At 44.4% G+C, this 144,179-nt stretch overlaps 1 protein-coding gene and 1 long non-coding RNA gene across 2 annotated transcripts in view; both read left to right on the top strand.

Moving 5' to 3' along the window:
* The window catches only part of LOC148539031 (uncharacterized), a 12,404-nt gene extending 10,830 nt beyond the window's left edge, over positions 1–1,574 (top strand). The window contains exon 3 of the long non-coding RNA XR_015871308.1: positions 1,495–1,574. This is a non-coding gene — a long non-coding RNA (uncharacterized LOC148539031). The remainder of the gene's footprint in view (positions 1–1,494) is intronic.
* Positions 1,575–65,977: 64,403 nt separating this feature from the next.
* IL4R (interleukin 4 receptor) lies at positions 65,978–108,874 on the top strand. The gene is made up of 10 exons (XM_088452017.1): positions 65,978–66,085; positions 88,309–88,423; positions 93,132–93,264; positions 97,708–97,880; positions 100,679–100,827; positions 102,884–103,052; positions 103,417–103,516; positions 105,140–105,212; positions 106,650–106,696; positions 106,787–108,874. The coding sequence occupies exons 2-10, from the start codon at positions 88,330–88,332 to the stop codon at positions 108,480–108,482; spliced, it is 2,634 nt and encodes an 877-aa protein (XP_088308143.1). The 5' UTR covers positions 65,978–66,085; positions 88,309–88,329; the 3' UTR covers positions 108,483–108,874.
* Positions 108,875–144,179: the final 35,305 nt, after the last annotated feature.

Below are 144,179 nucleotides of genomic sequence, written 5' to 3'. Positions count from 1 at the left end.
CAAGTGGGTGTTTACTGACAAACAATATTGACTGGAATTTTCTTAAAGGGCCACTGAAAATAAAAATAGAAGCAGAGTTTGAAGTTTGAACACACAGCAGACTTACTTATTTATTAACCTAATACTTATCTGGAACATAAGAGTATTTTTTATAAAAATGACAATGAATATCCCAGTGAAGAATGGGTCTGAATCCCATCCGGACGCAAATGCCATCCTTGCTGCCATCTCTCACGGCATACAATTCCGGAAATATGACTCACCCGCCGTCCTGGGCTTAGTGGTGCACTCTTAAGTCATCTCACATCCGCTTCTCACGCACATTACCGGAAACATCGTACGCAGATCAGGTGGCCATCAGTCTTCTGAGTAAAGCTTTAGCTGTCGCAGACATAGCGGGTCTGCAGACACACAGAGGGCTCTCCTGCTGCAAACATGGATGCAGCGGCTCATTTATGGATGCCCAGAAAACAGTGTTTACATGGTCTGATATGCCTGTGGTTTTCTAACCACCCTCCATTACCTCCCCCAAACGCTAAATACCTGTCACTCACTTTGTGAGTGAATCCTCTTTGTGAGCGTAATGCAAGTCAATCGCTGTGCGTGTGCAGGGCGGCTTACATGCATGCACAATGGCTAACAATCACTTAACCTGCGAACATATCGGCATTTGCATCCGGATCGGAATCAGGCCCGATGTATACAATACAGTGAGCATCAGTGTCCTCCAAACAATACAGAGGACAAGACATCCTAGTGACATGTATTTAATACAGAGAGCAAGCTTATGATTATATTTAGATATATAGATACAATAAAGAACCCAAGGGCGCTAATCAAAAATGATAACAATACATTTGAATAAAATTTTAATAGTCCAGAGCTTTATATGAAATGATGCTTGTTCCAATTAGGAAAAGTTAAAGCAGTCCATTAAAGCAGTGTCACTTTTGATTAGCGCCCTCGGGTTCTTAATTGTATCTGTGTATTATTTGTTAGGGTCCTGCTGACAGGGGTCTTTGCTTTGAGGTGCTGCTTGAATTGACCTTAGCGCGAAATAAGGGTTATTTGTGATTTTATATATATATATATATAGGCAAGATCTCCTTTAGGGGCTAGATTGTGCAGGCGGCTGTGGGGAACCCAACGTGTAAGCATGTGCCCTTCTAGATTTTCACCTCTATTTAAGGTAACATTTGTTTCACTATTTGGTTTTCACATGTCCTGAGGAAAAGGCCATTGGACCTTGAAACGTCAACTTATATGTGATGCCTGATTGCTACTACAAGTTGTTTCACTTTGAATGGAGTGCCACCTACTTTCTTCCATATGGGGTTTGCTAGCCCCTAAAGGAGATATTGCCTAGGTGATGTACTGACTGGTGCACCACTAGCACTGGGTTCAGGTGTGTTTAGAAATGCTTAGGTGGCCGAGTTCTTCGTAGCTTATATAGGACAGAATGGCAAGTTTGCTAATGGTCCCTTTTTTTTACAGACACAGTGACCAGACCGAAAGGAAGGTACAACACAATTTTATTGTAACCAATCAAAGATTAACACTTGACACAGGAAATGTTTACCATTCACAGATTAAATGAAATAAATTACACTTTTTAATATCAAGATCTTAGCTTATTACCTCCCTGTCCTCTACCGGTGACCCCAGCTGGCAAGCGAGTGTAAACAACAAGAACCACAGTATCTACAGACTTTACTTTCACTCCAAGCAAAAGAAAGAACAGTACTTGAAACCTGCAGCTCGAGTTTGTGTCAGTAATGCACCAGCAGGCTATAGCTTTGATATACAGTCCGTGCTAATGCTTCAACTTTTGCTTAAAAAAACGTGGGAAAACACATGCAGGCCAAGCTTGAACTTGTAGTTCTCCAGCTGAAAACGGCTAACAGTTTATGCAGATAGCAGTAATTCACCGGCAACTTTGCAATAATTTAACACACTCTTTGAGCCTTGAGAAAATAGGGACTACACTGAGGCTATGCTGGTAGCATTAGTTTACCGGCAACTTGCAATAATGTAACACAGTCCTAGAGCCTTGAGAAAATAGGGATTACACTGAGGCTATGCTGGTAGCAGTAGTTCACCAGCAACTTGCAATAATTTAACACACTCCTTGAGCCTTGAGAAAATAGGGATACACTGAGGTTATGCTAGTAGCAGTAGTTCACCGGCAACTTGCAATAATGTAACACAGTCCTTGAGCCTTGAGAAAATAGGGACAACACTGAGGCTATGCTGACAGCAGTAGTTCACCGGCAGCAAAAATGTAACACAGTCTCTGAGCCTTGAGAAAAATAAGGACAACACTGAGGCTATGCTGATAGCAGTAGTTCACCGGCAGCAATAATGTAACACAGTTTTTGGGCCTTGAGAAAAATAAGGACAACACTGAGGCTATGCTGATAGCAATAGTTCACCGGCAGCAATAATGTAACACAGTCTTTGGGCCTTGAGAAAAATAAGGACAACACTAAGGCTATGCTGATAGCAGTAGTTAACCGGCAGCAATAATGTAACACAGTTTTTGGGCCTTGAGAAAAATAAGGACAACACTGAGGCTATGCTGATAGCAGTAGTTCACCGGCAGCAATGATGTAACACAGTTTCCCTAAACGCCTATGCCACAAATTACTACCACCAGAATTGCCAGCCGGGGTTACACAGGACTAAATAAAACAAGTAATGTACATTACACCATATAAATTGACAAGATAACAGATTCACAGTAAACATACACCTTTTGCTAATGAGATGACAGCACAAGTAATATACATTACATCAGCATGAATGGACTTTGAAATGGATACCGGGCCAAACAGTGTATAAGAGACAATTTGCATTAACACCAGTACCAGTAAATATTCAAACATTTCATGCAAGCAAAATATTAATCAGCATTGACAATAATAACACAGCGAGCAGTGAACAGCTTTACAGAGTGCTATAACAGATAAAGGGCCATGGAGGGCCAGTATCGACCACTTTAGCTAACACACGAGTCAAACAGTAAACAGAGCCAAATACATATCACATGGCATTACATTTAGTTTAAAGCTAGACATAAAATACTTTGTACATCACCCACAGTGGCATCGGACATGAGCCGACACCCATAAGTCACGTACCCTCCTGGACATGAGCCAGAGGTTCACAGGAAAGAAAATGACCACCAATACAATACTTGGGGAAAAGAGGGGGTGACCTATCTTTTACTTCCCCCCTATTTCAACATTACACATACACTTTACCTAATTTAAAACACTATTACTCCTTTCTACACCCAGTTGTGTGGGAGACTAACTCCCGGTCGCAGCTTTTACACAAAACCTAGTCTCCCAGCCTAATCATGGTTAGCCACAAGGTAAAGGATAATGCAATAGACCCAGGGGACCCAGATAGGATAGGTGTACAGAGGGGCAGGGCCTTAATGGAGGGAAGATAGGAGCTGTGTAGGGACAGAGTGTAGGGATGTTCTGGTATGATCTCACCCCTGGCAGTGGCTGTTCAGCCTCCTCCGATGTCCAGGGCAACTCTGGAATGCACAGCACCGCACCAGAGCTCCCAGCTGCAGACCTCCAGCAGGTATTTTACAAGGAGCAACAGGTGCAAAATCCCTTTCCACAGGAGCTCTGTTGGCAGACAAACACAGCAGCAGGAGGGGTCCTGAAGCACTCTTCCTCTGGGGCTGTCTTTTCTTCTGCCCGTACGGGTACCAGCAGGGTTTTCGTCACTGGCGGGACCTTTTCCTCAGCTGGGGCTTCATCCGCGACGATGGAGCAATGAGACCTCCTTCCCAGGCAGCTCCTCTTCTCTCCCAGCATGCGCAGACTACCATATGCAGCGACTCCTGATAACAGACACTTAGGAAGGCAGTCCTTTATTCAGAGGGGCTTCTTCCAAAGCAGGGTGCTCTATGAAAATCCCCAGGCAAGCTTCCTCCAGGGACTCATTTCCAGCATCAAAGCACCTCTCTTGGTAGATTGGATAGGTAGCCTTCCGGGCTAATGTGAACTCTGGTAATTGTAATCCAGGGCAAACATAAAAGTTATAACATCCTTATTTTTACAGCTCCAAGGGCGCTCCACTGAAACTCGTTACAGATAGCACCAAGTGCAGTATTTGTAATCCAGGGTAAATGAGAGGGGTTACTGTACCCCTATATTTGTACAAATCCAGGGACACTCCACAGCAACTCCTTACAGACAGCACACCAGGTGCAGTATTTGTAATCCAGGGTAACATAAAGGGTTATAACATCCTTATTTTTACAGCTCCAAGGGCGCTCCACTGAAACTCCTTACAGACAGCACCAGGTGCAGTATTTGTAATACAGGGTAAATGAGAGGGGTTACTGCACCCCTATTTGTACAGATCCAGGGACACTCCATAGAAACACCTCACAGACAATCCTTTTTTCAGAAATTCCTCCCAGACTCAGCACTGACAGCCCTGGGGAGGGTATTTTATAAGCTCTCCCATATTCTCCTCCCTGTCAGTCTGGCATCTATGAGTGGACAGGGGGGAACCCAGCAACAGGCCGCCTACAGGGATCTCTGCCTGGACACTAGGGCTGCCTATCAGTGGGGCAGGATTTTCCCTCCAAAAATGGGTTGCTGACCAAGGGGCACTTTCTACCTCCCTGTCTGCACATGCTCAGTAAGGCCGAGGGAGAAAGATCAGCAAAAGTTCACTGTATTATCCTATGGGACCAATGGTGCTATATGATCTTGTAAAAAAAAAACTGACAGGAGCTTGCAGGGTAACTATATCCCATAACTAGTTAAAGGGGTAACCCCATAACTATGGGGGTACCACACCTATATCTAGTAAATTACAGGAGGGTACCCACCATTTACAGTACAAGCATTTTGTAATTTCTGTGTGCCAAACTACAAACGCTCACTATAAAGGTACACACACAATAGATGACGTGTCTATGCAGCGATGCGACCAGCAACCCCCCCCATAGTACACTTTAGTGCCCGACTGCCCGATATGTCGGCCCCTGCCACATCCCTCTACATGGGGTCGTCAGTTGCATCTTCAGATTGGCCTGCATATAGGGCCGACCTTAAGATGTGACTGACGACCCCATGGGAGCGCACACCACATGACATAGTCCACACACCCTGCACAATTTTAACGATTTGTCGTTCCAATCCGTCAGAATTGGGCAAATTGTAAAAAAAAATTGTCTAGTGTGTACGCACCTTAAGGAGCATCCTTGTGATATATATTACATTTATTGAGGATCCTAGTGACACCACACCATACAATACAGAAGGCATTTTAGTGACTGCCATGTAGTACAGGGAGCATCCTAGTAACACCCTACGATACAGAGAGCATTGTTGTTTCAACAATACAATAAAGATAGTCTCCTAGTGACTAATATGCAATACAGAGTACATCAAAGCTCTCTAAACACTGTATCCACTGTATCCACCGAAAAATAATGAGCGCATCCTATTGACCAGCTGGTCCAGCAGGCCGGGTCATGGCGTCTGCACAATAGATTTGGCAGGCGCCGGGACCAGTGCATGCGCACAAGCAGCGGTGCTGCCGCGCTTGCGCATAACATCGGCTTCTAAGTTGAGATGTGCACTGACCCCGTGTTTTGGTTTTGGATCTGGATCTCCCCTGGTTTTGAATCTGAATCTGGTTTTGGATTTTTTCCCTTGGTGTTTTGTTTTTTGGTTTTGGTTTTGGATCTGGATTTTTTTTTTTTTTAATTATAAAAACAGCTACAATTACATAATTTGGGCCTTTTTTGTCCCTACAGTACTATTAACTTCAATAACATGTATTTCCAGTCCATTTTGACCACCTCACACAATATTGTTCACCAACATAGGCATAGACCAAACCAACTCACAAGTACGTTCAATAGAAAGTAACAATGCAACACAGAAATTTACCAAAAATCAACATCGTGTATGGAATATCCTTGCTCAAAACAATTAGTCGCCCGCAGCACATGCCTATTCTCACTGCCCAATCAGTATTTTCCACATGGGGGGTGCCGGGCCACCAATGACTGACCCTTGTAAAGCCCCGATCAATGGGACTTTTCTTGAACAGTTCCTCAAAATCTCCCTGACCATTAAAAACAGTGCTCCGTACCTGTGAGTCAGAAACAGTGCAGGTCGGATACAGTGTGGGTTACAGTGCGGGTCTAATATATTGCGGGATACGGTGTGTGGGTTGGATACAGTGCGGGATACAGTGTGGGTTGGATACAGTGGAGGCTGGCTGCAATGTGGGTTGAATACAATGCGGGATACATGGGTTGGGTTGGATACAGTGCAGGTTGGAAACAGTGTGGGTTGGATACACCAAAAGTACACTTACTGTGACAGCGGTGTCGGCAGTGCGAGGTAGCTGACAGTGTCCTCAGTACATGGGATGGCAGTGCTGCGGTGCTGGCAGTGTCCTCAGTGAAGGGTACCGGCAGTGTCAGCAGAGCGGGGGTGCCAGTGGTGTCTTCAGTGCAGGTTGCTGGCTGTGTCGGCAGTGCGGGGGTTGCTGACGGTGTCCTCAACACATGGAGTGGGAGTGCTGGCAGTGTCCTCAGTAAAGGGTACCAGTGGTGTCGGCAGAGAGGGGGTGCCAGCGGTGTCCTCATTGCAGGTTTGTTGGCTGTGTCAACAGCGAGGGGTTGCTGATGGTGTCCTCAGTACATGGAATGGTAGTGTGGCAGTGTCCTCAGTTCAAGGTACCGGCAGTGTCAGCAGAGCGGGGGTGCCAGTGGTATCCTCAATGCAGGTTTACTGACTGTGTCGGCAGTGCAGGGGTGTTCTTCATGCAGGGTGCTGGCAGTGTCGGCAGCATGGTGGAGCCAGTGGTGTCAGCAGTGGGGGTGCCGACAGCTGGTGTGTCGGCAGCGGGGGATGCTGGCAGCAGGTGTGTCAGCAGCGGGGGGAACCAGCGCCATCTTCTTTTAGTTGTTTTTTCCCTGCATTCAATGGGCTTAACGCTGATTGGCTGAGTGCCGAGACAGACATCTCTGTCAGCCAATCAGCGCTTTGCCCATTGAAGGCAAAGGGATTTTCAAAAATGGCCGCTCGAGGCAAAACCTCTAGATCCGACAGCAGATTGCGAGGTTTTGCCTTGGGAGAGGGATCCGGGGAAGGCAGGGAGATCCAAGCTTTGCTCTGATCGCCCCGGATCCCCGAAATTCGGGTGGGTTCGGTTCTCTGAGAACCTAATCCACTGATCCCTACTTCTAGGGATTGCATTGGCTGCAGCCCCTAGAAGACGTGTAGGTCTGCTCGATAGTCAGAGCGCCGGCTTCCACTGGGAGCCGCTCTCTGACAATCACAGCCTGGATTGGCAGTCCCAGGGAGAGGAGACACATCCGCCTGGGGCTGCCTGTAATGTGTGTGACTGGCAGGTAGCGCTTCCATTGGGAAGCCACCTCCAGTCACAGTGTAGATAGTGTAGGCATGACTGCAATTGACTCACTGAAGTGCCGGATTTTACTAGGGGTGCTGCAGCCCCTAGGTAAAATCTGCCCATGCTAGTGACTGATATATAATACAAAGAGTATCTTAGTGTCTACCAAACAGTAAAAAGAGCATCCACCTTCACCTTCATATTCAAACAGCTGCAAAACTGCCTGAAGTACCAGAATCCATCCATCGTATCGTTCTGCTTCCACCTCATGTCATCACCTTCCCTTTAAGTTCACTATAATGGACCAGTCCGCAGCCCCACCATCACGGTTATGGAAGACACTCATTGAAGGCCAGTACATACAATCCTAGCTGCTGGCAATTGAGAGCTGGGGATTGAGTTACCCTCTTCTTCCTCAGAAGACAAATACCTGACCCCTTTAAGACCACAAGTAATCTGATGACTAAGGTAAAACTACAGTTGTATCTACTGTATATGAGTAAGTGCTAAGTAACCAAGAATTCGTACACAGACTTTGAGGGGAATTTATAAGATTGATCTCAGCAGGTCTAGAGGAAAATAATTTACCACAACATGTTTTTGGGAGTGATGTACTAAGCTCTGGAAATTGATAAATTGGAACGTGATAAACTACCAGCCGCTCAGCTCCTAACTGTCATGTTACAGGCTGTGTTTGAAAACAGGATCTGATTGGTTGGTAGCTTATCACTCTCCAATTTATTACTTTCCAGAGCTTAGTACATCTGCCCCATTAAATCTTAACAATAATTGTATCCAAAAAGTAATACATATACTGTATTAACAGATACCCGAAAGACCAGGCATTGCATATGACAACAATGGTGAAGAAAGATATCTCTTGATCAAAAGAAGAAAAACTCATATTTTGTCTTGAAAATGTAGAACACCTGATCATTAATATAAGGATTTACTAAGTATGCTATCTGGAGAGTGGAAACATATTTTTCCTTGGAATAAACAGTGTTGAAAACTAAATAAAATAACCCCTGAGAAAGGGTAACATTCCAATAGTGAGAATTGCTCCTTTGTGATTAATAAACATATAACTGGGTAGAACCAAAGCACGGTTATAAGAAACCTATGTGGTAAAACAATGCATGTTATAAATAGGAGTACTTGCGGTGTCCTCGCGAGATAACAAAACCATTAAGCAACAAATAGAGGAATAAATAAAACACAACATCCGCTCATAGTGAAACACAAAATGTTTAATCTCATTTATCTTCTATTTTCACACAATTACTTATTATGCTGAATACTATTTTTTACAGAATGTTTCTTATATAATTAAGCTCTTTAAACAAGTGACGTTAAAGTTTAGATACAGTAACTGAGAAATCAGTGCACTGCAAACCATGCAATCTTCTTTCTTCTCTCCTTTGGCTGGACATTGTAATCTGGGGGTTTATTTACTAAAGTTCGATTTTGTTTTCTGTTCGATTTTTCCATTCGATTCATAAAAATGAATCCCAAATCGAACTTTAGTAAATTTACCCCCTGGTCTGAAATGATCCCTCACTTAACTTGGAGGAAGACTAATAGCCCTAGAGGCCATTAATAAGAGTACTAAAAAGGTGAATAAAAAATAGACTGAATTAGGAGCAGCAGATAAAGCCTTGTGTTTGTTGGGGAGCAGAGGCAAAATTAGTTTCAGGGAGGGGGTTTCATTGTTCCCCTGAAGATGTGAGATCAGTAAGTCACAATGTTATCTGTGTCCAGTGATAGTGTTAGGAATTTATGGGACCTGTCTAGATGGCGGTTCTGAGGCATTCTTCTCCCAGTTGGACATAAACCCCTTGTGGTTACCACTGGAACTTAATGTCAGGTGGCAGGTAGGTGGGCACAATATCGGTGGACATGGAGCATGTGGATTCTGCATGGTATCCTTATGGTAAATGCGTTGGGAATCATACCTGTGACCTTAGTGGTATTGATTTACCTTCAGGGAAAATTAAGCACTCAGGGGGCCCGGGCCACTTAAGATCTCCCCCTCTTGTCAGGCCCTCCATGAGGCAGCAGTATAAGTCCTACCTGTACCCCTGTGTCTCTCTATAGCCTACAGCTCAGCCCCTCCCCCTGTGTCTATCTATAACCTTAGCCCTGCCTCCTGTAACCACCCTATAGCCTCAGCTTCCCCAGTCTGTCCATAGCCTTAGCTCATGCTGTCTCTGCAGCAATCTCAACCCTGTCCCCATGTCTCTCTACAGCCCTCAGCTCAACCCATGTCTCCCTATAGCCTCAGCCCTGCCCAATGTGTCTAGATATAGCCACAGCCCTACCCCCGTGTCTCTATTTAGCCTAAAAGGCTTTCTCCCCACCCCGTCCTCCCCCATGTGTCTATAGCTGCAACCCTGTCCCCATGTCACTCTATAGCTCAATCCTTGTGTCTGCCTATAGCCCCAGCCCTGCCCCGAGTCTGCCTATAGCCTCAGCCCTGCCCCATGTGTTTATCTATAGCCTCAAACGCCTTCTCCCCTCCCCTTCCTCACTTCCCTGGTTTACGAATCTTCTGCTTGCTCCTCCAGAGTCCTCAGCAGCGGCAGTGACAGCAGGCTCCTCAAAGCTAAATCCCCTTCCGTAGATTGACCCTGACATCATCAGTTACTGTCCCACGTCATTCCCTCCCATCCAGTGTGCATATAGGGGGAATATAATCTTGTGGCAAGCGTAGCAAGCCACCGAGCCCGAAGCATGGCGAGCGTAGCAAGCTCGTGAGGGGACAACTTTCTTCTTTTGGTGGACAGTATGGGCAGAAAACTGCACATCCGCCGTCACTTACGTCACTTCCAGGAACAGAATTTGAAGGAGAAATATACCTTACCCTCCTCACAGTCAGACTCTCTCTGTTCTTCTTCATCGCGCTGACATCATGACGTCACGTGCGCAATGCATTACAGAGAAAAAACGTTATTGTTCCAGCAGGGTCACATGATAACGGCACCGGTACTCAATGCCTGCATCATTCAAGCAGTCTCTCACATGATCACTCATCATGCTGATTACTGCAGCTCCGGCCTGGGGCGCCCCCAGAGAGAGGGGGACCTGGGGGTTCTCGCCTCCTATTTCCTTCCCCCCTTAATACAGCTCTGTTTACCTGCTGTGCTCCATGTTAATGATGCCTGTGGCCATTTTCCCCTCAATGGTGTATTCTATGGATTTTGTCTAATGGTGCTGTCTTCATAAGTGGGAAAGCTAGTTATAGAGGGGAAAGAACCATACTAAAAAATTGGGCACAGTGATAGTAAAAAATTGCTCAAAATGGTACACAAATCATACATAATACTGTAGCAATACATTATTTTATATATAGAAATAGTATTTCTATACTATTAGCATAAATGGGAGTTAGTTACCTGCAATCAGTCAATTGTATGCAGCTGTTGCTCATCGTTATCATCAGTTCATATTTTGCAACATAATTTAAAAACCACAGCGCTCCCTTCCCCTCAGGGTCCCCGACGGCATTTTAAATTTGGTGCCGGTTGCTAGGGCCAACAGCTAATTAGGTGCGGCCACATAGCCGCCACAGATTGGCTTCCAGTCTGCAAGCCGTGATAGGATCCTGGTTGGCGCCAAATTAAAAATGCTGCCGGTCACCTCTGATTGACCATCGCGGCCAACGCCAAATTTAAACAGTAAGCACTGGGACAGTGATATGCCCAGTGCCGAGTGCCGTAGTGAAGTGTCAGTTTGACATACCGTTTCACACCACCACACTTCGAGCACTCTCTCATATGCATACATGATCACTCACAAACTCCATATGTCCCTTATATCTTACTCACAGTCTCCATATATTCTATATGAATATTGTGGCAAGCTCAGGGTAATGCAGCAGCCAAGTAGTAGTACACCAGTCCCGGGCCTTCATACAAGTATCCGCAGCTAGTTTTATTAGCAGCACAAAAAAAAAACATAAAAGTAAATCTTTGTGCAGCAGTAACTAAACAAAATGATTCCCTCTCTTACAGTGGATGGAACTAATGTCCTTCTCACAAAACAAAAGCATTTAACACAGCACTTACATTCAGTAATCACAGTGTCTCTCAGCAGACATCTGACCTGTTCCCCAGACAGTGAGAGCCAAACTAAAGAGACTAATACATCCTTTATCAACCTCTCACAGATGGGCTGGCATAAAGGATGCTAATCAGCTTCTGTCTACCAGCCAGAAGCAAAAAACCTGGGCCATATATATCTCCCCTTGACAACCTTTCCAGTGTTTTTGTCACAATATCAATCACATTCTCAATATGCCTCATATGTATCACTCACAAACTCCATTTGTATCTCTCAAGTACTCCAAATGCCCCATACATATCATTGCTTTGGGTACAGGATCTCTGCGGTCAGAATACAGACTGCGGCATCCCAATAGTCAGAGTCCAGACAGAATTAGGTAAGTATCCTATCCCTAACCCTTCCCCTAACCCACCTTTCCTGTAGTCTAAACCATCCCCCTTCCCACAGCCTAACCTTAAACCTAACCCTAATACTTACTGCCAGCATGTAAACGGTTTGGATTCTGAAGCCGGGATATGATGCACACTGTCCCCTTATCCCATTATCTCCATTGTGCACACTGGCCCCATATTCTTCCCATAGTTTCTCATAAATTTCTAAGCAATCTTATCCCATTCTCCCAGTCCTAATATTTCAGTATCCCTTAGAGTTCCAAGTAGAAGACACCTGGTGAGAGCAGAGTCTGGGTTTATAAATCCCCCACAGCGTACTTGTCGCCAAACGTGTACGATGGTAATATCTCAATCAGCCAGGTGTGATGACATAATCACCTTTGGCTCGCTATTTCCCTTGTGTCAGCATGCACCATCGGCACAGGCACAACATGCTCCTTGACAGAGAGCACTTAAAAGGGTTTCAGTTGGTGACCTATCCCCTAAGATGTCATCTTCACAAGACAAGGGGCTATATGTAATAGCAGTCATTTAAAATCAAAAGCAAGCTTTAAGTAGTAAGAAAAGTAGATTTAGAGCAACGTTCCCAGGTTCCTAGGTGCCTTTAACCATACAAAGTAACTATTTTTACATGTATGCTAAAATGCCAGAGATTATACAGCAAGCATTATTTCTTCAATCAATAATCTGCTTTGCTGCTCTGATTATTCTGGAACATTAAAGCAGCAATCCCATGAAAAACTAAGGTTCAGATTTATCAACAAGTGTTATTCTTGTTATCACTTGCTACTAATTTTAAATGGTATTCTATCCAATCAGCTGCTAACTGTCATGTGTTTGTAAAATGACAAGAGCTGATTGGTTGGAGCACCATTTATGATGGTGATGGCCATACACACTACAATTATCGGGGCGATCCGCCCGATATCCGCGGATCACCCCGATAATTGTAGCGTGTGTGCGGGCGACTGAGGGTTAAACATTGCTTGGTCGGGCATGCCCATCCTATGCGATATTTATGAGTTAAAATGTTGGCGGCATCGGGCAGTGTATGCCCAGCCGTGGCCGACAGACAGACTTTCCTGTGTTCCTTCCCATGGAAGGAACAGGGAATTGTCTCCTCCCCCGGGGGCGAAGGGCAGATGTCGGGCTAATACACTGTGAGAAATCTCACAGTGTATGCCGCAGATATCTGCGGGCTGGCATGCTGACAGATAAAATGTCTGTCGGTCTGACAGGCATTTTATCTGGACGTGTATGCCCATCTTAAGTAACAAGTGATAACAAGAATATCACTCATTGATAAATCTGAGCCTTAGATGTTTGTTTGTTTTGTTTGTTTGTTTCATCTTCTTATAACCTGTTTGCGGCATTTATTAATTACTGATTCAGCAGGTTGTGATTTCTAGGAGTATAATGAAGAAAAAATAATGAAAAAAACACACACATATAAGTCACTAAAATTAACATATTCAAATGTGGGAATATATACCTTGACGCAAAGTTCTGATGTCTCCTTACGAACATGACTTTTTTAAGATAATGGGCCATATTCAATTAGAGGCGAAAAGCCCGTCATCGGCGAAAAATTATCGCCGATGACGTCATTTTCACTTATCCCCATATTCAATTTCAAATATTTTTCTCAGGTGCGAAAAGTCTTTGGAAAAAAACGGGGATAAGTTTTCACCACTGCTTAGGTGGTGAAAAAAGTGCAGAATTGGGGTTTTGGGGTGCAGAATAAAAAATACCCTGCAGCCTTTGGAATTTCCCCTTAAAGTAATCTGTGTAAAAAAATTTTAAAAAGTTCCTCAGGACACCCCAAAAAAGATACTTTCATTTTGGGGACAAAAAAAAAATATTTGGGGACAAACTTCTAAACTAGCGAAATCGACTCTTTAGGAACCCCCCGTTGCTAAGTATGCGGCAGGTGTTTTTTAGAATGGATTTTTGAAGAATTTTTAAAAATCACTTTAGTTACTTAAAAATATGCTTGCACCCATTTTCATGTACCCCAAATTTGATGGGACTAGTTTTCTTTTCCCCCCAAAAAAGCTAAGTGCTATTCTTCAACACTTCTTCAAAGCCGCATTTATGCACCTGCTGCGGCTGTTTAAAAATCCCAACTACCTTCAGCAGGCCGAATCGGTGGCACCCATAGTGATCCCCCATGTCAGGACATCTTCTAGGGGGTGACAGGCTGATTTCCACAAAAGTGACAGGACTTTTTGATACTTACCTTTCCGCCGGGTCCTGTTTTTGCTGATTCCTAATTGAATACGGGGATAAGCGGGTGCGCACCCGATACTTTATCCCTGGAAAAAAGGGCGATGATGGTGAAAAGTCCGACCTTTGACTTTTCACCTCAAATTGAATATGGCCCATAGTTGAGGTTAGAATGAGCAGCAGTTTAGAAGAAAATTGAAATGTAATTAATGGAGAGGATGGTACAAAAACATAGCCATATTTATAATGGGTGCAGGGTGTGCGGTGCACACGGATCCCTGGGTCCAGCACCCCCTGCACCTAAAGTAAACTTACCTTTCTCCAGCAAGTGGGTCCCTTATCCTCCATGGTGCGATCTTCCCAGTGACATCTTTGAGAAGATGGTGCAGAACAGTGACAACAAAGACTTTGGCACTGTGACAGAGCCTTTGCTCTCTTGTGTGCATACACCATCTTCCCGAGTATCATAGTGAAGATGGCGCCACAGAGTATGAGAAGGGACCCACTTGCCGGAGCAAAGTACGAAGCTGGTTGGGGAGGCCCGCTGCTCAAATGGGAGGGCCCGCTGCTCAGATGAGAGGATCCTGCTGCTCAGATGGGAGGGCCCGCTGCTCAGATGGGAGGGCCTGCTGCCCAGATGGGAGGGTCCACTGCTCAGATGGGAGGGCCCTGCTGCCCAGATGGGAGGGTCCGCTGCTCAGATGGGAGGGCCCTGCTGCTCAGATGAGAGGATTCTGCTACTCAGATGGGAGGGAGGGCCTGCTGCTCAGATGGGAGGGCCCGCTGCTCAGATGGAAGGGTCTGCTGCTCAGATGGGAGGGCACAAAGCATCTGCACTTAGGTACTTCCAAACGTAGAATGGGCTGTGCACTTGTGTAAGGAGGCCAAGTCTGCAAAAATAGTATGCACTGCATGCCCTAATTGTTAGTAATTTGTAACTCTCTAAAAATGTATGTAATTCCTGGACACAGGGGCGTAATAATGCCTGAGGGCAGCAGGACCCTACTGGGACCCCAAGCCCCGTATCTTACCTTGCTCTGGCAAGTGAGTTCCTCCTACTCTGCGGCCTCATCTTCCCAGTGATAATCGGGAAGATGGCGCAAGTGCACAGGCCCTGGCACATTCCAAGAAGTTTTGCTTCCATTGCGCAGCGCCATCTTCCCGGAAATGTCACTTTGAAGATGGCGCCGCGGAGGACAGACCCACTTGCCGGAGCGAGGCAGGTATACCTTGGTTGCCCACACACCCTGCACCCATTATAAATACGCCTATGCCTGGGCAACTGTTACACAGGGGTGTAATGTGGTTGTGGCAATTGTAGACTTGTTTGGCTCAGTGTCTCTACCCATATCTATTTTGAAGAAACTGCTGCTGTAGAGACCTAAAGGTTTCTGGTGCTGCATATTTGTTTACAATCTGTTCTCAGGGCCTGAAACATTGGGACACTGAAATCTTGCAATACAGTACTTTCTGTTATTGCCTGTTGCGGATGTCGGATATCAACTGCTGCGGCAACTCCTTAGTAATAACAGGTCTGATCACAAAGAAAGATAAACAGACAATATGTCATCAGGTTAGACTTTTCTAAGAATTTTTTTAATGTCAAAACTGAGTTATAGCTTCGAAAAATGATATACATGTTACAAAGATAGAAAGCAAAATAAGGCACAAAAATGATTTAAAAAGTTTCCAGTTATCATCGGATTAAATAAAACTGTTTCATGGAAAAAAAAATACTTTAAATATTTTTTTTTTCTTTTTTCTTTCTTGAGTCTCTATAAGAGTTGGGAAGGGGACGGTCTCTTCCAGGAAACTTTCAGCTGCATTTGGCAAGAGCCAAAGCAAATATACAGAAGCTCAAGTATTTACTGAACTTTGCAAAAGCTGCAGAAGTAACTGTAAGGAGAGAGAATTCCCTGCAAAAGCTATATGTTGGCTTTTGTTGTAAAACCTATGATTATTCTATGACTTGCAGGAACTACTTTTTTGTAGGGCTGAGCGGGTTCGGTTTTACTCGGATTTACTCGGATCTTTAAACGGCATTTTATTGGCTATCGCCTATCATGTGTTTTGGATAGCCAATATAATAAATCCGAATTTGCGGTAAAGTGGCAATAAGAACCGAGTAAATCCGAGTAAAACCGAGCCTGCACATCCCTACTTTTTTTACCTCTAATATCCCATACCTCCCAACTGTCCCGCATTCAGCTTATAGTGAAGGCTGCCATGTTTAATATGTTAATTTTAGTGACTTATATGTGTACTTACCCTCTTCTCCCGGGAATGGCCTGCTGTCCCCATACACTTGTATCACAGATATCTCCTGCTTAGCTTTCTCTCCCGGTATGGCCTGCTGTCCCCATACACTAGTATCACAGATATCTCCTGCTTACTTTTCTCTCCCGGAATGGCCAGCTGTCCCCATACACTAGTATCACAGATATCTCCTGCTTACCTTCCTCTCCCGGAATGGCCCTCTGTCCCCATACACTAGTCTCACAGATATCTCCTGCTTACTTTTCTCTCCCGGAATGGCCCGCTGTCCCCATTCACTAGTATCATAGATATCTCCTGCTTACTTTTCTCTCCCGGAGTGGCCAGCTGTCCCCATACACTAGTATCACAGATATCTCCTGCTTACCTTCCTCTCCTGGAATGGCCCTCTGTCCCCATACACTAGTCTCACAGATATCTCCTGCTTACTTTTCTCTCCCGGAATGGCCCGCTGTCCCCATTCACTAGTATCACAGATATCTCCTGCTTACTTTTCTCTCCCGAAATGGTCCGCTGTCCCCATACACTAGTATCACAGATATCTCCTGCTTACTTTTCTCTCCCAGAATGGGCCGCTGTCACCATACACTAGTACCACAGATATCTCCTGCTTACTTTTCTCTCCCGGAATGGCCTGCTGTCCCCATACACTAGTATCACAGATATCTCCTGCTTACTTTTCTCTCCCGGAATGGCCCGCTGTCCCCATACACTAGTATCACAGATATCACCTGCTTACTTTTCTCTCCCAGAATGGTCCGCTGTTCCCATACACTAGTACCACAGAAATCTTCTGCTTACCCTCCTCTCCCGGAATGGCCTGCTGTCCCCATACACTAGTATCACAGATATCTCCTGCTTACTTTTCTCTCCCGGAATGTCCCGCTGTCACCATACACTAGTATCACAGAAATCTCCTGCTTACCCTCTTCTCCCGGGAATGGCCTGCTGTCCCCATACACTAGTATCCCAGATATCTCCTGCTTACCCTCCTCTCCCGTGAATGGCCTGCTGTCCCCATACACTAGTATCACAGATATCTCCTGCTTACCTTTCTCTACTGGAATGGCCCTCTGTCCCCATACACAAGTATCACAGATATCTCCTGCTTACCTTCCTCTCCCGGAATGGCCCTCTGTCCCCATACACTAGTATCACAGATATCTCCTGCTTACTTTTCTCTCCACGAATGGCCCTCTGTCCCCATACACTAGTCTCACAGATATCTCCTGCTTACTTTTCTCTCCCAGAATGGCCCGCTGTCCCCATTCACAAGTTTCACAGATATCTCCTGCTTACTTTTCTCTCCCGGAGTGGCCAGCTGTCCCCATACACTAGTATCACAGATATCTCCTGCTTACCTTCCTCTCCTGGAATGGCCCTCTGTCCCCATACACTAGTCTCACAGATATCTCCTGCTTACTTTTCTCTCCCGGAATGGCCCGCTGTCCCCATTCACTAGTATCACAGATATCTCCTGCTTACTTTTCTCTCCCGGAATGGCCCGCTGTCCCCATACACTAGTATCACAGATATCTCCTGCTTACTTTTCTCTCCCAGAATGGGCCGCTGTTCCCATACACTAGTACCACAGAAATCTTCTGCTTACCCTCCTCTCCCGGAATGGCCTGCTGTCCCCATACACTAGTATCACAGATATCTCCTGCTTTTTTTTCTCTCCCGGAATGGCCCGCTGTCCCCATACACTAGTATCACAGAAATCTCCTGCTTACCTTTCTCTCCCGGTATGGCCTGCTGTCCCCATACACTAGTATCACAGATATCTCCTGCTTTTTTTTCTCTCCCGGAATGGCCCGCTGTCCCCATACACTAGTATCACAGAAATCTCCTGCTTACCTTTCTCTCCCGGTATGGCCTGCTGTCCCCATACACTAGTATCACAGATATCTCCTGCTTACTTTTCTCTCCCGGAATGTCCCGCTGTCACCATACACTAGTATCACAGAAATCTCCTGCTTACCCTCTTCTCCCGGGAATGGCCTGCTGTCCCCATACACTAGTATCACAGATATCTCCTGCTTACCTTTCTCTCCCGGTATGGCCTGCTGTCCCCATACACTAGTATCACAGATATCTCCTGCTTACTTTTCTCTCCCGGAATGGCCAGCTGTCCCCATACACTAGTATCACAGATATCTCCTGCTTACCTTCCTCTCCCGGAATGTCCCGCTGTCACCATACACTAGTATCACAGAAATCTCCTGCTTACCGTCTTCTCCCGGGAATGGCCTGCTGTCCCCATACACTAGTATCACAGATATCTCCTGCTTACCTTTCTCTGCCGGAATGGCCTGTTGTCCCCATACACAAGTATGGGGACAGAGGGCCTGATTCAGAGCCGCTCGTAAGCGGCCGCTCGTTCGCTCCGAGTGGTGTTTGCACAACTGCGCATGCGTATGGGTCGTAATGCGCATGCGCCAACCAGTCATTGCGGTCAGAAATCGAGCGCTCGCAAAATAGCGAGTGCCTGCTAATTTGAGTGACAGCATGAGGCGTTTGTTGGTGGTAACAGAGGGAAGGTGCTTGAAAACGGGGAGTGGTGATCCGAACGCAGGCATGCCAAACGGTCAAAACGGGCGTTTTAAGGGTGTGCGTAATTAACAAAGCAGCGTCATCGACCACGTCACTTGGTTGTCTCTTAGCCTGAACTGTTCGCATGATTGCAGTAGGATAAACCTACCACAAGCACTGCGAGCATTTCAGATGCCTTTCGATGTACTCGATTAATCCAATAAATAGCGGAGATGACGCAGGATGCGAGCGGCCAGGGGGCGTCTTTACAAAATTGCGAGGCCATGTTTTGTTCGCTCACTCAGACATAGAGGCGTCAACAGACAGCAAAGAGCGAGCGCTCAATTTAAATAGCCGGCCCCTTTTTCTGAACGAGCGAACGCAAGTAGCGTCCGGCTCTGAATCAGGCCCTGAATTCATCAAGCTTCAAATTCAATATTTTCGGAACTTGACTGCGGGAACATTCGCCATCTTCAGATGGCATTTGCTCACGTAGATGGAGTTCCAGATTGCAAAGAGGGATCATTTAGGATCCCTCCGCCCCCATACGCCTGTGCCACCCAGGCACACCTACCGCCATAATAGGCCGCCCAGGAGCATTGCTTCCCGCCAAAGCCCGGTTAAAATAAACCGGGCCCTGCCACCCATCTAGAAAAGTAAAAATCTCAAGCTTCAAGGAAGACACAAAGGTCCTTAATGAACCATTCCAGGCCTGCGCCCATGAGGTGTACTCCGTTTGTCCTATAAAAACTCTCCTCCTTGTATCATATGCGTGGATGCCTGATCACGCGCTCTCCCATTTTGGTGACGAACATGGAAATTGCTGCGTTCCTTTCTACATACCCGATCCAAGGCTGCACCCCCTTGAGACCCTCTCCAAAACTGCCTTGGCACTATTTCTGACAATACCAACCATACAACTGGTCATTTAACTATGATTGTTTGCCAGTCCCATCTAATTGCATGTATTAGTTCACTGCCTTTACACGTACCCAGGTCATTGCCTCAAAATCCAGGGGCCCCAAATCTAGCTTCCGCCAACCATAAAGCATTTAAAAGGCTGGACGAGTGCATACCCCTAAAGCCAAACCACTGTACCCTGCTAGCACCTAACAAATTTTGGGCCTGAAAAGCTAAACGATGTTTGCTAGCCCAGACCCACGAACCCCACCCGACAGTTAGCAATCCTGGGAGTCCCTGCAAAAAGGTTAATTGCATCAGAATTGGTCAAATATTGAACGACCTAGCCAAGGAAAAGAAAACAATACTTGGGTGATCCAGATGAAGGTGAAAAACATAAAACCTCTGTGAGGATAAAACTGAAAAGCCCCTCAAACCCCAAAGTGGCAGTAGGCATAAGGCCCCTGGGCTTCCCAACAAACTCGCAAGGAGCGCAGCTAATTGCGTAGCTTATACCCCGTAAATACTGTAAGTCATGTATGCTGAAGACTTCCATCTCCCTAATTGTTTCAAAGTGTCGATGGAACCACCTGCAGCTGCTGCGCATGTTACAGCCCCAATTCTAAACAAGTGCGTTCAAACTGATCTAAAGGTAAGTCCAAAGCAATCAAACAATTTTGAAACACCTTTGTAAACTGAAATTTGGACAGTGAAGTCCGGTAAGTGTGGACGAGCCATTGAGCGCCAACCAAGGCACGCACACTGTTAAAGCGCTTGGCCAAAGTAACTGGATTGACTACGCGGTCGGCATGCACTGGGTTAGAAATCCAACGCCCTTTAGCCAGCTGATCAGTTTTAAATTTATGAATACGACATAAAATCAGGTCTGTTTTAACCACCACGTTACTGAAAAGCAAACCTGACGATGTCGAGCTCTTATAATCGCCACCAATTCGCCAATTCTAAATGCACCAAAATTAGATAACGAGAATGCCAAACTAAGTAGAGTTGTCTCGTAATCGCCCGCCGCGACCCCCGAAACTGCTATTATAAGCTCCCTTAAGAGCCCTGCATCGATAGGCCTTCTCTTATCCCCTGGAACAATGCTCTCTTTAGCCCACACCCTCATTGCTTTAGTTAACAAAAATTATTTGTTACGGTTTATCTTACCATGCAAGAAAGTAAGAAATGCTGGACAGAGCAGCTGACATGGCAACTGTAGAACGACCCCTCTTGTGCCATCCCAAATGAATTTTAACAAGCAATCGTGAATCGACTTACCTCCCTCTCTCTCGAAAGGTGGGAAGCTCTGCCAAACATTCCAAGCTGCCGAATAAGTCCTCAGCGTACTTGGGGCCAATGACATAATGCAAGACCTTCGATGTTGGTGCGACAATCGCCAGACATGCACAGGACAGGATAAGCCAAGCGCACTAGCACAAAGAACCAGGGCCCAAAATCTATCCCACTGAAAACAAGACAAGGCATCAGCGATTTCATTTTCCACGCCCGGAACGTAGCGAGCCCAGAACTCTATATTCTTGTGCAAACCTAAAAGGGTTAAAAGCCTTAATAAACGCAAGGCTGGACGAGATTCAGCCCTTTGATTATTGATGGTGTACACTACCCCCAAGTTATCACACCAGAAATCGATACTCCTATTGATTAGCTTGCCGGACCACAGCTCGACGGAGACCACAATTGGAAAGAGTTCCAAGAAGCAGCATGCTCACGGTTAAACCGTGCTTCTTCTAAGTATCGAGCCAAGCTTCCGCACACCATTTGCCCTCCAAGAATGCTCCAAAACCTAAAGTACTCGACGCGTCCATAAATAACTGAAGTTGGTAATTGTCCACCGGTGTTGGATCCATATTCACACTCCGTTAAACTCCCATAAGAACATCAGCCATACTCGCAGGTCCTCTTGCATGTCACCCGCCGTGGAGTGCTCTAATCGACGACAAAAAACCCTGCCCATGGGAATCACTCTGCAAGCGAAAATTCAAAAGGCAACTGCTTAAGTTAAACTTTTTTCGACAAAACAAAGGATTCCAAAAGCTCCCCTAACTTTCTAACCTTTTCTAAAGGTAAATAGCAAAGTCTCAATGTAGTATTGATTTCTATCCCCAGGTAGGATAAGCACGTAGACAGGCCTTCCGTTTTATCCCGGGCGACGGGCACCCCTAGTATGGCAAAAAATGCTTGTAGTGAGAAAAGCAAATCCCCGCAAACCGAGCGTCTCGCTGGTCCCACTAACAAAAAATCATCCAGGTAATGGGCAACACCTCCCTGACCCGTACCTGCCTGTACGCACCATTGCAAAAATGAACTGAATTGCTCGAAGAATGAACAAAAGATGGAACAACCCTTTGGGAGACACTTGTCGACTTAATACTGCCCTGCGAGTTTAAAACCCATATATTTAAAAGATTCGGGGTGAAGCTGCAGCAGCCTGAAGGCGGATTCGATATCCATAAATTATAAACACTTTGGTGGTGCGCTCTGGGTTACGCTAACTGGATGGTGTGTGATTGAGATCCAAAAGTTCCTTAATGTCAGTCTGTAGAATGGAATGTTCCAAAAACAACAACCACTAATGTCTCAAAAAATGTTCCTTTCCCTGACCGGGAGATGTCTATAATTATGTCCACAATATTAAGTCAGTCCTTATAGGAATCCAAATATGAGGGGTCCCAGATAAATGTCTTAATAAATCTGTGGGATGTGTGTTCTTATACAATACAGTCTCAAAGTATCATAGTATATAAATGTCTTTCTTAAATCTGTAGGATGGGTGTTCTGCTTTAAACGTGACCTCTCTCCTCTCCACCTCAAATGTAATGCATAGGCACAGTATCAGGAACAGGGTATACACGATAATGCAGGTAGGTAAGTGATGGATGTACTTACCAATTGGATTGGTGTGTTCCTGCTGGTATCACTTGTCCTGGTGCTTGAAGAGGTTGTGATGGAGAGAGGAGTAATATGTATAATATAAAGAAGACTATGAGCTCCAATGTAACTATGAGCTCCAATTGTAAAAATATTAGGACTCACAGGAGTCTAAACAACAAATAATAATAAGTAATTGAGGAAGTCCCAAAAAGTGCAATGCACATGTAGTGAACTAAGGACCTTATTCAGAGTCGGTCGCGAGCGCTGAGCGCTCGCAACCGACTCGCTGTTGGTCCACAGGGCATGCGCACGACGGAGACGGCTCCGTCGTGCGCAAGCGCGAGCCCCCGCTAACGATGGATCACCCGTCGTTAGCGGGCTCGAAGCAGACGGAGTGAGCTGTCGATGTTGATTGACAGCTCGCTCCATTTGCTGGGCGGGCAGGGGGCGTGCCCGGCCAAACGGAGGCGTTCCTTTCGGAACGCTTGCCGTTTTGTGGGCGTCCCCACTGACATCATCAGTGATGTCAGTGGGGAGCTTCCTGCTCAAACAGAGCAGGAAGTTCCCTGGGGCTTAAGGTTGACGAGACCCTACCCTAGGGTCTCGTCATAAGCTCCGATGGTCGCGATGGTCTTGACCATCGCGACCATCTCCCTTAGCAGTCGTTAGAGCTGTGGGTGTTAACCCACAGCCTAACAACCGACATGGAGGCGGCCGTTCAGGATGCAAGCGGCCGCCCTGTTTCTGAGCGACCGCTTGCATCCTATGACCGCCTCTGAATGAGGCCGTAAGTTCTTTGTATAAAAAGGGGGCATGGCCCAACGCGTTTCATCCAGAAAATTTGACTTTTTCAAGGTGCCTACCTTCATCTCTTCGATATCCACCTTGGCCAAAAGCGCCTGCCTACCGAAACCTTGTACAATTTCTAGGGCCTGTTCGAATGACTGGTATTTCACGCTGCAATCCTCCGCATCTAGAGCATCGTTGACTGACCCTCCTCAAAGGTGTTGAATTAACTGAAACTTGCCCAGTTCTTTCTTTGGAACCACCCCAACGGTGAGATGCATAGATCCCTCAGGGAGAGATGAGAAAGGTATGCACATGCGTCCCAATTGCACCTCTGCAGTCACTTTACACATGGCTACATCTAGATGTTCCCTTAATGACCGCAAATTTAGTTTGGAAACTACACAAATATCGCAAGTTAAAGGTAGACGAAAACCATCCCTAAAACTGTCTAGCAAAAACGCCACCTGCACCTTGAAAGGATAGCAGCCTAACCACTTCTCCAACTCAACTAAATTAATGGGCGATTTCGCCTAACTTAACACCGCCTCGTTGGTCCCCGCGGTGCTCCCCCTGGCCTGACTCGGTATTCCCAACACGGGAGCAGTCCTTGGCTGGGTGTCCGCTACCGCACAGCATGCAGATGTGCCTATATCTACAACCTGCACCTTTGTTGCATTGGGCGTTATTGAACGTGTAACATTTCCCGCAACCGACCCCTGGTGGGGCGGAGCGTACTGGAAGGCTGTTTCCTGCCCACGCCGGAATCCGTGGGCCCTTTGATTTGTTGAATGAATTCTAGCCAGACCTCGATGTCCTTGAAGCCAAATTGGAATATGTCCTGACCCTCTTATTTCTTCCTAAAGGTTTCATCGTATTGACGCCACGCATTCGCTTTAGCCGAGATACACATGCCTTGAACTAGTTGCATGTATTTCAACGCGTTCATGTATTCATCTGGCCTAGTTTCCAAGTAATATGCCGCTAAAAACATATATGCCGGACATATATGCCGGACAACCAATTAGCATAGGATCGTCTGGTTTCCTCCGCTATTGCCCCTGCGGACTTCGTCTGATCAAGCACCTTTTTTGTGCTGCGGTAATGGCGAACATGTCAACAAATTTACCCTTTTTAATCTGCTCCCTCACTTTTCGATCTTAGGGCCTGATTCAGACCCGCTCGCAGGCGCACAGCGCTCGCAAATGGGTCAATGGTCCCCCTCTGCGCATGCGCCGCCTCTGGCATGCGCATGCCCGGCCTCCGGCGTGTGCATGCGCGAGACCCGTCCAGTGACGGCAGCTCTGTCACTACGGGTCTCTCTACAAGACTGGGTGGCTGTCGATGTTGATTGACAGCTCACCCTATTTTGTAGGCGGGGAGGGGGGGTGGCTGCACGGACGCAGGCGTTCCCTTAGGAACGCCTGGCATTTGAGGGCGTCCCTACTGACATCACTAGTGTTGCCAGTAGTGACTTCCTGATCTATTAGAGCAGGGAGTTCACTCGGGTTTGCGAGAGCCGTGACCCTACCATAGGGTCTCCTCGCAAGCCCGATGGTCGCGATAATTGTGATGGTCTCCAGGCCGCTCGCAAAAGCTGTGGGTGGTCACCCACAGCTTAGCCTGAAGAAAAAAAAATAATAAAAATACCCGCCCTGATTTAGAGCGAGTGCACGCCAGCAGTGAGCGGCTCTGAATCAGGCCCTTAGACCCCTAAGAGTGGCCGTGTTTGCACAATGAACCACGTTCCGTCGCGACACTATGCTAGTTCTTTTTGGGCTGCCCCGTTTCCCCTTCTGCGTTAAATATTTAATGAATTTACGCAGCCTGTGGAGCTAGAAGAGCCACTAGAAGAGTCAGGGGGGGGAGGCACTGCGTCAAGGGGGAACAGCATGCTCACCGGGTCTTGTAGTAGATGGTCCAGCCACAGCCGACTGTGCAGATATGTCTTGTTCCTCTGCCACCTCTGACTCGTCGTTGTCTCAGCACTGACTGTGATTGATCCATCTTGCAGAACCATGGAAGCCATGGAAACGGGAATCTGGGTGCTTGAAATAACAGAGAGTGAGGCGGGCGGAGGTGGTAAAGCCACCGCAGTTGGATCGGGTGGCGGCGGGCGAAGAGTAGGGAGGGAGGCATAAACTGCAGGGGGGGCACCGGGCCAGGTGGAAGAGGTGGGGCCTGTGTGAACATGCCTGCAGGAATGGGGGGCTGTCTGGTAAGCTTGGAAAAAACCTGCAGATCCTAGTGACAGGGGGTCGGGTGTGGGGAATCCGGGGGGGGTAAGACATATTGAAGTGGAGCCTGCTGTAAAAGGGGGTTGCGGCACCGTAAGGGGGCACAATTGAAAAGTGCATATTTTGCTGCTGCGCCGGGAAAATAAGGGGACCAGTCGGGGTGCATTAAAGGGGGGCTTTGCAGCACTTGCGCCCATACATTCCTGGGGTATACAGGGGCAAATTGGTCAATTGCAGGTGAGGGGGAGGCCAAATGTTGTGACACCATGGGGTACTGGGGGCCCTGGATGAATTAGGACTTGCCTGGGACAGCTGTGAGTCCCTGGGGCTGAATAACAGGGGAGGATCCACCCTAACCAAATTGTGCCCTCCTGCTCCTAAAGCAGAGGCGGTGGGGGTGGGTTATTGGTTAGCAGTTGGCTGCTGGTAGAGAACTAACCCTTAGGTAAAATGGCCACTGGGGATTGGTGGGCGGGCCAAAGCGCCTATGCCAGGACTGCCCTAGTTAAATCTTCCTGCTGGCAGCTGGCTTGTTTATTTAAGGTAAGTATAGAGCCGGGGCTCTCTTGAGACTGCCTTATTACGGAGCTGTGCTGTCCCTTGCGCAGCTTAGTCTCACTGCTTGCTGCTAGCTGTATCTACTGTAACGGAGATGTGGGAGGGCATAACTGCTCTGTACGTTTGCTATTAGGCTGGTGTTTGGGGGAAACCTTATAAGTTCCACGAGTAGAGGGTTTCTTGACTGTCTATTTGGGGCAACAGAGGGTACATACTGTTGTAGATGGCAGGGATGCTGATTGGCTGCTTACTCCCGCTGCGATAATCCTTAATTGCGGTCTCCATCTGTCACAGGATTTCCAACCACCTCCGATGGGTCTCTCTCTGACCCCGCCTCCGGACACGCCTCCGCTTTCCCCGGCAGCCGTCACTCAAAGAACCCCCGCTGGAGCCGCGCCTCCTCCCGACAGCACTTCCGTCTGCTTCCGGCTGCCCCCTCCTGCCGCTCGGACACCTCTGTGATGCCGCTCCGTCTCTGCCCGCCTCTGCACCACCGGCTGACACTCCCCGACTCCAACGTGTATCTCACTTCCTCTGTCTCTCCTTAACAACTGCGCACTTGCCGCGCGTACTCTGCCCTTTTTAAAGGCAGAACTCTCCTCCTCGTGCTCTCAACGGCCCTCCACTACTCACATGCTATCTCTCCACACTCCCCTTCTGCCCAGACAGGGCAGTTTCCACCCTATTATTCTCCTTTGGTACGTTCTGTCCTTGTGTCCCTCCACAAGTTAGCAGGTGTTCTACTGGGTATCACCAAGTCCTCCCCCCATAATAGGGGTCAGTCCTCCAACCTATTCTCCTTACACCAGTCCAGCACATAGATAAATAGGCATAGGTTAAGATCATTTATATTAAACATGTTAACAGCATTCTGGTGCCCCACTGGTTGGTTCCCATATTTGCGGGGTACCACATTCCTCCCTACTTGAATCATGCGTGCCCTCACGCGTTTCACCATTTCAACAAGTTAAACCAATGTTACTTTATAACATTCTACTGTATAGTTTGATCAATCATTGACAGGTACAACAATTAACTCTTATCATTACTTTATAACATTCTACTGTATAGTTTGATCAATCAATGACAGTTACAACAATTAACTTTTATTCACGATATCTAAGTGTTAATAGTCCTTTTGTGCTTCTCTCGGAACGTCTTAGTTGACCTTCTCCTTCTTCTGTTTCTCTTGGGATGGTTGTGGCATTCTCTTCCAATGTCACTGTTCCAGCTAGATTGGAGGATAATAGAACTGGCCAATATGTACTCATCAATATGTTCATAAATTCATTGGAACTCTGAGTATCGGGTTCCATTGGCATTCTGTGAGTATGTTCCTCCCTCTCTTGACCAGTTTTAGTTTGGTTGGAGTGCAGTTTCAATTGGTTTCTATGGACCACTATAGTACGACTCCCATCCTCTTTTTGTATCTTGTATATGTCTAACTCAGTTTGTGATGATTCCAGGATAACATAAGGTGTTGGTTCCCACCAAGGGTCAAGTTTACTATGTCTCTGGTTATTTTTCTTCAGAACTCGATCCCCTATGTTTAAGGGTTTGGCACAAGCTGTCAGATCGTAATTCTCTTTCTGTCTCTTATGGGTAACTTCGACATGTCGTTTCACGATTTCTTGCGTTGTTTGCAATCTTCATTGGTGCTTTGTCACCCAGTTAGTTGTTGGATCAGATTCTTGCTCTCCAGTAAGTGGTACTTGCAGTCGAATATCCTCAGTTAACTGTCCGGCTCTTCCGAATAGCAAGTAGTACGGTGTGTATCCGGTTGCGCTGTGGGTGGTATTGTTGTAAATATAAATTAATTCCGCTACCATCACAGGCCATTCCTGTCGCTCTTGTACGGATAACGCCCTAAGCATATGTATTAGTGTTTGGTTGGTACGTTCACAAAGACCATTCCCTTGTGGGTGGTAGGCGGTCGTCTGAAGTTTTTGACACCCATACAGGGCACACAGTTCTTGGAAAAGTTTAGCAGTAAACGCTGGTCCTTGGTCGGTTAACATTTTCATCGCATAACCATAAGGACATACGAAGGCTCTCCAGAATACTTCAGCGGTAGTTTTTGCTGACAAGTTCTTTACTGGTAATACCACCGCAAATTTAGTATAATGGTCTACGATGGTAAGTGCGTATTCGTATCCAGTGTGACTTTTCTCTAATTTCACATGATCCAACGTTACTAACTCTAGTGGACCTGAACTGCCAATGGGATGGAGTGGGGCTTTCTGAGTGCTCAACGAAGGTTTCCTCAAACTACACCTGACGCAGTTCTGGCACCACTTTTCCACGTCTGCTCATAGACCGACCCAATAGAAACATTGTCTAAGAGTAGCTTCGGTTTTCTGATGGCCAAAATGGCCCCGAACGATCATGATAGGCTCATAGCAACTCTTCTGCTCTTTTCCTTGGAATCAGAATTTGACTCTGGAGCAAATGAGTTTTTGGATTGACACTTTGTCTCATTATCATTCCTTCTTGTATGCTCAGTTTGTCTCTCTGTCTCCAAAGTTTGTTTAATTCTTCAGGTAGCATTTGCTTTTTCCTTCTCCCTCCCACTCGTAACATAGTCCTCAGTTGTTGAAGCAGAGGGGATTCTTCCTGCCACCTTTGCCACTCTCCGGTAGGCCCCGTACCTATGGCTTCATAATTGAGATAAATGCAGGAAGAAACAACTCGTTTTTTTCCTGGGACAACATCTCGGATGAATGCAGGAATTTCAATTGTCTCCCATTGGTCCTCCCGCTCCGGTTCCTCTTTGTTGGGTAGTCGGGACAAGGCATCCGCATTGCCATTGCTCCTTCCAGCCCGTTAGGTGAATTGGAAATTGGCCAGGCGGGCATACCAGCATTGCTCTAATGCTCCCAGTTGGGCCGTTTGCAAGTGGGCCAGTGGATTGCAATCTGTGTAAGCTGTGAAAGGCGTCATCAACAAATAGTCCTTACATTTTTATGTTACTGCCCACACCAACGCTAAGAATTCGAGTTTGAAGGCACTGTAGTTGGAATCGTTCCTTTCGGTCTTTTTCAATCCTCGACTGGCATAAGCGATAACTCGATCCTCACCATCCTGCTTTTGTGCAAGCACTGCACCTAACCCTTGCCTACTAGTGTCAGTGTACAAGGAGAATGGGCGACTATAATCAGGATAGGCCAGGATGGCGGCTTGCATCAGTTCTTGTCTCAACTTTTCGAAGACCTCTTGCTGCCGATCAGTCCACTCTACTCCAGCAGTCATATTCCTTCCTGACTTCGGTAATCCCCCGAGGAGTTCGTGCAAAGGACAGGCTATTTTAGCAAAATTCCTGATGAATCGGTGATAATATCCCACGAATCCCAAAAACCGCCTCGCATCCTTAATAGTGCGTGGGACTGGCCATTCTTGAATCACTTGAATTTTGTCGGTATCAGGAGTCACCCCTTTGGAACTCACTATGTGACCCAGGTATTTAACCTCTGGTTTCAGAAGGTGACACTTCGCTGGGTTGAGCTTAAGTCCATATTTGGCAAGGCGTTTGAACACTACTTGTAGATGTGTTAAATGTTCCTCGTAGGTTCGGGAGAAAATGATAATGTCATCGAGATACAAGAGTACTAGCTCGAAATTGAGGTGTCCCAAGCAATGCTCCATAACCCTCTGAAAGGTAGCAGGAGCATTGCACAACCGAAAGGGCATCTGGTTGAATTCGTGTAAGCCCATTGGGGTTGTGAAGGCAGTCTTTTCCTGATCCTCGGGGGACATCTGAATTTGCCAGTATCCACAGGTCAGGTCCAAGGTGGAGAAATACTGTGCGGACTTCAGAGCCACTAGGGACTCCTCTATGTGGGGTGGGTGATGTGATTTAGTTTCCGGTAGTCAACACAAAGTCTCAGTTGACCATTCTTTTTCTTCACTAGCACCATGGGCACTGCACACCAGCTATGACTCTCCCGGATCACTCCTGCAGCTTTCATTTCCTCCAGCATCTGTCGCACGGGTTGGTACAGCGCTTGCGCCAGGGGATGGTGCCTCTCTTTGATGGGCGGCTCATCACCGGTTACAATTTGATGATGTATATTAGTTACGGTTCCGAAGTCTGCCGGATGTTTACTAAAGGCTTCACCATTCTCCTTCACTACCTTCAAAGCTCCTTCTCTTTGAGCTTGTGAGGTATCCTCTCCCCCGATATGTACCTCTTTCAACCATGACAATGTCTTGGGCGCTGTGTCTTCTGATTTTTCTGGGACCTTTTGGGTGTTAATTCCTAGACTATAGACATCCTGAAAGGTAGTCCATACCAGTCTGGCCACAGGCTGATGTCGGTATAGTTTCACTGTTCGGTTATGTGGATTTAAAATTCTGATGGGCACTCGTCCTTGATCCACTGTAACAACGGTATGAGCGACCACTACTTCCCCCTTGTTCATCATCAAACAGGGTTCTATTATGGCTTCATATTTTCTTCCTCCAAGTCCACTAGGTCCTTTTCCCCAAAGGAGAAATTCTGAGTTTGGTGGCACTTTTATGGGCTTGCCATTGGTGATCTGGATTTACCCTAGCTCACCTTCTGCATTCACCACACATTGATGTCCCTGAAGCACCTTGATAGTCTTCCTCAATACCCGCTGTTCGGTCATAACGGCTTGGGTCAACTCTTTCCTTAGAGCCGTGATCCATTCTTCCGGGCACCTCTGCAGAGCGTTCATGCCCAAAATAATAGGAGCTGTCTTTGGGTGTTCAGTATGGGTAATCATGCATCCTTGGTGGGGTAACGAACTCTTCCCAATTTTAATATCCACCTCCCAGTATCCGAGGCAATTAATCCCTAAGCCGTTACTGGCTATTAATTGTAGCCAGATGGGCGGGGGCACCTTCAGCCCAATGTTGCTGGAATAATGTAGATTGTATGGTCGTAATTTGAGATCCAGTGTCAATCATAGCAGTTGTCTGAATTCCGTTAATATCAATGGTGAGCATGGGGCATTTTCCCACATAGCGTGGCCACCATTCTTCCAGGATTGGATCTGCCATTACTGTTCCCCCCGAGGTTCGCTCTCTCTCCTCGGGGCCTGGGAGTTTAAATCTTCCTCCTGTGGACAATTTCTCTCAATATGACCTGGCCTTTGGCAACGACGGCAAATAGGACGTCCTTGAGCATCAAATTGATCTGTAGCTCGCCGGCCTGTTCTCTTAGGAGGAGTCCACCAATCATCTGAATTTTGTTCCCGGTCGCTCCTCCCTCTCGACATTTGGGGATTAAAATATTTATTTCTCTTTAGAGTCCGAACTTCTTGGTGCATTTCAGCCATCCCTACTGTTAGTTCTTTCAATTGGTTCTGTAACATTTCAAACGGGTCGGCACAGGGTGCACCATTCTGTTTGGCGGAATCTTTTCTGTTCATCGCATTTCCTTCCCCCACATATCTCGTTCTGGTTATATTTTGGCTTCCCTGATACTCCGGCATTTCTGGAAAGTTTAATTCCGGTCCACTTTGAGATCCCACTACTTTTATGGCTGCTTCTTTGAAATCTAGGAAAGAGTGTTCTGGCATTTGCATTCTTAATAATCTCAATTGGGTCTTTACGCCGTCTCCGTTAGAGCCCTCGATGAATCGGGCTATGAGTACGTCATCAGTATCTCCCACTTCTTCATTTCCAATAATTCGGATATCTCGAAGTGTTTCTTGTAGACTTAGGGTGTAATCTCTTAACGTCTCCCCCCGGGAACTGTTTACGTCCATAGAACAACATTTTAAGTTCTGAAACTGTCCGGGTTTCAAAAGTGGCGGCCAGTCGCTGGAAGATCTGGTCTGCGTTACGTCTTTCCTCTGCTGGCCATGATGTCACTTCCCGTAGAGCCGCCCCTTTTAGCTGGCCAATAATGATTTCCACCTGTTGACGTTCATTTAACGGGTATAACCTAAACATTGATCTTATTTTATTTCGAAACTCCATTAGGTTACTCCCTTTGCCTCCATACTTGTCTCCACTAAAAGTAGGCAGCCAGGGAGCCCCGAAGTAATAGGGAAGGGTTATGGGGTTGATTTGCGGTATGCCACTTCCACTTGCTCCCGCCAAATCCCCCATTGCTCTTTGCTCTTGTGACATTGTAATCTTTCTAGCGACCCTCCACTTACGCTCTTCACTTTGGGCTCTGTATCCTGTTCGTGACGCCAAATGTTATACCCCTAACTGATTGGTTAGACGTAAGAATGGGGTTTCTCGGTTCTCATTCAATACAGAGAGGTCAAGAGGTAAGTATTTTATTAGGGTAGAAGAAATTGAATTATAATGCCTACACTCTAATGGATAAATTACAAGTTAAATTACAATCAGGATAACTCTTCTTTTTGCAACACACAATAAAATTAACCAACAGTTCAAATTTTATTATACGAGAACACAGCCTCCTGATTATCGGTAAAGAATCCTCTCCTCCTGCTGGTTCCTAAAATTAAAACACACAGTACTTTTCCTAGAACAAATTAACTTAAACGACCATAACCATACCGTACTGACACTAGATATTACCTTACACAGTCAATTTAGACAGTAAATTACCCTATTTTCTAAACGTTTCTGGCCAGAAACCTACATGTTCATGGGCTCGTTTACAACATAAGTCCCGTTGGTGTACACAATGTTGCCCGCGTACTAGTTCCCTTTTATGCTAACACTGACTTAGGTTGTCATTTATACTGTCGCTTCTCTTATAGTAAATCAGATTAGCTAAGAGGAACTTGCTGTTGTGAGATCGATCTCTCCTTATTAATTCTGCCAAATGTTGTGGCTAACTTCTATATATATATCTAGTTGAAGAATAAGTGTCTAGTTACACTTCCACAAGTCAATGAGGGTGCAATTTAACCAATTAGTGGTTTTATTACAGATTAGTTCCTACAGATAGACTTTGGGCCTGATTCAGACCCACCCACGAGCGGCTGTCCGCTCGCAAGTGGGTCGATGTTATGCACTGAGCATGTGCACGACGGAGATAGCTCCATCGTGCGCATGCGCCAGACGCGACGAGCGAAGGAAAGTCCTTCGCTCGTTGTGTCTGATCAAAGGGGGCGTGCTGTCAATGTTGATTGACAGCGCGCCCCCTTTGGCGTGCCTCCCTGATGGGGGCGTTCCCACGGGAACGCCTCCCGTCAGAAGCCGGCCCACTGACATCACTAGTGATGTCAGTGGGAGTGATTTTGGCTCTGATAGAGCCAAAATCACTCCGGAGCTTGCGGTTGAAAACCTCAACCGCAGGCTCCGGCTCGCAGTTTCGATGGTCGCGATGGTCACGACCATCGCGGCCATCAAAATGCACGCTCGTATAGGCTGTGGGTGGTGACCCACAGCTATACGAGCGTCCAGGAGGACGCTCCATTTTCATGGAGGGCGGCCCTCATTCAGAGCGTGCGCTCTGCTCAGAGCGTACGGCTCTGAATGAGGGCCTTTATTCCTTCTGCTTGCATACTGTCTCTTTTCCCTTGAACTCCACTGACTTCCCCTACTGTGCGGCTGGCAGTCTCAACTACTTTGCCACTTTTACAGTCTATGTATTATCTTTTACTGGCTGTGCGAGCTGGCAGTCTTAGCTACTTTGTAACAGTTTGTTGCTCCCGACTGCCCTAGTTAAATCTTCCTGCTGGCAGCTGGCTTGTTTATTTAAGGTAAGTATAGAGCCGGGGCTCTCTTGAGACTGCCTTATTACGGAGCTGTGCTGTCCCTTGCGCAGCTTAGTCTCACTGCTTGCTGCTAGCTGTATCTACTGTAACGGAGATGTGGGAGGGCATAACTGCTCTGTACATTTGCTATTAGGCTGGTGTTTGGGGGGAAGCTTATAAGTTCCACGAGTAGAGGGTTTCTTGACTGTCTATTTGGGGCAACAGAGGGTACATACTGTTGTAGGTGGCAGGGATGCTGATTGGCTGCTTACCCCCGCTGCGATAATCCTTAATTGCGGTCTCCGTCTGTCACCGGATTTCCAACCACCTCTGATGGGTCTATCTCTGACCCCGCCTCCGGACACGCCTCCGCTTTCCCCGGCAGCCGTCACTCAAAGAACCGCCGCTGGAGCCGAGCCTCCTCCCGACAGCACTTCCGTCTGTTTCCGGCTGCTCCCTCCTGCCGCTCGGACACCTCTGTGATGCTGCTCCGTCTCTGCCCGCCTCTGCACCACCGGCTGACACTCCACGACTCCGCAAGGTAAGACTTTATGCAGCGCGTATCTCACTGCCTCTGTCTCTCCTTAACAACTGCGCACTTGCCGCGTGTACTCTGCCCTTTTTATAGGCAGAACTCTCCTCCTCGTGCTCTCCTCAAATGCCCTCCACTACTCACGCGCTATCTCTCCACACTCCCCTTCTGCCCAGACAGGGCAGTTTCCACCCTATTATTCTCCTTTGGTACGTTCTGTCCTCGTGTCCCTCCACAAGTTAGCAGGTGTTCTACTGGGCATCACCAAGTCCTCCCCCCATAATAGGGGTCAGTCCTCTAACCTATTCTCCTTACACCAGTCCAGCACATAGACAAATAGGCATAGGTTAAGATCATTTATATTAAACATGTTAACAGCATTCTGCTGCACCAACGGTTGTTTCCCCTATTTGCGGGGTACCACATCATGACCCGGGAACAACCCGTTTTCAACCCTGCTCTCAACCCGAGTAAGATTGCCCGGTAAATCGACCCAGGTTATTTTTTTGGGAGCCGTTCACACAGAGCCTCAACCCGGATCGACCTGGCAATAACCCGGGTTATTTGTTTGGTGTAAAAGGGGTGTTAGTGGGCAATGTTTCATGAATAATTGTCTGCTCCATATCCTGTATAAGCTTCCATAAATCATACCTGTCAACATTATGAGCTAACACATCATCACTCACTACAGGATGCCAACAATCTGTAATAAAAGAGGGATAGGCTCAACACAAGGCTCAAATGAAAAATAAAATATACTAAAAATAAACTATTATTCTTCCAATTGAAACATTTACTTAGCAATTGGTTTTGTTGCATCATTCTCAAACTTCTTTAGTCTAAAGGGTCTATTCATCATGTCTTAATTTCTACAAAAAGTATGTGAAAATGGAATCTTTAACCTACTTTTGTAGAAATTAAGTTGTAGAAATTAAGTTACAGAGCCATTCATCGCTGATGTCTCCTGGTTACAATTCTCCCCAGATAATTTCCACAGTCCCAATATTTCAGTCCCCATACTTAGCAAACTCCCGTGAGACGTAAACCTTTGTGGCGAGGCCACACCCCTTTTGCAAGCGCGCAGGGGGACTGCTAGGGCTGATCCGGAGCCCCAGTCTGTCCCTGCTGCCTGTAAATGACAGGCAGCGCGATGCTAGAGAGCCGGCTCCTGCAGTCAAAGCAGGGTTGATGGGAGCTGTCAGCAGAGGGTGAGACACCGGAGGAGAGTAGCCGACGGGGGTGTTTATTGAAAGACCATACAGAGGACCCTGCCTCGCGAAGAGGGGGGAGGCGGGATTGAGGCACCCGAGCACAGTAGCCAGCGTCGGGATTGAGATGCCTGACAGAGGACATGGCAGCACAGGGAGGATACACCGGAGTAAAGAAACTGGCAGCGCAGGGGAAATTAGCTGTGAGACACTGGGGGAGAGGAACCAGCAGCAGGAGAGGGCACACTGGTCAGAGGATGCCAGCAGGGAGCAGGGACACTGGGAAGAGACTGCCGAGAAGAAAGCACAGAGAGCTGGGACACTAGGGAGAGAAAGTATACAATTGGGAAACCAGCTGCCTTAATACCGGCAGCCCTCTTCACGACTGTCATATCCCGGCGAGGGTGAAATGCCGGGCGTCTTTATCTAGACGCCTGTCATTTCCCTGACGCCGGGAGACAGACGCCCGGCATCCCTTCGAGCGGACAACCACGGGGGGGGGGTTAGGTTTAGGCCACCCAGGGGGTACTTAGGGCTAGGCACCCCCCGGGGGACTTAGGTTTAGGCAGCGGGGAAGGGGGGTTAGGGTTAGGCACTTAGAGGGGGGATTAGGGTTAGGCACTTGGGGGGGAGGTTAGGGTTAGGCACCCCTAAGGAGGGTTAGGGTTAGGGGGTTAGGTTAGGTTAGTTTATACTTACCTTAGGTACGATCGGGATTTCCATCGCTGGTCGTTTTTCGCATGCACACTAGCGTTTCAATTATTCAAAATATCGGCTAGTGCTACGCGGCTTAACAGTGGTCAGAATATGTTAAAGATAGATCACACCACTTTTCAGATGGAGAACTTTCATTGTAGTTAAGCAGCCTCTCTTCAGCAGGAATCGGTATGAGATGCAGCCGGTTCAAATACCGACAGTGAAAGCCTGAATGCTGAAGATCCCGACTAGGGCTGGTAATTAGCCTAACCCTCCCCTCGCCTCCCCCTAACCCTCCCCTAGTGGTGCCTTACCCTAACCTCCCTGGGGCGTGCCTAACCCTAACCTCCCCCCGATGGTGCCTAACCCGAACCCCCTTCCTGCGCCAGAAACCTAACCCTCCCGGGGGTTGCCTGACCCCCCTCCCTGTAGCCTAACCCTAAGCTTCTTTAGGGGGGTGCCTAATCCTAACCCCCCATTCCCAGCTAAGCACGTCTACTTACTGCCGTCTGGACGTTTGGTTGGGATGCCAATGTCGGTATCCTGACGTCCATCGGGCTACCGGCATCGGCATTGTGCCAGGGGGTGGGATTCTGGCATCGGTATTTTGACTGCCGGCATCCTGTCCGCCAGCATATCAACTGCATCCCCTTCAGTATTGTGGCTCTAAATCATGGGTTGACTTGGGAAACCAATGCCCAACTCAAGCAGCCGATAAAAGGGGCAAGCCATTTTGATCAACTTTTATATAATTTGCTAAGGTGTCTGTCCTTTCAAGAGAGTGAGAGAGAAAAAAAAATAAAGAGAGAGACAGGGGGAATATAGAGGGAGACAGCAGGCCTATCAAAAGCTGTGATGGGCCCGGGTCATAGGCAAATGCAGGGGGAATTTCCAGTTGCTTGGAAACCCCCCTCCCCAGCCCACACCATGAAGACCACAATAGAAGTAGCATATGATACTAAAACTGCATGTTTTTAAGATACCCTCAGTGATACACATGAAATAATTAGCACCTCCTGTTGATGTGTGAGCCAGTAATATATACACTTGTGTACCACCTAGGAGATCTGGAAAACATGCACTCTTAGGAGTGCACTGATATAGACCATCTATAGGGTCAATTATTAACACTGTATAATATTACACTATGCAGTGCATAAGGAGACCAATGTGTACATATATGTCCAGGGCGGTGCTAGGTTCTTCTGCTGCTCCCTCAAACTACCTGAAGAAGTGGGGAGAGGAGAGGGAAAGTATACAAAGTCCAACAAAAAAGGGGTTATGGAATATGGACACAAACTATGGGTTCTGTGTGTACCTTTAACTGTGTAAAGCTATTGTAATTCAGGACAGCCTACAAAAGACTGAGCTACATGATAACACACCTATGCTTTACGCTTTGCATGAATGATTTGTTTGCTTTGTGAATTAAATTAGTCACTGAACAGGTTTTATTTTCCTAGAGATGTGATGATAAATAAAACTCATATACAAAATAGAGATTTTCTAGATATGTGCCTTGGATGGTAGCAAGGCAAATAGTAAGATTTAGGCGTATATTTATCAAAGTTTGATTTTACATTTGATTTGATGTTCGATTTAGCTCACCTCAAATCGAATCAAATCGAATGTACAAATCCCTCATCAAATCCCACATTTACTAAAATTCGATTTTAGAAGCCTTTCTAAATCGAATTCAATTTGGTTTGATTTTGAATAGTGATTTGATGTTCGATTTTGCATGTTCATGTACAAATCAAACACCAAATCCCACTTCAAAAAGAACTTCAAAGGACCAAATGAACAGAACTGCTTCATGCTTTCATTTTTAGCATGAGCAGTTTGATTTGACACATACATGCATATATCAGTGAGATGCATGCATGTATCTTACTGTAAACAGCTTGTTAAGTGTTAATTTAATTTTTTTTTTAAATGACGTGGGGTCCCCCCATAAAAGCACAGCCAGCCCAGGACTTTTTATAGCCAGTCCTGGTTGTGTAAGTACAGGTGTAAAATTGCATAGGGTTCCCCTGTACTTAGCGCAACCAGCACCAGGCTCTGATCCGGTCCTTGTTCTTGAATTACAGGGGAAAACAAATGTAGTGTTCCCCTGTAATTTCCACAACCAGTACCGGACCCTTTCTAGCAGGGGGGTAATGTCACAGCCAGGGAAACCCTATCACTGGGTTCCCCAGCCAAAACACTACTCCTGACCACTAGTCAGCCCAGGCTGGGGATCCTTGGGGAGTTGGGGACCCCCCCCAATAAAGGGTCCCCCTCTCCAGGGCACCCCAGGCCTAGGCTGCTAGCCTGGGGCTATTCCTGTCACCCGTGGGTGGCAGGTTGATAGTGTAAAAGTGTAGTGTAAAAAGAGAAGTGTAAACATTGTCTTTATGAGAAGAACTGCAGGTCCCAGCAAGCCTCCCCCACATGCTGGTACTTGGAAAACCACAAGTACCAGCAGGTGGGGCATTAAGGGCCAGCTGGTACCTGTAGTTCACCTGTAAAGAAATGTTTAAATAAAGACAATACACACACACCATGACAGAATAAGTTTAGTACATACACACACACACACTCACACATACTCACCTACATTACCTGGACTGGTCCACTTCTTCCTGTAGGCATCCTTGGTTTTCGCAAAATAAAAAAACTAAAAATACCGACCCACGAACTACGTACCATCCCCGGCCTGGTCTGACTAGCGGTCAGGAGTAATGTTTCGGCTGGGGAACCCTGGCTGTGACATAACCCCCCGCTTGAAAGGGTCCAGTTGTGGAAATTACAGGGAACCCTATGGGGCATATTCAATAGCCTGCGAGAAAAGCCAAAAACCCGCACCTGCGAGGTATTTCCTGCAGGTGCGGGTTTTTTGCTATTCTATTAGGTGCGTGTTTTTTATAAAAACACGCGCCAAGAGGTTTTTTTTTGCGCACCTCCTGAGCAAGCGTGATTTTTCCAGAAATCAATGTTCTTAGGAAAAATCCCTGGGACTTGCTCTGACACCCCCCCCCTCCCCAAAGGACTAATTAAGCAATTGGAAGTATCCAATTAGCTTAATTAGTCCTTAATTACTCACCTTCCGAAGCGCTGTCTTCTCATCTTCTTCTGCATCCAGCGTCGGGAGCCAGCTCTTCTGCAGCAGCGGTGAGTATGTCAGTGTGTGTGCTGTATGTAAGTGTGTATGAGTGACTGTGCGGTGTGTGTGTGTATGAGTGCATGAGTGTGTGTGTGACACCGGTGCGGTGTGTGTGGCCCCCCGGAATGGGTGCTGGGAGAACTACATCTCCCAGCAGCTCTTGCTCCTCCCATCAGCCCCCGGGACTCCCAGAAGCCCCCTCTCCAGTAAGAAGAGAGAGGGGAGGCCGCCGGGAGCCGCGGAGACCCGGACAGGTAAGTGACTTTTTTTTAATTTTTTTTTAATTTACGCGGCGTGTGGTTTTCAGTGATGAAAACCCCACGCCCACTGTTTTTTTAATTGAATCCCGTGGGTATCGGGAGCGCGCATACCCGTGGGATTTCGAAATTGGCCGCAAGGTTTTTTCCTCGCAAAACCTCGCGGCCAATTGAATATACCCCTATGTGTTTTTCCCCCTGTAATTCCAGAACCAGGACTGGATCAGAGCCTGGTGCCGGTTGCGCTAAGTACAGGGGAACCCTACACAATTTTTCCCCTGTACTTACACAACCAGAACTGGCTATGAAAAGTCAGTGGCTGGTTGTGCTTTTTTTTTTTTTTTTTAAATTAACACTTAACAAGCATTTTACACTAAGATACATGCATGCATCTCTCACTGATGTATGCATGCATCTGTGTCAATCCGACCTGCTCAGGCTAAAATCGAAAGCATGAAGCAGGTCTATTAATTTGGGAATTTGAAGTTCGATTTTGTGTTTGATTTCCAATCGAATACTAGTAAATAAGGGATTTGTGTGTTGGTCTATATAAAAGTACTGATGTTTTTCCGATGTTCAATGTTGAGTGGGATTTGAGTGAAATTCATTTTTATGTTCAATTTGACATTCGATTTTGCCTTTAGTAAATCTCCAAATGCAAAATCGAAAGAAAATCAAATGAAAATCAAATGTGAAATCACACTAAAATCAAAATCGAACATTAGTAAATATAGCCCTTAATGTAAGTGTTTTCTTTTCCTGAGTGGTATCGTACCCTTTTCTATTAATGCTATTGTTACACAGTGTACTGTTAATATATGCTATGACTATACCTCAGTCAATCGACAAAAGTACAGAATAGGATTGCCCAGAGCAATATTACTCAGCCTGCACCCGGTGGCCGCCCGCCATATTTGTGGTGATTTCTTCTGAAATATGGCGCCGGTTTCATATTTATGGAGAAATCACCAGAAATATGGCGCGTGCTGACATAGCTAAAACCCTGACTCTTTATCACCTGCTATACATGCGCCATACTGTATATCATCTACACATGTGCTGTATTTTCAGAGGAAAGGGGGCTCGAACATTTGTACATGGGTCTCCTCATGTCTTAAAATACCACTATTTAAATTGAAAATAACTCTTGTAACTCTTGTAGGATTATATTAATTGGTATACTAAATAATTACGTCTCTATACTAATAAGAATGCTCTCACAGCAACATTTTCTTGAATAAAAGTACTATTTATGTGGTCAGGGGTGTAACTAGGTATTTGAAGGCCCCATAGCAAAAGTTTGTAAGGGCCTCTATGTACCACCCAATAGTAAATAATGGATATAACACATGTAACTTTGCCCCCCTCAGCTCTGGGCCCCATAGCACTTGCTCCCCTTGCAGCTATGGTAGTTATGTCCGTGTTTGCAGTTTACATTTACCTTACTTCTAACCCTGCCTTTACCTCATTTCTACAGACTTTTCAGACACCATTTATTTGAAGGGGGAGATTTATCTAAATGTATATGTTCTATATAATGTATATGACCTCCCATCCCAATGAGTTGAAAGCTCATTTAAGTAACTTTATAATGTCATTATTTTACCAACACAATTTAAATAATATAAGGAATAATGGCCCTCATTCAGACCCACTCGCAAGCGGGCGCACGTACGTTAGGCGTACGTACAAAAATATTTAAATTCAATGGCTCGCTCGTATTTTCGTTCGCATCTAAAATTCCTCCCTAAACTCAGGCGACCCCTCCTCTAACTAACGAGCGTACGAAATAGCGAGCGTACATCCCCGAAATGGCTTGAAAGGAACGCACGCACAAGTATAAACAGGAAGTGGCCTTGTCAGATGTCGATTACCTGCTCCTTTATTCTGCCTACCTCCATCAATCGTATCATGCCAATCAATGTATCAATTAGCTTAATTGTTTGTTTTTTTCAACACAATGCAAGAAACTTTACTCTTGTCCGTGTTTGTGTTTTCCCGCAGAATACGTACGGCTTAAACATTCGCTTTTATTGCTCAAAAAACATGTTACCCACAATTAAACAATTGTTCTATTGCTTTGGATCCCCGCATATTTCCCGGGGTTCATTTCTTTATTTAAATTTGCTTACGCATGTCACTGCATCAAGCCTATCATAACTCTCAAGAGATTTCTGGCCCTGTCGAACACATGACTCATACACTAACCAATAGAATTGCTCCTGTTAATTTCCCAAATACATTAGCCAATCAGTAATTTTTTGGCCACTTTATCAAAAATGATTTTTAGGAAAAACACCATTGCCATCATGAGAGCCTCCGCATTCACCAAGAGCGATCACCAGCCAGCCTCCACCCATCACCAACCGGCAGAAGCGTTCCGCATATGCGGAGGCACGGGCCCGCCTGCGCTCCTTCGGCTCACGCCGCAACATCGGCCAGCTGGAGCGCAGGTGGTCGGACCTGCAACGGCGAACGCCCCGCTTGCTGGCATGCTTTCGCATGCAGATTTCAGAAAGTAAGTTTTATGTATTTTGTTTTTCATGTTTGTCTTTGTGGCCCAAACTGCGTGTGCATGTTTTCATGTCTGTCCTATTTATTCATTCTCATATTTGCATGGCCATGTTTTCCCTCTATTTCATAATTATTCATTCTCCTCATATTTGCATGTTTTTTGTTGGTGGGGGGTGATTTTAAATTGTATTTTGGCCAGGATTTGTGCTGAAACCTACCACAATTTGTTTGACATCTTTTAGGGGGACAGCCAAGACTACGCCGTCACCGTCCGGCCAGGCGGCGGTCACGCCCACTCTCCCCAACCCCCAGCCAACACTCCACCCCCAATAATTCCCCTATTCCCCACTCCTCCCCAGCCTTCCAAGACCCTCTCCCGGAAATGTCGGGCCTCCTTCCCCTCTGTCCCACTTCCCCCTCTCCTCCAACCACCCCTCTTCCAATTACCCCCTCCCCGGAGTCCGTAATAACCCCGCCCCGATCTTTGGGGAATGGAGGGTCCTCCGAGGAGGACGATGGTGGGACTTCCGGAGCTGCCGTTTTGTCAACCGGTATGTTTTTCTTTAGCCTTTTTTTTTAAGCACAAACTGTTTGTATGTAATCATGTGTCGTTCCTTTATTCTGGGTTTTTGGGTCGACTTTTGGTGATTTAGCAGATTGCCTTTACCTGTTCCTGCTGATTTCAACATACACATATCACACCTGGGGGAATTTGTACATAGGCCTTGTATTTTTTGCAGCCCCCATTTTTTTTTGTTTTTTGGAGTGATTTCGTTGTTTTTTTTAATTTTTAATGTGGTTTCCCTATTGTTGTATTAATCCACACACTTTTCTCACCCACAGAGGAACAGAGGCGTCGTCAAGAAGTACAAGACTGTGTGGCCCAGATGCGCCAACATATAATTGGGGTGCTCGTGGCCCTTGACCGTCTGTCTGGCATCCTTCGCCAATAGTTTTATTTGTGGTTTTTCTTTTTCAAAATAAATTGTATTTTTCAAACATACGTTCCGGCTAATTCGATTTTTCAAACCCAAAGATTGTTTACCCTGACATAAGTAGACTGTTCCTGCAAGGATTTCCATTTTTTTAAAGTAAGATTGTGTTTTGTATTTGTATGTAAAACAGCCACAAGAAACACATAACAGTCACAATGTCATTTCCCTTTTTGGGTGTAGTGTCAATTAGATATTTCTACATTTTACAGGTTCCTAGTTGGTGTGCAAGCTGCTTAGGCCAATCTTACAAAGCCAAATGATTGTACAGGCTTCCTTTTGGTGTGGGTTTTGAACCTGAAAACATATTTCATTTTAGCTCAACTGGCGACAGTACTGGATTACCCCTTAGTCAAATGTACCGTGTGTGAACCTGGTTACACTTGCTGGTAACGTCCAAAAAAAGGAAGAACATTTCACTCTACAAACATTTATTCACAACATAACTGATAAATCAAAGTGGTCACTCTCAAAAAAAACACACAGTGATAATCTCAAATACAACACATACCAAACAAAAACAAACCAAAAACAACAAATCAAGAACTGGTTGACGAAGGACCATGCCAACATGATTCCACAAACATGGCGTTGTGATATGGGTTCCATAATATATTCCCAAAATGTCCAGATCCAGGTTTGGTAAGGGTAGCAGGAAGTAGTGAGCGTTGGAGTGCCAAAGATTATGTGAACAAACAGAAGATGGTGAAAAAAACAACAAAAAATTAGAGGTTCGCAAACAAACCCAAACACATTAGGTATAAACACTGTTGTTTTGTAAAAACTTACCTAAAAAATCTGGCCACCACATCATCGCGTATGGCCCCCCCACATACTGACCTCCGACCAACCTCGGGGGGGCCATCCTCAGGTAAGGCATCCTCTGGCTGCATTGGGACACCACTCCTTATGGCAATGTTGTGAAATATCCCACACAGGACCACAATTTTCGATACCATATCCGGCAAATACATGAGCTCGCCACCAGAGCGGTGGAGGCATCTGAATCGGCCTTTTAAAAGGCCGATACAGCGCTCCACCACTTGCCTGGTGGCTGTAAGTGCGGAATTATACGCACTTTGTGGCCCTGGTGTGGGAGCCAAATAAGGAGTGAGCAGCCAGGACATGCAAGGGTATCCACTGTCTCCTGTGAACAAAAATAGACCACATCAGGAACACTGTGTATCAAGCTTAACATTGTTATGTACTAAAGGTCTCCACTTACCCAGAAGCCACGCATCACCAGCTTGTAGGTTGGTTAATTTCTGCCATATCCCTGATTGCCGGATGACGAAGGAGTCATGAGCACTTCCGGGTAATTTAGCATTCAGGGACAGGATCTGGAGGGAGGCATCACATACCACCATTACATTCAGGGAGTGATAGTGTTTCCTGTTTCTAAATATTGCCTCCAGCCGTGCTGGAGGCTGAAGTGGTATGTGAGTACCATCCACAACCCCTATGATGTGTGGGAAGCCAGCTATTTGGTAAAAATTGGCCTTGGCCACACTAAGGGCACCCATATCCAAAGGCATTTTAATAAAATGATGGAGGTGCTTGAAAAGTGCCTCCATCACTGCCCTCAGGATCCGGGAAAAGGAGGATTGGGAGATGCCCGCCACTATTCCCACCATTGTTTGAAACGATCCTGAGGCACAGAAATGTAACACCGCCATAAATTGCGTAAGTGGTGGTATTGCTGTTGGACTGTCAATTTGCCGCTCAAGATCACTTTCTATTAATGAGAGAGTGTCTATGATGATTTTGGGAGGTAGACGGTAGCGTCTTAAAACCTCATCATCGGGCATTCCAAAAAGGGTGACACGTGTTCGAAATATCTGGGGCCTTGCATGCCTACGATGCCTACGCCTGGGACGAGTTTGAGGTTGGTCGTCTTCAGGGAGCAGGGCCAGAACAATGCGCCCCAGATCTACCTGAAATTCAAAGTTTACAATGTAAGGCTTTTGAGCCACCCCAAAAGTAACAAAAAACAACTTAGCTTTCTGATACCATCCATAGCTGCTTACATGCCGGGGTATTGTCATGATACGTATAAACTGTAAAAAAGCCAAAAATGAGACATCAAAAATTTAGAGGGTGAATTTTTGTTGTTCAAATTGTTGCAAGCCAACACATAAAATAGGCGAAACACACATTTGGCCATCGAGGAAAACGACATTGCACACCGTACGTCAAATAGGGTTCAAATGGCCCCCAAAAATGGAAAAGGGAAAAGCAAAACTGGTTTACATGATGAATAAGCCGCCAAAAATGCGTTAATTAGTTCGCAAATGCAAGTCACTACACCAACAGTCAAAAATGCGTTAATTAGTTCGCAAATGCAAGTCACTACACCAACAGTCAAAAATGCGTTAATTAGTTCGCAAATGCAAGTCACTACACCAACAATCAAAAATGCGGTAATTAATTTGCAAATGCAAGAAAAAAAATGGACTTACCCAACTCGAATATATAAGATTTCCAAAAAAAAGGTCTTTGGGTCCGAAAGCCAAAACAAACTAAAAAAGATGAAATTAGTGTTAAAAAAAAATAGCTAACCAAAAAACAGAAGTAGACACCAATTGGCCACAAATTAGACTGCACAAAACTTACCAAATCAGGAAAGGATGTGGAAAAAAGCAAAAAAATGCGAACGGAAAACCAAAACAACTGTAGCAAAACCAAACAAAAAACCAACTCTGCCAAATCCTCCAACCGCAAACAACCAAATCCAAACAACTTAACCGCCAACAATCCAACAACCCAACCTCGACTCCACACACACCAAGCCATAAATAGTGTTTATTTTCCCGCACAAATTAAGGATGAATCATAGGGACGCACAATCAATGATGCGGCCGCAAACAAAGGACGCATGTATAAATACGTCACGAAATCACATTGAATTTCTGGTTGATTTCATTCTGGAAGCAGAGACATGGCTTCAGACCAGGGAAACAATGGGCAAAAATCCGGCGGTAAGGCCTTCATGCATTTTGTCTCAATGATTATTTTAAACCAAATATATTGGTCAAGTTGTGAAGTGGCTAAATCTGCATATTTACCCAAATAGGTGAGGAGGATGAGATGGAAGAGACTGCTGGCCCCAGTCAACCCGCCAAAGCTGCCAAAAAAAAAAGGCAGCCACATTTCACAAGCAAGGAGATGGAGGTTTTGATCTAGAAGTGCATTGACATCCTGCCCCAGGCAGCCAGGAATATGAGCCAAAGCCAGTGGAGGATGTGGGAGGAGGTCGCCGTTGCTGTCAATAGGGTGGGTGATTATGTCCGTCTAGCCCGGGATGTCAAACGGCGGTAAGTAAACACTTTCCCATCCTATAAACAAACCCCATTGTAAAAAAAAGGATAATGGGTCCAATTTCATTCCACAGATGGGCAGACTTCAAATATCGTCTCAAGCAAAAACTTGCCGACAGGGCTAGGCATGCAAGGGGGACAGGTGGGGGTCCCACCCCTGTGTCATTGGAGTTGACAGACTTAGAAGAGCTGGCACAGGGGTGTGTGCAGGCTGTGGAGGTGTTTGGCGTGTCCAACATGGATACGGACATGCCAGACTTTGCGGCTCCTCATGTTGGCCAAGGTAAGTCTTGTGATGTCACCAACTCAGAAATGCTATTGTGCCAATATGTAGATTCTAATGTGAGTCTTTTCGCAATTTTCCAAACAGAGACAGAGGCGGATGAGTCTGCTCCAGAGGGGAGCCTTGGCCGCAGAATTTCTGCTGGCTCTGCAGGGGAGGAACCAGTACATCCGGCTGAGGACCCTGCAGAAGCCAGTCCAGGGCGTGCCCCCTCGCAGGCAGTGGGCCTCCTCACAGAACTCAATTTTAAATCGGATTTCCATACGGAGATTCTGCAGAGGATGGACGCCAGTCTGCTACGGGTGGCTGAGGCCCTGGAGCAAAATGCTGCGGCCAACGTGACCATTGGTCAGGCCCTGGCGGAAAATACCAGGGCCAACATCCGCATCGCCGATGCCCTGGAGCAGCTCGTTCGCCAGCACATGGTGGAGCCGACCTCCCTTCCTGCCGGAACATCAGGATCCTCCACCTCTGGCACAACATCAGCCAATCCTCCAAATGTGCCTAGCCCTGTGCCTAGTCCAGAGGCCACAACATCTGCCTCGGGACAGGCCAGCCCGATGGCATCCCGGACCCGGTCTGGCGCCCACCCTCACCCAGCCAAACGGCCGAGAAAACGGTGACAGCAATGGCGACTTTTCCCACACTCCTTCTGTGCTTGGCTCATATTCCTTTCTGGTCAAAACTTCCCTCTCCTTTCTTGTGAAATGTTTTTAAATTTTGTATTTACGCTTATGTTAGCAGTTATGTTTTTTTTTTTTTATTAACAAATATCTTTGCCACAAAAAAAGGCAACAAAATATTAGGCCAATTTGTTTGTGTTTAAACAATAAATTTAAAACAAAAAACTGAGATTGTATTGTGACATTATTGTACAAATGGGTTACATTTAATCCTGGCCCTAAAGGCAAAAAGTGACCCTCTTAAAAAAAAAAAAAGGCCTCTTTAAGGAACGTTTAAAAAATAACATAGCGATGCAAATTCCACAGTAAACCAAAAAAAAGGGGAGCTAATTAAAACATGATGACATTATTGTTACAATAGGCCATAACCAACAAATTGTGGCCAAAATAAAAAACCAAAAATGTACGCTAATTGATTGTGTAATCATGACATTAGCAGCTCTGATTTCCACCTGCGTACGCTTTTGTGCTATCCCAATAAACTGCTTTCCAAACACATACCAAGCCGGGTTTCAATCCAACACTAATTACTTTACTGACCAGCCGCGATTAATCGCAACACCATCGTTGAGTCCCGGGACGGAGGAGAAGGCCATCGCCAATGTGGTCGAGTAATCCAGACCCTAAGCTGTGCGAGCATTTTGAAGGGAAAGCGGATGTTCCAGTGACGTATGAGACGGTCCAAACACATTTGACGTTCGCATCTGCTAATGTATGTACGCCCCAAAAACGCCTCGCCACGCCTGCGTTTTTTCATCTCCACCCCCGTCAACACCCAAAAACGCCCTGTTCTGGCAATCACATTTGACATGTCACTTCCTGTACGCTATTTTAGGAACGAGAGAAAAAAAGCTCGCAATCTGCCGTACGCACATGCGCAGTGTAACACCGATGCATGCGCGGTTAGTCAACATCAGAACGCAACGAGCGTACTGTTGTTAACGTGCGGCTCTGAATGAGGGCCAATGTATATTATGCTGTTCAGATTCTAGAGATAGCAGACGTCAGCTCAAAGCTCCACGACCTGTACAAAGCATTAAAAGGTCATGAACTTGTTGTTGGCTTCTCACATATTTACAATTTACAGTATTTAGATGCAGTAACCCCTGTAATGTTGGGGTATGTGATAAGCGGGAAGATAAGAATTTGCTAGAATTTTGGCAGCAGCTGGTGTCCAGCCTCATGTATAATTAATGATTAAAAAAAAGGGGGGGCAATAGTGTACATCTCTGGCAATAGTGTGCGCTATTGCCAGAGACGTGCGCTATTGCCAGAGATGTGCGTTATTGCCAGAGATGTACGCTATTGCCAGAGATGTGCGTTTTTGCCAGAGATGTACGCTGTTGCTAGAGATGTGCACTATTGCCAGAGATGTGCACTATTGTCAGAGATGTATGCTGTTGCCAGAGATGTACGCTGTTGCCAGAGATGTATGCTGTTGCCAGAGATGTGCGCTATTGCCAGAGAAGTACGCTGTTGCCAGAGACATGCGCTATTGCCAGAGATGTGCGTTATTGCCAGAGATGTACGCTATTACCAGAGATGTTATTGCCAGAGATGTGCGTTTTTGCCAGAGATGTACGCTGTTGCTAGAGATGTGTGCTATTGCCAGAGATGTGCGCTATTGCCAGAGATGTGCGCTGTTGCCAGAGATGTACGCTGTTGCCAGAGATGTATGCTATTGCCAGAGATGTGCGCTATTGCCAGAGATGTGCGCTGTTGCCATAGATGTACGCTGTTGCCAGAGATGTATGCTATTGCCAGAAATGTACGCTGTTGCCAGAGATGTATGCTATTGCCAGAGATGTGCGTTATTGCCAGAGATGTGCGTTATTGCCAGAGATGTGCGCTGTTGCCCGAGATGTACGCTGTTGCCAGAGATGTATGCTATTGCCAGAGATGTGCGCTATTGCCAGAGATGTGCGTTTTTGCCAGAGATGTACGCTGTTGCTAGAGATGTGCACTATTGCCAGAGATGTGCACTATTGTCAGAGATGTATGCTGTTGCCAGAGATGTACGCTGTTGCCAGAGATGTATGCTGTTGCCAGAGATGTGCGCTATTGCCAGAGATGTGCGCTATTGCCAGAGAAGTACGCTGTTGCCAGAGACATGCGCTATTGCCAGAGATGTGCATTATTGCCAGAGATGTACGCTATTACCAGAGATGTTATTGCCAGAGATGTGCGTTTTTGCCAGAGATGTACGCTGTTGCTAGAGATGTGTGCTATTGCCAGAGATGTGCGCTATTGCCAGAGATGTGGGCTGTTGCCAGAGATGTACGCTGTTGCCAGAGATGTACGCTGTTGCCAGAGATGTATGCTATTGCCAGAGATGTGCGCTATTGCCAGAGATGTGCGTTTTTGCCAGAGATGTGCGCTGTTGCTAGAGATGTATGCTATTGCCAGAGATGTGCGCTATTGCCAGAGATGTGCGCTGTTGCCAGAGATGTATGCTATTGCCAGAGATGTGCGCTATTGCCAGAGATGTGCGCTGTTGCCATAGATGTACGCTGTTGCCAGAGATGTATGCTATTGCCAGAAATGTACGCTGTTGCCAGAAATGTACGCTGTTGCCAGAGATGTATGCTATTGCCAGAGATGTACGCTATTGCCAGAGATGTGCGTTATTGCCAGAGATGTGCGCTGTTGCCAGAAATGTATGCTGTTGCCAGAGATGTATGCTATTGCCAGAGATGTGCGCTATTGCCAGAGATGTGCGCTATTGCCAGAGATGTTCGCTATTGCCAGAGATGTGCGCTATTGCCAGAGATGTACGCTGTTGCCAGAGATGTATGCTATTGCCAGAGATGTGCGCTATTGCCAGAGATGTACGTTGTTGCCAGAGATGTACGTTGTTGCCAGAGATGTATGCTATTGCCAGAGATGTATGCTGTTGCCAGAGATGTACGCTGTACTGCTGGGCATATTGTGAGTGACGCTGTAAGTTCATCATACTGCAGTGTATAATTTGTAAAGTATTGTGAGTGAGGCTGTTGGTCAGTAATGCTGCAGTGTAATATTATTCATACAAGTATTGTGACACTATAGATAAGAAACAAATAGAAGACCAGAGCTAAATATATCAATAAATATAAATGAGGAACGGTTTAAAATTACAAATCATTATTTATTATTCTAATAAATTCTGCACTCATATGCAGAAGAGTATCTCATAAAGTACTTATAAAAATGTGTAGATATATAAACACATAATAAAAATCATTCATCAAAAATTTGCTCCTGTAATAGTATATACAGAAGTTAGGACTCACTCCTCTGTATCCCTAATAAGGTGTATCTTAGCAGCAAGACTTTACCGATTAGGCTGATAGATATTCAGGAAGTCCTTTGGCATCCAGCACATGGCATTTACTGTGTTGAAGCGCAGTCCACAAGGTGTCTCCCAAAGCTGCAATGGGTTTCACTTGGAGATAAAAGAGTCCAATATAGGTCCAGCAGATTCCAAGAGTCTGTAAAATAATATTTCAACCTCAACGCGTTTCGCTAAGCAATGAGCGCTCAGCTTCCTCACGAGTGTATGTTGTGGTTCAAAAGTTTGTCCTTGATATACCCACTCAGTGATTAAAAGATTCAAAACACTTGTAGCTAATTAAAAGAAACCCACTAGTTTAAACCTATTAAAAGGAGGCAATCTTGCTCAATCCACAATATATAAACTTACAAATATGTCAGATGATTAAAATATATATAAAATAAGATAAAACTTACATACAGTAGTAGAAAGCGGGAGTGTGTTCTCCGACAGTGGTGCTCCGATCATGTGATCTTTTACAGTCACATGATCGGGCATCCGCCACTCAAACACTGGTAAACAATTCTGCGTCATATCACCCGTGTCTCTCCTCCATATACTACGGTCACGTGACTCTACATAGTCACGTGATGCGGAGTTTAGTTACGTCAGCAGGGGTGATCAATAAAGAGGGATATCTCATAGTGGCAAAATGCTACTTATTGGATAAAAGGGGAGAGTTATTCCTATTATGCAAGCAGAATGAGTCAGAAGATTGTGCCTCTAGATAGTAGTAATTAGAGGTTCAATAGTGACCAAAGAATAAATAATAAATTGGGCAATAATACAGATTATTGTAATTGGGTATTCTCAAAGAACCGAAATCACAACAGTAACAATAATACAATAAACAAATAATACAATATAGAAAATAACAATCTAAACCAATAAATTACTTATCATGAGGGACTATTAGTATAGATGATAATGATCTGAACCAATAAATTGCCTATCAGGGAGGTTTAGATATACATAATGCAGTGTAAGAAGGTCTCAGTTGATCACAGAATTAAGCTCCATTGATTCTTTTAGTCCTTCCGGATGTAAAGAGTTAAAATTCAACTTCCAATAAACCTCTCTACTGCACAGCTTGTTGAATCTATTTCCACCCCTAGAGGTCGAGGCAATCGCTTCAAGTCCTATTATTACATAAGGCAAGTAGGATCGCTGTTGTGTTTAACATGAAAATGTCTAGGAACACTGTGTAGACTACTACGATTAATTATATTCCTTCAGTGTTCCACCAACACCTTCATCAACAATATCCTCAATCATAAAACGATTGGTTTGTTTGGGCCCCCAGAAGACAAGCTACCAATGGGTAAATTACATTGCTGGCAATGCTCTCTACATGCACAAACTGGCTTTACAGAGGCAAGATGTTGTCGCCATCATCATCCGATTCCTCACCCTCATCAGTATCTACATCATCTTTCTTCACACAATGTTAATTTTGTCCCCGCTGGAATCCACCAATGCAGGTGCCTCTGTTATTTTTGGACATAATCGGTGGTAAAGGTCTTCCTCGTGGAGTCTGTAGTTCATTTTGATGAACATCACTTTTTCCACATTTTGAGGAAGTAGCCTCTTACGCTGATTGCTGACAAGGTTCCCGCTGTGCTGAAGACTCTTTTGGAGTACACAATGGAGGGTGGGCAGCTCAAGTAAAGCAAAGCCAGTTTGTGCAAGGGCCCCTAAATTTTTTTCCTGCTAGTAGTAAAATGGACGGTCTGACATGCCTATTTGGACGCTATTATTAAAAATAGTCCTCAACCATTCTTTGAGATGGTGACCGTATCAGATGGAGTCAAAGTAGAGGTTTCATTAATTTAATTGTAGGCAATTTGTTTAGACTCAACCAGATGTCAAAACTTGGTTGTGTTGATTCATCTGCATCACCAGTGGGTCTTTTTACTTTTTCCTTGGCAGCCGCACTTGCTGGAGAAACTGAAGGAAGAGCCATCGCTGCATCACGTGCCACTTGAGCTGACAATTTGCTTACCAACAGGCCACTTCAGCTGACAACAGGTCTTTGCATCTCTACAGATCTGTATCCATTGGGAAGAAAGACATGATGTATGACTTAAACCTAGGATCCAGCATGGTCACCAAAATGTATTGATACGATTGGAATGCCCTGACAACCCTTGGATCCCTGTGAAGCGAATAAAGGATTTGATCTACAAGTCCAACGTGCTTTGCAGAATTGCTTAGTTTCAGCTGCTTCAGTTTCTCAAGTTGCTTTTTCAACAGTTTAATTAGGGGAATAAATACAAGAATTCTGCTTCTAATCAATCTAGAAGGGAGAAGAGAGCATTAAAATTACTTACCCAAGACACGTCCATCATTATCAAGGAGGCTGATAAAGGTGGGGGTCTGGTAGTTCAAGATAGGGCTGATTACCTAAAGGAGGCATCCAAACAATTGAGTGATAGCTCCTTTTTCCAAATTCTAACTACAGACCCTACTCTAGCCTTCCTCCTTGAACTTAAGACCATCTTAGCCTTAGCCAAAGGGGTCATATCCAAGGAGACCTGGCGATTTCTTTATAACCCATTTCCGGTCATACCCATTTATTACCATCTCCCCAAGATTCACAAATCTTTCACCTCACCTCCTGGGTGTCCCATCATTTCTGGCATTAATTCCTTCACATCCAACCTCTCCCATTTTGTTGACACCTTTCTACTACCCTATGTCCCTGGACTCAGATCATATCTCAGAGATGCAACTAATTTTCTACAAAAGATACAATCTATAGAGTGAAAACGATCCTATGACTTTCTAACTCTGGATGTTTCCTCTCTATATACTAATATTCCACACTCACTGCGAGTTCAATGCATTTCCTCTATACAGTACTTACTCGAGACAGTGATCTGGGGCAGGGACATAGGACCTTCATTCTTAACTGTATTTCTTTCATACTTACTCACAACTATTCTATTTTGTCTGACACATTTTATTTACAAGTCATGGGGACGGCCGTAGGGATCAGGTTTGCGCCGAGCTATGCGAACCTATACATGGTTGAGTTCAAGGACCTGCGTGTGTGGACGAGCGAGTTCGGTGCATATCTGGTCTTCTATGGCCGCTACATTGGCAATCTATTTTTTATTTGGGATGGGGATCTATCCTCTGCATCACGTTTTATTTCTTAACTTAATCACAATTCTTTTAATCTTTCTTTCACCCACTATTTAAGTACTGATCATATTGATTTCTTTGATGTGACCATGGAGGCCAAGGATGGTACTATCTATTCATCTAACTATATCAAATCAGTGAGTACTCAATCTTATTTACACTTTAAAAGTACCCACCACCACCCTTGGAAGGTCAATATTTCCCGAAGCGTCAACTAATGCGATTACGCAGAAACTGTTCTACTTTGGAAACCTTTAACACACAAGCAAAGGACATGTTGATATCATTTAGTAAAAGAGGTTATCCAGAACACATTTTACAAATAGCCTTTAGGGAAGTTCTACTGATGAACAGGTCCGATCTGCTTGAAAATAAAAAGAAAGATAGGAGGGAAGATAATGATGGTAACAATAAACAATTAGACAAATATATCTCCTTTATCTGTAAATAAAATTCCTGTCATAAAGAAATCAGAGAAATTATTAACAAAAATTACTGTATCCTTCAACAATACAACATCCTAAGTATAAATCTATAGGAAAAACAAAGCATTAAAAATATTCTAGCACCAAGTCACCTTAGACCATGCAAAGATCTGAGGATAGATACCACACTAAGAAATACTGAACAATGGATACCATATAGACTTCCTGGTTTCCACCGCTGTGGAAAAGCTAGAAGCCCAATGTGTACTTTCATACCCAAGAATACTATGACAAAAACTTTAGATTGTGAGAAAGATTCATATACAATAACTAATTTTAATAATTGTGACTCAGTATACGTCCTTTACCTTATCACCTGTGGATGCTGCTTACATTATGTGGGCCGCACCACAACACCATTAAAAAGACGTTTTATTGAACACCACCCCAACATCATTAATAAAGTCACAACCCATAGTTTATCCTCACACTATCTAAAAGTACATAATAGTGACCCCAAATCTCTATGCATTGTAGGGCTCGAACAGATCCAAATTACTTCAAGGCGGTGACAGGTTTAAAACTCTTTGTCGCCAGGGGGTCTTCTGTTCAGATTAAATTCCTTACATCCAGAGGGCCTCAACTAATCAGTAGAACTAAATTAATTCATGTGATCCAGATAGAATAGGGGTATAGGCAGATAGGGACTCCGTCACCTTTTCCCATTATCGGTTAAATGCTGACTGAATCAGACAACAGATATTGTTATCCCTATTTGTGGAGTTTTCTCCTTGACTGATTTCTTGTTTGGACTGATAGCACTTTGCACTTGGCAATTACATTTTACACAAAAGATTGAATAACAAATCAATGGCTGTATCTGATTGTTATCATGATAGATATGATGCCAAGTTATTATACACTCCCCTGTGTAACAGGCACTATGGTTGATATATGGGAGTGATTTAATCAATGACACAAGGCATTATGTCTATGTTTATTTATATGTGTATGTATATATGTTTATGTGCATAGATGTTTGCATGTACATATTTATATAAACATATATGTGCAATTTTTCAGACTGATTCTTCTTCTTATTATTATTATTACAAAATGTGATTTCTTAAAATACACTATACACATGTTTGCATTAATATATTTGTAGAACATATGCATTCTGAATGTCTACCTTTTTGTCATTTATTGTTCTATGTCTATATCCTACTGCCAATTAACATTTGTTACTATTATAACATGAGGTGTATACAATACTGATTGGGCCATATTACAACCATTTTAATGATCGGGTCATGTCCGTATCTTGAATACTACAATACCTACCTCTGGCATTTGTCAAACTCTCTATTCCTGAAAAACAGATGTGATATATACTTTTATATCTTACAATCCCCTAATTACTTAGAATAGTGTGGATACCGCGATGACATCTATCCATGTGATGTTGTTTACATCACGTGACATTGGCACAGCCTTTGTATTGGATATTCCTCCTTTCCACTAAGTCCCTACTATCACGTGGTATTACTTTCCCCATGTGTGCGGGACCTCTCTAGAGACATATACTATTGGCTCCAACAGGTCACATGATTAATGTTTACATCACGTGAGCAGGAACTGGGACGAAGCACGATACCCACAATTTAACTAATCGGGTATGTTTATATATAAATCATGTTGAATTTAGATTTGTATTATTGCCATGAGGGCCAGGGCCGTAACTAGGGTAGTGCGACCGGTGCCATGGCACATGGCACCGCAGGGCAGCGGGCGCTGTTTGGGCCTGTTAATTTTCAAGTTTATTATCATTCTCACTTGTAGCTTCCTCTTCTTTTATCCCCGACATCTCTTGTCCACCCCTATCTCTTCCCTGGCCTTTCCCCATGAGGCCATGGCCCATTTTCAGGTGCACTATCTTATGTCCCTATTTAAAAAATTAGCGGGGGGGGTCGCCAATGTGCTCTCTAGCACAGGGCATCAAAAAGTCTAGTTATGGCCCTGATGCGGGCTTCACTATATTTGTACTCACTTTTGATGTTATTGTGTGTTTTCATACGTACGGCTTGGTTGAGTACGCAATTCATTTGAAACAGCTGCTCATCATTTGTATTCACACAAGGGTATATATAGCCACTTCTCTGGACATTGGGGACACTGCTACTGAGGAAGGTGTGGGCTATTCCATATCGAAACGCGTTTAGCGCCACACAATATTGACCACTTTATCATTGGGACCTCACTTGGACTCTTTCCAAACCGACACTAACACACGAATCACGCCATTTGCATCAAATCCTGCACACATTATCAGGACGTGACCATTCACATGAAGACTGGTAACTTTCTAGCTGAATATTATCCCGGATTGATTCATTGAGGCCAGTGACTGATATGAGATTATGTTGTTTATTGTCTTATTGAGACTTTTTATCAGACTTTCCCATTACTGATTTACTTTCATCAGTTCATTATTTATTTTATTATATTGTCCAGATATATTTATATATTTTTATACACCCTTTATTAACTATCATTTGATCCCATTTGCAACTTTTTATACAATGCAACAATAAATAATTATTGTGTGTTCAACCAAGCCGTAGTGTCTCATATGTATTTATGTGCATGGTATATGTTGCCATTTGGTAAACAATTAATTGTGTCAATATATTCAGAAGCTACTAGGCTTATTAGCCTTGTATTTATTTTGTCATTATTGTTTTTATTTGGAGCTTGACAACCTCTGTTTGTGCAAGCTGCTCATTTCTTCTGTGAGTCTAATTAGGGGAATTACCTGACTGAAGCTGACAGTATCTGAACTCACTTCACAGGTGACTACTACGAAAGGTTTCAGCACTTTGCATAACGCGGAAAGTATTTTCAGCTGAGCTTGAGTATGGTGCATTCCCCCTCCTCTGCCTATGTCATAGTTAACTGTGTAGCTTTGGATGGCTTTTTACTGTTCCTCCAACCGCTAAAGTATATAAAGGGTGGAGTTCCACCTTGTAACTACTTCTTGCTTCAGCTAGTGGCAGGGCAAATTCAAAATTTCTTGCAGGTGTTGCAATCTTCTACATGCACCTGCTGAACGGCGAAAATGTCCAGAATTTTTTTAAAATAAATTGCACCACCAAGTTGATTGCGTGAGAAAAGCATGGGAGGTGTTGGAATTCACGCAGCTGTAATGCTCTCACAATATTGGTGGCATTGTCAGAAATCACAAATCCTGAGGGGAGTCCAAGCGGGGTAAGACTTCCCTGAGTTTTTCTAAAAGGTTGTCAGCGGTATGCCTCTTAGTGAGACCGGTTATACACAGAGCTCTGAATGAGCTGCTGTTTCTCGCTGCTGCTGTTGGTGGCGCTGAAGGCAATACATCCACCCAGTGGGCTGTTATAGCTATGTAATCTTGCGTTTGCCCTGATCCACATATCTGTGGTTAAGTGGACAGTGGGTACAACGGCACTTTGGAGGACACTAATTAAGTTTTCTTTAACGTCCCTGTACAGCCCGGGAATTGCTCTTCTAGTGAAGTGGAATCTAGGGATTTGGTAGCAGGGACACAGGATCTCAGTTAACTAAAACCCAGTGCATTATTGGCGGATATTGGACGCACAGCTATTACCAGCATAGATGTTATGGCGTCACTGATCCGCTGTGCAACTGGGTGACTGCTGTCATACCTGCTCCCCCTTTGCACAGGATTGTTTAACAGTCAATTGTTTTTTTTTTTAAACTACTACTAGTAATCTTCCTGGATCCCTTCTGGGATGAAGATCCACTCCCAGCAGCAGCAGCAGGCATAGTGCTTAAGGATTTTACTGGGGCAAGGACTGATGTGAATGATTTAAATATTTAAGGTATTTTTTGTAAATACCTCCCTCTTCCCCTCCCCTTCTCCCTCTTAAATTTGCTTCAGGATCTAAAAATTTTATTAAATTTACTACGAATCAACCCTTCCTTTCCCTGCCTTCAAGTACATACATATTCCAACTCCCTCAGGCCTTTTGATTAATGAAAACATATGTTTCCTTATGTGCCATTTTGGGAGTTGAACTGCCACTGCTGCTGCTTCATCTAAGTCAGCCAGCTCCCTGGTACCTACCGCAAATGCTTCCTGACTGTCAATCACACTAAGTCTTATGGGCATGTACTGGGAGTGTGCAAGGCATGTCAGAGTGCTTGTGTACACAAATGCTTAACCACTCACATAGGAGCCCATACTTAGACAGAGAAGTTTCGATGGTGCAACTGATGGAGCGTCTAAACATGCAGAAATCGGTATTACAGTCTATGGATGCTGGCAGTGGGCACCTCAGTCCTCACACAGTTGGACGCACAGATGTACACAAGGGAAGGACTTTGTAGCTGCATGTGCATGAAGTCACAGGCGGGAGTCAATAGACGCGGCTGTGGGAGCTTCTGCATGCAGCTCAGAATCTGCATCAAGGGTGTGCAAAGACCCCACTTTCCATGAAACAGATAAATAGGATTTTCTAAACACGGGAAAGTTATATTGGTGTATTTGTTACCTTGATAAAGGTAGGCTTGCTCCCAACATCACAATCACTGATACAACTTAATTGTACCCATTAATTGATGGGAACCTGTATGTAATGCTGGCTGTCGGGATGCCTCCTTTCAAAATACTGACAGCAGAATCCTGATGGTTGGTAACCCGACAGGGGTCAGGTAAGTATACTTACCCTTCCCCCTTCTCCCCCTAACCCTCCCTTCTTGTAGCCTAATCCTCCCCACCCCACACCCCAACCCTCCCTGTTAGTGCCTAAACCTAAGTCTTCCCCCTTTGTGCCTAACCCTAACCCTCCCCCCTAGGGGTGCCTAACCCTAACCTCCTCCCCAAAACCTAACCTGTTACGCTGCCTAAAGCTAACACTGGTTGACAGGGCCAGGACAGGGAGCCCTGTCAACAAGCCAGGGCCTTGTCATAACTGTCTCATTTTATAGGCATAACGCATAGGTTCAATTTTGCCTACATTTGCAGGAAATAAAAAATGTATTTGATCCTCGTCAGTGTCCTCATCCTCTGCTCTCCCGGTCACTGGCAACTAGTGATGGCCATCGACCATCGATGGTTAATAGTTTCCTCCCAATGGTCGATAGTTTACCATTGATAGGGGAGGTAAATAGCCCATAGCTTAGCGGTATTGCACATGCATCTCCTTTATATCTGAACATGGTCTGACCATTGATTATTATTATTATTATTATCCTTTATTTATATGGCGCCACAAGTGTTCCGCAGCGCCTTACATAGTACATAGAACTAATAAGTGAACAAGAAACAAGTAACTTACAGTACATTACAGTGCAGGACAGGGACACAACTTATATACATTGCTGAAATAGTGATTAAAGCACTCACAATAAGCTGCCGGGAGTTGGCGGTCCCGTGTTAGGTGCCCTAATGGGGAGTAGAGAGTAGAAGAAAATGTAAAGAGAAGCACATGAGGGAAGAGGTCCCTGCTCATGAGAGCTTACATTCTAAGGGGAGGGGCAGACAGACAGGCGTGACACAGAAGGGGAAGATAGGAAGGAAAGAGCATGAGGTGGGTTAGGAGGAGTGCTGGAAGGCCTTGATGAAGTAGTGGGTCTTGAGAGCCTGTTTGAAGATTTGTAGAGAGGTGGAGAGTCTGATAGGGAGAGGGAGAGCATTCCAAAGGTAGGGAGCAGCACGGGCAAAATCTCGGATGCGGGAGTGGGAGGAAGTAATCAGTTGGCAAGAGAGGCGGCATGCATTAGTTGAGCGAAGTGGGCGGGTGGGAGTGTGAAGGGAGAGAAGGTCAGAAATGTATGCGGGAGAGGATTTGGTGAGGGCTTTGTAGGTGAATGTAAGAACCTTGAATTGGCATCTGAAGGGGAAGGGGAGCCAGTGTAGGGCTTGAAGGAGAGGGGAAGCAGATATAGAACGTCTGGAGAGGAAGATGAGCCGAGCAGCAGCATTGAGAACAGATTGTAGTGGAGAGAGGTGAGAGACTGGGAGGCCAGCTAGGAGAAGGTTACAGTAGTCCAATCTGGATATGACCAGTGAGTGGATGAGGGTTTTAGTGGCATCCTGGGTGAGGAAGGGTCTAATCCTGGAGATATTTTTTAGGTGAAAACGGCAGGACTGCGAGATGTGCTGAATGTGCAGTTTAAAGGAGAGGGAGGAGTCTAGGATAACTCCAAGACAACGCACTTTGGGGCTAGAGGAGATAGTTGTGCCATCAATAGATAACGAAATTGTGGAAAGTGATGTAGTGGAAGAGGGTGGGAAGATGATCAGCTCAGTCTTAGACATGTTAAGTTTAAGAAAGCGCTGGGACATCCACGAAGAGACAGCAGAGAGACAGTTGGAGATACGGGTAAGGAGCTCAGGGGTGAGCTCAGGGGTGGAAAGGTAAATTTGAGTATCATCTGCATAGAGATGATATTGGAGGTCAAAGGAGTTAATGAGTTCACCTAAAGAGGATGTATATAGGGAGAAAAGGAGAGGTCCAAGAACAGAACCTTGGGGAACTCCTACCTTTAGTGGAAGTGGAGGGGAAGAGGAGTCATGAGAGGATACAGCGTAGGAACGATCAGAGAGGTAGGAGGAAAGCCAGGAGAGGGCAGTTTCACGTAAACCGAGAGAGTAAAGGATTTGCAGGAGGAGAGGGTGGTCTACAGTGTCAAATGCAGCAGAGAGGTCAAGGAGAATGAGCAGAGAGTAGTGGCCCTTGGATTTGGCAGCAAGGAGGTCGTTGCTGACTTTCGTGAGGGCAGTTTCCGTGGAGTGGAGAGATCGGAAGCCAGATTGAAATGAGTCAAGGAGGGAGTGGGAGGAAAGAAAGGTGGTAAGGCGGTTGTAGACAATACGCTCAAGGAGTTTGGAAGCAAAAGGGAGAAGAGAGATGGGTCGATAGTTTGAAAGTATGTTAGGATCAAGGGTAGGTTTTTTAAGAATGGGGGAGACAAGAGCATGTTTGAATGCAGAAGGGACAGTGCCAGATGATAGGGAAAGATTAAGGAGGTGAGCCAGATGGGAACAGGCAGAAGGAGACAAGTGGGAGAGGAGACGGGAAGGGATAGGGTCAAGAGGGGAGGTGGAAGGAGGGGAGGACCGGATGAGGGCCAAGACTTCCTCTCCAGAAGCAGGGGAGAAGGATGTCAGAGTTGGTGAGACAGAAGGGGAGTGGTGGTAAGGGCAAGGAGGGAGAGGAGTGCTAAGGGTCTGATGGGATATGATGTCCTCACGTATGGAGTCAATTTTAGATGTAAAGTAGGTGGCAAAGTCGAGGGCAGAGAGCGAGGAGGGAAGGCGAGGAGGGGAAGGGCAGAGTAGGGAATTGAAAGTGGCAAAGAGACGCCGGGGGTTTGAGGACTGGGAGGAGATGAGGTTCTTGAAATATGTTTGTTTGGAGAGAGACAGGGATGCACTGTAGGAGGAGAGAATAAATTTGAAATGGAGGAAGTCAGCCTTAGAGCGTGACTTTCTCCACTGACGCTCCGCAATTCTTGAACACTTTTGTAGGTATCTGGTGCATTTTGAATGCCAGGGTTGTGGTGTGGATCTGCGAGGGTGAGTGGTTATTGCTGGAGCAACAGAATCAAGAGCAGAAGCAAGGGAGGAATTGTACAGGGAAGTAGCTTGTTCAGGACAGGAGAGAGAAATGATAGGGGAGAGAAGAGAGTCCAGCAGGGAGGAAAAAGCAACAGTGTCAATAGCCTCAATATTACGCTTAGTAATGGTAGCCTTAGGAGTTAGAGGAGGGCAAGGAGAGAGGGATAGGTTAAAAGAGAGAAGGTGATGGTCAGAGAGGGGGAATGGGCAATTGGAGTAATCAGAAATATCACAATGGTGCGTAAAGACCAGGTCAAGTGAGTACCCACTCACATGGGAGGGTGAGGAGGTCCATTGGGCGAGACCAAATGAAGAGGTGAGGGTAAGGAGTTTAGCTGCAGAGGATTCTGTGGGAATGTCAATAGGAATATTAAAATCACCTAGGATAATGGAGGGAAGATCTGAGGAGAGAAAGTGAGGGAGCCAGGAAGCGAAGTTGTCAAGGAATTTGGAGGGAGAGCCAGGGGGACGGTAAATGACAGCTACTCTGAGGTTTACTGGTTGGAAGAGTCGTCGTATAGCATGAACCTCAAATGTGGGGAATGTAAGGGATGGTTCAGAGGGTATTAGCTGGTATGAGTAACTGGTGGATAGAAGGACCCCAACTCCACCACCATGGCGACCCCCAGGCCGGGGGGTGTGGGAGAAGGCAAAGCCCCCAGAGGATAGAGCAGCAGGAGAAGTGGTGTCAGAGGGTGAGATCCAAGTTTCAGTGATGGCTAGGAGATTCAGAGAGTTGGAGATAAAAAGGTCATGGGTGGGGACCAGTTTATTACAGACTGACCTGGCATTCCAGAGGGCACAGGATAGAGAGATAGCATTTGTGGGGGAGATGTGAATGAGATTGTCCGGGTTGCTGTAACGTGGAGGTGAGATTAATTTGGGGGACCGATATGAATAGAGTTTAGTGATGGTGCGGGCACCTGAGCTGGAAAGGGAACCAATAGGAGGTGGGCAGGGAGGGAGATGTGGATGGCAGTGGGGTGAAGTGACAGGGAGAGGAGTGTAGGAGGAGGGTTTGGTGGTGGGGTAGTAGGACAGAGGGGGGGGTAGAACAGGAAGAAAGTGGAGTAATGGGTGAGGAGTGAAGAGTAGGCAGACAGAGGAGGGGGGAGAAGGGGAGGAGGAGGTGGAAGAGATAAGGGGGAAAGGATAAAGGTGGAAGCAGGGGGCAGAACAGAGGATTAGGATTAGCAGTACTTACTATACAGTCAGGGCCGGTTCTCCCGTTACGCTTGGTACGCAGCTGCGTAAGGCACCACATAGTGAAGAGCGCCTCAGCTGCGTACCATGCGGGCCACGGGCAGACTGTGTCTCTGTGACACAGCTGCACTGCGTGTGTAGCGCTGACTGGACGGAGTTCGGTCAGCACTACACAGCACAAACACACAGCCACCGGCTCCGGCAGCTGTGTGTTTGACAGACTCTCATCAGCTGCTGCTCCCACTGCCAAAGCCGGACATCTTCCGGCTCCCACAGTGGGTAATGGGAGTAACTTCATGATGTGATGTCACTCCCATAATGCAAAGTGGCGGACGGAGGAGCTGATATTGGCGGCGGGACCAGGAGCAGGAGCGGGTTTCAGGTAAGTGTTTTGTTTTTTATTTTTATTACGTCTCTACTGCGGGGGGGGGGAGGGAAGGTGGAATACTACTGGGGGCACTACAAGGGGGGGACTACTACTGGGAGCACTACAGGGGGGCTACTACTGGGGGCACTACAAGTGGAGATTACTACTGGGGGCACTACAGGGGGGGAATACTGCTTGGGGCACTACAGGGGGGGATTACTAGGGGGGGAATACTACTGGGGGCACTACAGGGGGGGAATACTACTGGGGGCACTACAGGGGGGAATACTACTGGGGCACTACAGGGGGGAATACTACTGGGGTCACTACAAGGGGGGGGAAATACTACTGGGGGCACTACAAGGGGGGGATTACTACCAGGGGCACTACAAGGTGGGGACCACTACTGGGGGCACTATATGAAGGGCACTGCATAGGGGGTACCACTACTGGGGGCACTGCATAGGGGGGGGAGTACTACTGTGGCACTATATAAGGGGAATACTACTGGGGCACAAGGGGCACTGCACAGGGGGGACCACTACCAGGGGCACTGTAAAAGGGGCACTGCATAGGGGGTACCACTACTGGGGGCACTGCATAGGGGGACTACTACTGGGGGCACTATATAAGGGGAATACTACTGGGGGTACAAGGGGCACTGCACAGGGGGGACCACTACCGGGGGCACTGTAAAAGGGGCACTGCATAGGGGGGTGCCAATAAATATGCTCACTTACCAAAAAATTTGGGCTAGGGCCGGTCCTGTATACAGTATATACATTTTTTTATGGGCCCAGTCCATGCACTCTCTAATAATTAGCCAAGCCCCTGTGGAGGCTGGTCACTTCCCCTCTGGAGGCTGGCCTTACCCCAAAGTATGGACCTTTATCACTGCATTCCCCTGGTGGGCTCGTCATGCCCCAGTCTAACACTGTTTACAGGATAGTAAAGAATGGATTCTCATGCTTACTGAAAACCATCTTTTATTTTTGCAACACGCCACAGTAAAAGGTAAGCGGTACATTTTGGGGCTGATTCTAACACCTTATGCTAATGCAAGAGAAGAGAAGTCCTGTTTTAACTTTTCCAACATGAAAAACTAACATGTATTAATAATGTGTGGACAATAGATATCACCTTGACTTGTGGTGCCCTGCATAAAATCTCCCTGTTTGTGAACCGAGGGACTGATTCACTACGGATCACTATTGCGATCGTAGCTGCGATTACGTATGCAGTTTCGCTGCACAAATAGGCTAATGAATGCTATCGCAACTCTGTCGCACAGCCAGCATAGAGATGCCCACCACCGCTATCTCACATCTGTAATACCTTGCAGTCCTGCATATACATCAGTAACATCAAATAACATCGGCCCTTGATGCAGAATTACAGCAGGTCCGTCCTTACTCAGAAACTGCTAACCTCATTATACGCAGTGAGTACTCAAGCTGCGTTCAAACGGACAATCACGCCTGCGTTTCTCCAACCATTCCCCCGTCACCACCCCCAAATGCTGACTACCTGTCAATCACTCTTATCGTGCTCTGTGTGATCGCAGAGTAGACGTTGCGCACTGCGATGCATATACATGCGCAGCATGCAACAATCGGCTGACTGCGTACGCTGTTGCGATCTGTAATTAATCAGGTCCTGAGGCTTTTATGGCGTCACACTGCTCGGCGGATTTGTTTTAGCTTACATCGGGAGGCCACGTTAACCAAAATTTTTTTCACCAAAACCACTCAGAAAGTGTCGATTTTTATTTTAATTTTGTAAAGTTATAAAAAGTATTTTTAAAAATATATTTAAATATTTTATTTAAAAACAAATTATACTTAGGGGGTGTTTTGCCGTCGCTGGCAGAGGTAAGCTGCCAGCAACAGAGCTGAGGATGCCGCAGAGGAGGGGTATGATGCTGGACCTTATCGGTGGGGTAAGTAATATTGAATACCTGTATACCATATTCGTTAGCATCACTGCGATACTAAACAAAATATGCTGCTGGCATTAAGACTCGTTATTCAATGGGGCCCTAAGTGTCTTATTTCAGTAAATAATGCAGATAACCTTTCATTTACTTAATCAATGAACTTTAGATCATGCAATGCCACAGACATGACCTACTAGGAATTGCACCTCTGTAAGCCACCACAGTGTAAAGAATAAGTTAGGCACACCTTTCCTAGCTGGATGAGTAAATGTTTTCAAACTGTATTCTATTCTGTCCCTGCCCACTATGACTGTGTCAGTGCTGGGAAACTGTGTGATTGCAAAGTACAGCAGGAAAAAGAACTTGTACTGTCTGGTAGGCTGGACTATCCTGCCTTTGAGCTGAAGAGGAAATACGTGTACTACAATGATAAGAACAGCCGAGTAGACATTTGCTGGCCATGAGCAGGCGACCACAGCCTCACCTATCACTCTCCAGCCAGGTGACCGTAAGGCAGGCAATGTAAGTCTATCAGATGTCATTCTGGTGTACTGAGAAATGCTGGGAGCTGGGGAAGAAGCCTGCTGAGATTATTGTGATCAGATATTGTTTTTGTCATAAGAATTGTACAGCACTATGGCATATGTTGGCACTATATAAATAAATGGTAATAAGAAGTTGCCTTGCACTTAAATGTGCTGTGATAACATGCGTCCGAATAATTGTTTCAAGAGCTTTCACAGTGTAACTGTTAATATGTTGTGTACTGTCTGTCAGGAAATGCTCCTCGTGTATGTTGTTAATGATGTTGAGGACACTTGCTATTATTATTATTATTATCATTTATTTATATGGCACCACAAGTGTTCCGCAGCGCCTTACAAAGTACATAAACAAATTGTAGACAGGTGACTAACAGAACAATACAATACAGGACATGGATAATATATATTGCTACATTAGCGACCATATCACCCAGATAAGCAACAGAGCATAAGCAACCAAGTGTTAGGTGCCCTAGTGGTGAGTAAGAAGTAAATGACACTATAGTAAGGAGAAGCACAAGAGGGTAGATGGCCCTTCTCGTGAGAGCTTACATTCTAAAAAGGTGGGGGAAGACAAACTGGGTTGACACAGATGGGGTAGATGGGGACGAAGGAGCATGTAGCAAGGAGTTAGAATGATAGCTGGAAGGCTTTGATGAAGTAGTGGGTCTTGAGAGCCCGTTTGAAGGATTGCAAACAGGTGGAGAGTCTGATGGGGAGTGGGAGAGAGTTCCAGAGGTGGGGAGCAGTGCGGGCAAAATCTTGGAGGCGGGAGTGGGAGGAAGTAATCAGCTGGCATGAAAGGCGGCGTGCATTAGTTGAACGAAGAGGGCGGAGAGGAGCATGAAGGGAGATGAGATCAGAGACGTATATGGGAGAAGATTGGGTGAGGGCTTTGTGAGCGAGCGTGAGAACCTTAAATTGGGTTCTAAAAGGGAAGGGGAGCCAGTGGAGGGCTTGTAGGAGAGGGGAGGCAGATGTAGAGCATTTGGAGAGGAAGATAAGCCGTGCAGCAGCATTAAGGATAGACTGGAGAGGAGAGAGATGGGATTTGGGGAGGCCAGATAGGAGGAGGTTACAGTAGTCCAATCTGGAGATGACCAGTGAGTGTATGAGGGTTTTAGTAGCATCCTGGGTGAGATAGGGTCTGATCTTAGAAATATTTTTGAGATGGAAACGACAGGACTGTGAAAGGTTCTTGATATGTGGTTTGAAAGAGAGGGATGAGTCCAGGACTCCAAGACAGCGCACCTTGGGATTAGATTGTATTTCAGATGATCGACAGGTTTTAGTCAGTCAGTATATGCTGGTGACATTCACTTTAATAAATGTAGAACTTCAATTACGCTTAGAGAGACACCAGCATTTACTTTATTGTATTGTGCATTTTAAATATAGGGTAATAAAAAAAATATAACGTCTCAGTTTTTGTTGTTGTTACTGTTTTATTGATTTTGACTTACTATACCAGAGATTAGGTTTGCTATAATATATCTTCCATGGGGGCTTATGTATCAAGCAGTGAAAAGTGTGGTGAAGTTGCCCATAGCAACAAATCTGCTCCTACCTATTATTTTATAGACTGTACTCGATAAATGCTACTTCAAAGCTGATTATTTGCTATGGGCAACTTCCCCACTGGTCCACTTCTCCATGCTTTTCACTGCTTGATACATAAACCCCATGGTCAGGTCTCATTGTAGTGGAATATCTTTCTATTCACTGAAGGAAGAGTGTGTATTGTAATCAAACCTTTATATTGTAACAATCTTAGCTAAACAGTTGGAGTTTCAGCCTCACAGCCCTGAGGTCATGCGTTCAATTCCTGACTGACAAGGTACTATGGACCTGATTCAGACCCGCTCGCTAGATGCGATCGCTTGCTCCCAGCGTATACAAATCCAGCGCACGCCCAGCAAGGCAGGCGATCGCATGGCAAGGCATTAGCACACCCACTATGTCTTGGCGAGCGATCACTTTGTGTATGCGGATGCCCACCAGCCATTCATAAGACGCCCAGTAGCGCACGTCATCTCCTGGAAGAGCATGAAAACATTGGTACATGGGGCACCATCGGATGTGCTCGCAGCGCTTGAGGTTGACTATACCTTGCCGCAAGCACTGCGATCACTTCAGTGTGAAATACAACCAAGTAATGTGTACTATGTCGCTGCCTGATAATTATGCACGCCTGTGTTCGCACTTCCACTCCCCCGTTTCTAGTGGCCTGCCCCCGTTACCATCCACAAATGCCCTCTTCTGTCACTCATTCAACTGGGCTGTCTATGCTGGGCGAGCGAGCGCTTCCCAATCTGTCGCAGTGGTTCGCGCATGAGCATTGTGATGCATACGCATGCGCAGAATGCAAATATCGGCAGCTACGAGTGATCGCATCCTAGTGAGCAGGTCTGAATCAGGTCCTAAATGTGTGGAGTTTGTATGTTCTCCTTGTATTTGTGTATGTTTCCTTCAGGTGCTCCAGTGCTCCTACACACTAAAAGCATAGTAATAGACTAATTGGCTTCTGTCAGTAACTGAACCCTAATGTGTATGTGTGCCCATGTGATAGGGAATATAGATTGTAAGCTGGGGAAGGGACCGATGGGAATGACTGAAATACTCCCTGTAAAGATCTGTGTAAAATGTGGCTACTATATAAATGTTTATAACATAGGCATATATATAATGGGTGCAGGGTGTGCAGTGCACACAAGCCCCTGGGTCCAAGGGGACCAACCCCGTACACATCGTTTTACTTACCTCCTGGCTGCTGCATGTGCAGACCTCCTGTCTTATTATGCCTCAGGTCAATAAATAAAGTAATGATATATTTCCTGCATTCAGCATGCACTGAAAAGATGTGCCCAAAGCATTGCTTGTTTTTTATTTATGTTCTGATCAAAAACAGATTGTAATGTATGTGCCTCGGGCGTATTTAGATGTGACTTCAAAGAAAAACAATCGTTTATAAAAACTAAAATATTGGTGGCTGCAATCATTTTTCAAGTGATTGAATGTACATAGAATTAGATACATACATATGGTGTATATGCATTTCATTTAAAACTATCTGATCAAGGGCCGTATTCAATTAGTTTTGCACCTGCGATACTTTTTCACATGCCGTGCTTTTCGCCGACTTCGCATGTTTTAGCCGTGGAAACTTAGTGTGCGCGCCCACGCTATTCGCTGTATTAAATTCCAAAGGACGCGAAAACGCGTCCTGGCGAAACTCTAACAGGCGAAAAGTGTTGGCAGACTTGTGGAAATCAGCCTGACACCTAACAAAAGATGCACTAACATTGGGGATCAATGTAGATGTCCCCGATTAGCCCTACTGAAGCTATTTGAGGTACTTAAGTGCTTTGAATTGCTACAACATAGCGTCTTTGCACAAGTGGTGAAGAATAGCATTGAGCAGTTTTTTTGTGTGAATATAAGTATTCCTGTCAAATTTGGGGCACTTGAAAATGGGTGCAAGCATAGTTAAAAATCGCTAAAGTCAAGTTTTAAGTGCTGCAAAAAATGCACCTTCAGCAAACACCTGCAATAAAAAAACACCTCACCCATACTTGCAGACTCCCCAAAAGTCTATTTTGCTACTTTTTATGTGTGTACCCCCACTTTGTACTTTTTTGCACCCATTTTCAAAGCGCTGTTTTGGGGTGTTCCTCTTTTTTTTTTGACGCAGTTATCCTTTGGGGTTCTGTCCAAATGGTGCAGAGTGGTTTCCGCACCTTTGCACCCCAAAACCGCAATTCTGCACTTTTTTCCTCCGGGTATTCATAGGCGAAACTTTTCGCCTATTACGTTGCATTGACTTTCCACATACGTGAAAAGTCTTTGCAATTGAATACGCCGGAAAGTTTCCGCCTGGCGAAATGACGTCATCCACGATACTTCTTTGCAGATTACAGCTTTTTGCTGCTAATTGATTAAGGGCCTAAGGATGTAGGATTGCCTGACACATTGTAACATCTTTAAACTGTTGTTGTATATTGATAGAATACAGCTATTGGCCTTTGTGTGCACACGGTTCTCAATCCACCTTAACAGTCCATGTTTTAATGATATCCATGCTTGAGCACAGGTGGCTTAATTAGTACCTCAGTCAGTTTGGTTTAGACCATCTGTGCTCAAGCATGGCTATCCTTAAAACCTGGACTGTTACAGTGCATGACGACCGAGTTCGTGAACCACGGGTGTAAGGTATCTAATCATGTGACAGAAGGCTACAGTGAGAACATATGCAGATTCCATCCGATTTGAGTCTTCTAATAATGATAGCAACCCTTTCATTGTATGCAGCTAATTAAAATACTGATGATTTCTCTATAGCAGTGGTTCTCAAACTCGGTCCTCAGGACCCCAAACAGTTCACGTTTTGCAAATCACCCAGCAGGTTCACAGGTGTACTCATTACTCACTGACACATTTTAAAAGATCCACCAGTGAAGCTAATATCTCACTTGTGATTCTGTGAGACCTGGAAAACATGCACTGTTTGGGGTCCTGAGGACCGAGTTTGAGAATCTGTGCTCTATAGTTTTCACTTAGTTTGTGTCACCATCGTGATTTTATTTTAGCAAGAAAAAAGATAAGAATGTAATAGTGACATTATATTTTGGTAAAGTGAAAAGAAATATACAAACTACCAGAAATTATATGATATGTTAATGTATGACACATATCATAAAGTGGCATATAATGCAAGGATGTGCGGTCAGGGTAGGCATAAGGATGTGCGGTCATACTCTTGAGATTTTATATAAAAATTATTAGAATAATACACAGAAGATATTTATAACTTATAAACATCTTCTTTGTTTATTGTAATTATTTTTATAGTTAACACTCACCAGCTTTGTGGAGCTCCCTGGGACTGCAGGGAGACTAGAGATGAGGCAGCAACAGCTGAGCCTCACTTCTGTATATTTATACGCTGCTTGCAGAGCTGGTGGCGGGGCCACACCACGAGCAGTAAGCTGCACAGAAAGAGCTAATAGAGGCATGCCTCTGAGTATGGTGCCATGAGCACTAAAGAACACCTAGGATATGCCATGTGACCAGTAAGTGCACTGCAGTGTTTAGAGATTACAGCTCAAGTCAGCAGCAGCAAGAAAAGACACAGTGATGCAGGTAGGAGATTCAATGGACACTGAAGCTTAGTGTACAGTAGTGAGGGGAGAATTACAGTGAGTAGGTGGTGATACAGTCACCCAGCACTCAGACCCATCTCGATGTGTGCCTCCGCAGCCATTGACCTCACTGCACGTCACTGATATAATGAAATATACAGTAAGGGTAAATTCCATTAAGTAATCAAACAGGATCTCCTTTGTCATGTGTGTGTCAGGGCTCAAGGTATTGGAAGGGGTGGACCCGAACTGGGTTGTGGTACAGAGACACCAGGACCAGGGGCTCTATTTACTACAATCTGCATATTGAATGCAGATTGTAGTGTGATATTACCGAGTGAATTCGCATTGCGAATTCAGGCTACCCCCCCACGGTGCTAAGCCCCGCCCCCACAATCACGGACCCCCCCCGCGACCCCCCTCTCCCTTAATTACACTTACCTGCATGTCCCGGGCCTTCGGTGATGTTCTCCATTCCTCCGGTCAGGTGATCTCCCATACTGCACTGGGGCCCGATCACCTGATGGTCGGGCAGCAGTGCACTATGGGAGACCAGCTGACCGGAGGGGAGTCATCACCGGAGGCCCGATCACCGGTCCCTGGAGTCAGGTAAGTAAATTTTTTTTGTTTTTGTTTACAGTAATCAGCTTGTTTAGAGCACACAGCTGATTACCGGGACCGACTCCCAACTCTGCTCTCCCCGTTAGAGCAGGGCAGGAGGCCGGTAACCGGGGGAGACCCTAGATAACGCCACCTCCAGGTGGCGTTATTATCACAGGGCTTTCCCCGATATTTTTTCACATTTTATTTTTAGTAACTCTGGTCGGATCACATTTCCCATTACAATTGTGGGAAATGCGATCTGATTACTAAAAATAAGTGATAATTAAGGGTTGGAGTAGAATTTTACGAATTCTACTCCAATTGCCCTATAGTAACTATAGGTGATACTAAAATAATGTGAAGAGGGTTTGAAAACACCCTTTTCACTTTATTTTAGTCAAAATAATGTTAATAAATAGAGCCCCAGGAGAAAGTTGGAATTTAGATGGTTTAATATAACTACGTTGCATACAGTTAAATGAGAACTAATGAGAGATGGTAAATATAGTCCTCAGTGCAGGGATGCACAACTGTAGACACTGTAAAACAAAAGGTAAAAAGTCTCTGAGGTTCAGGGGGTACTGAGGAGAAGAACTGTAAGGTTGAATGCTGTAGAACTTGAAGATAAATTGAATACTGGAGGGTAATTGAATATGACTCCTGGATGGAGTATGCAGGACTGGGAAATGAACTTGAGTCAGACTCCGGGATGGAGTATACTGGGTTGGGTGAAGCACTTTGAATAGGACTCCGGGATGGAGTGTGCTGGATTGGGTGAAGCACTTAGAATAGGTCTCCGGGATGGAGTGTGCTGGATTGGGTGAAGCACTTTGACTAGGACTCCGGGATGGAGTGTGCTGGTTTGGGTGCAGGAGTATACAGGAACTTGAGGCAGGCAAGCTGGAAAGGAAACCAGTGGAGCTCAGGAACATAGGTCTTGCTGTAGCAAAGAGCACTATTGTACTGGCAATGAGACAGAGTCAGGGAAGGGCTTTTATACCCATGGCTGATGGTGATTGGCTGGAGTCACTGGAGAGTGCTGCTGACTGGATGGGGTTGGATCACCTGACCTGATCCAAGATGGCCGCACCCATGATCCGGATGTCTGGCATGCAGAAGCACAGGAAGTGCATGGAGAGGCAGCAGGAACAGCTAGGTAACATCGGGGATGCAAGGAACCACCTTCTGGCATAGGCCCCACTCTGGATTCCCCTGAAAGCAGTGGCTGGCTACTCAGCAAGCCGCGATGACACCAGCGCATGGGAAGATGCAGGGGTCTCTGACGGAGGTCTCTAGCACGGTTTGTGACAGTGTGCACTCAGTCTGCAATATTGCATATAGGATCCGAGGAGCATTTGCCCTCATCTCTTGCTGCTGATTTCTCCCTGATTCGAGACCACAGGTTCTTAAACTCGTTCCTAAGGACCCCAAACAGTGCATGTTTTCCAGATCTGACAGAATCAAAAGTGAATTAATCTCCACTTATGGATCTTTTAAAATATGTCAGTGAATAATGAATACACCTGTGCACCTGCTAGGTGACCTGGAAAACATGAACTGTGTGAGGTCCTGAGAATCGAGTTTGAGAACCACTTTTCTAGACCAATGGAGCCCAGGGCGAAAATTTGTTTTGCTTTCAGCTGCTGATATTACTGGCCATATAGACGAGGCAACACACCCTGATAGTACCTATGCCTGCCAGTACTGCAGCCTCTCCTCCCCCTCCCACCACCACAGAGGACAGACAGCAGTGTTGCCAATAACAGTAGATCACTCACTGCAGCCCGATCATTGCCCCAAGTATTTATATAGAGAAAACAGTAAAACTTTAGTCATGATGTCATCGTGTCAAACATTCAGAGAGGAGAGAGGAAGATTCCTTCTTCTGGACTTTAATATCCTAGTGGGTGGTGGACATGACTTGCATTCAATGAATGACTGTGCAAATTGCGGCTGCATTCCTAGACATCAAGCTAGACAGCGTTGGTAGGGTGATTGCAGCTGCGCACCCAGGCACAGTGCTCCGGGCGATAGCCCTACCAGCCTTTCTCTTGAGCTGCCCCTGTTTCTGCCAACTGGAAACCTCAGTAGGACAGTACTTTGATGGAAAGAAAGCTGTAGCATTGTAGCATTTCACAGCAGGGAGAGGCACAGCAATGACACAAGGATTGGGTTGCCCCTACCATGTCATAGGCAAATGCAGGGGGGTTCCATCTGCCTGGAAACCCCCCTCCCCAGCCCACACCATGACCACAATAGAAATAATAAATATAATATATTGTTATTGTTATTAGTGCTGCATGTTCTTCTCAGTATCACAAATTAAATAATTAGCACCACCTGTGGATCTTTTAACATGTATCAGCCAGTAATAAATAACCTGTGCACCAACTAGAAGATCTGGAAAACATGCACTGTTAGAGATGCACTGCTATAGAGCCCAATATGTACACTTACAGTATGTCCAGGGAAGTGCTGCTCCCCGAGACTCCCGGACTTGCTCCAATAGTCAGGAATGGTGCTCACATCTAAAATAAAAACGTTCAGCTCAGGCAGGGTGGCCTACTGGTGCAACTAATGGCTTACTGTGATCACTGGTCCTGTATATGCTGGAATTAATACACACAATACACTTTGTATGACGCTTACTAAATCTGGTTAAGTACTAATTCTGCCCTCTTCATTGACAGGCCACACTCGCTCTAAAATTAAGCATTTGGAAACCCCCTCTGGAAATCCTGCTTTTGCCACTGGATGTCTCTTTTGCAATATCTAGCAATCCCCTTGGGTGTCTCCTATACAGCAAAATAAAAAGGCTAAATCCCTATGGAAGATTGTGGAACTTCTCTCTATTGACCACCAAAAATAGCGTAACAGGAAATCCCAAAATGTCCTATCTATATCCATCCAGGGCCATTGAGAGCTCTGACGGGCCCTGGTACTGGGAGGAGACATAGCCAAATCCAGGAGACATGGCTTCCCTGCCCCCCCCCCAAAAAGAAAAAATTCCCCCAAAAACTTAAATGACTTTACGCGCTAAGCAAAGGGAGGTGGCTTCAGAGGAGGGGGGTACGATCAGTGTGATTGCCCCCATGTGTAACTCCTCCCACTGCTCTGCCCAGGGCCCCTGATTGCACTGGCGGGCAGCTGCACATCCGGCAGTGAGAGGAGACTGCAGAAAGTTCCCCTCTCTCACTGCCCGATGTGCTGCTATACAGGCGCGGCCATGCGAGCATGGTACTTCAACTCAGGGCAGGTTGCACAGTATTGAGATACATCTTTATTGACCCCTGGAAAAACTGCTGCAAAATTCTTTCAGATGTCCTGCAGTTATGTGACCATGAGCCAGGTCTCCTATACGCCTTAGAAACTATCAATTGTTCCACATAATCTTATCTTGGACACTTGCTGCCAGGGGCGTAGAGAGAGGACGGCCGGGCCTGGGTGAAGGGTATGTGGCCTAAACGCAGGGGGCATGGCCACGCCCCCTTAAGATTTTAAAATACAAAAAAAAGGTTTTTTTGCCGGGGGCACGATCAGTGTAATTGCTTTCCCCCACAGGCATAGGAGACTGCTTGCTACAACAAATCATGACAAACTGCCATGTGAAGGTATGACAACCTATTATCAGGCTCTACTGTGTTCTCGTCATAGCACTTTTACATTCTCTGTAGCCTTTACCAGAGTAGGGTCTATTACCTGTTTTGAGGCAAAGATATAGTTTCTTACTTCAAGATCAGTCATAGGCCCGTATTCAATTACCCGCGATAATTTCTCCTCCGTCGGCGAAATGTACTTGTCGCCTACAGCGCTTGTTTTTGGCGAATTCACTTTTCGTGCACCCGGGGCGGGTGCCGCTTTTTGCCGCTTTTCACCCTATACAATTCCAAAGAAAGCGTAAACGCGTCCTGGCGAAAATGCACACAGGCAAAAAGTGCTGTCAGGTTTTGGGAAATCAGCCTGACACCCCCCAAAAGATGCACTAACATTGGAGATCATGGTAGATACCCCCGAATAGACCTGCTGAAGCTATTTGGGGTACTTTAATGCTCTCATTAGCTGCTAATTGGCATCTTTGCACAAGTGGTGAAGAATAGCATTTAGCAGATTTTTTTGGTAGACATAACTACTCCCAGCAAAATTTGAGGTACATGAAAATGGGTGCAAGCATGGTTAAAATTCGCAAAAGTGAGGTCTTAAAAAGCGTGAAAAATGCACCTTCAGCAAGCACCTGCAATCAAAAAAACACCTCCCCCATACTTGCAGACCCCCCCCAAAGTCTATTTCACTAGTTTTTAAGTTTGTACCCCAACTTTGTACTTTTTCATCCCCTTTTTCAGTAATTTTTTGGGGTGTTCTTTTAATTTTTTCAATATTTTTTGATACAGTTATCCTTTGGGGGGCTGTCCAAAGGGTGCAGAGTGGTTTCCGCACCTTTGCACCCCAAAACCGCAATTCTGCACCTTTTTCCGCAGGGTATTCATAGGCGAAACTTTTTTGCTTATTACATTGCATTGACTTTCCACATTAGTGAAGTCTTTGCAATTGAATACGTCGAATAGTTTCCGCCTGGCGGAAAAGACTTTTTCGACGATCACGGCTTTTCGCACCTAATTGAATACGGCCCATAGAGTCAACTGGTTCAACAGCATTTCCTACTTCAGTAGAAGGTATATCATTCTGCGCCCCACCGCTGCTCATCATTTTCTGACTCCCCAATCATGCTTGAAAAAGGGAATACTACAACTGCATCAGTAACATTATCAAATGGGTCTAGGTTATTTACTTCTATAACATGTTGGATTATCCACAACTTCCAGAAGTGAGAAATATCTCTCCCCAAAATAGCATCAAGAATCAAATGAGGAATACCGCAACAGTGTTCCCCTGTAAAACTGTTGAGTAAACTGGCTATCACAATCTAACAGAGCCTCTACCCGTTTGCCTTCTACAGTAATTATACACAATTGTTTATCTGGTTTAGCCTGTCGGTCTGCAGTGCAGGCTACCCGAGCAAAGTAAGATATTTAGTTATTTACCTAAGCAGTATCACATTGCGTAGGTTCAGAGGTAAGTGGACATTTAGCCACATGGCCCAAACCACTGCATCTAAAACATTGTATTTTTATCAAGTCTTATATGAGGCGGGAACATTGGTAGCACAGCTGGCCAATCTCCAGGTTCCAAACCTACAGTCTCTGGATGTTTAAGTTCTTTCCAACACCCAGCACCATTTTCCCATGGAATAGTCTTTCCAGAAGTAACTGAAAATCAGCGTTGCGGGACTAGGGGCTAGAGGGATACACTCAATAGTTTCTTGGCGGCCATATATCTCTACACCATGTCCACTACCTGTTTTAGGGTCACCATGGCTCAAAAACTTGAGCAGAACAGCAGACAGGGACCATAGATATTGGTCCACAACGACCCCTTCCACAATCTGTGTCCCTGTCATAGAAAAGTGGGCAAGTCTACCGGAGCAGCCCGCCCCCAGTTGCTTACTTGCTGGGTGAAGTGGGCGGTCCGGAAGGCAGATGATGCAGTCTGTGCTGAATCACATCATTGTAGCCACACCCTCTGCTGTATAATGCCAGTAACCTCTGCCTTGTATAGTGAGTTTTCACGGCCAAAATTCTGCAATCTCACCACCACGCCCACCGCACCACTCCCTGCTGGGCTGACCTGGCTGCCCGCTCCCTGAGAAAGTCGCCAACTGTGATTGCACCATTTTTCCATAACAAGACAATTGTACAAATAATATCTCGCTGGAATTTGGCACTTCTCTGAAAAACTCTGTTCTGGCACAAAACTTCATTTATGTAAAATTTCTGCTAAACTTTGCCCATCTCTACATAGAATGCAATTTATATCACCAGTTTATAGAGTAACCGATTTTCTCAGAAATGGTTAGGCAATAGCTTCTGCTCTGACAATAGAGTCAGCGTTGTCATATTAGGTAATTGAGAAAACAGCTGGACATGTTTATAGACTTCTTCAGAATAAAATTGTCAGGACTTGGGAAACAGTTAAGAATTATTTCTTATTCTGTGACTTTCAGGAAGGGAGAGAGGGAGGGCTATTAACTTATTAGTAATTAATGGAGATTATTTTGTTTAGAAAGCAAAAAGAGTGACAGTCATGCTAAAATCCAATGGAGCTTTGCTGTACATTTTGAAACATGTTTTTCTGCACAGAATTAATAACCATAATGCAGCACACAAAAGACAATGATTAACCAGCTGTGTGTGTGTTAATTTGCTTTTGTCTCTGGTCAGAGCACCTATTGTATGTTTTGATGAAGATGGAGAGCACTACTGTGCAGACTCCTCCAGTGAGGCTTCATTCCCGGTGCCCTCTTGTTCACTATGTTAGAGCGCCACGGTGGAAGACGCAAATCTTCAAATTAGCTTCTTGAGACCTGAGAGATTACCTGCAACATTCACACTTCCAATGATTGTGCACCGCTACCCGGTACCTACATACACCCACCGACTGGTGTGCTGTATGACATCCCGCTCTGCTCCATGCAACTAGTGTGTATCACAGTGAGTACGGCTGTATCTCATGTAATATCAATAAAGTTATAAACCACTCCACAGGTTAAGCAACTGAGCTGTTTGTTGTCTCAGGGCATCCGCTGGTGTGTACAGTAACTCTGCTACATCATCCAAACTGTATACACAATCACATACAATGAAGTGCCAAAAGCCATGGGATAGCAGTATGTACTATGACATTTTGGAAATGCCCAGTTGTAATCTGACATCTCATGAGTCAGTTTGAACACCGATTAGGCTGCTCAAGGCAAGGCAACGTGAATTATCTGAGTTTGAATAGGGCATGATGGTGAGTGTCCGACAGATGGGGCATTACATTTACGAAGTTATGCGGACAATCAACATTCCTCGATCTATGGTGTCACATGTGTACCGGGAATACCACATGGAAGGCATTATCACCCACCGTGAACAGCGCAGTGGCCGACCATGGGTGCTTAATGATCGTGACCAGTGACGTCTGGCCAGAATTGTCCGTGGTAACAGACAAATGCCACTGGCTATAAATCACATCCACATTCAATGCAGGAGGTTCCAGATGCATATCCAGCAGTGCAGTATTCTGTATCTTCTATGGGATCAGAAGACCCACCAGAATACTCATATTAACACTATGACACCAGAAACAGTACCTCACCAGACCCTACGAGGCCATTGACCCCAGTTGTCAACAAGACACCGTGCAGGTTGGTGGTGGTTCCTTAATGGTGTGGGGTGAGTTCACGTGGCATGTGTTGGGTACGCTAGCCCGCCTGAACAAATCATTGACCAGTAACCGCTACATTGCATTGTTTGATGACCATTTGCAGCCCTTCATGAACTCCATGTACCTCCACAATGATGGTATATTCCAGCATGATAATGCACCGTGTCATCGCCCCAAGTTGTCCAGAATTGGTTCAAGGAGCATTCTGGAGAGTTCCGAACACGTTCACCCGATATGAACCCAACTGTGCATTTATGGGCCGTGGTGGAGAGGTCCATTTGCATCCAAGATTCTGCACCTACAAATATCAGGGAGCGGTGGGAAGCTATCACCCCAATCCAGTGTTTCCCAAACATCCAACATCTTTCCAGAGGTCTTCTGTCCACTTGTGAAATCGATGACTTGTCGAGTTGCTGCACTTCGCAGGGCTAGAGCTAAGCATCTATCCCATGACTTTTGGTACTTCAGTGTATTTCCAACATTTATTACACATGGACTAGAAGTAGGTGAAGTCGGTGAGGCTAGAATAACCAATCAGAGCTTTAGGATGTTAACAGCTGTACAGAATATTTCAGCTCAGCGACTTTATACATGACATGCCTGCTCCACTGACGTTTATCAATAAACCTATAGAAGATCTCCAAAGTTTATACTGTCTTCCTGTACTATGTTATCATATAACATGATCCTCAGAACTTTCACATTTCAAAAAATAGTCAAGCCCTTTTCGACCTCCATACTCTTACCTGTGATAACCCCAACAAACTGCAGCAATCTATTGTGGAACTACAAGTTCCAGAATGCCCTGACACGGCATGCAGTATCTTGTATTTTCAAAAAAAACAAATAGCCACAGAATGGCTAAAACCTGCAATAAAGCTATCTCCCTCTTGCTCAGTGCTCGCAGTCCCACCTGTCTGGCCTCCATGTTTGCCCCACATGACACTTTGACTTCCTAATCTCTGCATGTATAATAGGTTCCCAAACTTTTTGAATCACGGCACCCTAGTGAATGAGAAATTTAGGAAAAATGTAGTAAAGAAGTAAAGTTAAGTAAATTGTGCTGACCTGTTATCCTTAGGCTCAGGTATGTGGTGGTGGACAGGTTTGCACTTCTTTTTGTGCACATATTTACATTACATTGACCATAAATAATTTGATTTGGTGGTGGACCACCAACCTGAGGCACCCCTGCAAGTGTCCTGAGGCACCCCAGGGTGCCATGGTGCACAGTTTGGGAAACACTGGATTAGGGTGAAACACTGTTGTGTAAAACTCTCCACTTCACATCAGATCAGGCTATTGGGCCCTCGGTATCCCAGTGGGCTTTTCTAACACTGTCCTCACGTACATGAAGCAAAAAAAATTGTCATCTGCTCCAGCTCACTGTACCTCCCTATACTAAAACAGGAACCATGGACTGCTCATTACCGAATAGGAAGCATATAGCACCGTTGACCAGTCACGCTTCCTTTTTCGTTACGATGGCAGCATCCACAGCCTGACCACTACAGGGAGCTGCAGTGAGCCAGTGGAGGTGAGCAATTGTCTGCAGCCCTGCTGCTGCATGGGGTTTACCAGGTGAAGCCACTCCACCACTGCAAGCACCTCTGCACACCTGCTACCATGACAGTTCCACCCCTGCATTAAGTATACAATCTTATCTATATATTTTTGGGAATAAGATGTTGTCTATTTAATAGTTCCCTCCATTGATGTTTTGTTTTTGTTTTAAGTTTAGAACATGCATAATAATTATAAAATTCTTTAGTAGATATGTCCTATTGATTATTATACAATTATATGTCTATATTTGCAGTTTTAAATAAGAAAATGCTGGTAAAGCCTAAGGCAAGAAGGTATTGGTTGAGTTATTACTATAATTTGATAATGTGATGGTAACAAAATAAAACATTCACTTTCCTCTGTAAAAAGTGATTCAGAAGGCATAATAACAAATACATGACTAGAAAAGGAGGGTGGAGAATTCTCAACAGAATATGAAGAAGTACAATGTATTACATTACATGATCACAAAATGAGGAACTTGACAAGCCATGTTTTTGGGACCCAACCAAAAAGTTTAGAAGCCAAGCTGTAAAGGATACAACTAGATGTAAGAATGGTCTGCTGGAACAGAATATTGAGCGGCTTCTGTGGATAAGCAGTCAGATTGTCGACATTCACTATGTTGACACCAGAATATCGAAAGTGATAAGTTAAATAGGTTAAAATGTCAACATCTGAAATGTCGCCATGGAGCAAAACACATTACATATTACATGTCGACATAGTGAAATGTCATAATTAACATATTACATGTGGACATATTACATGTCGACATAGTGAAAATGTCAACAACAGGGTTAGGCTTTAGATAAAAACAGCTTTTCATCATTATCACCATGTCAACATTATGAATATCTACATGGTGAATGTTGACAAAATGTACTTGAACCCTCCCTGTGAACCAGTCTATAATGGTACATACTACTTCCTTTTAATTCCAACACATTTAGGTTTATATCATACTTAGCAACTTTTTTCATCTCCTCTCTGGGAGAAGCCCAGTGAGGAGATGAAGCTTGCCACTTCCGGGGGCATCCCCGACGCTGCAAAATACAGCAATTTGCGCGTCCCTGGAGAGGGGGCGGGGCTAGGTAATGCTGTTTTTGTCATCATAGCCCCCACCCCCTCCATACATAACAGTGATTCCTGTTTTTATTTCCATCATTCTTCCCACTTCACTGGGATGCGGGAGATCTGGCCACTCTTCCGGGGGGGCTATCCAAAAAATCGAGAGCCTTCCGCAACTTCCGGGAGAGTGGGCAAGTATGGTTAATATTCTTATTATTTATTTTTAGGGTTCTATTTACTAAACTTTTTTCTGAAATTCAATTAGAAGTGGTGATTTTCGCATGAATATCTCAAACTTAGGTTGTGAAGGCCCCCATACATCAGCAACTGATTGCAGCAATCGTGCAATTTGCAATCGAATGTGTATAAAATTTTTTCCCTTTTTCAATCGATTGCAGATTGCAGAAGTGCCACAATCGATTGAAAAAGGGAAAGATTTTCATACATAATCGATTGCAGATTGCACAATTGCTGCAATCAATCTCTGATGTATGGGGGCCTTAACAGTGCAGATTTCACATTGGGTTAGATGGGGGCAAATTATTTTCATGCACTTATTTTATACATAGAGTATAAGATTCAGAGAGCTGTAAGTTAGTGGTGGAGGGTGGCATAAGGGGCAGCGCAATCATTTGTGCCAGGGTGCAAAATATGGAAAGCTGGGCTTGGTGCCCACCCGGAAACAAAGGTGTTTGACAGATACAAATCTGCATTTTAAGGTCTGCCAGTTATCTGACATCACCAAGATACTGTCATTTTTATCAGGGACAGACTGGGGCAGTACACCAGCCCTGACAGTCCGCCCAGTGCACGCGCGCTCACGAAGGGGGCGTGGTTTAGTTTCATGGGGGGATGCCGCGGCTCACGGGGCCTGGCCTCGCAACATGCCCCCCTATTCCCGGCCCACTGCCCCCACCCCTTTCCTCCCTCAGAGCTAATACCCTGTACAAGGCGGCGTTGGGTGGAGGGCACTAGTGCTCAAACCGGCCCAGAGACCATCGGCGCTTCTGGCAAATTATGCAAGAAGTGTCAATCTGCTTTTTATATCTGATGGGTCTATTCATCATCAGTTATAAAGGTAATGCAGGAGATATCACTTATATCTCCTACTTACCTTTCACTCCCGATCTGGCCCGCTGTCCCCATACCCCCCATTAGTATGGGGACCTAAAGTCATCAAGCTCCCAAAATATTAATTTTCAGAGCTTGAGGGGCCTATTCATCACTTAATTTGTACAAACGCAGGTAATATTTTCACCTGCAATTGTAAAAATTAAGTTATCGGGCTATTCATCACAACGGTAAAGCAGGATATATCACAGATATCTCCTGCTTACCTTCCTCTTGCGGAATGGCCCGCTGTCCCCATACACTAGTATCACAGATATCTCCTGCTTACCTTCCTCTTGCAGAATGGCCCGCTGTCCCCATACACTAGTTTCACAGATATCTCCTGCTTACCTTCCTCTTGCGGAATGGCCCGCTGTCCCCATACACTAGTATCACAGATATCTCCTGCTTACCTTCCTATGGCGAAATGATCCGCTGTCCGCATACACTAGTATCACAGATATCTCCTGCTTACCTTCCTATGGCGAAATGGTCCGCTGTCCGCATACACTAGTATCACAGATAACTCCTGCTTACCTTCGTCTCGCGGAATGGCCCGCTGTCCCCATACACTAGTATCACAGATCTCTCCTGCTTACCTTCCTCTTGTGGAATGGCCCGCTGTCCCCATACACTAGTATCACAGATATCTTCTGCTTACCTTCCTCTCGCGGAATGGCCCGCTGTCCCCATACACTAGTATCACAGATCTCTCCTGCTTACCTTCCTCTTGTGGAATGGCCCGCTGTCCCCATACACTAGTATCACAGATATCTCCTGCTTACCTTCCTCTCGTAGAATGGCCCGCTGTCCCCATACACTACTATCACAGATTTCTCCTGCTTACCTTCCTCTCGCGGAATGGCCCACTGTCCCCATACACTAGTATCACAGATATCTCCTGCTTACCTTCCTCTTGCCAAATGGCCCGCTGTCCCCATACACTAGTATCACAGATCTCTCCTGCTTACCTTCCTCTTGCGGAATGGCCCGCTGTCCCCATACACTAGTATCACAGATATCTCCTACTTACCTTCCTCTCGCGGAATGGCCCGCTGTCCCCATGCACTAGTATCACAGATCTCTCCTGCTTACCTTCCTCTTGCGGAATGGCCCGCTGTCCCCATACACTAGTATCACAGATATCTCCTGCTTACCTTCCTCTTGCGGAATGGCCCGCTGTCCCCATACACTAGTATCACAGATATCTCCTACTTACCTTCCTCTCGCGGAATGGCCCTCTGTCCCCATACACTAGTATCACAGATCTCTCCTGCTTACTTTCCTCTTGCGGAATGGCCCGCTGTCCCCATACACTAGTATCACAGATATCTCCTGCTTACCTTCCTCTTGCGGAATGGCCCGCTGTCCCCATACACTAGTTTCACAGATATCTCCTGCTTACCTTCCTCTTGCGGAATGGCCCGCTGTCCCCATACACTAGTATCACAGATATCTCCTGCTTACCTTCCTATGGCGAAATGGTCTGCTGTCCGCATACACTAGTATCACAGATATCTCCTGCTTACCTTCCTATGGCGAAATGGTCCGCTGTCCGCATACACTAGTATCACAGATAACTCCTGCTTACCTTCGTCTCGCGGAATGGCCCGCTGTCCCCATACACTAGTATCACAGATCTCTCCTGCTTACCTTCCTCTTGTGGAATGGCCCGTTGTCCCCATAAACTAGTATCACAGATCTCTCCTGCTTACCTTCCTCTTGTGGAATGGCCCGCTGTCCCCATACACTAGTATCACAGATATCTCCTGCTTACCTTCCTCTCGTGGAATGGCCCGCTGTCCCCATACACTACTATCACAGATTTCTCCTGCTTACCTTCCTCTCGCGGAATGGCCCGCTGTCCCCATACACTAGTATCACAGATATCTCCTGCTTACCTTCCTCTTGCCAAATGGCCCGCTGTCCCCATACACTAGTATCACAGATCTCTCCTGCTTACCTTCCTCTTGCGGAATGGCCCGCTGTCCCCATACACTAGTATCACAGATATCTCTTGCTTACCTTCCTCTCGCGGAATGGCCCGCTGTCCCCATACACTAGTATCACAGATCTCTCCTGCTTACCTTCCTCTTGCGGAATGGCCCGCTGTCCCCATACACTAGTATCACAGATATCTCCTGCTTACCTTCCTCTTGCGGAATGGCCCGCTGTCGCCATACACTAGTATCACAGATATCTCCTACTTACCTTCCTCTCGCGGAATGGCCCTCTGTCCCCATACACTAGTATCACAGATCTCTCCTGCTTACCTTCCTCTTGCGGAATGGCCCGCTGTCCCCATACACTAGTATCACAGATATCTCCTGCTTACCGTCCTCTTGCGGAATGGCCCGCTGTCCCCATACACTAGTATCACAGATCTCTCCTCTTACCTTCCTCTTGCGGAATGGCCCGCTGTCCCCATACACTAGTATCACAGATATCTCCTACTTACCTTCCTCTCGCAGAATGGCCAGCTGTCCCCATACACTAGTATCACAGATCTCTCCTGCTTACCTTCCTCTTGCGGAATGGCCCGCTGTCCCCATACACTAGTATCACAGATATCTTCTGCTTACCTTCCTCTTGCGGAATGGCCCGCTGTCCCCATACACTAGTATCACAGATCTCTCCTGCTTACCTTCCTCTTGCGGAATGGCCCGCTGTCCCCATACACTAGTATCACAGATATCTCCTACTTACCTTCCTCTTGCGGAATGGCCCGCTGTCCCCATACACTAGTATCACAGATATCTCCTACTTACCTTCCTCTCGCGGAATGGCCCGCTGTCCCCATACACTAGTATCACAGATCTCTCCTGCTTACTTTCCTCTTGCGGAATGGCCCGCTGTCCCCATACACTAGTATCACAGATCTCTCCTGCTTACCTTCCTCTTGTGGAATGGCCCGCTGTCCCCATACACTAGTATCACAGATTTCTCCTGCTTACCTTCCTCTCGCGGAATGGCCCGCTGTCCCCAAACACTAGTATCACAGATATCTCCTGCTTACCTTCCTCTTGCCAAATGGCCTGCTGTCCCCATACACTAGTATCACAGATATCTCCTGCTTACCTTCCTCTTGCGGAATGGCCCGCTGTCCCAATACACTAGTATCACAGATCTCTCCTGCTTACCTTCCTCTTGCGAAATGGCCCGCTGTCCCCATATACTAGTATCAAAGATATCTCCTGCTTACCTTTCTCTTGCGGAATGGCCCGCTGTCCCCATATACTAGTATCACAGTTATCTCCTGCTTACCTTCCTCTCGCGGAATGGCCCGCTGTCCCCATACACTAGTATCACAGATCTCTCCTGCTTACCTTCCTCTTGCGGAATGGCCCGCTGTCCCCATATACTAGTATGGGGACAGAATTCATCAAGCTCCGAAAATATATTTCTGGAGCTTGAGTACAGGAGCATTTGCCATCTTCAGATGGTGTTTGTTTCTGCACTTCCCTCCTTCGCTATTTGAAGCAGTCCTGGATGCGAAGAGGGGGGATCCCTCCGCCACTGCTCGGCTCCTTCCGCCAAAAGCAGAAGTGACACATCAGCATTCTGGAGCTTGGTAAACCTGACAGAATCGCATTCCCCATAGAAACCTATAGGGGCTGTGGTTGTTGTCGGAAATGGAGGGACCACGGCAGATATGGAGATATATACTGTGGTCCCTTCAGGGTACATTCGGGGGATACTTAATATTTGTGGGTATCTCCTGAAAACAGGTGTTTACGAGGATTATTCTGCATATATCATTTGATAAAAGGCTCTTGAGTTCCAGACTTTTGGAAAACAATCTAAACTGAATACAGGACCAACATACTGTATGTTTGTTATTGTGCCTCCAATCATATGTTAAATATTTTAATAACAGTTTCATGTTCTAAATGTACTTTCTGGCAGTAGATAATATGACATAAATGCAATCAATAGATAAGTAATTGTGAACAGTGGGCCTGTTTCAGAGCTGAACACTCTGACCAGAGCGCTCGCTCTGAATCAGGGCCCTCCTACCTGTTTTTGGAGCGTCCTCATGGACGCTCGAATAGCTGTGGGTTACCACCCACAGCTTATGTGAGCATCCATGATGATGGTCGCGATGGTCGAAGACCATCGCGACCATCGGGCTTGCGACGAGACCCTGCGGTAGGGTCTCGCTGCCGCAAGCCCAGGAGTGATTTTGGCTCTATCAGAGCCAAAGTCACTCCCACTGACATCATTACTGACATCATTACTGATGTCAGTGGGGCCGGGACGAGACCCTGCGGTAGGGTCTCACTGCCGCAAGCCCAGGAGTGATTTTGGCTCTATCAGAGCCAAAGTCACTCCCACTGACATCATTACTGATGTCAGTGGGGCCGGACTCAGACGGTAGGCGTTCCCATGGGGGGGCGTGCTGTCAGTCACCATCGACAGCACGCCCTCTTTGGTGCGAGACCCCGAGCAACGTATTTCTCGACGCTCGCCGAGTCTCGCGCATGCGCACGACGGAGCTCCCTCCGTTGTGCGCATGCGCATTCGCCAAACATCAACCCGCTTGCGAGCGAACTTCCCTCGCGAGCGGGTCTGAATGACCCCCAGTGTACACACGAGGGATTGAGGAAAATTTACCTTCTACAATATTCATATGTGCAGATCACTGTTTCTTAGAATCCCAACAAAATAAATCCTGCGCAATTATTGTATTTTGAAATGCTGAAAATAGGTAGGAGAACAATGTAACGTCTCTTAGGGCGCTGTGGTAACACGTACTGGGCAGCTTGGCATCTAAGCAACGCGTCATTGGACCTACCAATGTCTGTGACTGAGCAGGAAGGATGAAGTACGTTTGTCCACTGTCGATGCCGCTGTAAAACATATATTTTATTTTTTTCATTTATCATCCCATAAATGCTTGATTGGTATCTGACCCAAATGTAATAGCCTGTGATTGTGGGAGCGGAACCATTCTGGCGATATGGGCACTAGATTTAAAGTGACAATTACTGTAGTTTAAAGGCAAAATCAACCTGGTTTTGCCTTTAAACTAATTTCCACTTTAAATTTAATGACTAGGATCCAAGTTTACTGATTATTGTTTCCCTTGGAATTCCATACTGATATCATCTACAATGGGAGTGGTGTTTATTATCATGATATAATTAATACCGGTCATAGTAAGTACCACATTTAGTAAATGTGCAGCATATAATAATGTATACTGCTAAAGTCTGAGATGCTCCCAACTACTGTATGTGCCAACAGGTCACTCAGAATCAGAGACATTTTAAAATCCTAAAATGGAATTGAATATACTATTATTATTAATTATATGAGCATTTTATTTAGTATCACCAATTATACTGCAGTGTATAACCCTTATCTTGCAGGCACACACTGGCATAATGGAGATTTTATTTTATTGGAGTATTCATTTTCTTAGATAAAAATGTATTTTAATCCGCAGGTCTTAATAAAGTCAATTGAAATGAAGAGGATGACAGCATTCCAGATGCAATTAAACAGAATTATGCAGCTCTGCATTATATGGATGATTTTATTGCAGACTACCGTAAGCAATTGTAAGTGCTGGGCTGTGTGTGCCTGTCTACAGATCTATATAGTAATTTGTCATACAGCTGATTTAAAAGGTGAAAGCAAGAATTATTATTGTGTTTCTTTGTGCTACATAAGGGTTTAAACCCACAAATCATTTGCACCAAAGTGAGCAGATAGAGAGACATTGAACCATGATGTCTATAGGAGTCACTGAAAGCTTGTGTGGTCCTTATGTAGTAGTCTCAGATATGCAGCCTAATGATCGCCATTCTCCTTGTAGTTTTCGGGGTCCACCAGATGCCTGCAAAATTCCTGTACAGTTTTCTATTCCACAGCCAAAAAGAAGAACGGTAAAGTTAGTTCGAGTTCAAGGACATGTTAAATAATAATACAGTATATTTTGGATATGGGTGTTGTATGATATGTCTACATGCATAATGTTGGCTTGAGGATCTCAAAAATGGTCATAATATCGACATTGACCATATCGACATTCAGAATTTAGACACTGATGAAATATCAGCATATTATAATTTCGACATATCATCCCTGGTGGGCCAGTGATTTACCTGCTCCATGTAGCTGAAGGCCTGTGTACTCCAGCCACGGCACCGGGCACAAGCAGTATATATATGTGACGCCTAAGGCGTGGCCAGGACTGAAGAAAGCCTGGATGTGCCCGGGTAATGGCAAAGTGGTGTCACCACGCCTCCTTACAAAAAAACAAACAAAAAAGCAGTATCTGAGCACTCCACAAGGGCGCCATTGTGCCCCTCAGCCAGGGGCAGATTGCAGATTCGGAAGGGGGGCGCGATCGCTGTGATTGCTTTCCTACCTCTTATTAGGTGCAGGCAGAGGAGTCTGCTGCTGTGTTTATCAGCATGGTGCTGCTGCCGCTTACAGGATTAGGAGGGAGCGGAAGACCCACTACTCACCCTCACGGTGCCCCTGGACACGGTCAGCATACGTACAAGCCAGGACGCACAGTGGGTGGGTCCCATTGTGTTCAGAACCAATTGTGTTTCTACACATTTATGCACTACTTCCGGCACACCAATTGAAAAACACTGCTCTAGAGCCTAACTCTAACCTTCTTCCTCCGTAGCCTAGCCCTAACCTCCCCAAAGTGTCTAACCCTAACCTCCTTCCTCCGTAGCCTAGCCCTAACCTCCCCAAAGTGTCTAACCCTAACCTTCTTCCTCCGTAGCCTAGCCCTAACCTCCCCAAAGTGTCTAACCTTAACCTTCTTCCTCTGTAGCCTAGCCCTAACCTCCCAAAGTGTCTAACCTTAACCTCCTTCCTCCGTAGCCTAGCCCTAACCTCCTCAAAGTGTCTAACCTTAACCTTCTTCCTATGTAGCTTAGCCCTAACCTACCCCTGTGCCTAACCCTAACATTCTCCCTATCTAGCCCTAACCTCCCCCTAGTGGCTAACCGCAACCTCCTCCCTCCGTAGCATAGCCCTAACCTCCCAATAGTGCCTAACCCTAACCTCCTCCCTCTTTAGCCTAGCACTAACCTCCCCCTAGTGCCTAATCCTAACCTCCTCCCTCCGTAGCCTAGCCCTAACCTCCCCCTAGTGCCTAACTCTAACCTCTTCCCTCCGTAGCCTAACCCTAACCTCCCCCCTAGTGCCTAACCCTAACCTCCTCCCTCTGTAGACTAGCCCTAACCTCCCCCTAGTGCCTAACCTCCTCCCTCTGTAGCCTAGCCCTAACCTCCCCCTAGTGCCTAACCTCCTCCCTCTGTAGCCTAGCCCTAACCTCCTCCTAGTGCCTAACCCTAACCTTCTCCCTCCGTAGCCTAGTGCTAACCCCCCCTAGTGCCTAATCCTGACCTCCTCCCTCTGTAGCCTAGCACTAACCTCCCCCTAGTACCTAATCCTAACCTCCCCCTAGTGCTTAACACTAACCTCCCCCTAGTGCCTAACCCTAACCTCCTCCCTCTGTAGCCTAGCACTAACCTCCCCCTAGTGCCTAACCCTAACCTCCTCTCTCTGTAGCCTAGCACTAACCTCCCCCTAGTGCCTAATCCTAACCTCCTCCCTCCATAGCCTAGCCCTAACCTCCCCCTAGTGCCTAACCCTAACCTCCTCCCTCCGTAGCCTAGCCCTAACCTCCTCCTAGTGTCTAGCCCTAACCTCCTCCCTCTGTAGCCTAGCACTAACTTCCCCCTAGTGCCTAACACTAACCTCCTCCCTCTGTAGCCTAGCACTAACCTCCCCCTAGTGCCTAACCCTAACCTCCTCCCTCCGTAGCCTAGCCCTAACCTCCCCCTAGTGTCTAACCTTCCCATCCACAGCCTAACCCTAATGTTGACATTCTCACAATTTCGACATTTTGGTGTGGTGTCGACATTTGAATGTTGACCTAATAACTATCCCTTTGGATATCCCACCACAGTGGCCATATGGTTGTTCTGGAGGGGAGGGGAATGTCCCACTTTTCAGTATAAGAGAATGGGAGCTGTATGAAAGGGTATACTGTTGGTCTTAGGGAAACAACCTTTCCACTCTCCTCGGCACAGTAAAGGTGCTTACACACTTGGCAATGTGCTCACGATCCGACATTGTGTCCGATTTCCCCTTGAACTCTCCACAGCAGCTCCCCGGCAGTCGTGGGCACTATTTGGTGTTAAAAACTGTCCAATGTGACAAACGATCTATTCCTAACTATTCCAGTGCATCGTGACTGAGATTGTCAGATGTGCCCTACAGCACGGCAGATCTGAAGTTGCGATGTACGACCTGCGGGGACGCGCGCACCAGCATCGTGATAGTGAGTGGAAACTCACGATTTGGGCATATTTTACATGATTTGTCGTCACGGTTCGTCGGAATCGGGCAAATCGTGTAAAAATTCGCCAAGTGTGTAGGCAACTAATATATGATATATACAATATATAGAAAGTGGATATTGGCGCTTCATACAACATAAATACTTACATTTTGGTGTAGCGAATGATCTCAAATATGGAGAATAAACGGAAGAAAGAAAGACAAATATCCGATTACAGGGATACCTGTTTCCGACTTTGAGTTCATTCACTACACCAAAATGTAAGTATTTATGTTGTATGAAGCGCCAATATCCACTCGGCGTCACAAGGTGGGGTGACACCAAGGTGCAGGCTCCCCCTCAGTGACAGGAGCCGGGTGCTGCACTATAGCATTACGTGCAGCACTCGGCTCCTGTCAGTGAGGGAGCCGACACTGCCCATGCCCGCATCTCCTGCACCCCCCACCGGCACCACCCCATTGATACATAATGTATTATACATTTTGTTTACCACGGCCACGGGCTGGGTTCGCGCCACGAGGCCACGCCCCTCCCGAAGGTCCGACCTGCAAAGCCACGCCCCCGACATGCACCCTCCCGAAGGCCATGCCCCCATTTTGGCGGGTGCTGCGCGCATGGCGTCCCTCCCCGCAACAGGTGTCACCGCGGGGAGGGACGCCACTGTATCCACTTTCTATATATTGTGTTTATCTCTGTTTTATAAGCATTTTTAGATGGTGCTTATTAAGTGTGGTTTAGGCTGCATCATATGCGCGATTTAGAGTGTCAATTCATATATTACCTTTTGGATCTGGATTCATCTTCGTGTTTTGGTTTAGCAAAACTACCCTCAAGTGTTTTGGATCTGGATTTAAAAAAAAAAAAAAAGATACATTTTTTAAAAACAGCTAAACTCATGTAATTTGGGCCTGATTCAGCACGGATCACAGCCGGCCGATGTTTGCTTTCTGAGCATGCGTATGCATCGCAGTGCACGAGCGTGAACCGGCCACTATGATCGGGAAGTGATCGCAGTAAGCACGCAGAGTCTTCACAGAGTGATTGACATGAAGTAACCGTTTGGAGGTGAAGAGGGGGGGTGGTCGGAGGAACGCAGGAGTGCCTGTGCGTTTGAATGTCATTACAGGGGCGTGCATAATTAAGCCCCTGCGATAGCATACGCTGGCAGAGGTCTAGATGGTGACAGGAAGTTTAGCAGTTTGTGCGTTAGGGTCAGGTCAACCACATCTGTGCGGATGGTTCTGATGTAACTCGATGTTACCGATGTTTTCGCTGACTTGCGGATGCATGTCATGGGAAGTGGGCGGCTTTATACAGTGATGGGCGTCTTGGTATAGTGCTGCCGTACGATTACATTCATTAGCATTTTTTCACAGCTAGCGGGTGCGTGCGAGCGAAGTGTGCGATCCGTGCTGAATCAGGCCCTTTATGCAATCTAAAACCCGAAATTCAGATTTCAAATCCGAACTTCGTACCGTGAAAAGACCAGAACCGCGACTCTTATTTATCCAGATTCACGAATTTAAGATTTCTGGAGAACCGACCGGCACATCCCTAAGGGCCTGATTCAGAGTTGGGAATAGAGTAAAGCTGTGTACATACACACTGAACAACCATCACCTGTCATCTACCCATGGGGGAGCCAGGCCTAGTATGTGGATATAAAATGCCTATGGCGTTTTAAAAAAAATGGTAATCTGTGGGATACGAGGAAACATCTGTAATGTTGGTGATCGCCAGGTACGAGAATCAGTCAGTGTTGGCATCTCGTAGCCATCACAGCTAATTAAGTGCCCCCTTATATATAATTACAGGCTCAGCTTTTATTCAGCAGATAGCAGCACCTTTCTATGTCCGTAAAATCGTTCACTTTAAATATCTTTGTATGAATATCTTCACGTAGCATAATGGATTTTTTTATATATTTTTTTCAGCCAAGAAGATATGGCATATTACAAATTTGGATTGTTTTAATGACTATCAAAGCAAAATGTTTTGTGTCTGGGACGTTAACTCAAACAGCAACTGCAGTGAGGATTTCCAATTGAAGTATACACGTTTTGACAAGTAAGTTGTTTGTTATTGGGTTAATATTTCTTTTTCTTTTGTTACTTTTTTTATTGCATATTCATTTTTTATGAAGTATTTTCAAACACATGAGTATGGGGTACAGAAAAAATGGGGGAGGCATGGGTGGGGTTGACACAAGGGGGGAGCACATTTCACACATAAACATCATTTTAGTAAAGGGTGACCAGAGCATATTGATACACAGCGCGGTAATCAGAGGGTTTATCAACCAGAGAGCAGGTCAAAAGTTACCGCCATCAAAGGGGGACAACATATTGACAAGTAGTAGTAGTAAAGTGGGAAGGGGGAGCCTCATCAACATCCTTTATACTGTATATTCATGCCAGGGTTACTCATTAATGGTGAGGAAGCTAGCGTACAGTGTGGTGATCCCATAGTTCAGGGCTCGACAAATTTTTGTAAAATCTAGGAGCCGTCTTAAAAGTTTAGGAGCCAGACCATCGTCCATTACCAAAATATATTTAAGCTTGTATAAACCACCACACATGCCCTTTCAGTGCCCCTCAACCTCCCCACATACAATCAAATCACCACACATGCCTTTTTAATGGTCATCAGATTCTGCAACATGCCCATACCAGCCCCTGTAAAAGTGCCCCCAATAGTAAGCCCCCTGTAATAGTGCCCCCAGTAGTAAACCCCTTGTAAAAGTGCCCCCAGTAGTAAGCCCCATGTAATAGTGCCCCCAGTAGTAAGCCCCATGTAATAGTGCCCCCAGTGGTAAGCCCCTTGTAAAAGTGCCCCCAGTAGTAAGCCCCCTGTAATAGTGCCCCCAGTAGTTAGCCCCCTGTAATAGTGCCCTCAGTAGTAAGCCCCCTGTAATAGTGTCCCCAGTAATAAGCCCCCTGTAATAGTGCCCCCAGTAGTAAGCCCCTTGTAAAAGTGCCCCCAGTAGTAAGCCCCTTGTGAATGTGCCTCCAGTAGTAAGCCCCCTATAATAGTGCCCCCAGTAGTAAGCCCCCTGTAATAGTGCCCCCAGTAGTAAGCCCCTGTAATAGTGTCCTCAGTAGTAAGCCCCCTGTAATAGTGCCCCAAGTAGTAAGCCCCCTGTAATAGTGTCCTCAGTAGTAAGCCCCTTGTAAAAGTGCCCCCAGTAGTAAGCCACCTGTAATAGTGACCCCAGTAGTAAGCCCCTTGTAATAGTACCCCCAGTAGTAAGCCCCCTGTAATAGTGCCCCCAGTAGTAAGCCCCCTGTAATAGTGCCCTCAGTAGTAAGCCCCCTGTAATAGTGCCCCCAGGAGTAAGCCCCCTGTAATAGTGCCACCAGTAGTACGCCCCTTGTAAAAGTACCGCCAGTAGTGAGCCCCCTGAAAGTGCCCCCAGTAGTAAGCCCCCTGTAATAGTGCCACCAGTAATACGCCCCTTGTAAAAGTACCCCCAGTAGTAAGCCCCCTGAAATAGTGCCCCAGTAGTAAGCCCCTTGTAACAGTGCCCCCAGTAGTAAGCCCCCTGTAATAGTGCCCTCAGTAGTAAGCCCCCTGTAGTAAGCTCCTTGTAAAAGTACCCCCAGTAGTAAGCCCCTTGTAAAAGTGCCCCAGGTAGTAAGCCCCCTGTAATAGTGCCCCCAGTAGTAAGCCCCCTATAATAGTGCCCCCAGTAGTAAGCCCCCTGTAATAGTGCTGCGTGAACACACACACACAAAAAAACCCAGAATACTTACCTAAGCCCCGATTCTATGTCCCCCGCTCTTCGGAACTATGGGAGAGACGTGGCGAGCGGTTTGGAAAACTCGGTCGCCAGGACAAAAATCTTAGTCGCCATGGCGACCGGGATTTGTCGAGCCCTGCAATAGTTTATATATAAAAATTGAAGTGGATCTTGGAAACAACCCTGGCTAGGCAAGGTGGGGAGGGAATTTCTGATTTTGCGCTAAGGCAGCTCAGGCCGCTGATAGAATACTAACAAATAGTGGAATCTGTATTGGCGCCCCCAGATGAGCTCTATGTTATCAGAGTAGTACCCTAATACCACAAATTGAAATACAAGAAAATTAAAAGAAAACATTCTGAGGCGCTTCTGGAAATCCCTTTCACAATTTACACATACACAACTTCCCTTATATTGAGTCGTCCTTATAGGAAAATCCAATACTTCTTCTTTTATACACTCTATAATGGCCCGTTGTAATCACAGTAATGTCCTCAGTTGAAAACAGTCAGGCTTCTTACATTTTTTGAGGACTCCACATGGTTTACCCAAAAAAGAAGAAAAGGATATATGATGCAGAGAGTACTAAACAACACAAGTTTAATTCACAAGAAAAGAGTTGCACATTGCACTTAGTGACATACATCAAAAGATATAAATACTAATGACAACCCCAACACAGGTAATGGTGTGGAACTTTACCGTGAGACCTCCTGTAGGAGCATGATAGTGAGCTCAGATAGGGGAGTTCTGGAACCTCCCTCCCTCTAGAAAGGTCATTCACATGATTTGTCCCCAGGTGCCAACCAGACTTCATTAAAGCATATAATGGATGGATACAGGTAAGTACCAATTATCTCCAATGTGTTTAGATACAGTCCTCAGGGCTGTATCTATCCTTTTCTTCATTTTTTGGGTAAACCGTATGGAGTCCTCAATCAATTTAAGAATGCTGGACTGTTTTCAATTGAGGACATTACTGTGATTACAACGGACCAATATAGAGTATATAATTATAAAAGATAAAGTGTTGTATTTTCCTATAAGGAAAATACATACGACTCAATGTAAGGCAATTTATGTGGGATTTCCAGTAGCGCCTATTTTTCTTTTCATTTTCTTGTACGCTAATAGAATATGGCCAAGGATATGAATGAAGGAGAGTTAACACTGGGTCCGGAGAGAGCGACATTTGGAAAGCTTTGAAAATAAAGTTGAAAACCTCTGTCCAGTAAGGTTGTATAATGGGACAATTCTAAAATATATACATGATAGTACTCTGTTGGTCACATTGACACCAGCACAGCTTAGAACAGACGGGCCATATTTTGTGCAGTAAAGTGGGTATAAATAAACTAAAGTAGAGCCTGTTAAGCAGTTTGATGTGCATTTCAGTTTGGTTAGTACACTCGGTCATTCTATATGAGGGAGAACACACGGACTCCTACTGTTTAGGTGAGAAAGTTTGGTGAAGGTCTACCACTCATTGCACCTGTATGGGTAGAGTGCCTGACGGCAAGTGGAGAGTGTTATTAGTGTTGTTCCTTTTGTTATTTATTTAAATGTGTATTTGTTCTGTGTAGCAGGTAACAGTAGTAATGTACAACAAATCTGGGAAAAAAAATTATTTATTTTTTTAAAGTATGACCAAACACAAAATTATGCAACTACAAACATAAGCAAAATAACTGATCACTGTAACTCTCACTAAAATAAAATTAATATAACGCACTAGCCTAAAATAGCAATAAAAAAATGAGGGGCCTATTTACGGTTCCGAAAATCACAATGAAACGGCAGTTTCATCAATGTATTACAGCTGCAATATAGGAGCTTAGCTTATCAGAGCTTGGTCCCTCTTCGGTTTCTTCAATCTTGCATGCGCAATAGGTAACCCGGGTACAAACCAGGCAGTAAAATAATACAAAAAATAATAATTTCTTATTACTGTAATAAGAAATTATAATTACAGGGCCCCACTGCCTCCAATGAAACATAGGCCTCCAGCTATTTTCTATAGCTTACAGGAAATGTGTTAAATAATAAGTATATGCACTACTCCATGACTCAGGACTTGACTATCTGTAGCAGACAACTTTAGTAGGTCATTTCCAATTGGAGTAATACATAATACAAGTGGACCTTTTCTCTAAGCTGCACACTCTTTTGTTTGCCACCCGTAGAAGGGGTCCAGATTTTTGTTATATATCCCATAGGTTCTAAAGTGAACCATTTCTTTTGGGCAATGGAACACAGGCAATTGAAATCCCATCTACTATAAGGAAAGACAGTTTTACCCTCTAATTATTTTATTTTTATCTATATAGTTTCTTTAGTGATGGGCAACTACAAAGGCTGCATGTGCAGTTCTCTACTCTTCAGAAGGCTCCACATTAACCCCAGAAACAAATTTAAATAATATATTTATTACAAGAGACACCACTTTGGAGAATGGGGGCAAGGGCACGGTATATTGTTTTCATAAAAATGCAATTTTTTCATGCCGTATATCATGGAGGCATTGGTCTCAATGGCGTGCGGCAGTGGAAGACCCTATAATCACTGCCGGCCAGAATCAGGACTGTCGCACCTAAAGCAATGATGTGTACAATAGCGGTCAGAGCTGGTGCATGAAGCTGGAAGGAGCTGGTGGCCACCAGGGAAGGCTGCCTGATGCACAGTGGTGTCCTATACAGAAGCCAGTTAAATGTCTTACATCATAACTATGGCTTTCAACTGCTTATTTCATTTAATATATTTTTGTATTTCAGAACTTTGTATTGTCATGACCTTGGCAACGAGTACTCTGATGGCATTATACTTCCCAATAGATGTAGATGTAACATACCTCAGCATGTCTTTTCCGTAATGGATGTATTTAAAATAGAAGTAGAATCGCAGGGAACACCTGTAGCCAAGACAACTATAAAGGTGTTCTATAAAGGTAAGAAAGTATTTGCTCTCTGTAGTTGGGATCCTGTGTGAGAATTGCCCATGTCCTATTCCTTAAACCTAATGGGTAAAGCATTGACTCCTATACGTTTCACAAGTCCTTCAGTGAAGCTACTTATTATCACTCCCACAGAATATTGTGTCTATAGTATTTTTTTTTTTAACGTCTCTGGCATGTGTTCTGCTAACTGGTACAAGAGAACCTCAGGGGTGATTTTAAGCAGATCAGTCCAATTAAAGGGGTGTGGTATATTGTGTCAGCATTCATCATGTAGAAATGGTCGTAATGTCAACATGCTTGGCATGTCAACATTGACCACATCTACATTCATCATATGAACACTGGTGAAATGTCTACATGATTAGAATGTCGGCCAAACATCCCTGGTGGGCTATTGGTGACTCAGCTGGTACAGCGGTCAGCTGATGAGTACTTCTGTCTCATACTGGTCGGCTTCCGGCAGTTAGTATGACAAATCCTATCTGCTAACTCTAACTCGCCCCCTAGTGCCTAACCCTAACCCACCCCACCCTCCACTGCATTTCAGATGTCGACATTGAAAATATTTCGACAGCATGTTCAATGTTGACATTTCAACATTGTCAATATAACTGTCAACATTGTGATAAAATTGCATACAAGTATGTTTCAGCACATGGGAGTAAATACACAATTATTGCTTGCTGCTTTTTTTATTTATGCAAATGATTATGTATCAGGCACTGTGTTATCATATGATATTTTCTACACCTGTATGAACTTAAGATAAGACCACGCCCACCTGTATCAGGTATCTCATTTTAGGTCTGTTCCATCATGGAACTCGCTGAACTTTATTCTAACATTTTTTTTGCCGTCAGTTGGTAAAGATTATTGTACAATCTCTATCACACTACAGGGGTCTTTTTTATCAAGCTGCCCCATGGTATGGGCTGTAACACTGAAATCTTTGGTTTGGACACAGGATCTGGTAGTCTGATGGGGTGGACACAGCTTACTGGCACCTTCAAACCTGTGCCAATAATTAAAGCAAACTGTCCCATAGCCTCATGTATGAATAGGATTATTATTATTAGGCCCTCATATGCTGGTTTTTGCCTCCCTCCCCCAACCCCACACTATGCACACAGCCTAGGCAGAACTGTTCTGCGCACACTTCCTTGGCAGAATCAGGTGCTTTCTGCACAGCCTCGGGGGTAACAATTCAGTCCGTTAGGAAGCAGTTGGTTTGCCTCCCCCTATTTTCTCACTCTAGCTAGGATGTGACCAGGATCCTGGGCGGTTGCGTCATCTAATCCATCATAGTCCAAATTGTTAAAGGAGCACTCTGCATTGCCTCTATTCCTAGCCCCCTCTCGCTGGAGGTCTGACACCCGACATGTACTACTGTGCATGCGGGGCTCCAGCACGCGTCTTTCTCTAGTGATGTCCTGCATGTTAGGAGGCACCCCGAGACATCCCAACGTTAGAGACATACTAGGCCCCCACAGGTTCCCTGTTGTACGGTGCCATCACCGCTTACATAGAGGAGCATACTGCTACCTAGTTGGTGTGTCATTACCACCTGGTGCACTATAATGCCCAGCATACCCAATCACTCCAGGGTGCATCTTGCATCCAGTTAACCTGTACCTGATTGACCATGGGTCTACAGCCACCTGTATCTCTACCTGATTAATAATCCAAAACCCTAGTTAAGCCAATATGCTGTGTGGACTCAGCTCCATATACAGACCTACTGCGTACTTACCGAACTCAGGGGCCCATTTAACAAAGATCATTTGAGGTAAATTCCCCGAAAACACCTGTTTTCGGGGGTTTACCTCAAATACTTAGTATCCCCCGAATGTATGAAGGAGGGACTGCAGCAGGTATCTCCGATACCTGCTGCGATCCCTCCATTGCCGCCGGCAGCCGCTTCCCCCATAGGTTTCTATGGGGGATGCGATGCTGCCAAATGTATCAATATCGGGAATGCTTTGCATTCCCGATATTGACCCCAGCAGCTAACGCTCTCTGCAGATAGCGTTAGCCGCTGTGTCCTATGGGCACTTACCGCATTTGAGCCGGCGGAGGGATCGGAATGCGCTCCAGCCACATCGCAGGGACGGGCTCTTTTCGGAGCCCGTCTCCGTGCATGTGCCAGGTCATACATTCGGCCGGTATGATCGCATTTTGCAATGCGATCATGGGCGATACTGCATGCCCTGATCGCATTGCAAAATGCGATCCTTAATAAATGGGCCCCTAAGAGCGTTAGCCAAATTCTGCCAGATAGTCTCCCCGCAGACTGATAATGGCATATACAAACTGATCACAGGAGGCTTTCCCCAGACTTCCCTTTACCGACAGCCAATCACATTCTTTTTCTGACACTGACTGCTTGTGACAGGCTGGTGGTGAAGGGAGGTTATGCTTCTCCCAGGCTGCTATAATTTCCCTGTCCGATACTTGTAGTGAGAGTGTGCTTTGTTTTATTCATTTGTTTTATTACAGGTGGAGAACTTCTCCGCCAAATGGGTCCAATTAGAAATGAATGCATAGCTAGGTGCACTCTAAGTAGTATAATAAAAAGCTTCACTCATATTACAGGACTACATGTAATAAAACAGTCCCGACACATCCCCACATATGTTCTCAGCTTAAGAAACTGAAAATATGTGGTTTGTTCTGTGGTATCCGTTACAATATCTTCTTTCTTATCAGTGCGTCCAGTTCCTCAGCAACATATCTGCCTGTTTACTGTGCAAATTCATTTTGAACCTTAACCCTCTCTATAATGTACACAGTTAAACCGAAGGCCCCATCGAATGTACGCGTTGACTTAAGTGAGGAAGACTTCGGCGTAGTGCACTGGGATACCAATTACGTGGACAATTTCATTGAAGATAAGCTCTCCTTTCAAGTTCAATTCATCTGCAAGCAAGACAAAGCACTGGTAACATTCTATTTTATCTACGCATATAAATGGATAGCAATGATGCTAAATTTGTGCCCGAAGAATAAATATTTTATTTCTTTCTTTGTGACATTATGGGGCTGATTCAATTAAGCACAAAAGCCACCAAATGACCTCTGACAGCTTCACACATTACCTCACAGAAGGCTGATTCTGCTCGCAGCCTGTAGAGGTGGAAGCCGAATCAACATAACCGGCTATTATAAGTCAGCAGCTCAGGTGTAACTGGATCCGGCCCTAGGTGTTCATTTGTATGTGCAAACACAAGGCTGACCACAGCTCAGTATGGCAGCGGCTGCAGGGGCTGGGAGGAGCTGAGCAGACAGGGGCTTTCCTTGTTGAATGTGGACTCCAGAGAGATAGAACAGATTATTGCTGGAGAGTGCTTACTATCGCATGGTGGGCGGGAACATGTGTCATCAAGCCCCACCCCCTCAGTAAACAAAATCTGTACTGAGGTGGGAGGGGCCTGATGATGTGACTGCCCTACAAACTTGATGATTACATCCTCACGCTCCACCCAACCTCTGCGGAAACAAGATGGTAGGGACTATTTCCACTTCAGATTCTGTACCTGGAAGTGACTTGCACTGAGGGCGGAAGTGTAGTTTCCTGCCCACACAATCCACCAAACAAAGAAAGTTAACCCCTCGGGGGCTCGCTTCGCTCGCCACACTTCGGGCACGGTGGCTTGCCACATGATTATAATCTCCCTCTGTGCCCACTTGGATGGTAGGGAGTGACGTTGGACACTGGCTGATGATGTCATGGTCAATCTACGGAAGGGGATCTAGCTGCTTCCGAAACAAGATAGGCAGAGTAGGCTAACAAGATTTATATATATGCATATACCTATGTAATTTACCATTTAAAATGTGCAAATGGGACACATGACATAAAGACAGACCTGATATCACTCTTATCATGACTTAATGCAAAAAGGTGAACTTATTATTAAATATAGATGATTATAGGCAGGATTTTGCAGTGCCATTTCTTTATTTTTTTCTATCATGCGATTTCCAATAATGGAACGCAATACTGTAAAAGCTTGCAGAAACCACAACCAAATATGCGCTTAGAAATATTTAATGATGGTGTACACCGTCATCAGATGCACTGCATCTTCCTTACCTGAGCCTGGCATCTTCACTAAAACACCATTATCTGTGGTTTGTATAGTCAGGGCTGCCATGAGAAATGCATGCTCCAATACTTAGGTGGGGCGTGACTAAGTGTGGTGGGGGTGTGGCCACCATGTAGTGAGTATCAGGAAACTCTGTAGGCATTGCTGCACAACTAAAGGCTTACATCTGTGCTTCATTATAGGTATTCTCACATCTCCACACCCCTGTTGGTAATATTTAGCGCTTAAAGCTCTTCCAATGCACCTTTATTAAATAAATGAAAAGGTGAAAAAAAAAAAAAAAAAGTGTGAAACAATGAACAGTATGGCAATATGTGTATTGATATTCATGTATGCCAATACGGGATATAGTCACTATCCTATTGATCGTGATGCCGGCGCTCAGAATAACGGCGCCGGAATCCAAACAAGTCAGAATCCCGACCACCGGCGTCCCAACGGAAAGTATTAGGGTCAGGCACTAGGGGGAAGGCTGGGGGGGGGGGGGGGAGGATGGGATGGTTTGGCTGTGGTGGGAGAGTAAGGGTAGGGGGTTAGGCTACGGGAAAGTAGGGTTAGGGTACTTACCTGCAGGCATCGGGATTCTGACTGTTGGGAAGCCACTATTGGACTGCCGCCATCCCGACCTCCGGGATCCCGTACCCAACCTGCTTATACATGTGAACAACTTTTTGTTGTCTATTAGATTTTGTTACATTACTTAGCATGTTTTATTGTATTTCTCTACTGAGAACACCTTCTGCCAAAATTCAGAATTAATATTGTTATTAAAAGGAAAGTTAGTGTACATTCATCTCCTCAGGGGTTGTGTGCGCATGCTTTTTATACTGAGACCAGAGAACTTTTAGAAATACGATGTATTGTGATTTGCTGAATTTCTTTTCCTAGCAATTAGAGGATACAGTGGAACAAGTGGAATCCTGGTATAAGTTCAGTAAGAAGCAGCTGAAACGAGGATATGATTATACGGTGAAAGTCAGGTCGAAGCCGGCGGCAAAACAAGAGCTCAAAGGAATGTGGAGCGAATGGAGTGAGAGGAACCCAGAGTGGAGAAATGGTAAATAATTATAGGTTCTCCATTTTGGTAGGGTGTTTAGAAGGAGGGTACAAGTGATTCTTTAACACAGGTGACAGCTTATAGAACCGCTATAGAAATCCTATATGAGCATTTCATTACAGTGCAGAATGCGAAGGTGCCCAATAACATAAAGCAATTTGCTGATACAATACTGTTACGATTTGTACTTCTCTTGTAGTTAAGCAAAAGGCAGCCCTCACCTCTGAGCAAGGCTGCTGTTACCATGTAAGCATTCTGCTGCTTGTCATGGTGATTAGCCACTAGGGGGCACTTTATTTCTCTCTCTTTTTATAATTGGGTATGTTTCTATGGATAAATACATTGACACAACTATTGTTCTCAGATTACAGCCTTTCTGTAGTGGAACTGAAGAGTCTTATTATTCCAGTTTCCTGCATAGTAACATTACTCATCATTCTCGCAAGCTATATCTGTGTTTCCAGGTAATAAATTGAGAAAAAGACATTTAAAGACTCTTTATTGTTATTACTTAAGGTGCATACACACGTAACGATTTTTTGAACGATTTAACTATAACGAAGTAGTTATCGTTCAATCGTTGAAAAAATTGTTCAGTTTCTGAGTTATAACGATTATCGTTCATGACCGTTCACGTTTGTAGTTCATTTCTGACTGACCAACTGAACGATTTTCATTAAGGGAAGGAACATTTTTCGTTCATCGTTGAAAAAATCGTTCAAAAAATCGTTCATTACACTTCAAAAAATTGTTCACTTTTCAAAGGAAAAACTGAACGAAAAATCATTAACGAAAATCGTTCACTAACAAAATCGTTACATGTGTATGCAGCTTTAATGTTAGAAATGTAACAACATGTATTATACAACAGGTGTTACCAATTACATTTGCTTATTTAGGGAATATTTATCATCAGGGTTATGGGCTACATCTCACTAAAATTACCGGCAGAGGGTTCCTCAACCCTTCCTGGCAATGGCCGACACGGAATCGGTATGTAATCGGCTATCGGGATGTCTCCTGTCACAATACCGACAGTGGCATCCCGATGGTTAGTATCCCAACAGGGGTCGGATAAGTATACTTACCCTGCCCCCTCCCCCCTAATCCTCCCTTCTTGTAGCCTAACCCTCCCCACCCCGCACCCTAACCCTCCTCGTTAGTTCCTGAACCTAAGTCCCCCTCCTTCGTGCCTAAACCTAACCCCGCCCCAGTGGTGCCTAACCCTCCCCCCAAAACCTAACTCTCCTCCCTGCAGCTAACAGGACGGGCACCCCGGACTTACCTCGTTCGGGCACGCGTCCTCCTGGATTTCAGCATCGGAATTATGATAGGCGTCGGTATTTTGACGCCTATCTTAACTCCCTTGTCGGGATTTCAGCATCGGCATAGAGGCCTGCGGCCCTGTGGCCGCCAGTCTCTTGACTACATCCCCGCCGACACACAGTGGTGTATTTATAACGGGTGCAGAGTGTGCGGTACGCACAGGCCCATGGGTTCAGGGGGACCCATACCGCACACCCTGCACCCTTTCCCTCAATACTCACCTCTCTGGAGTCCCATGTTGACAGCGGCAGAGCTGCACAAATCACAGGGAACATGGTGCAGTGGCGTTTTCTCAGGGTTTTGCGCATGCTCAATACGGAATAAAAATCACAGTAGCGGGGGTCTGCTAGTGCTCACTAATGCGCTGCCAGTTAGAGAGGAGGGGGCCTGGACGGAGATAGCACACTGTCCCCCTCCTCTCTTAATACGCCCCTAAGGCTGCACGTGCTAGTCAGTAGACCACGCATGCACACGAGTCCCTAAAGAGGAGTGAAGAGGCCGCTAATGCAGGGACGGGTTCCTTTCGGCGTCCCTGTTCCGGCGTGTGCCTTTTAGTACATTCGGGCAGTAATCAATTTCCTATTGCCACAAATAGTGATAAAAATTTTTAATTAATCGGGTCTGAAACCTGATAATTGATATGCCCCTTTATCTGAGGTGTTCCATTGTGTGTTCTGCTTTTCATGTAAATATATTAATTATTGTGTATATTCTTCTAGGTATTGATCTACTGACGTAATCATTTATTTATTTATAACCAGGTTGAAGAATAAATGGTGGAATAATATTCCTGATCCTGCAAAGAGCAACTTTGCCCAGATCATACTGATACCAGTGAGTTCCATTTGCAGAAGAGAATAGCCTACATCATATGGTCTAATGAGTCTGCATTAGATGATTTCAGTACCAGTCTCTGGCGATTACAAACTGTGGGCCTGATTCAGGGATGGGCGTTAATGCTATCACATCTGCATTCTTTCACGGATCGCAGTTGCTAAAATCTACTAATGGCCTCCAAAGCATAGCCGAGCATAGGGATGCCCACTGCTGCCTTCTCATATATACGTACAACAACGTGCAAGAGCGTAAACATAGGTACCATTGACGCACATCGGGCAGCCATACTGCATATGCGGCAGGCCTGACTAGCCGCAAACACTACATCTCTCCTGACACGCAGATAGCTCTCATGCTGCACAGGAGATAGCAATGAATGATTTCTGCACACCCACAAAACAGCGTTTACACAGTCAGACTCGCCTGCGTTCTTCTAACCCCCCCTCAAACGCTGACTACAGTCTGCCACTCACTCTGCGAATGGTTCCTCTACGAACGTAGTCTCAAACCAATCGCTGCGCGTGCAGTGTGCCGTTCGCGCATTAGCAATCAATTGCTTGATCTGTGAAAATATCGGTTTTGCGTAAACATCTGGATCAGTCCCCCTGTGTGCAATTGAAATAGCTAAATATTAGCCCATTTTCATTTAACTACTGGGCTGGACCACTTTCAGCTTCACTGGTGCCTGTAAGTGTGGTCAGGGGGCAGATGTACTAAGCTTTGGAGAGTTCTAAAGTGGAGTGATAAAGTACCAACCAATCAGCTCCTGTCATTTTTAAAACACAGCCTGTAAAGTGAGTTAGGAGCTGATTGGTTGGTACTTTATATCTGTCCAAAGCTTAGTACATCTACCCCCAGACAGAGAACATTATCAGGTATACGGGTTGTCAGTCCATAAACCCTGCTTCATAGCAGTGTTCATCCAGCAGAAGAGAAGTCTAATGTATTTTTTCTATTTTTTTTATAAATGAGTCAATACTGTAGCTTCTATATCAGTTTTTCATAACAAGAACTCGTAGCTGTGGTCTATACACAGTGGTGGTGGACATTTGTGATCTGAATAAATTTTCATGAGACTCTAACCCATCCGTTCACTAGGAAGTAGTAAAATCTTTAGTTCCCAGCAAATTGATAGTCTGCATTCACTGGAATATTGTAACAGGTCACAAAGTGGCTTCCTCCACTGTACGTAGCCAATGGCCATACTGTATAATTATGCCCTCATTAGACACCATCACTATGAATGGTACATATACAATAACAACAAATTGATAAATACTGTAGCTTGAAAAGTTGATCCCACACATTTCACAGCATTAAATTATTAGCTTTATTCAGGACTTACCATGATAGGAATTTATTTTATATTGACATTTTTTATTTTATTTTTTTTTTGCTCATGAAATAACATTATTTTGTTTCTTTTTTCTTTAGAAAAATCAGTTTAAACCAGATGGAAAATCTAATGCTACAAAAACATAGTAAGTTCATGCTTTATAATTGTACACTACTTTTAACTTTAATGTCCTTTGAGCGATAAATTAACATTTATCTTTTTTTTTTTTTGCCAGTGGAAATTGTTTGAGCAGATCAACAAAAGACGACAATAATTCTAAGAATAGTCAGCTTACTCGAAAGCAAGACCTCAAAGACTGTTCCAAAGTCAATTTGGATTGGAAAAAGATTGTTTTTGAACCTGAGGATGAAAATATTGAAAGCACTTTTGAAATTTACCCAAATATTGAAGATGATGATGAAAATATCCCAAGTCAAGAAGACATACTAGAAGATAGAGTTGAAGAACACCTACTGGGTACTGACTTCTCTATCAATAGGATGTTCTGTGATATTTTATGCGATTCATCTGCCCAAAAGATGGAAACATTCGATAACTTTAGTATTGGAAACACATTTGGGAGCTTTGGTTGTCCAAGCTTCATGGAACCTTATAATAAAGAAACACGTCTACCTGAGGTCTGCCCAGAGTCTGGATATCACAGCTATGAATCTGATGATTCTCCAGGAGATTTCACTACAAAATTATATGGACCCAATGCCACTTACTTTAGTAATAAAAAATACTTTTTGCCTTATGCTCCACCCTTCAGCCTTGATGAGAGCTGCTCCCATGATTGTAACAAAGCTAACATAATGACTTCAGGCTACGACAGCTTTGCTAACGCTCTGACTCAAGATAACTTGGATTCTGTCACTGATAGAGCAGAAAGAGACTCCATATCAGAACTTTGTATGGACGGTTCTTCACAAAGCATGTTTTACAACCCTAACATCCATAGTTTACTGGTGAAGCCAAATAATATTTTCTATTGTAATTCAAAACATTGTTTTGTTCCATCTGGTAATGAAGCTGATCTTCAGATCTTTCACCTACCAAAAAATGAACCTGTCTCACAGTGCAAAGTACCCAACCAAGGAGCAAACTCTGGTCCTTCTTCCATGTCTGAGGTGTCCAGATATCAAAGTTTTAATCAAGCAGTTGAACAAAGTAAAACACCTGGTAATACAAGCTGCCCAGTGTTTGACTCTGGTTACAAGCCTTTTGAAAGTCTTACAACAACCAACACCATGTCTTTGGACAGTAATGGTTATCTGACTGAACTCAATAGTCAGTGTCACCTAGGTGACTCTGTTCAAAATGACGAAGAGCCTTCACAAATGGACATGCTAATTGGTGTTACAGATCATGGGGGTAAAACTACAAGCTGTGATAAAACATCAGAAGTTGAAGTTCTCGCTCCAGGTCTCCACTCATCAGAGTTTTGTTTAGTTGACTTTGAAAACACCGCAAAAGAAAAACATAATCCCTCGTATGGTGAAACGTTTTTTGACGACCACAGGGATGCTATAAACAAAGCAGAATACATCCAGCGGGACACTAAAATTAAATTACAAGATGATAATATTCCTTTGGCCTTGACCTTTGACATATGTGATCATTTACGGCATTTTGCAAACATGTACGGACACAAGGTCTCATTCAACAGCTTAGAACCTGGTAGGTTTCCTATAAGTCATGCATCATTCCCCTGCAGGATGGATGAAGCTACATTTATGTATGATCACCTCTCCATCAAAAAATGTCATCCTGCTCAGGATGGCTTCCCACTGAAGTTTCAGAACATATCCTACTTCCTCCCCCTTTATGATCTAAAAGCTGCTACTTGCGGCCAGGCATCTAGTCATTTACTCCTTCAACAAAAGAATCTCGACAATGAAGGCAACTCATACATGAAGATAGCATTATAAATAAAGGGGAATAGCGAAAATAAAAACTTTTTTTGATATGTAAATAGCACAAATATAAGTTTTATTTATTATAAAAATATGTACATACATGTAATATTTACTGTGCATCATATTGAATTAGCATATGCGATTTAATATAGTAGCAAACAATAAGTGATAATTATAGAAAGTTACATTTATTCACATAAACTGCATTAATTTAAGTGGGAGTTCCATCTGCAGACAATTTTAATGTATTGCTGTGAGTGTGTAGGTGCTGTTCTGTGGGATCTACCACTTACCTTATTTTACCATTCTTTCCATTTTTCTCCAAAGCCATATCATCCAGGTAATGTTTAATTATTGTGCCTTTTTGATAGTTAAACTGCCATTAAATATGATATAGAACCTAATGCAGTGTTGTATCAAAGAGCAACAAAACTATACAACCTTGCATGATGATATAACAGCAACAAAAACTAGACAACCCTGCATGGTGATAGTATATAACAGCAACAGAACTAGACAACCCTGCATAGTGAAACTGTATAACAGCAACAGAACTAGATGACCCTGCATTGTGATACTGTATAACAGCAATAGAACTAGACAACCCTGCATTGTGATACTGTATAACAGCAACAGAACTAGACAACCCTGCATGGTGATACTGTATAACAGCAATAGAACTAGACAACCCATCATAGTGATACTGTATAACAGCAACAAAAACTAGACAACCCTGCATGGTGATACTGTATAACAGCAACAGAACTAGACAACCCTGCATAGTGAAACTGTATAACAGCAACAGAACTAGATGACCCTGCATGGTGATACTGTATAACAGCAACAGAACTAAACAACCCTGCATAGTGATACTGTATAACAGCAACAGAACTAGACGACCCTGCATGGTGATACTGTATAACAGCAACAGAACTAGATGACCCTGCATTGTGATACTGTATAACAGCAATAGAACTAGACGACCCTGCATTGTGATACTGTATAACAGCAACAGAACTAGACAACCCTGCATTGTGATACTGTATAACAGCAACAGAACTAGACAACCCTGCATGGTGATACTGTATAACAGCAATAGAACTAGACAACCCTGCATAGTGAAACTGTATAACAGCAACAGAACTAGACAACCCGGCATGGTGATACTGTATAACAGCAACAGAACTAGATGACCCTGCATGGTGATACTGTATAACAGCAACAGAACTAGATGACCCGGCATGATGATATAACGGCAACAAAACCAGATAACCCGGCATGGTGACACAACAGCAACAAAACTAGACAACCCAGCATGGTGGTATAACAGCAACAAAACTAGACAACCCTGCATGGTTATATAACAGCAACAGCAACAAAACTAGACAACCATGCATGGTGATATAACAGCAACCAAGCTAGACAACACTGCATGGTTATATAACAGCAACAGCAACAAAACTAGACAACCATGCATGGTGATATAACAGCAACCAAGCTAGACAACACTGCAGGGTGATATAATACTGTAGTTTGGAAGAGAGAAGAAAGAAATACAACTTAAAGATTGTATGTTATACAAAAATTTGTAAAGGACATGTACATAACAATAATTTCAAGGGTTCTGATGCCGAGTCCTTCATCAGTTGATGTAGCATATTCTTTCTATCTATCTATCTATCTATCTATCTATCTATCTATCTATCTATCTATCTATCTATCTATCTACTTTTAGGTGCCAGAACCAATGGATGATATAATTATATATGTTCAGAAAGGAACAGCACTCTAGAAACACTTTGAATGTATGAACTACTTGAGTGTATTTTGTGCAAGATTGCTCAGGACCCTTTATCAAGCTATACAAAAAATACATCATCACCAGTGGTGTAATAATAATCCAACATTGAAATGCATAACGGTAATAAACACAATCATAATTACAGTAAAATAAATTATTTACAAAGTATAAACAAAGTGTGGCAATAACTAGTCAATAATGTTACAAGTACACTAATTGAAATCAATTAAGGTCAATTACAGTCCCAGAGTGAAATTTAGCCAACCAGTTTTAATGCTAGGGAAAGACTTCCCTATCAAAAGTGTGTATAAATGCTACCTTTGATAAAGCTGCAAGGTGGCAGCGAAAATACATTAGGTGGCTACTTCAGGACACTGGGTTACTTTACAGGAAGCTTCCCTCATTTTATTTGGGACATTGGCCCTCATTCAGAGCCGCTCGTTAGCGGCAGTACGCTCGTTCCGAGCGATGTTTGCACATCTGCGCATGCGTACGGTTTTTAGTACGCATGCGCGAACCAGTCAGTGCGGCCAAAAATCGTTGGTACGCAATATAGCGAGTGCCTGCTATTTTGAATGACAGAATGAGGCGTATGTGGGTGGTAACAGGGGAAGGTGCTTGAAAATGGGGAGTGGAGATCCGAACGCAGGCGTGCTTAAAGGTCAAAACGGGCGTTTTATGGGTGTGTATATTTAAAACAGCAGCGTCATTGTTCACGTCACTGGGTTATTTTATAGCCAGAACTGCTCGCAAATTTGTGGTAGCAAACACCAACCACAAGAATAGCGAGCAGTTCATACGCTGGTCGATGTACTCGATTAATCTAATAAATAGCGGACATGACGTAGGATGCGAGCGGCCAGGGGGCGTTTTTAACAAATAAACGAGCGTATGTTTTGCTCGCTCGTTCAGACTTAGAGGTGTGAACAGACTACAATGTGCGTACGGATCATTTGAATAGCCACCCCTTGTTTTTAAACGAACGACCGCAAATAGCGAACGGCTCTGAATGAGGGCCATTGTCCGAATTGGAAACACCAGCACCTTTTACCACCGGGACCACAGGCCACGGATTCAAGTATTTGCGATGGACTACCAAGCAGACTGGAACCATCGCTAATTTGGATCCTCACCATCGCTGCCTAAAGCCGGTAATAACATTATAATTTGCTGGACATTTATTCCTCACCGGACCCTACTGATTCATCGGAAATGTACAAAATTATCCAGTACCCCGGTGTCCAATCTCCGCATATCCATATCAGCTACAAATACGTACATATATGTATGTATACTTTTGCTTGTTTTGCATGTCAGCTGTCTTTAGATATTTTTCAATGTACTCCTTTTGTGTGTTTTCGGTTTGATATTAAATGTCCATTATTGATTTTACTATTAGCATTGTTTCTAGCGCTGTATTGACCATTGCTTGATTTTCTGTATAAATTCATCAGTCAGATTGTGAGCACATACTGTACTACCTACTGTACATTTAGCTGCTGACCCAAGTATAAGAACATTAGTACAGACTGCTAGTACAAATACACTCTGCTGCAGTATTATCTGTTAATATTCAATAAGCCATAGAATGCCAAAAGTAAAAAAAATGTTGTACATACCCAGTAATCCTCAGAGCCCGAAGGTAGTGTTATTGTATAGGATGACCGCTGCTGTGTGTGCCCAGTGCACTACTTCCATAGATGTATGGCATTGCTTTGATAAGTATCATGCCTGCTACTCTGCTGCTATATATATGCTGATGTTATTCTCTGCTTTTTTATGTATATTGGCTACATTTTTGTGTGTGAATACACATGGCTTTTGCAAATTACAGGTTGTGTGCTGGTCTCTCCTTCTGTAGCTCTAGTAGCTGAATTGGTATATACATATATTATATATATATATCACACAAAGAAATGCCTTTAACCTGCGCTCAGCTTTTGTTAGTATACAATAAATGGCTACAAACCTTCTAAAAACAACCCCCCTGTTAGTAGGGGCCAGAACACAATATTGTATAGAGTAGTATAGAAGATGCGCCCCAAAGAAGACAAATAACGAACTGTTCACTTCAATTAAATATATTTAAAAAGTACAATATATAATAAGCTCGTCATTTAATTTGCAGTATTATAAATTCTTGGAAGAGATGGATCCTACGGCCGACTTGTCCACTTTATGGATAGTTTATTTCAACTGCTTGAAGAACCACTAGCTGCAATTTGAATTACAATTGCGTGTTCCAGGTTCATCATACAAGTGTAAAACCAACACAATACATTTGATATATTTTGAACTGCTCAGAATTATTTAAGTACTGTATCTCTGATTATTATTTTCTTTTAGAGCATCTTGATACTGCTTTTGACCAGGGCCTACATTATGCATATCATTTAAATTTAAAATAAAATTTTTAATTGATACTTTAATTTTGTCTCATTACATATATGACTGTTAATTTATAGAATTAATATATAACTGGGAATTTAACTAATAAAAATGTGGGACATTTTGTGGGAAAATACAATATTATTATTAATTTTGTTTAAGTTTATTTACATTTTTGAAAGTATAAATAAATATAGTTTGTAAAACATGAAACCTACCCTGACTTCTAATGGTGCGTACACACTGGGCGATTAAAGTGGACGACTGAACGATAACGATATCGTTATAGTTCAGTCGTCCACTTTATCGTCCATTTTTATCACAAAAACGATGAACGATAACGACGACGTGCGTTCCCGCGGGTCGTTCATCATCATCGTTCATCGGGTGAACATGCAGGCCAACCTGACGATGTCGTCAGGTTGCTGCATGTTGGGGAATGGGGGAAGAGAGCCTGCCGCTGAACGATATCGTTAATGATAACGTTCAGCGGGTGTGCTCAATGTCATGAACGACATTGAGCACACCCTGCCGGGGACACACTAGATGATATCGCTCAGGGAGCATATCGTCTAGTGTGTACGCACCATAACTGTTGTTTAAACTGTTGGATTAGCACATTTACGTCAAAAACAGCTACAACAACCCATAACCCTGTAGGTAGTGGGTATAAAGTACATATATCCCAGATAACAAAGGTAGTCCTCACGGATAAGCTTGTTGTAGCATTTCTGAGCCTGCCCTTATATTTTTTGCAGAGCACTTGTCACAGCCGCTGGGATTAGCATGACGCCCACCAACAACTTCGCAAATCTAAGCGACTGCGTATAAAGATGCAAAAATGGATGCATATCAGTCGATTATCGGACTTTTGAGTATCCCTATGGTCGGGCAGAATGGCCGCCGTAATAGAGTCGCCGGAGCAAGTACGTGATCGCATCGCCGACTTAAGCTGGGTACACATCTACAGTATACAATCATCGGGCCCTTCATCCAATTCGAGAGAACGGCCATTGGATTGTATAGGTGTGTACCCTGTCCCGATGCAGGACCGTTAGCCGATAAACGGCTTTTAACGCCCCTGCAACGGTCGGGATCGGGAGGTCGCATCTTATGTACAGTTTAATATTCTTCGGTTCGACCTCCCGATCCCATAGAAGCCCCTACACACTGTGCTATGTCTGCATAGTGTGTACGCGGCTGACAGGGGTCACACTGGGGACAGACTGCACGGCTGATTGGGACAATTTTACCTGATCAGCCTACAATCGTAAGTGTGTAAGACACGTGCCGGAAAACGATTGTGACACGTCTGCCTTTTCGCCAACTCCCTTTTGTCGTCCACAACCGTCCCTGCCTGTCAGTCACTTTGCAAATAAAACCTCACTGCGAGTGATGATGGTAACGCAACTTGACACATGCGCGGTGCAACACAGACACATACATAGAACGCTGAAAAACGCTCAACTGCGTAAACATCGGCATAACGTCCTGCTCTGAATCAGGCCCTCCAGCGGTACGCCACATTTATACTCTAAAGCATTGTAAGCCAGGGAAAGTAGAAGCTTTTATTTAATTATAAACAATTAAGTTACTTTATACCGGAAATCACATAACCTCATTAACAAAATAGTTTTTTCTGTGTATAGTAATGTAAAGGTGCGTACACACTAGGTGATATTTTACACAATCTGTCCGATTCCGACGCATCGTAACGAGAGATCGTGTAAAATATGTCCTAATCGGGAGTGTCCACTCACGATCATGATGCTGATGCGCGTCCCCGCTGGTTGTACATCACATCTTCAGATCTTACCTGCTGCAGGCAAGATCTGACAATCTCAGTCACGATGCACTGGAAATAGTTAGGAGACACGATAGATTGTGGTTCGATTTGGACAGTTTTTAACACCATATTGTGCCCCCAACTGCCGGGGAGCTGCTGGGGAGAGTTCAAGGGGAAATCGTACATGATATCGCATTGTGACCACATCATCTAGTGTGTAGGCACCTTTAGAGAAAACAATACTTTTGTTTTGCGTGTCTCCTGCTACACAGTATTAACTACCAGACTATTGTCCACAGCTGGAACTAAATTTTGAATATGCAGTTACCAGGGTCATGATGTTTTATATTACATAAGTTACATAGAATTATAGTACAGGAACGTGTGAGGAAAACAGTGTCATTTATAAATAATGGATTCAGGGACCATTCCGTGTAAACATAAATAAATGACACTTTTATTATCAGAACACAATCAATGGTTAAAACATTTAGAAGTAGATTCAGAGGCGCAGGGTTTACCCTACAGATAATATGATATATGGTAAGAACTTACCCTTGTTATCTCAATTTCTACAAAGTCCATAGGGTTCCACAGGACACCTTGGGGTATAGGTGATGTCGTCAGGCACGGACACCACAGAGTTAAATTTTCAGCCTCCCAGGATGCACCAGGGTCCCTCTTCTATACCCCACCCCCAAGCCAAGGCAATTCAGTTTCGTAACAAGCCATAGGCTGGAGGAGGAGAACAAAGAGAGAGAAGAAAGTCTGGAACACACAAGAATCACATTCTCACCAGAAGGAGACGGAGAAACCGGTGACCAGATCAAAGCCCATCTGCAGTACAGGTGCGACAGGGCGGGAGTCCTGTGGACTATGGACTTCGTAGAAATAGAGATAACAAGGGTAAGTTCTTACCATATTTCATATTTTCTACTTCAGGGTCCATAGGGTATCCACAGAATACCTTGGGGATGTCCCAAAGCAGTATCCTTTAAGGGTGGGGATGCTCCTGTGCCGTAAGGAGAATCCGCCGCCAGAAGGAAGCATTCTGAGAGGCGAAGGTATCAAAAGCATAATACCTTACAAAAATATGGACAGATGACCACGTGGCTGCCACTCACCGCTGAACCGCTGAGGCGCCACGTCGAGCTGCCCACGAAGGACCCACAGACCTAGTGGAAGAGCTTTAATAGAGGATGTAACAGGAAGACCTGTGAATCCATCCTGCCAAAGTTAGCGTAGTGGCAGGCCAACCCTTTTTATGGAAACCAGAGAGGACAAAACCGAGATACTGATTTCCTAAATGGACTGGTACGGTCAACTTAAATTCGTAGAGCCCGTACCACATCCAAGGAGGCCTCACCAGCAGACAGGACTGGGGAAGTAAAGGCCGGTACTATAATTTCCTCATTGATGTGGAAACTAGACACCACCGTAGGTAAAAAACCAGGGCAAGTGCGAAGCACTGCCCTGTTCCTAGGAAAGATGAGAAAAAGGGAGGTCTACATGACAGAGCCCCCCATTCTGCGATCCTACTGGCCAAATCAAAGGCCAGAAGGAATACAGTCCTAGCCGTAAGTCATTTGAAATCCACTGAGCCCAGTGGATCAAATGGCGGTCCTCGTAGAGCACAGCCAAATCCCAAGGAGCCAACGGTGGAACAAAGGGATGCTGAATATAACGTACACCTTGCACAAAGGTGCGGACCTCAGGAAGAGTAGCAATCCTACGATGAAACCATACTAACAGGGCAGAAACCTGCACCCTCAGGTAAGCAAGGTGAAGACCGTTATCTAAGCCCACCTGTAGGAAAGCCAACACTCTGGATATCCGGAATACCCGAGGAGCATAGCCGCTAGGGCGACACAACTGAAAGAAAGTATGCCATACCTGATGGTAAATTCTTGCAGATAAAAGCGTCCGAGCTCTTAGCATGTACAGAGCCCCTGTTAACTATAGAGCTGGAAAACCCCTAGACCTTAAGAGGGCAGTCTCCACCGCCACACCGTCAAGGACAGACAACCCAGGTCTGGGTATTAGCCAGGATCCTGAGACAACAGGTCCAGGCGTAGAGGCAACAGCTTCGGAGTGTTAACTGAGAGGCTCCGAAGATCTGAGTAATAGTGCCGTTTGGCCCACGCTGGAGCTATCAGCAGGAGTGTGCCTTCTTCTTGCTATTACTGGAGGAAGAAGGGATAATGGAGGGACGAGGTACACAACTTGGAAGGTCCACTGGACCTACATAGGTCTACCAGAAGAGCCTCATCTCTGAAAGGATCCAACTGTTCACCAGAAGATTGAACACCTCCTGATGAAGCGGACATTTCCCTGAATGCACGTCTTGACGGCTAAGAAAGCCTGCTTTCCATCTGAGGATTCCTGAATGAACACTGCCGATGATGGCAAGGATATAACCTTCCACCCAAACCAGAATTCAGGACACCACTGTTAGTGTCGCCTGACTTCGGGAACCTCCTAGGTGGTTTACATAAGCCATCATGATGGCGTTGTCAGACTGTACCTGCACGGTATTTCCGTGGAGGACCTGTCCTGCATGCTGGAGAACCTTGAATACTGCTCAGAGTTCTCAGATGTTTATGGGAAGCGCATAATCTGCTGGTGTCCACCTGCCCTGGAACAAGTGTGGCCCCGTCACTGCTTCCCAGCCACGGATACTGGCGTCCGTCGTCAGAAGGACCCTGTCCGCAATCCCAAAGGGGGTGCCCCTTGTTTAGGTGAGCTTTCCGCAGCCACCTGGCCAGAGAGAGACAAACCTCCGGGGAAAGCACTATTGACTTTATGCTATGGGGCAACTCACCCCATCCGGAGAGGATCAATTTTTTTCTAGAGGTTCAGAGTGAAACTGGGTACTCTCCACCATGTCGAACAGTGACACCCTGGAACCCAGGAACCACATTGCCGAGTGAATAGACACTCGGCGACTCTGCAGGCAACTGCGTACCTTTGCCTGTAATGCAGAGATCTTTTCCTCAATCACAAAGATCCTCAGATGTTGGGATATGGAGCATCCTCTGTGAGGAATCAGAGAGGACCATTTCCAGTTTATCAGTCAGCCGTAACATAGCAACACAGATATTGTCCGTTGCAGATGGCACTGAAGTATCTCTGGAGACCCTGGTAACAAAAGAAGGTCACCCGGATAGGGTAACAAGCTGACCCCCTGCATCCGCAGGTGGGCTGCCATAACTGCCATGACCCTGGTAAAGCGTGAGGCGCGGAGGCCAGACCAAGGGGCAATGCCAGAAACTGGAAATGCTTATCGACCACTGCAAACCTGAGGAAAACACTGGTGTGCTAAGAAAATAGGGATATTCAGGTAGTCACCCTAAATATATCCAACGACACCACAAACTTCCCAGGCTCCATTGAATGATTGAATGCAGGGTCCCCCTCCTGAACCGAGGAACCCTTAAGAATTTGTTGAAGGTTTCAAGATTGAGGATGTCCTGGTAAGACCCATTGGGTTTCTGTACCAGAAAGAGGATGGAGTAATACCCCGTTCCCCTTTGAGGCAACAGAATAGGTACTATAACTCCTGCCTCGAGCATAGAGTGTAACACCCTCAAAAATTACAGGGCCTTGTCTTGAATTGACAGAAGACCTGTAACGAAAAACCGTCTGGGAGGCCTTTACCGGGAGGAGAGGACATACCTTCAAGAAAATACTTCTCTTACCCCATTGTCCGTGGTGGTCAGACACCAGCACTGGGCGAACTGGAGAAGCCAGCCTCCAACTCTGGGGTCCCCCGAGAGGAGGCCCGTCCCGTGAGGCTGAAGGCTTATAGTCCAACTTGGGAGTAGGACGTCTTGTACTCCAAGCCTGTTCTTATGGCTGAGCAGATTTCCTGGCTACTGACTGTCTTGGAAAGCTGTATTTTAGACTTACCCTGGCCCCACAGGGCTGAAAAGACGAAGCCCCAGACCCCGATGGGACTGTAGCTGATAGCAGACACGCAGATGTAGCTGCTGCCTACGGGGCCACAATTGTGTCCAGATGAGGGCCAAACAGGACCTGTCCCGTAAAAAAGGCAAAGCATTCCAAATGGAATCTGTGTCCGCTTTCCAAAAGCGCAACCACAGGGAGCGGCGAGCCGCTACTGCTGCCGAGCCGCTACTGCTGCCGAGGAGATTCTGGAAAGGAGCAGGCTATATGTAAGACTGTCTCATTATGAACGTGGCTAAGTCTCTGAGAATTTGCCACTATCCACTTGCTCTGCTGGAGAGTCAGTGTGCAGAGATCCAGTTACCTACCCAGTGCTCCATGGCTCTGGCCCCCCAGCACACGGCCATAGCCGGCCTGGACGCCCCTCCAGCAAGGGAATAATTGGATTTTAGATATATTTGCACCTTGCAATCTGTAACCTCCTTGAAGGAGGACCTGGAGGGCATGGGCAACGTAGCACTCCTCACTAGGCGTGTAACATGAGAATCTACCCGTAAAGGTAACTCCCATTCGGAAAAGTAATTATCCGCAAAGGGGTATGCAAAACGTCAACGGTTTTTGAGGTTGGAACCGCTCACCCGGATTTTCCACGCCTCCTCTAAATGATCCACCTGACCAGATAGAGGAATTACAGTGGCAACACCCTTATCCTTAAAGAAGGCATATTTGGATTTAGCCACGGGGGATATGTAATAACCAAAGCCGCACAGTCTGCCCGTATAAGGCCAGGTATATAGACTTTAGACCCAGACTACGCCTCCTTTGCACTAAGGGGCTCGTGTCTGAAAAGTAAATAATGTCACCGTCATCAGACGTCATGTCCTTATTATCCTTAGCCGTCTGAGACCCGAAAGGCCGTTTAGAAGGCCGAAATGGTGACTCCCACTGTAAAACGTCTATCAGGTGCTATACCATTTGGACAATAAATTCACCCACATAGGCTCCTGCGAGACCTGGGGGGGCAAAAAACAGGAAACACTGGGGTACCATCAACTGCCCAAGGACCCATGCATGTGATGAGACCACCACTCGCTGCGATAACCCCTATGGAGAAACACAGGGAGCGTTGTCCACAAGGGCTGTAAGCACCTTAGCCAGCCGAGGGCAGTCCCTTTTTGTGCAGGCACAGTGACAGAACTGGGGCGTGATATATAATACAACATGCCCTCCATAAACCCTTAGCGTCTACATATCCCTCCGCTAACTGCACATTATATCAGTACATTATAGCTTGGAAGATGATATCCACGTTCACTTTCCGACATGAGGAGTGTGAACGGAGCGTATGTGACTTCCCACACAGAAAAACCACATTTACTGTGAGGTAATAAACACCCTGCAACACCGCACCGCAAGGGCTGTAGCAGAAGAACAGGGATAGGAAAATGGCTGACAGTCAGAAATGAAAGTACAGGCAAACAGCGCTAGCATTTGAGTCACATACAATGCAAAGATAACATCCTGCATTACAAGCACTACGATCAACTACACAGACCAGAGCCTGGTAGGAAACAGTGCTGCATACACTGACCTTAATTGAAGGAGAGGTATGCGGGGGATCCGGACCGCAATGGCACCTGTATCAGCTTCCAGCAGCGTTTGCCATCCCCAGCACATTCAGAGAGAAAATGGCCACCGAGGAGCAGAGAGGAGGCGGGCCCGGGTAGGAGCGCTGACACAGCCCGCTCAGACCGCTGTGGAATGGCACTGTGCATCGGGGGAGACGCCGGCTGTGAGACTGGGAAGGCGTTCTCCCCATGCCTGCTATTAACCCCTGGGACGCCGCGCTGTACCGCACATGCTGCGGTCCGCTGTCCCTGGTGGTCTAGTGGAAGGCGCAGGATCAGTACCTGGCCCCACGCGCAGCCGGTCCCCAGGGAGCCCCCTGCCTGGGGACCAAAAAGGACTGTGTTACCGGCGGGTGCCCACCGCGGGACCCCGCCGCTTACCTTGTCCCCCGTACATCCGGCCACAGTCCAGGTAGCCGGGGTCACCGCTAGCTGTGACCCCAGCTACCTAAAAGGAACCCCGGATCGGTACCAGCGTTCTGGTACCGGCGGGGTGTAGAAGCGACAGCATGGACGTCAGTACTGACTGTCCATGCTGTAAGGCTCATCTTGTGCAGCCACAGCTGCACTCTGAAGAAATCTTCTGGGGCTATTACAGCCCCCTCTGTGAATGTGATCCGACCTCTGGCTGGACACCCACGAGACTGAATTGCCTTGGCTTGGGGGTGGGGTATAGGAGAGGGACCCTGGTGCATCCTGGGAGGCTGAAAATTTAACTCTGTGGTGTCCGTGCCTGACGTCATCACCTATACCCTAAGGTATCCTGTGGATACCCTATGGACCCTGAAGTAGAAAAATGAACGTGCTGCTCAATTCAATTAGCTGCAAGAACCCCACGCGCTAAGCCCCAGACGGTGGATTGTTAAAATGCAGTCTGCATTTTAATGCGCAGGGAAACTTTGCATGCATTACTTATACAAGGACGCAGCATCGGATAATCTGAGAGAACATCGGCCGTCTAAGTGTCCCATGGGGTCCCGCAAGCAAGCCGGTGGCTACAGATACAAGAAAGAGGCCAGGAAATCTCCATCAGCCAACAGAGAGCCTGGCCTCTCCCCCCCCCCCCCCCAATGGCGGCGGCACGCCTCCATTTCAGGAAACGGAGGCCATCTTCGCCCCCTCCTGCCTACAAACGGCAGCAGACTGTGAGTCACTCACAGTCTGCTGCCACTCTGCATGCGATCACTCAAGATCTGTACTGCACATGCGCAGTATGGGTCAGGCACCTGCGCAGATTTGTGCAGTAGCTATGGCAGTGGTGTCAAACTCGGGCCCTCCAGCTGCTGTGAGACTACATATCCCAGCATGCTCTGCCACAGTTTTAGCATGCCCTAATAGCAAAACTCTGGCAGTGCATGCTGCGATGTGTAGTTCCACTGCAGCTGAAGGGCCTGAGTTTGACACCACTGATATATGGGTTAGTGCATAGTAAACCAGGGATTAAAATTTTGGAAAATGCAGATAAACTGAATAGCTCCAGGCATGAAACCTGGAGCTTGACCCCGCACCTAATGGGCGCAAAAAACCCCCAATTTACATGTATATTTTGTATTGCACATATCTTACCATACATACAATTCTAATTAAACACATAAAAGCACCCGCATCACTTTAAGCATATCATGATGTGATGGCATTGTATCTATCATTTGATTGGCTGACTGTGTATTGACCTCTTTGCGATTGGCTGACTGTTGTTTTGGAGTCTGACTCATCCTGAGACGTGTGTGACCCAATATGTGCTTTTTTGACCTTTACTATTTTCCAGTGCATAGTCCTAGGGCATGATTCATTACGGATCGCTATTGCCATCACAGCTGCTATTACGTGCTCAGTTCTGCTGCAAAAATACAGTATGCTGTTTGCAACTGCTCAGTCAGCATAGAGACGCCCACTACCGCTTTCTCACATCCATAAGATCTCGCAGTCCTGCGTATACATCGGTAACATCGGACGCTCATGCAGAATTACAGGTCTGACCTGTGTCAGAACTTGCAAGTCTTGTCGCATGCAGTGAGCACTAGCTGCATATGGCTAATTTATGCATGGCCATGTAACGGCGTTCAAATGAACAGGCACGCCTGCGTTTTTCCAACCACTTCCCCATCACCACCCCCAAATGTTGATGTCCCGTCACTCAGTCTGCAATGGCTTTCTATCTGCGTGTGTGATCGCAGTGCGATAGTAATGCTAACCTGCGCACGATCGGCCGATCTGCGTACGCTGTTGCAATTGGTGATGAATCAGGCCCTGAGTGCATACAGTATGTGACAACCTCTAAATGAGTTCCAAATTTTAAAAAAAAACTATAATCTTCATTTAGGAACTTTCAAATCCAATATTTCATTAAAGGGAGGAAAATTATGACAAGAAAGCTGCCAATATGGATGTGTAAGGAGATTGTGATTGCAATTATTTCTTGTTTGTCATAGGAATCAGTGGTCTGCTTTGTTACAGATGCTGATTCTTTTGTCCACTTACAGTATATAGTGTTTGTTGTCTTTGTATAATTACAATTAAAGTTTCCAGTAACAGATACCAAAGTGAAGCCGACCACACGTGGTGCCGGATATTGCCCAAACTTGGGTTTACTGTATGTACATACCTACATGGGACTGTGAGCAGAGAGGACACATGCCTTTCCACTGCAACAAATAGAAAACTGCCACACAACAAGCTCTGTCACTTGTATTATCAGCATGTTGTTGTACCTGAAGAAGCGGGCAGCGAATCGTGAAACGCATCATAGTTTAGAAACTGAAATTGACATAAGCCTATGAAATATGATCTGCTCATAATACCTCAATTTTGGAACACAAAAATATATTTTTGGAAGATATATCCATTTGTCATCATGAATGTTTAACAATCTCAACAATAGTATGAGTTATACCATAGAATGTGCAAATTATTGGCAGTATGAGTTATACCATAGAATGTGCAAATTATTGGCAGTATGAGTTATACCATAGAATGTGCAAATTATTGGCAGTATGAGTTATACCATAGAATGTGCAAATTATTGGCAGTATGAGTTATACCATAGAATTGTGCAAATTACTGGCAGTATGAGTTATACCATAGAATGCACAAATTATTGGCAGTATGAGTTATACCATAGAATGCGGAAATTATTGCCAGTATGAGTTATACCAAAGAATGCACAAATTATTGGCAGTATGAGTTATACCATAGAATGCGCAAATTATTGGCAGTATGAGTTATACCATAGAATGCGGAAATTATTGCCAGTATGAGTTATACCATAGAATGCACAAATTATTGGCAGTATGAGTTATACCATAGAATGCACAAATTATTGGCAGTATGAGTTATACCATAGAATGTGCAAATTATTGGCAGTATGAGTTATACCATAGAATGTGCAAATTATTGGCAGTATGAGTTATACCATAGAATGTGCAAATTATTGGCAGTATGAGTTATACCATAGAATTGTGCAAATTATTGGCAGTATGAGTTATACCATAGAATGCACAAATTATTGGCAGTATGAGTTATACCATAGAATGCGCAAATTATTGGCAGTATGAGTTATACCATAGAATGCGGAAATTATTGCCAGTATGAGTTGTACCATAGAATGCACAAATTATTGGCAGTATGAGTTATACCATAGAATGCGGAAATTATTGGCAGTATGAGTTATACCATAGAATGCACAAATTATTGGCAGTATGAGCTATACCATAGAATGTGCAAATTATTGCAAGTATGAGTTATACCATAGAATGCACAAATTATTGGCAGTATGAGCTATACCATAGAATGTGGAAATTATTGCCAGTATGAGTTATACCATAGAATGTGCAAATTATTGGCAGTATGAGTTATACCATAGAATTGTGCAAATTATTGGCAGTATGAGTTATACCATAGAATGCGCAAATTATTGGCAGTATGAGTTATACCATAGAATGCGGAAATTATTGCTAGTATGAGTTATACCATAGAATGCACAAATTATTGGCAGTATGAGCTATACCATAGAATTGTGCAAATTATTGGCAGTATGAGTTATACCATAGAATGTGCAAATTATTGGCAGTATGAGTTATACCATAGAATGTGCAAATTATTGGCAGTATGAGTTATACCATAGAATGCGCAAATTATTGGCAGTATGAGTTATACCATAGAATGCGCAAATTATTGCTAGTATGAGTTATACCATAGAATGCACAAATTATTGGCAGTATGAGCTATACCATAGAATTGTGCAAATTATTGCCAGTATGAGTTATACCATAGAATGCACAAATTATTGGCAGTATGAGTTATACCATAGAATGTGCAAATTATTGGCAGTATGAGTTATACCATAGAATGCGCAAATTATTGGCAGTATGAGTTATACCATAGAATGCGCAAATTATTGCCAGTATGAGTTATACCATAGAATGTGCAAATTATTGGCAGTATGAGTTATACCATAGAATTGTGCAAATTATTGGCAGTATGAGTTATACCATAGAATGCGCAAATTATTGGCAGTTTGAGTTATACCATACATAGAATGTGCAAATTATTGGCAGTATGAGTTATACCATAGAATGCGCAAATTATTGGCAGTATGAGTTATACCATAGAATGCGGAAATTATTGCCAGTATGATTTATACCATAGAATGCACAAATTATTGGCAGTATGAGCTATACCATAGAATGTGGAAATTATTGCCAGTATGAGTTATACCATAGAATGTGCAAATTATTGGCAGTATGAGTTATACCATAGAATTGTGCAAATTATTGGCAGTATGAGTTATACCATACATAGAATGTGCAAATTTTGGCAGTATGAGTTATACCATAGAATGCGCAAATTATTGCCAGTATGAGTTATACCATAGAATGTGCAAATTATTGGCAGTATGAGTTATACCATAGAATTGTGCAAATTATTGGCAGTATGAGTTATACCATAGAATGCGCAAATTATTGGCAGTATGAGTTATACCATACATAGAATGTGCAAATTATTGGCAGTATGAGTTATACCATAGAATGCGCAAATTATTGGCAGTATGAGTTATACCATACATAGAATGTGCAAATGATTGGCACCATAGAACGAGCAAATAAAGGGTTTCACAGCTGCGGCATGTGTCTTATGTACAGAACAACTGCATCAAAGCACAACAATAATAAAAAACTACAGAATTAATAATCAAAGGGAAAACATGCAACATAAATGAATTTATCACCTGCCATTCTAGGAACGTAATCTATTTGATTGAATGCGAATGTGGACTCATTTACATTGGTAGAACTACCAGGAATTAAAAAATTAGATTAGCTGAGCATATCTACAATGTAAGAAAGGGTCTAAATACTCATTCCCTTTCTGAGCAATTTGCACAAAAACATTAAGATCAATTGGAGATCCAAAGACATAGAAAAACAATAAGCTAAAAGTGAAATTAAATGGATCTTCAATATAGATACATTATCCCCTGCAGGTCTTAACCTTGATTTTGAATTAAAATGGTTTTTAGATTAGTTTTTATTCATGTTGTTCTATATATTTTTCTATATACTGTTCAGATTTCTTATTCATGTCATTCCAAATGTATATGTGATTTTAGATGACTTATTTATTAATCTCATCTTATTTCTCTCTCTACGTATATGATTAAACTGGCATGGTTTACTTCCCACCGGCCATATGGATGACCTTATTGGAATACACAGTATGATATACATTACAGCCGGTGGGAAAAATAATCACCTTAATACCACAAAATAAACCCTTGATAATGGAATTTATCTATAAAAGATTTGAAATGTGCATCCAAATGAATATTTTTCTGAAGATCGGTGTTATGGAGAAAGAGACTGTAAGGTAGAACGCATATCCACTTTGGTGAACTCCAAATTATAAAGATGGCCGCTTATAGGAAGTTAAGAATCCAGGAAAATGGCAGCTTCCTTGGAATGTGGAAGTACGGCCACTAATACAAAGGAACGCATCACTTAAAGATAGCCGCGAGTTGACAAGCATAAACTTCCGGTTCCAGCTGCTGGAACGCACGTGACTTACGGTTTTACCGGGAGTTACGGAGACATGTTGCCGAGACATTCTGAGCAGTACTAGACACACCAATAGGAATATTCTTATAGGTATTTAAACTGGGCTGATGTCATTCACATGCTATCTTTGCCTGAAGAAGGATCATTTAAGATCTGAAACGCGTTGCAATGGACTGCATGTGAGAGGGAGGGGCCATCTGTAAACAGCCTTTCTGGGCATATATGCTTTCTGCGGTGGTGCTGAGCTGCTGAGCCGGGGACCATATGCTACACTAAAGCACTAGCCCACCGCAGCACCCATCGATGGTGAGAGGCTGATAATTGGAATCAAACCCCACCAAATATTTGTACTAATTTTGTACCACATTATCTTTTAATAATGTTCTAAAACTTTTATTTTTTATATGTACTGTTTGGAATAAACCTCTTATTTTTCAGCCCTATCAATTGGGTAATTGATTCTATTTCAGTACGAAAATTCAATTGTATAGTCATAATGTATACATTCTAATTGGCAAAGAGCGCCAATCAAATAGCACTAATATTTGAATTATCATGAATGTTTAAACCAAACAGGCATATAATATAAGTGACAACAGCTTATATACTATTAGGACATGCTTACCAGCTGTCGGTGATGCGTTCCACCCTTATGCAGAGATGTAAACATCTTAAGACACACTTGCCTCTACATAAGTGCCAGGTTTATTACAAGTCATCATTCTCATCAGCGTGTATTTACACCGGGCCTGTAGCAGGTGTGTAATATAGGCCTCCTATTAAGTGTAAATATGATTTCTGCAGGTCTACGTTACACAGCCCCTCTCCTGTCTACTCCTCTCCAGGCACAGCCAGACATGTGTGTGTGAGGCACACAGCTCTGCAATGGCACATATGTATGCCTTCACTTAGCATGACAGCCTAAGCAGAGAGAGATCACAGAACACAAACTGGCCTAGTACTCCCTCTGCATCAGCATTAATATGGCTAATACTCTTGTTACATGGAAGTGAGAAATGGTGAGTAGGGCAGTGTTACAGGGCTTTAGAGAGAAGAAACTGCATTAGGAAAACAGAAGATAAACAATGAGAAAGAGGAATGCAAGGAAGAAGATAAAAGTGTAAAGAGAAGATGATTAAATGAAGAAGTGTCCTCTACACTTAGGGGTAATTTCCATGGTAACGCCTGCTCCATTAAAGTCAATGAAACTGACTGGCACTGACCTCTGGTCATTTCAGGTGGCAGCGGGCACAGTCAGCGGGCAGCGGGCTCGTTTTTATTTATACCAAGACCTTGGACTGCTACTGGAGAAGAGAACTGACCTTCAGGAAGTAGATAAGTATGTAGTGTGAGTGCTGGGGAGTGAATGGATGTGTAATAAAGAGATATAATATTCGTTGTGTGAGTCCTGTGGTTTTGTTTTAATATTTTTTTTCACAGTGGGGATACAGGTGCCAACGGTGTAGTTCCACTGTGAAGAATAATAAAATAAATGTTGTAAAGAGGCAATTTGAAGACAAAAACCAAACAATTATCACAGTATATCACAGGACATAGTCCTGCTGGATTGGACTGGGCCCGGGCAGACTGCGGTGACCCAGAATATGTCGGGTCTCTTTACTAGTCTATTCTATAAAGCTGTAAGGCCCTTCACATCTCTCATTGGAAGCTGATTGCTAGACACAGCCACAGAGTCACTTCTGCCCCTAGCCAGTGCTGTGCCATGAGCAAAATTGTTGTCTGAGTACTATCAGCACACAAACCCCTCACTCGCGACCACTTCCAACCATCTTCGGGGGGGGTAAGATATTAGGCGGAATGGATATGATAGAAAGATGGGGGGGCAGAGATGAAAGAGACATAAAGGGGAAGGAGGTAAAGGAGAAACAAGATATAAAAGAGGCAGCCCCGTCACAGGATTATGGTGCAGCTGCCCCGAGTGGCGCTCAAGCCGTCATTACTGAGCTCCCTAAGGGGTGAGTAGGTGGGTTGGCGCCTTTTCCGGAACACTGGTATGCTGCTTGGAGCATCCTACAGAAGCGCACAGTGGCAGAACGGATCCCAATACACTGTGGGAGACAGGCATGCCGAGCCCTGGTGAAGGGGGCATGAACTAATCGCGGGAGGCATTGGGATGGGAAAAAGATTTTAGTAGCGCCGCTGTGTGCTGGGGTGGGGAAGCACTGTGGGTCCTTCAGCCAGTGGGGGGTGTGATCAGTGTGATTGCTCCCCCCACAGGCATAGGAAACTGCTGCGGCTGCTGCTTAGCACCCGCGAGCAGTCTCCCAGTGCAGCCCAGCACACATCATCATGTGCTGGGCTGCTGTGATGTAAGAGGGGGGGAATGGTATCGGACCGAGGCTCCTCCAGCAAGCCCTGTCTCAGGTAATTAGTACCCGCTCCCCCCCCTTCTCGGCGCCCCTGGTGGGAGAAGATATACAGTGTGGGAGTCGTGAGCCAGAGCAAGGCGTGGGTTGCAGTGGAGAGTGAGTACAGAGTGAATACATCTGTCCCGCTCTGTGTTACAGCACTGGCTGAACCTCTCTCCTTACGGCCCAGGGAACACACCTGTTAGCAATTGGCGCTGCTGCCACTCTATACACCTCCCGCATGCAACCACAAAAAAAAAAACATAGCCCCACCCACAAAATGGAGGAGGGGGGCAGAGTTCAGAGGGAGATGGGGAGGTAAGGGGGAAATTATTTGTCTGCAGATTTAAGAAAAAAAAGAAAAGAAATACTGAAAAGAGCTACTTGCACAAGTATTCAAACCCTGCAGACTAGTACTTTATTAAATCACATTTTGCTGCAATAACTGATTTAAGTCTATTGGGATAAATTTCTCCCAGGTTTGCATAGATTCTCAATTAGATTAAGACCTGTACTCTGACTTGGCCATTGTAGAATATTCACCCTTTTTCTGTTCAACCACATCAGTGTTACTTTGTCCTTGTGCTTGGGATCATTGTCCTGCTGAAATGTGAACTCTCTGCCAAGATGAAGTTGTCTAGCAGACTGAAGCAGGTTGTCTTGCAGTATCTCTCTGTATTTTGCACCATCCATCTATCCTTCAATTTTAACAAGATGACCGCAAAACCTTAGCTGGGTCACTCTGATGTTTTTTGATAATTTCCAGACGGAATGCACAGGAAGCTGACGGTCGCAATGCCCACCGCCGGCTTCCCGATTGTCAAATCCTGGCAAGGAACAAATGACAGGCGTTGAAATCCCGACGCCTGTCATTAGACCTACACCGGGAGCCCGACACCCGGCATACCGATCGAAGGTAAGGGTTAGGCTAGGGGAAGGGGGGAGGTTAGGGTTAGGCACCCCCCCTCCCGGGAGACTTAGGTTTAGGCTGCGGGGGAGGGGGGACACTTAGGGGAGGTTAGGCACTTGGGAGGAGGTTAGGGTTAGGGGGTAGAATAGGGTTAGTTGTACTTACCTTTTTAGGGTCGGGATCTTCACCCCTGCCAGGCTTCCGCTGTCGGGATTTGAACTCTGATTTCCTATCTGCCTCTCAGACAGCACTGTACTCAACCTTTCTCCCTATAGGGAACTCACCATCATCTCATCTCCTCACCTGCATAGCAATTGCATTAGCTTCTCAGATGTAGTGTTATTACCTTGCAAGTATCTGATTCCAGCTTCCACCTGGTGGCTACTTGCGACATTGCAGAATTTCAAAGTAATTTAGTTGCAAAGTAAAACTTACATCTAACTCCTCTCCCACCCGCCGGTAATTGATATCTGCCATAACCTTGCATGCAGCCACACGAAGATCACATGGTACATTTATTAAAAGTCGGTTTTGGGTTTTTGGGCAATTCACCGTCTGTTTTGCAAACTAAACTAAACTAAAATCAAAACTGATGAAAAACATGACTTTAGAACATTGGACTAGCAATCGATTATTTAACATAGGCCAGAATAGAACCTGCGGAATTACTAATGGTCGATTTTAAAACTGACCAAAACCCGACCATAAAACAACGTCAAACTCGCCCAAACAATGCACCTGGGTTTGGGAGAGGCACAGCACAGATCACTATGATCTGTGCAGGCTTCATTATCTTATCTTAAAATGTAAAAAAAGTTAAAAGTAAAAAATATTTGACACCTGGATGGTGTGGAATTTAACAATAACAAACTACAAATTCTCCGGATTGTGCCCTTATGCACCCTTCAGCAGCATAGATTGCTGCAACCTCTGACATCACAGCTGAGTAAACACAAGCTTAAATATCATTGTGGGTTCCCTCTTAGTCTCCAGGTCAAGCACGTTGGGAAATTGATCTCCTTAAGAAGAGCTTCAGACCTGGATGACTTCTGCTTGGCCCTGATAAGGTTTATGTCCAGAACTGGCAAGGCCTGGCACTCCAGATGGGTTTACTGTCAGCCCAACGAAGACGAGGTGGATGGCAGCCAGTCCAGGTAGGGACATTTTATGATACACATTCTAAATGCAAAATGTCCCTTTTATAGAGATATAAAACCTGAGAACATCCTCATAGATGATGGCGGCCATATCAAAATCACAGGCTTTGGGCTGACTGTAACAACTATTCACGGAGCCATAGGCTGTGCAGGAATTCCAGGGTACATGGCCCCAAATGCAAATACAATGACTTAAATACCTTATCAGGTGCTCAACGTGGTGTCATCCCCCGCCATCAGACTACTCACTTCCGGTCGCGGCATCCGAAAACCGGAAGTGACGTCATCCGGAAGTTGGCTGGCTGATCGGGGGAGACTGTGGGAAAAACAGTAAGAGTGCATATACATTAAAACCAATTTTAAACAATGCGCAAGCACTGACACTTCATGTCTGTACTGGCCTCTAACAAGTACATATATATATACAAACAAAATTCAATATGTATAAAACACCAAATATCGCCATCATGAGTGGTCAGAGTGAGCAACCAGTGCTGGAAAACAGCATTGCGCCGGGAAGTTAGGTCGGGGAATGCCCCTTCTAGCGCCTTAAACAGGGTGTTTAGTCGCGAGAATGGGCATTCTCCGACTAAACACCGCGCAGAATTTAATAACTCTGGGAGCTATCTCCCAGCACTATTTACATCGCGGGCAACTGAATCGAGCCCTCTGTTCGCTATCAAATGGACACACACAAACTAGGGATGTTTTTTGTTAAAAGCCAATTAACCAGTCAGTAACTTTTTTAAGTGTTGGAGAAAACCCCCACAAACACAGGGATAACATACAAACTCCACACAGATCAGCAATGACTAGGAATTGAACTGATGACCTCAGTGCTGTGAGACAATACTAACCACTATGCCATCCATGGTGCCCATGGATGGCGTAGTGTTGCCCTAAACCAAAACAGAATATTAGTAATAGTAAAATGAAACAGTATATACATATATGAACATAGGCATATGGAATTTGAATAAGCTAGATAAAATATTTTGGAAGATACTGGGTGTTTCTCCCTTTTAAATAAGGTTGGTACCCAAGCATGACACAAGTCATATGACTGATTCTATTAGTTACATTGATGTTAAAGAACTCTGGAAATATTCATTATGGAAAGTATCGATCAGGCCTCCCTGCATAAACAATCTCTGCTGACATTCAGTATATTTCTAAAGGATCCTCCAGATTTATTGATTCCAGGAGTACTGGCTTACAGGGCTGTCTCAGAATAAAAACAATTTATATCATTAGGAGTAATAAAGACCATCACCTTAACAATGTGTAAAACAGCACTATTGTCACTGCTATAATTGGTTATGTTTCCAGTATAGGGAAAAAACTAATTTCCTAAACAGGAAATAACTTTTTATGCAGCACTAGTTAGATAGATCTTAGTTATCTTATGTGTCCAGGAGATTTCCCTCACTTCTTTCATGTGAAATATGTCCGATTGTTTTCTACCTTCAGCCACCAAAGAAGGCACCTCCATCTCCCCAGATGCTGGAGGAATAAACATCAAACACAGGAGTGGGCAGCCCTGAGTTCCATTCTTCAGAAGCTGCAGTATAAGATTCAGCTCACTTAAAAACACCTGGCCCGTTTATCAGCCCAAGTTATGAAAGGTGGCATTACATCGGCCATCATCAGTTAAGACCTATGTTCTCCAAAGCCCAAGAAGTACAGGAGACAGTGATTGAGGCTCCCATGTGTACTAATAAGGTAATATAAGATAAGGTAAGTAAATATTATATTATAAAAAATAAAATTTTACATATTTAGACAAAACATTAACGTCATAGATAATAAAAATAAACACATTAAAAATAACAATGGTAAGATAATGAAAATAAATAATAGCCTAATTTAAATCTTATGTGTTTTGATCTGGGTTAAGTCACATATACCCTCATATGTCAATCTCTTTGAATTATTGTGTACTTAAGTGAATCTTTATACATCTGCACTAGATTGTGTTTTGTGTTTTATGTTCCCACATATTCACCAACATCGGAGCATATATTGTACATCTATCATATAAAGTGTCTATTACATAAGGATTTGAGGTCCAAAAAACCAGGACATCATATTTAAGATAAGTAAACTTTATACTTTAAGGGAGCGCAGAGTGGTATTCTCCAAATATTTGTTTGTATTAATGTATTTTTGGTGAGGATAACACCAAGGAGATTTATTCTTTAGCAGCTTTCTTAGCGCAATTGTTGGCAGATATCACTTTTCATATTCTTTTATACCCATTATCCAAACGATACCTGCCTTTTGCTGTTTTAAACTATGGGGGTCATTCAGACCCACATTCGCGAGCGGCAGTACGCTCGCAAGTGGGTCAATGTTCCCCACTGCGCATGACGGAGGGAGCTCCGTCGTGCGCATGCGCGAGACCCGACGAGCGAAGGACTTTCCGTCGCTCGGAGTGTCTCATCAAAGGGGGCGTGCTGTCGATGGTGAGTGACAGCATGCCCCCTTTGGTGGGCGTGCCTGCCAGACGGAGGCGTTCCCAAGGGAACGCCTACCGTCTGAAGCCGGCCCCACTGACATCACTAGTGATGTCAGTGGGAGTGATTTTGGCTCTGATAGAGCCAAAATCACTCCTGGCCTTGCAGTTGAGAAACCCAACCACAGGCTTTCACTCGCAGTTCCGATGGTCGCGATGGTCAAGACCATCGCGACCATCATTTTGCACGCTCGTATATGCTTTGGGTGGTGACCTACAGCTATACGAGCGTCCAGGAGGACGCTCCATATTAATGGAGGTGGGCCCTGATTCAGAGCGAGCGCTCTGGTCAGAGCGTCCGGCTCTGAATCAGGGCCTATGTTCTCATTGAGAGAAAATAGACAAGTTTTATCTAGTAAACTCTTTGATGAAAATTGTGAAGATACTATTTTGGAAGATGATGACGTAGGAAGTATAATGAAAAAAATTGAAAAATTGTTATTGAAGGAGGGTAAATTGTGGTGGGAGGTGTACACGTTAGAAAATTATATTACTAATAAATTGATCCCTAGGGGACTCAAAATAGATAAAGTTGCTTCTTTTGAAGATTCAACCGAAGCATTTAGAAAAGATTGGGACAAAATAATAGAAAATTGTTCATTTAGACTTATGGAATTGATCATCCAGGAAAGACGTAAACAATTAAAAATGGTGGAGGAGGAAATAGAAGTGTCAAAAACTCTTATTGCTCCAGTTTCGAAACATTCTGATTACAAAGATTTAGAAAAAAGTATTGTGTTCAGATTAAAAAAGAATGAAAAGGAACTAATGACAAAGAAACTGAAAAAATTTAATAGGGATAAAAATGAATCTAGTACATTACAGGAAGCATTAGATGCCACATCAGTGAGACATAGTAGACATAATTTAAGATCCACAACAACAAACTATGTTCCCCATGATAGGTTGGAGAAACCCTGGAATATGACAAGAAAAAGAAGGGAATCCCCTATAAGGATAGAAAAGGAATATACACCTTATCACCATTGGAAATCTCGTAACCATACAGAAAACAGATCTTTTTCAAATAAATGATGGACAAGGGTTCCATCATCTAGATATAAACAGGATAATTGGATGACAGTTGATTATGATAATAAAAGATGGGAGGAAAGAAGTTCCCCCACGGGGGGTCAGGAACGGTGGAGAAACAATGACTACACTATCAGAACCAATAATCGATTTGGAACTTTAGAAGAATCAGATGATTTTTTAGGCTATGGACACAACCGCAGATACAATACATAAAACCTTATTCACATAGGGGAAAAAGGGGAGGTCAAAAAAAGATGAAAAATAAATGAAACATTAAGAGAAAAAGACAAAAAAGAGGAGGAATAACCATAAACCAAAAGAATTCCAACATTGGAAATAGTATTGAATCACAAGGAAAAATCAAGATTTTTAATTTAAGTCAACATATTCTGAATGAACATGAAATATCCCTGCTTGAGAAGGGCTTAAAGTTTGCGCCTTCGGCAAAATTAAATAAATTTAATTTGTATGTGGATCTTCAGAAATTCTTGAGGAAATTATCTATAAAAAGATTTTTTGAAGCAACAGTTCCTTTAGGATCAGAAACTGAATATGACGTTACCTGTCCTAAACAGTTTAAACCAAAATCGATATTTAACCCCACCCATATGAGGGGAAATTATGTGGAGACGTTTGGACATTTGGTCAATAGAGATATAGATTTAATAATACCAAAATGCAAAAACTTCAATTTGACAAAAAAGGAGAATGAAGCATTAAAAAGTCTTAGGCTAAATAAAAATATTGTAATAAAACCCACCGATAAAGGGGGAGGAGTGGTGGTGATGGACTTAAGCAAGTATGAGGATGAGGTCCACAGACAGTTAAATGATATTAAGGTATATAAAAAATTAAGAGGGGATCCAACTAAAAGGATTTTAACAAATTTGGTCTCCCTGATAACAGAATATATACATAATGGAACTATTACTGAGTCAAAGGGAAAATTTTTAATACCTGAGGATCCTAATATACCAGTGATCTACATTTTGCCAAAGGTCCACAAGGACACTCAAAATCCACCGGGCCGTCCAATAGTTTCGGGTTGCAATTCAATAACTGCAAACCTTTCCGAGTTCATAGATTACTACTTACAACCCCTTGTAGTTAAGAACAAGTCCCATCTGAAGGATACCCGTGATGCCCCAAATGTTTTGAAAGAGATACAGTGGGAGGACGATTATTATATTGTAACAGCGGATGTCAATTCCCTGTACACGATAATTAATCATGATTTGGGAGTGGAAGCGGTCACCACTTTTTTGGAGGACAGTGGTTACGAAACAGAACTTTGTGACCTTTTGATCAAGGAGATTTATTTTATCCTCCAAAATAATTATTTTCACTTTAGAGATCAATTCTATTTGCAGAAAATGGGGACTGCAATGGGTACCAGGTTCGCCCCAAGCTATGCCAACATGTTCATGGGAATGTGGGAGTCTGAATGTGTTTGGCAGAACCATCAGTTTGGGGCGAACCTGGTATCCTGGTCACGATATATAGATGACATTCTTTTCATATGGAAGGGTGATGGGGAATCCCTAGCCTCTTTTTGCAGCCATCTTAATAATAATAGCTACAATATAGTGTTGACCTTTGATAGTAGCAAAGTTAGTGTGAATTTCCTGGATCTCAACATTTATGTTGAAGACGGTATATTAAAAACCCGTAATTTTATCAAACCTACAGACTCAGGATCATATATCCATACTTCAAGTTGTCATCACAGTAATTGGTTAGACTCCATCCCAGGAAGCCAATTGCAAAGGTTAAAAAGAAACTGTACGGATGATGGAGTTTATAAAAATCAGGCGGAAGAATTGATCAATAAATTCAAAAATAGTGGTTATAAACCTGAAAATTTGGAGAGAGCAAGAAAAAAATGTGGGGATATAAATTATATATAGAAATTCCCTATTAGTTCCAAAGGAAAGTATAGAGGATAAGAAAGACAAAGGCGACACAATAAAGAGAGACCTGTCCATAGCATTTGTTTCGGGTTATACCACTCAGTTTAAGCAGGTAGAAAAAATCTTCAGAACACATTGGCCTATTCTAGTAGAGGACCCTCTTTTAAAAAATGTTATCTCTGATAAACCCAAATTTATATATAGAAAGGCCAAAAATATAAAAGATAATCTAGTTAAGAGTGCATTGTCACCACAAAAAATGGGCACCACTATTTTATCGAAAGGTTTTTTTAGGTGCGGCATTTGCTGTATGTGTAAAAACACTATGGGAATGAATAAATGTGAAGAAATAACAATAAATGGTCATACTAAAAAAATAGAGGAATTTATAACTTGTGCCTCAAAGAATGTTATTTATTTTATAAAATGTAGTTGTGAGAAATATTATGTGGGGAGAACCTCCAGGAGCCTTAAAATAAGGTTCGGGGAGCACTTACGTAATATAAAGAATGGTTTAGAAACCCATGCTCTCTCTTTACACTTTAAGGAATACCATCAGGGAAATCGGAAAGAAATTACAGCCTTTGGGGCATGTAAATTAGTAAAAGGGAGCTGGAGATGCAATAATGTTGTGAAAGTTTTAGCTAAAACTGAGATGGAACACATATATTCATTCAAAACTTTGATGCCGTATGGGTTAAATAAGGATTTCGAAGTCAAATGGTTTTTGGAATAATAATGTCTTTTGGTTTTGAATATGCAATTCTCATATGACATTCTCCTTCATCCCAAAGGGTTAATACATGGGGAACATCAAGGATAATTATGGAAGAGAAAGGATCATCAGAATGCTTCCAAACAATGTTTTTCTAAAACGATGTTTTTATTATAAAATTATGTTTTTTATTTGGATGGCTATATATTTTTGATTGTGTAAAATATTGTCAATTTTGTGAAGGACAACTAATTATCTACTATATAGAGTGTCAAGTTGAGTGTTTGGTGGAAAGAAACATGTATGCCAGGATCCAAAATGGCTACTGGAGATTTTTTATATAGGTCAAATGATAATACATTGCGATTTGCTCAACTTTGTAGAAAGAGTTATATTTGGCTTTTTAAAAAGTAACAATTGTTATATTGCCTCTCTAAGTTTTCTAAAACGATTGGGGAGGTAATTTTTGAGAAGCATGTAACGGGGACGTTTTTAGTATAGTACCGGATATAACATCTGGGTTAGAGGCTAATGTGCCACACTACTGTACTTTGGCCCCCTATTAAGAAACCACTTATGGGGAACCCTGGTGTGGAAGCACTGCGGGGATATCTTTTTCGGCCCGACCGGATGTGGATGCGGGACCGGAAGACCTTGTCTATTATGTTATGCGGACTAGACGGATGTACAGCCGAGGTTCCCCATTGAGAAATTACCATGGGGGAACCCTGTTGTGAGGGCGTCGCGGGGACACCTTTTGTGTCCCGACCGGATGTAGATGCGGGACCGGATGGTGATGCAACCTCGGTCTGTGCAGGCTAGATGGAGGTATAGTTTCATATTAACGGAGGAGGAACCTTTATGGCTGAGCTCTGCGGGGACATACTTAATGGTAGAACCGGAAGTAATAACCGGAAGCTCTTATGAATTATTTTATTTATAAATAAAGATTATGAAATCTATGTTTTTATGCTATTAATGAAATGATGATGTGGTTATTTGTTTAGGAAGATATTTTTATGTTAGACAGTCATTTATGTAATATTTGTAAATATGTGTATTTTGTAAGTGAGGGTGGCTCCTCCCAGCAATTAGGTGCATCTTATCCCACTGGGTATAAATACCCATGGGAAGAGTGGCAAACATCTAAGCCTTGAGGAAGGTCAGAGTACTGATCGAAACGCGTTGGCGGTATTGGTGTTGAACAGCTATCCTGACCAGACCAGAGGAAGATGGTGCCTTTTCCATCGAAGATTTGGGGTGTATTACTGCGGGCAGTGAGATTACTCTTATATGCACAAAAAACCACTGGATTCTGGTAGGAAGCCACCTTCACCTTTTTTGGATATATCAGCTGTGAAACATTGTTATCATCTTTGAATTCTATTATTTGGACACATCCAATTAAATATTTTTCTTTTTCTTTGGAAAATCGTCTTTTTTGTTTTAAATGTGACTCTTTTTTTCCATTTCATCATGGATGCATGGAGAGTACATATCTGAATGGATCATATGTGTTTTGATCTGGGTTAAGTCACATATACCCTCATATGTCAATCTCTTTGAATTATTGTGTACTTAAGTGAATCTTTATACGTCTGCACTAGATTGTGTTTTGTGTTCCCACATATTCACCAACATCGGAGCATATATTCTACATCTATCATATAAAGTGTCTATTACATAAGGATTTGAGGTCCCAAAAACCAGGACATCATATTTAAGATAAGTAAACTTTATACTTTAAGGGAGCGCAGAGTGGTATTCTCCAAATATTTGTTTGTATTAATTTGAATCTTGATTACATTTTTTAAATAGATAGACCTTTTTTTTACTCTTTCTTACGTTAGATAATAAAACTTTATATTAAATACAAAAATAGTTTACATATTCATATTTAATCGTTAGTAATAGAATAAAAACTATCACAGGAGTGAGATTGGCCGGCTAGTGAGGGGAGGTGGAGGCCGGACCCTTCACTAAATTGGTATATTTAAAACAAACCTTATAATAAATATTATAATTGTTTAAATATTAAATTTGCATAGCAAATTATAGATTAAATAACATCAAAGTAGTGAGATTGGCCAGCTAGTGAGGGGAGGTGGAGGCCGGACTATTAACTAAAATGATAAATTTACAACAAAACATAGTATTAATTATTAAAACAGTTTAGATATTAAAATTGTATAGCAAATTATAGACTACATAACATCAGAGGAGTGAGATTGGCCGGCTAGTGAGGGGAGGTGTAGGCCGGAACTTGAATTAAAATGTTAAATTTAGAATAAAACATTATGTTAAATACTAAAATAGTTTAGATATTAAAATCGTAGATCAATTTATAGACTAAAAAACATCAAAGAAGTGAGATTGGCCGCCTAGTGAGGGGAGACGGAGGCCGGAATTTATACTTAAAAAGTAAAATTTAGAAAAAAACATTATGTTAAATACTAAAATAGTATAACATCAGAGGAGTGAGATTGGCAGGCTAGTGAGGGGAGGTGGAGGCCGGAACCAACTAAAATATTAAATTTAGAACAGAACATGTAAATACTAAAATAGATTAAATATTAAATGTGCAGTGAGGAGAGGTGGAGGCCGGACCCTTAACTAAAATGATAAATTTAGAACAAAACATGGTAAATACTAAAATAGTTTAGATATTAAAATCGTATAGCAAATTATAGACTAAATAACATCAAAGCAGTGAGATTGGCCGGCTAGTGAGGGAAGATGGAGGCCGGACTTTATACTAAAAAGTTAAATTTAGAAGAAAACATTACGTTAAATACTAAAATAGATTAAGAATTAAAAAAGTGTATAGTAATATATAGACTAAATAACATCAGAGGAGTGAGATTGGCCGGCTAATGAGGGGAGGTGGAGGCCGGAATTTATACTAAAAGTTAAATGTAGAACAAAATATTATGTTCAATACTAAAATAGTTTAAATATTAAAAGTGTATAATAAATGATAGAATAAACAACATAAGAGGAGTGAGATTGGCCGGCTAGTGAGGGGAGGTGGAGGCCGGAACCAACTAAAATATAAAATATAAAATTTAGAATAAAACATATAAACATATAAATACTAAAATAGTTTTAATAATAAAAGTGTATAGTAAATTATAGACTAAATAACATCAGAGGAGTGAGATTGGCTGGCTAGTGAGGGGAAGTGGTGTTAGGAATTGGTGGTTTAGTCAAGAGGGGTAAGGTACAGTCTTAATGCTGCATACACACGTAAAGATTTTCTGTCCAAATTTGCCCGTCGCTAGCCGGCTCCGTTGTGCGCATGCGCATTGGGCCACCATCGACCCGCTTGCGAGCGCATAGCGCTCACGAGCGAGTCTGAATCAGGCCCTCTGTCCTTCGTCCTCATCATACAATCCACAGACACACTGACACTCACATATATTAATACCCTGCAATCCCTGTGACCCCCAGGGACCCACTCATCAGACATAAACATGTTGCCAAAGAGAACTCTAACCAACATATTCTTCAAAAATTGTGGAACTACACACAACAGCATACCAGGCATGCTGGGAATCAAATGCACAACTGGAAGGCAATGGTTGTTTTATACTGGCCTGATTAATCTAATTACAAATTGATCCCTCATCAAGACTTTCTCTACTTACCTCTACTACAGATAACTCTATTGATCCTGCAGTATACTTGCTTACACTCCCGGAAATTGCGGGAGGCTCACGATTTTTCGGGTAGCCCCCTACAACCCCCGGAAATGAACCTGAAATCTGCGGTCCGTAGTTAGGGGGCAGGGGTTTAAGGACGCGATTCTATGATAATCACATCATTGGGCCCCTCCTCCTATTAAAATATGCATGATTCGCTGGGTTTCACCACGAGGGGGCACGGCCTAATGATGCGAATAGTCCGGCCCCAGCCCCCATCACTGTCTGACTGCTGCTTCTTCCAGGAAAGGGCAGATTTAAAGTTGGTAAGAATGTCCTGCAGTGCTGAGCACTGCTTGCAGATACTGATGTTAATGCTCATTTAATCTGCTCACTGTTATTTAGACACAGTCACAAGATTATCAGAGCAGCATGTGCTATGTCAAGATAGGAGGAGCTCAGTATATAATAACAGAGATAAAGGTGCAGTGTAGCATATGTCCATCACTGTTCTATGTAGAATGCTCTGCACTGTAGAATATAGCTACTGTACCTGCAGGGCTGAATTAGGTACACATGGTCTCCATTCACAAGCACAGTAGTGTGAAGTGGATGTAGTTAGGTGACCGGCAGACTGAATGCCCGTGGTCTAAATCCCGACAGTGAATGCCCGGCACGGGTCTTAAGATAGGCGTCGAAATACCTTACTGTGCCTGCTAGTTGGACAAAGTACTGACGCTGCAAGGTAGTACCCCAAAATTGCTACTGTTCCACCAGAATCTAACACATAGCAAATTGTGCTGCTCTCCTGCTATCTGCTCCTGCAGTTTATACTACCCGTAATCTCTGATATCTTGGGCAGATTTTGGAGTGTTGGGGCCTTGGCTCTAAATAGATAAATAGATATAGATACAATTCACCTCCTATTAAGCCGAGTAAAAAGTGTACAAAAGGGGGAGACTCACCTTTACATTTATTGCCTATTACAGGAGGCAGATTCTGTTTACACCTCTCTGTGCTGTGAGCAGAATCTGCCTCCAAAAGTTACCGCATGATAGCAGCCGGAATTGGTCCCAGCAGCTTCCACACATAATTGATTATGCCCCTAGGTCTCCCTCCACCAACTAGCCCAGACATTTACTCAAAAGCAACCATGTTGAATACCTACTTCCCCCCAAGTGATATTTAACTTTAAATTGATAATATTTTATAAACACTTATTTCTCTCCTACTGACCCTAATATCAAATTAATAACAATCAAATAAATAAAGGCTTGTTTTACTAAAATGCACCAACAAAAATGTGTAACCCTGCATGGAATAGTGATCCGTTTTGCATCAATTGCCCCTACAATATGTTAGTTACATTAATAAACCTATTTTTCACAAAGAGCCTTTGACAATTGACTATTTGCTCACAACCACTGGGAAACATAAAAAAATTGTTCAGACAAATTGGATATATCAAACAAAGTTAAGCAATTTGAACAATCGTTTTTGTCTGTTTCACAGTGTTTGGTACCATATAGTCAATTGTCATTTGCTCCCATACATTACCAGGTTGTCATTCCAACAAGCTAGATTGGACAGATGTCTAACAGATAATTGTATAGTGTATGCCTAGCATAAGTAATAAGAGTGTAAATATTTACATAAAATAACAGTTTTCTTCCATTTTTCCACTGTGTAGCACAGGGTGATGCTGAAGAGAGGAGAAATGAAATTTGGAACATTATAATAATAAATTAAAACATATGGTACTTTACCATTACTCTCACGGCGGTTGTGGGGTGTGGCTTAATTGCGGGATGGGAAAGGGACGCCCCTTTAGTTAGAAGGAGAAAATAACTATTTGCTGTGGTGCTGCGTGCTGAGGAGGAGGACGCTGTGACCCCGTCAGCCAGGGGCAAGTCTGGGGGAGGGGGGCGTGATCAGTGTGATCGCTCCCTTCCACCCCCACACAGGCAGAGGAGAGAAGACTGCTGCTGCTGCTCAGTGGCAGCAGTTTATCTGGTCCCACTGCAGCTGTGTGCTGGGCTGCTGACAGGTAAGGAGGGGGGGCGTCGGACCCGGGCCCCTCCAACTAGCCTGGGTAATTAGTACCCACTCTCCTTCCCCCCTCTCGGCGCCGGCGTTAACATATAGTGAATTTGGAATTTATCACAGTTCCTATGGAGCATATCCAATTAGCCCCGCGGCTAATTGTCGCGCTGGACGGGATTCAATTAGCAGGGATTCCACGCCCGGGTGTCCTTGAGACCCCGCGCGCGAGTCCCCGCTGTTTGTCTTTACCTCGCACCTCATGCAGGTGCGAGGTAAAATCAGCATGAGGCCGTCCTACTCGTCCTCGCGCGAGAGGGTATTACACACTGATTCCGCAGTTCTCGCAGAATCAGTGTGTTCTCGCGCGGGAGTCTCAGTCTAATGACGTGGGGAAATAGCTATTTCATTGAATAGCTAAACCCCGCATCGCGAGACTTTTGCCTGTCAATTAGCTGCGGGTGAAATCCCGCGGCTAATTGGATATGCCCCTATGTGTATTCGCCCGAAAACAGATAATTTTTCAGGCGAAAAAAATAGACTCGAGTTGGATCGCCCAAAGGCAAATTATTCAGGGGCATATGTATCAAAGCTTGATGTGAGATAAAATTGTAAGATATATATCACCAACCAATCAGCTTCTAAATTACATTTTGCAGGCTGTGTTTAAGAAATGATAGTTTGGAGCTGATTGGTTGGTGATATATATTTCACAATTGTATCTCACATCAAGCTTTGATACATATGCCCCTCAGTCTTATTGAATTCCCCCAAAGTTGGATGGAAGCTCTATAGAGGCTAATTCTAAGCTGATAGCAAAGCAAAATGAAATTTAGATTTGCACTAGGACACGCCCCTCCCAATCTAAGGGGTTATTTACGAAGTGTCGGTTCTGATCGTGTTTATGCCCAAAATTTAAAAGGGCAATGATTTTACTAGCAAAACACGGCTTTTAAAATCATTGGTCGTTTAAATTTGAAAAGCGCTGATTATACATCCATACATTTTGTAAATAAACCCCTAAATCTCTCTGCACATTTTAAATCTGCCCCACCTGTTTTGCCAAGGTGCAAAGTTACTCCTTTTTTGCTCCCAACTCAGAATCAGCCCCATAATGAGTGATATGACAGGAGTGTGACTAGATGGCTAGTCAGGGGAAATAAAGGCCGAATATTTTATTAAAATGTTTTATTCAGACCAATACTTTGTCTTTTGTCTATTTTATATAAATAAATAGTAAAATAATGTGTCAGGCGACGTCTCTCGTAAGATGAGTACACACCTATACAAACATCAGCCCGTTCTTTCGCTTTTGACCCATTCTCCGTGGGTGGTACAATAATTTTCGATTGATATTTTGGCAGTCAGGGATCGTAGGTCAGCATTATGATTGTACAGGTGTATACCCACTTATCGGCACTGTGATCGGGACTTCCGATATGGAGTGAAGTCGATCAAACCATCGCATCGAAAGAGTGATCGCAAAGGTGCGTAACCAGCTTTATAAATAAACATGGGAAACTCAACTGTTGTTCATCACTGGGCAGTGAGCAGGATCTGTAGGCCTGGAGGGTCACATTATTCCCCTGCCTTTATGTGTCTATTTATCTATCTATGCCACTTATAGAATACTGAATAGTCTCATGGCATCAGTGTTTAGATTACAGTTGTCATCCTCTCATCTCTTCCCCAAACCCCAATTTACCTAACGTACACAACTGTTCCCTGACTCCCATCTCTGGCTCAGATCTCTGATCTCCTCGCAGCCAACGCCACGTGACATTACAAACTGATTTTCAGTCTGTATCTCCCGCTCTATCTATGGTCTCCAGTGCTTTCTGACAGGCACAAGGGC

The sequence above is a fragment of the Taudactylus pleione genome, unplaced genomic scaffold, assembly GCF_031769625.1.
Source record: "Taudactylus pleione unplaced genomic scaffold, aTauple2 ptg000032l, whole genome shotgun sequence".
NCBI lineage: Eukaryota > Metazoa > Chordata > Amphibia > Anura > Myobatrachidae > Taudactylus > Taudactylus pleione.
The sequence above is the reverse complement of the archived record's forward strand: the minus strand, read 5'-3'. Positions and strand labels throughout refer to the sequence as shown.

What these genes read in the sequence shown, in the direction of transcription:
- IL4R (XM_088452017.1), top strand. Translation starts at nt 88,330, where the DNA reads ATGAAGAGGATGACAGCATTCCAGATGCAATTAAACAGAATTATGCAG. An exon ending in AAGTATACACGTTTTGACAA is followed by an intron (nt 93,265 to 97,707) that starts GTAAGTTGTTTG and finishes TTTGTATTTCAG; the next exon opens with AACTTTGTATTGTCATGACC. An exon ending in CCCAGATCATACTGATACCA is followed by an intron (nt 105,213 to 106,649) that starts GTGAGTTCCATT and finishes TTTTTTCTTTAG; the next exon opens with AAAAATCAGTTTAAACCAGA.